Here is a 127,080-nt window from a genome sequence, read left to right on the forward strand (position 1 = left end):
AGCCTCCAGACCGGGCGACAGAGCAAGACCCCGAGACCCCTCCCATTAAAAAAAAATGAACACTGTACGAAACGCTGCGGTTTCAGAGCTGGAAGAGACGTCAGACATTCAATCCCTTTTCCCAAAATTCACTGGAAGAGCTCGAGGAAAACTTTCCCTTGCAGCTGTCTCAGTCTTTACAGTGCTTAGTTACGAAGACAGTCTTAACAGTCCCATCTTTCGCCCTGTAATTCAAGGTCATTTTTCATTCTTTCTGTTTAATAATTGCAAATAATTTGGGTAGGAATTTCGTTGAGCCTCACAAATCGTTGCTGAGTTGCACAGTGACAATCTTGCCACCCTTTTAAAGCCTTTTACTTTATGGGTTCTTAGAAAACCACTCATCGTCATTATTAACATTCATTAGATGTTTCTCTTAAATCCTAGACGGTATTCCTAAATCAGGAATTTTAATAGATCAGAATACGGCAGTCTGTTTTCCTGGGCATCAATTATAATATAACCTTGTACTGTCACACTGGTCTTGGACTTCGACGATGAAAAAGAAAGAAAGGCTCAGAAAGATGGGTCCCGGAAGCAGCCGAGGAAAACAGGTGGTTATCAAGGTTAGAGCCATCACAAAGAGAGGAGTACCTCGCTATGTGATAAACCTGCAACCCAAATACTAACCATACCATGGGTCAGTATGGTCGTTTGAAGGGAGGGAAATGGTATGGGTGTATTCCTCTTGCAGGAAGACCCCATATCTACTTTGGGTAAAGTGAGGAGCCATTTTCCTGAGGCTAGCGGTAGGTGGGAGATATATGGACAATGGCACTGGACTGAGAGCTTAGATAACCTGTCCCTGGTGACTCCTGACCTGCAGCCTTGCTCCCTCTTTCCCTCTCACCAGACTCCCTCCCTTCTTCAGATCAGGTGACACAAACGATTTTTTTTCTGTTTTTTTGACACACAGTCTTGGTTTGTTGCCCAAGCTGGAGGGCAGTGGTGCGATCACAGCTGACCCTAACTTCGACCTTAAGGTTCAAGAGACTCTCCTGCCTCAGTCTCCAGAGTAGCTAGTACCACCAACATGGGCCACCATACCCAGCTAATTTTTATTTTTTGTAGAATGAGATCTTACTATATTCCCCAGGCTGGTCTCAAACTCTTGGCCTCAAGCAGTCCTCCTGCCTCAGACTCCTAAAGTGCTGGGATTATAGGCGTGAGCCACCACAGATTTTTATTAGCATCAGTAAAGGAATAAATTTGATAAATTAAAATTTTTGGCCAGGCGTGGTGGCTCATGCCTGTAATCCCAGCACTTTGGGAGGCTGAGGCAGGCGGATCACGAGGTCAGGAGTTCAAAACTAGCCTGACCAACACAGTGAAACCCCGTCTCTACTAAAAATACAAAAATTAGCCGGGCATGGTGGCACGTGCCTATAATCCCAGCTACTCAGGAGGCTGAGGCAAGAGAATCGCTTGCACCCAGGAGGCGGAGGTTGCAGTGAGCGGAGATCGTGCCACTGCACTCCAGCCTGGGCAACAGAGCGAGACTCCGTCTCAAAAAAAAAAAAGAAAAAAAGATGTGATGGTTAATTTTAAGTGTCAACTTGACTGGATTAAGGAATACCTAGAAACCTGGTAAAGCTATTTTGTGGTGTGTCTGTATGGGTGTTTCCAGAGATTAGCGTGTGAGTACAAGTGGGCTAGGTAGGGAAGATCGGCCCTCCGTGTGGCCAGGTACCATCCAGTCTGCTGGGGACCCCAGGAAGAACAGAAGCAGAGAAAAGGTGAAAATGTCAATTTATGTGCGAAGGCTGACTACATCCAATCTTCCTCTATTGTTGTTTTTGGACAACGACCCCAAGCTGCTCAGCCTTTGGAATCCTGGATTTACACCAGCAGCACCCTATCCCCACCCCTTCCTCCTGGTTCTCAGGCCTTTGTCCTTGGACTGAGTTACATCATTGTCTTCGCTGATTCTAAACCTTGGGACTTGGACTGAGCTACCAGCATCTCAGGGCCTCTAGTTTGCAGATGGCCTGTCAAGGGACTTAGTCTCCAAAATTGCAGGAGCCAGTTTCCCTAATAAATCCCAATGTGATAGTTCTTATCCCACAGGCCCACTTTAGTTTAGTTTAGTTTTGCTTTGTTTTTAGAAATGGGGTCTTGCTCTGTTGCCCCAGCTGTAGTGCAGTGGCTCACTCCAGCCTCAAACTCCTGGGCTCTGGTGATCCTCCCAACTCAGCCTCCTGAGTAGCTAGGATTACAGGTGCACACCACCATGCCCAGCTACTTTTTAATTTTTTTTTTTTTGGGGACAGAGTCTTACTCTTTCACCCAAGCTGGAGTGCAGTGGCGTAATCTCAGCTCACTGTAACCTCTGCCTCCCTAGTAGCTGGGACCACAGATGTGTGCCACTACACCCAGCTAATTTTTTATTTTCAGTAGAGACAGGGCTTTGCCATGTTGGCCAAGCTGGTCTTGAACTCCTGGCCTCAAGTGACCCACCCACATCGACCTCCCAAAGTGCTGGGATTACAGGCGTGAGCCATCTCAACCTGCCTACTTTTTAAATTTTTTGTAGAGACAGGGTCTTGCTATATTGCCCAGGCTAATCTCGAACACCTAGCCTCAAGCGATCTTCCCATCTGGGCCTCTCAAAGTGCTGGGATTACAGGCAGGAGCCCCTTAACCAACTTCGAGAACTTGGGAAATAAGATGTGGTGGGTTCTTGCCACCGTGAGCCAAACCTGGGTCAGAACTTCATGTGTGATCTGGCCCCTACATACACTCACTCTGATAGGATATTATGACACTTTGGATAACAATGTCGATTTGGACCTTGTGTCCCACAGTTCTTAAAATATTTGGTTATTCCACTTTTCCCAGTGTATAGTTACCAGAGCAAATGATAGGTCCCTTTGGAGAAGTATTAAGGGATCATTAACAAATACTAACAACAAAAAAAAGGAAAACAAAACAAACACTGTGGTGTTACACAGTCCTTCCTGGGGACCTAGCTTCTGCTTCAATTAGATGACCTGAACTCAGATTTCTAGGTCTGAAAACTACCTTAGGTCTGGAAACTAGCTGAAGATCACTTTTTTTTTTAAATTGGGACAAGTGCCTTCAGCCTCCTAATGATTCATGTTTTATTTCTCTTGGTTGCACAGATTGAGCAGTACCCTTGTAGGCTGCCCATCAATCTTGCCTCTAAGGATACCCAGTTGTATGAATCATATATTTCTGCAGGTCAACCATTCTGACCTTATGCTAATTGTGACAATTGTGCCCACCTTGCTGCTGACAGTTAAGCATCACTAAAGTAGGAAATAGGGTCCAAACCGACACTACTTAAGGAGGGCAAGTAGCGATGGGACCTCATCATCCCATTGCTATCACGGAGCTCATCACTGTCACTGCATCTGCTGCTTTCACCTAAGGTCTGTAAAAGACAGCCACATTGGTGACAGTACCAAGCTGAGCTGTATCAGTGAAGTCAGAGGCAAACGGAAAAAGCAGTAATAGTGATTCTTTTTTTTCTGTTTTTTTTTTTTTTTTTTTTGAGACGGAGTCTTGCTCTGTTCCCCAGGCTAGAGTGCAGTGGCACGACCTTGGCTCGCTGCAACCTCTGCCTCCTGGGTTCAAGTGATTCTCCTGCCTCAGCCTCCCAAGTAGCTGGGACTACAGGCACATGCCACCACGCCCGGCTAATTTTTGTATTTTTAGTAGAGACGGGGTTTCACCATATTGGCCAGGCTGGTCTTGAACTCCTGACTTCGTGATTCAACCACCTCGGCCTCCTGAAGTGCTGGGATTACAGGCATGAGCCACTGCGCCCAGCCTAGGGCCATGCTACTCTTAATACTAATTCCTAGGTGGGGTGTGGTGGCTCACATCTATAATCCCAACAATTTGGGAGGCTGAGGTGCAGGGATTGCTTGAGACCAGGAGTTGGAGACCAACCTGGACAACATAATGAGACTTTGTCTCAATTAAAATAAAAATCAGTCCTGGAGCTGTGGCTCACGCCTGTAATCCCAACACTTTGGGAGGCCAAGGCGGGTGGATCACCTGAGGTCGGGAGTTCGAGACCAGCCTGACCAACATGGAGAAACCCCATCTCTACTAAAGATACAAAATTAGCCGGGTATGGTGGCACATGCCTGTAATCCCAGCTACTCGGGAGGCTGAGGCAGGAGAATTGCTTAAACCTGGGAGGCAGACGTTGCAGTGAGCCAAGATGGTGCCATTGCACTCCAGCCTGGGCAACAAGAGCAAAACTCCATCTCAAAAAAATAAAATAATAAAATAAAATAAAAATCAGGTCAGGCGCGGTGGCTCACACCTGTAATCCCAGCACTTTGGGAGGCCAAGGTGGGTGGATCACTTGAGGTCAGGAGTTCAAGACCAGCCTGGCCAACATGGTGAAACTGTGTCTCTACTAAAAATACAAAAATTAGCCAGGCATGGTGGCAGGCACCTGTAATCCCAGCTACTCGGGAGATTGAGGCACAAGAATTGCTTGAACCCGGGAGGCGGAGGTTGCAGTGAGCCGGGAGCATGCCACTGCACTCCAGCCTGGGCGAGCGAGACTCAGTCTCAAAACAAATAAATTAATTAATTAAATTAAAAATAAAAAATTTAAACAATATTTGAATTAGGAACAGTGTCTCATTATGTTGCCCAGGTTGGTCTTGAACTCCTGGGCTCAAGCGATCCACCTGCATCAGCCTCCCAAAGTCCTGGGATTATAAGTGTGAGCTACTATGCCCAGCAAATTATTTTTAAAGGAATCAAATGTGTGTGTGTGTGTGTGTGTGTGTGTGTGTGTGTGTGTGTGTTAAGTCCTTGTCCTGACCCTCAGCTTTTTCTACTCTCTGACAGCCAGAGATGAGACTCTTTATATACTGCCAAGGATGCCCTTCAGCTTTCACATTTAACCTACACTGGGGATTAATCACTCTCAGCCTTTCGTTTTCTTTCTCCAGTATCTCTGTAGAAGCTATTAATGTTTCACCTACCACCAGTGAGAGAGTCCTCGTTGCTGGCTAGATAGCAGGTAATCCAGATCTAAAAATCACATTTTTGAATCTCCTTGGATAACTCTTGGATCCCAGTTGTCACAGGTTGGGTTGCCTTTGAAGCCAACTCTGAGATGAAGATCTGCATGCAAGAAGTTTGCAAGGATCTAGCCAAGCATGGTGGCTCATGCCTGTAATCCCAGCACATTGGAAGGCCGAGGCAGGAGGATCGCTTGAGCCTAGGAGTTTGAGACCAGCCTGGGCAACATAGTGAGACCCCTGTCTCTCTTAAAAACAAACAAAAAAAAAGTTTTTTTAAAAAAGAAGTTTGCAGCCAGGTGCAGTGGCTCACACCTGTAATCCAAGCACTTTAGGAGGCCGAGGCAGGCAGATCACTTGAGGTCAGGAGTTTGAGAACAGCCTGGCCTACATGGCGAAACCCCGTTTCTACTAAAAATAAAAAAATTAGCTGGACGTGGCGGCGGGCACCTGTAATCCCAGCTACTGGGGAGGCTGAGGCAGGAGAATCACTTGAACCCAGGAGGCGGAGGTTGCAGTGAGCCGAGATCATGACATTGCACTCCAGCCTGCGCGACAAGGGTGAAACTCCCTCTGAAAAAAAAAAAAAAAAAAAAGCTGGGCGTGGTGGCTCACGCCTGTAATCCCAGCACTTTGGGAGTACAAGGAGGGCAGATCATGAGGTCAGGAGATCGAGACCATCCAGGCTAACACAGTGAAACCCCGTCTTTGCTAAAAATACAAAAAATTAGCTGGGTGTGGTGGTGGGCGCCTGTAGTACCAGCTACTCAGGAGGCTGAGCCAGGAGAATGGCGTGAACCCCGGAGGCAGAGCTTGCATTGAGCTGAGATCGCGCCACTACACTCCAGCCTGGGCAACAGAGCAAGACTCTGTCTCAAAAAAAAAAAAAAAAAAAAAAAGAAGTTTGCATGCAAGATTCCTGTGAGGATCCACACCTGTGGGAGAGTAAAGGCAGCAGGTTGGGCAAAGGAGGAAGTTGAACTGCCACTCAGTTACAACAAAGACCTAAACCAATGATGGAGGAACTCTGGTGATGAGATGTCCCTTCAGAGTTGTCATGAATTGAGGTAAAGGGGTTGGAACTTTATACTCCCATATCAACAAGAATTTGGATCTTGGCTTCCACAGGAGGAGGGAAGAGGCAGCTCTCTTTTAGCCACAAGCAATCCCCAGAGAGGGATGCATTGGAGAGCTGTTACCCACAGAACTCCCAACAGCTCTAGTATTACGGGAAGGGGAAGGAATCCGGGCAGCCCACCATAGCATCCTCTACAGGTGTCCAAAAGTGCCTTCCATGAGATGGACAATGATACAGAAATAGAGTAGATGGTGACACTGTGCCCTAGGGATCTAAACCTTAAAGAAGTTTGGGTTTTCTGGCTGGGCGCAGTGGCTTATGCCTGTAATCCCAGCACTTTGGGAAGCCAAGGCGGGCGGTTCACAAGGTCAGGAGATCGAGACCATCATGGCCAACATGGTGAAACCCCATCTGTACTAAAAATACAAAAGTTAGCCAGGCGTGTGATGGCATGCGGCTGTAGTCCCAGCAACTCAGGAGGCTGAGGCAGGAGAGTTGCTTGAACCTGGGAGGTGGAGGCTGCAGTGAGTCGAGGTTGCACCACTGCATTCCAGCCTGGGTGACAGAGCGAGACTCTGTCTCAAAAAAAAAAAAAAAGTTTTGGTAAGGTGGGTATATTATGATCCAAGAGAAGTAGTGAAGAGTGAAGGAGACATTAGTCCTGTTCTCTTGGCCTTGAAGTACTTGGGTAGCAAGGGTTATCAAACACCCCCTTTTTTAATTTTTTTGAGATGGAGTCTTACTCTGTCTCCCAGGCTAGAGTGCAGTAGCACGACCTTGGCTCACTGCAACCTCTGCCTCCCGGGTTCAAGCGATTCTCCTGCCTCAGCCTCCTGAGTAGCTGGGACTATAAGCCAGCACCACCACACCCAGCTAATTTTTGTATTTTTAGTGGAGATGAGGTTTCACCATGTTGGCCAGGATGGTCTCGATCTCCTGACCTCGTGATCCACTGGGATTACAGACATAGGCCACTGTGCCTGGCCAAACACCCCTTTCTTTCTTGGAATGGTGATTAATTGAAAATAATTTTGAATGTACTGTTTTCTTTATGGCAGTTTATCAATGGCTATGCCTCTCCAGGAGCCTCTAAGTGTGAAAGTGGGGTTGGAGGAAGAGTGCAGCATGCTGTGTGTGTGTGTGTGTGTGTGTGTGTGTGTGTGTGTGTGAACCTCCTTTCCCTCCCACTAACGCAGTGATTCTCAAACTCTAAGGGCATCCCCTGAGGAGCTTCTTAAAATTATAGGTTGTGGGCCCAAACTCCAGAGATTGATTGAGTAGGTTTGAAGTGGAGCCCAAGTGCTGATAATTCTCTACAGGTGGCCAACTTTGAGAAGTGTGCGATCTCAAAGCCTCTTTTCTCAGCTATGTTTGAATTCTGGGAGAAGGCAGACAGGTCTCCAGTGTTCTATGGTCAGAAGAAAGAAACGTATGCAAATATTCAACAGCATGTGTGATCTGTCACCCCCGCTACTCACCCCAGTGTGAAAATGTGCCTATGGTTGAGAAAGAATAAGCAGCCTCGTATGAGAGAGGAAGCACAGGGCAGCTTCACAGGGTGCCACGAGTCAGCCAAGGAAATTGTTCTGAACCCTGTAAGACACATGACCCCCTCCACTCTCCTGAAATAAAATTCATAGAGAATAGAATCTGATCACACAGGTAATTTTGAAAAATATCAATTAATGCCCCAACTGAAATATAAAAGGAGAAATCAGAGGGAAAAAAATGCTTATAACAAAAGATGTATTTTGAGGATTTGGGAAGTTTATAAATCAAGATTAGGGGTTCCAGAAGGCACAAAGGAAAGGTTTGAGAGAAAAAAGTTAGTGGAAAGGAAGCAGTGAGCTGTATAGTAATGAGGATAAACGGGAGAATGACTATTGGAGGGGCTTTTAATTTAGATGGCAAGAATAACAAGTGGGGATATCTGGCTATTAGATTATCATTAACATATGTGGTCTCAGGAATCCTCAGGTGAGTGCAGAAAGAGGTAAGTGAACACCCGGGCCATAATCTATAATGCGACAGCAATCTCCAACCCATGGGCTATAGCTGGCTGCCACACCTCCCTTTTTGTGTGGTAAAATATATATAATATAAAATATGCATTTTAAATATTTTAAGTGTACAATTCAGTGGCATTAATTACATTCAAACTGTTAATATGACTATCACCACTACCTCTATCCAAACTTTTTTTTTTATCACCCCAACTGAAACTCTGGGATCATTAAGCAATAACTTCCCATTTTCCTCTTTTCACTTAACTCCTTGTAACCTCTAATCTACTCCTGCAGTGAGATTTCCTGGATAGGGTAACACCAGATCAGTCTTATAGATGAGGTAAAAATGATGGAGGAGATGGGGGCAAGAATAGGACACAGGACCCTCTAGAAAAAGAGGACAATGTAGGCAACAGACACCATAGTGTCTGTAGGGGACCTCAAAGCAGTTCTTTGTGGCTAAGTGCCATAGTATGTGGCAGGAAGCTGCAAAAGAGGAATTCTAGGATTGGCTCAGAGGCTGGTTATATAAACAGGAAGAATCTGTTTCCTTGATCTACTCTGAGTTCCCTGAAATAAGAATTTCTGAATCCCAGCACTTTGGGAGGCCGAGGTGGGCAGATCACGAGGTCAGGAGATTGAGACCATCCTGGCTAACACGGTGAAACCCCGTCTCTACTAAAAAAATACAAAAAAAAGTAGCCGGGTGTGGTGGCGGGCACCTGTAGTCCCAGCTACTCCGGAGGCTGAGGCACGAGAATGGCGTGAACCCGGGAAGCGGAGCTTGCAGTGAGCCAAGATCGCGCCACTGCACTCCAGCCTGGGTGACAGAGCCTGGGTGACGTCTCAAAAAAAAAAAAAAAAAAAAAAGAATTTCTGTATCTGGAAAGCTAAGTATGTTGTCATCCTTTGTGGCCCTGCCTAGATAATTATCTTATTTTCTGCTGAAATTTCTAGTTTTGGCTTACTTGAATTGAATTATTTTATTTTATTTTTATTTTCTTTGAGGTGGAGTCTGGCTGTGTCAACCAGGCTGGAGTGCAGTGGCACGATCTCAGCTCACTGCAACCTCCACCTCCCAGGTTCAAGCGATTCTCCTGCCTCAGCCTCCTGAGTAGCTGAGATTACAGGCGCCCACCACCAAGCCTGGGTAATTTTTGTATTTTTAGTAGAGATGGGGTTTCACCATGTTGGCTAGGCTGTTCTCAAACTCCTGACCTCAGGTGATCTGCCTGCCTCAGCCTCCCAAAGTGCTGGGATTACAGGTGTGAGCCACCACACCTGACCTGAATTGAATTTTTTTTTTTCTCGAAATGGAGTCTTGCTCTGTCACCAGGCTGGAGTGCAGTGGCACGATCTTGGCTCACTGCAACCTCTGCCTCCCAGGTTCAAGTGATTCTCCTGCCTCAGCCTCCCAAGTAGCTGGGACTACAGGCACATGCCACCATGCCCAGCTAATTTTTTGTATTTTTAATAGAGATGGGATTTCACCGTGTTAGCCAGGATGGTCTTGATCTCCTGACCTGGTGATCCGCCTGTCTCGGCCTCCCAAAGTGCTGGGATTACAGGCTTGAGCCACCGCGCCCAGCTTGAATTGAATTGTTTTTAAAAAATAATTCTAATATGATAGTATTACAAGGTTGCTGCTACATTTTTCAAGAAGTCATATAAATTATAAAAGCATCCTGACTCAGATTCAGAAGATGTGGATTTGCTTGCTGGCTCTGCTGCTTTCTAGTTTGTGCAAGTTACTTAATATCCCTAAAGCTCAGTTGCCTAAGGTCTTAGTAAATGTGTACTGAAGGATTTAAATAAAACAAGGCTTCATCACACCTTCCCAGATGCACCAATACCAGCCAGTGCTTCCTCCGCAGAAATCTGAGTACCAGGTTTGTGGTGCTTGGGGATAGAGGGTTTGTCTCTTCTATGCTTCCTAGACACTAGCATCAGCCAAGCAATGTCCTCGCCTCAAAGATCTGGGTTCCAGCATTGTGAGAATCTGCCACCAAGTTTCTAATGATAACTCCCAACTTCTTCCTTTTGTTCCCCTGCCCCTAGAGGTATGTGCAGAAAAGTGTTAGGCCTGACTGCTGTCCTTTGAAAGACCTCCTTATAGGTTTGTCCTTGGCTGGCATTTGGTAACTGGGTTTTCAGAAGGGTTCCCATCATTCACAGAACTGATGAGTGTGTCTCACTGTGCCTATGCACAGTGTATTGTTTGCGTAAACCATATGGTTTCTGCTGAACACCATTTTGGAGTCTGGAATTTGGGTACATACCAGGCAGAGAGGATGCTTATGTGAGCAGGCCCCCATAAAAACCTTGAGCCTTGAGTCTCTAAGGAGCTACTGTGGTTGGCAATATTTCACATGTGTTGTCACAACTCCTTGCTGGACTAATTAAGCATTTCCTCTGTGACTCCATGACTTCACTGGGAGAGGACCCTTGAAAGTTTGCTCATGGCTTCCTCCAGATTCCTAACATGGACCTTTATGCTTGCTAATTTTGCTTTCTATACTTTTCCTGTCATAAATCATAGCTGTGAGTATAAATATATGCTGAGTCCTGTGAGTCCTTTTAGCAAATCATTGTACCCAGGAATGGTCTTGGGGACACAAGGTGATACCTACTTCTTGAAGTTAACTGTTTTCTTAGTATTCCCTTTTATGTTTTTGTATTGTGGGGTTTTTAAAATTTATTTATTTATTTATTTATTATTATTTTTTTTTGAGACAGGGAGTCTTGCTCTGTCACCCAGGCTGGAATACAGTGGCACAATCTTGGCTCGCTGCAACCTCCGCCTCCCAGGTTCGAGCAATTCCCTGCCTCAGCCTCTCGACTAGCTGGGATTACAGGCGCCCGCCACCAGGCCCAGCTAATTTTTGTATTTTTAGTAGAGACGGGGTTTCACCATCTTGGCCAGGCTGGTCTTGAACTCCTGACCTCGTGGTCCACCCACCTCGGCCTCCCAAGTGCTGGGACTACAGGTGTGAGCCACTGCACCTGGCCTTGTTTTTGTATTGTTTTTGTTGTTTTGAGACAGGGTCTCACTCTGTGACCCAGGCTGGAGTGCAGTGGTGTGATGTTGACTTACTGCAACCTATACCTCCTGGGTTCAAGTGATCCTCCCACCTCAGCCTCCCAAGTAGCTGGGACTACAGGTGCACATTACCATGCCTTGCTAATTTTTGTATTTGTAGAGATGAGGTCTCGCAATGTTGCCCACGCTGGTCTCGAACTCCTGGGCTCAAGTGATCCACCTGACTCAGCCTCCCAAAGTGCTAGGATTACAGGCATGAGCCACCATGTCCAACCTCTCCTTTTTTTGGGGGGGGTCAACTTAATTCCACAAACCCTTTTAAACAATATCCCTATGTTTTCTGTTTAATTGGTATAATTTCTGTTTTCCTGATGCTCCCTAAGCAGCATCACCAGTCAGTAAGGGCAAAATGCCTAGTTAATGTCCTTTGCTATTCCCCTGTTTATCAGAAACTAACATATGTAATAGGGCTAATCTCTTGTAACTCAGTTGCAAGAGGTGTTCAAGGAAGTTGCTCTTTAACAAGGAAGGTGGTGTTTAAACCAAACACTTCCCACAGACAGTCTCTATTTTTGTTTTGTTTTTGAAATGGAATCTCACTGATTGCCCAGGCTGGTCTTGAACTCCTGGCCTAAAGTGATTCTCCCTCCTAGGTCTTCCAAAGTGCTGGCATTACAGGCGTGAGCCACCACACCCATTAAATATGGTAGAGAAGCCAAGGCGCAGTGGCTTACGCCTGTAATCCCACCACTTTGGGAGGCCGAGGGGGGCGGATCACCTGAGGTCGGGAGTTTGGGACCAGCCTGACCAACATAGAGAAACCCCGTCTCTACTAAAAATACAAAATTAGCTGGGCGTGGTGGCGCATGCCTGTAATCCCAGCTACTCGGGAGGCTGAGGTAGGAGAATCACTTGAATCTGGGAGGTAGAGGTTGTGGTCAGCCGAGATCGCGCCATTGCACTCCAGCCTGGGCAACAAGAGCAAAACTCGAAAAAAAAAAAAAAAAAGGTAGACAGAAAAGGTGCCAGTAATACGATTATGTTAACTTTTAAAACTAACTTTATTTCAGGAAAAAAATATATATGATGTTTAGGTAAAGATCTTGTTCTGTGGTTAAAATTCATCCTGTATTTGTTTTGATTGGAGGAGTGACTAAAAGTGCTGTTACTGTGCTCGCCTCAGCAGCACATATACTAAAATTGGAACAATACAGAGAAGATTAGCATGGCCCCTCTGCAAGGATGACATGCAAATCTGTGAAGTGTTCCATATTTTTATAAAAATAACAGAAAAAAGAAAACAATGCTGTTACTACTAGAAATCATTGCCATCTCTATCTACTTGAAGACTTTCTGGTTCTGTTCAGTCTATAGGGTTCTGAAGAGTGAGCAAAATCTATAATAAACAGTATGATTCTAAGTGGAAATCAATCAGGAGGATTTCATTTGGAAAAATCACATAAAGGCAGAAATAAAAAGGTACAGATAAAATGTTTTATTATGGAAGATTTCAAACATCCACAAAAATTAGATATGACTATGAAGAACTCCCCATGTACCCATCATTCAGTTCATTGATTATCAATATAAGCTTAATTTTGTTTCATCCACTGTATTCCCCCAACCCCTTTTGGGTTATTTTAAAGCAAAGCACAGACATCATATTTCATCTGTAAATACTTCTGTATGAATATCTGAGATAAAGATTCATTTAAATAAGGTAAATACACCTACAATTTTTTAAAAATTTAAAACTTTTTTTTTTTTGAGACAAGAGTGTCACATTCTCGCCCAGGCTGGAGTGCAGTGGCGCCATCTCGGCTCACTGCAAGCTCCGCCTCCCGGGTTCACGCCATTCTCCTGCCTCAGCCTCCCGAGTAGCTGGGACTACAGGCGCCCGCCACCACGCCAGGCTAATTTTTTTTTGTATTTTTAGTAGAGAGAGGGTTTCACTATGTTAGCCAGGATGGTCTCGATCTCCTGACCTCATGATCTGCCCACCTCAGCCTCCCAAAGTGCTGGGATTACAGGTATGAGCCACCATGCTCAGCCTAAAAAATGAAAAACTTTTATTTATTTATTTTTTTAGGGACAGTGTCTCACTCTGTCGCCCAGGCTAGAGTGCAGTGGTGCTATCCTAGGTCACTGCAGACTCCAACTCCTGGATTCAAGTGATCCTCACATCTTGGTCTCCCAAAGTGCTGGGATTACAGGCATGAGCCAACTGCACCCAGCCTTAAAAATTTTTTTTTTTTGAGACAGGGTCTCGCTGTGTCACCCAAGCTGGAGTGCACAATCCCGGCTCACTGCAACCTCTGCCTTCCGGGTTCAAGCATTCCTCCTGCCTCAGCCTCCTGAGTAGCTGGGATTACAGACACGTGCCACCACCCCCAACTAATTTTTGTATCTTTAGTAGAGATGGGGTCTTACCATGTTGGCCAGGCTGGTCTCGAACTCTTGACCTCATGATCCACCTGCCTTGGCCTCCCAAAGTGTGGGATTACAGGTGTGAGCCACCGTGCCCAGCCTCTCCACCATAGAGCTTAACTTTTAGCACATTCAAGAAGTATTCACAAAAAATAAAGTATATACAATTTAAAATTTAGTTGCTCAAAAAAGATGTCATCGCCGGGCGCGGTGGCTCATGCCTGTAATCTTAGCACTTTGGGAGGCCGAGGCAGGCAGATCACCTGAGGTCAGGAGTTTGAGACCAGCCTCAACATGGAGAAAACCCGTCTCTACTAAAAATATAAAATTAGCCGGTCATGGTTGTGCATGCCTGTAATCCCAGCTACTCGGGAGGCTGAGGCAGGAGAATTGCTTGAACTAGGGAGGCGGAGGTTGCGGTGAGCCGAGATTGCGCCATTGCACTCCAGCCTGGGCAACAAGAGTGAGACTCGGTCTCGAAAAAAAAAAAAAAGGCATCATATAGACAGTAGGGCAAAGTACCCACGTAAAAAGATTAGTTCTATGATTACAGTGAATTTGACATCAACCAGTAAATGTGTTTATAATCGTAACACAGTCCTTACTAACAATGTAATCAAGGCTTTTTTTTTTTTTGAGACCGCGTTTTGCTTTTGTTACCCAGATTGGAGTGCAATAGCGCGATCTCAGCTCACCGCAACCTCCACCTCCCGGGTTCAAGTGATTCTCCTGCCTCAGCCTCCCGAGTAGCTGGGATTACAGGCATGTGCCACCACACCTGGCTAATTTTTGTATTTTTAGTAGAGACGGGGTTTCTCCATGTTGGTCAGGCTGGTCTCGAACTCCTGACCTCTTGATCCACTCGCCTCCGCCTCCCAAAGTGTTGGGATTACAGGCGTGAGCCACTGCACCCGGCCAAAAATTTCTTAAAATCATCTAGTATCCAGCTTTCAAATTTCTTAGTCTCATATACCTTTTTTTAATATTTAGTTTGTGCAAAAGAAAATCAAAATAAAGCCTTTTACATCTTTTAAATCTACAGCTGTCTCCCCCTTCCCTTCCTTTTTTACTTGATATTTACTCACTGAAGAAACTGGGTGACTTGTCTTATAGAATTTCCTGCATTCTGGAGTTGGCAGATAGTGTCCCCTTGGTGTCATTTAACATGTTCTTTTCCTTTTGGTTTGAGTCAGGGTCTCACTCTGTCACCCAGGCTGGAATGCAGTGGAATTATCACAGCTCATTGCAATCTCAAACTTCTGGGCTCAAGTGATCCTCTTGCCTCAGCCTCCCCAGTAGCTGGGACTACAGGTGTGTAACACCATGCCCAGCTAATTAAAAAAATTTTTTTTGTAGAGATGGGGTCTCGCCATGTTGCCAAGGCTGGTCTCAAACTCCTGGCCTCAAGCGACCCTCCTGCCTCAGCATTCCAAAGTGTTGCGATTTCAGGCATGAGCTACTGTCCCTGGCCTGAAAATGTGCTTTAAAGAAGACCTTACTGGAATACTGGAAATATTTAAGATTTAAAGAAGAGCAAGTGAGAGGTGACAACGTGCTGGCAGCCCTCGCTTGCTCTTGGCGCCGCCTCAGCGTCTGCTCTGGCCACACTCCAGGAGCCCTTCAACCTGCCGCTGCGCTATAAGGGCCCCTCCCTGGGGCTGGCCGAGGCAGGAGCCGGCTCTCTCTGCTCGCCGGGAGGTGTGGAGGGAGAGGCGCAGGTGGGAGCCGGGGCTGCGCGTGGCACTCGTGGGCTGGCACGGGTTCTGGGTGGGCATGGGGTTGGCCAGCCCCGCACTCGGTGCGGCCGGCGCCTTCTGGGCTTGATCCAGGGACGAGCTCCCTCTGGGCTGCCAGAGTGCCTAGGCTAGGTGCTGCAGAGACCCCGGGAGTACCAGTGAGAGGTGAAGCCGGCTGGACTTCCGGGATGGGTGGGGACTTGGAGAACTTTTCTGTCTAGCTAAAGGTTTGTAAACACACCAATCAGCACTTTGTGTCTAGCTAAAGGATTGTAAATGCACCAATTAGCACTCTGTGTCTAGCTCAAGGTTTGTAAACCCACCACTCAGCGCCCTGTGAAAACGGACCAATCAGCTCTCTGTAAAATGGACCAATCAGCAGGCTGTGGGTGGGGTCCGCTAAGGGAATAAAAGCAGGCTGCCTGAGCCAGCAGCAGCAACTCTCTGGGTTCACCTTGCATGTTGTGGAAGGTTTGTTCTTTTGCTCTTTGCAATAAATCTTGCTGCTGCTCACTCATTGAGTTTGTGCCACCTTTAAGACCTGTAAGAGTCACCACTGAGGTCTGCAGCTTCACTCCTGAAGCCTGGGAGACCACAAACCCACCGGGAGGGATAAACAACTCCAGATGCGCTGCCTTTAAGAGCTGTAATGCTGCAAAGGTCTGCAGCTTCACTCCTGAAGTCAGTGAGACCACAAACCCACCAGAAGGAAGAAACTCTGGACACGTCTGAAAGTCAGAAGGAATGAACTGGGGACACACCATCTTTAAAAACTGTAACACTCACAGTGAGGGTCCGTGGCTTCATTCTTGAAGTCAGCAAGACCAAGAACCCACCAATTCCGGACATACAAGGATTGTGTATTTGAAAGTAGTTGATACAGAATTGTCCATGCAGCTACAGAACCACCTCAATCTACAAGTACATCATGTGTTGTACTGCAAAATGTTTGACAAACCTTGTAGCTGATGATTTCAATTTACTCCACAAAGTATCTAGTAAGGGGTGACTGCAATAAACCAAGCAAGAGGAGAAAATAATCATAGGCACAACAGCTGGAATATTGCTTTAAATGTAAATCAGATCAAGTAACTGTTCTGCACTCAAACTCTAATGGCTTTCCTTCACGCTTAGAATACAATAAAAAATTGGTAGCATACTATGGCTTCCGTGGCACTAAGCTCTGCCTACCTCGCTGACCTTATTTCCTACCACTTTCCTCCTCTCGCTGTGCTCCAAACTCCTTGCTCTTCCTAAAGCATGCCAAGATTGTTCCTGCCTGGGGCCTCTGCACTTGCTGTTCCATGCACCTGAAAGCCATTTTCTCCCAAGTAATCAGAGTTCACTTCCTCACTTCATTTTAGGCCTTTGTTCAGTGTCATCCTCTTAGAGCCCCTCCTAACCACCCTATATAAAACAGCACCCTACCATATTCCTCCCTCTTCATCTCCTTACCCTGCTGTACTGTTTAGTCTATGGGACATATAACAAGCTGCCATTGCACTATATACTAATTGGTTTCTTTCCCCCACTAGGATATAAGCTCTGTGACAGTGAAGACTTTTGCTCACTTCTCCAGCATCTAGTAGGTGCCACACAAATATCTGACTACATTTAATCAACAATCTCATTTACACCCAAACTATATTAAATAGGTAGTATTGTCATCCTCACTTTACAGTTTGCAGGAAAACTATTGGTGCACAAACCTTAAGTAAAGACCTGAAAACAAACTGAGGGAACAAGAAGTCTGGACTTGATGACTGATCACCAAAACAAGTAAAGCAAAGCGAAGTCGTCTGATTAGTATGGAATAAAGGAAACCCAAATCATACGAGAACACCAATTAAAATGTGGGACACGCAGGAAGAAGGCAGACGGAACTGCTGCTGGATAACGGAGTCTTTCCTAATGACAGGACCTTATGTTGCCCTCACAATTACCCCGTGAGATAGGCAAGGCAGGAATTGTATTAGACAATCATTAACAAGCAGGACGCTGACAGCCAAGCTTCGCAGCCAGGAGTGGTGGCCTGTCTGGCTCCGCACTCACGGTTTCGGACAGTTACAGAATTAACACTCAAGCCCTGGGGCTTCCCGCAGTCCCCGGGGGGGTGGGGCTCACTGACTGGCCTCCCGGAAGCGGACCCCAGGAGAACCAGGCAGTTGATTAATCCAGGAACAGCTCCTGCGCGGGGCGTGGACTGAGCAGTCACTGAGTATTACGCAAATTGCGCGAGCGCACGGGAAAAGCGATTGGTCGGTCAGGAGAGAGAGGTGCGTCCTGGCGGGCCCGCAGCTCCGATTGGCCGACAGGCTGACGGGAACGTTTACGGTCAGCGTGTGTCAGCGACGTGCAACCCGGAAGGGAAGAAGGGGCGTGTCAGGCTGCGCAGGCGGCCAGTCCATTGGCTGGAAGAGACGGGAGCCGGGCTCCGGGCCCGACCAGAGGAGGGCGGTGCTGCAGGGCTGGTCCGGGAGGTGACGACCGGCTTCGGAGAGTCTATCATGGCAGCTCGGACTGGTCATACGGCCTTGAGAAGGGTAGTCTCGGGATGCCGTCCGAAGTCGGCGACAGCGGCCGGGGCGCAGGCGCCCTTGCGGAATGGCAGGTAATCAACAGCGGGGGCGCTGGGACGAGAGTAGTTTTCGATTTTGGCTGCTGAGTTGGGGGACCGGAAGGATTTGGGGGTGAGGCAGAGCCGGACTCGGTGCATTTCCGTGTCTTTAGAGGAGAAGGCTTTTTTTTGCGTTTGGCATCTGAGGGACTCAAGAGCGGCGCGCATCACCTTGGGCCCAAGGCTGTGTTCGTGGCTCGTTTCCCTCGTGAGAGGCGGTGAATCATCGGCGAAGCGACTTTGGAAGCAGTTTGGCCATTGGTGCCTTTGGGCTCTTCCGGTCTCCTCCCCTATGGCTTGTTGCTACTGCTGTTGGAAAGTTTTAACTTTGCGCAGAAGGGTTGCCGGCTGCTGGCTGTATGGGAGTTTGTGTTTGGCGGTGAGCCCCCTTATCCGGTTCCTTCTACCTGCCAGATGGTCAGATGCGTTTTCCCAATTTCTGAAAGAGTGCTTTGCCCTCGCCATTTAGTGTTTACAAAAGTAAATACAGCCAGCATAAGGGACTTGGATTTTTTCACTCTGCTGTAACTTACAGGTCCTGTAACCTTGAAGCATAGTCAGCTTTCGATTTTCCTGGTTGGTTCATTTTTTGGTAGGTGGGGGTGGAGATGGAGGTCGGGACACGGATACCATACTTGTACGACTTAGTTTCCTTTTACTAATAACATTGTAATATTCTTGAAAATTAAAGTTAGTGTGTTTAAAATGAATTCAGGTGTACAAAATACGAGGTGGGGAGAGAAAACACAAATCTCGTTGAGCCCCAGGACATTTAGATTAAATGAAGATCCGACCCTACTGGAAACAAGGAAATACTTTTTTTAAAAAAAGATTCAATGAAGAATTTTTAAAAACACCAACAACCTTACCAAATCCAAATCCCTTTAGACAAATGTTGGATGAGACAAACAAAATCATAAAATTACTCCTGCTTTAGGAAATAACCTCAAAAAGTAGTTTCAAGCAGAATAACGCCATCATACTTGAGATCTGTTTGTATTACTCTTATAAAATGTTGTCTTGCAAATAACACTTACTTTTGAGAAAAATACAGTTGCTTTAATGATCAAATTGAGGCTTCAGTTCCAAGATAAATACTGTTTATGATAATGAGGGCGGCAGTTTGCGTTCATTTCCAATGTTAAGCATCAGATTCTGACCTTTATTATACTTAAGTATATGAGAGAGTGGTACTGGAAGACGAGTGACAAAAAAGCTGTTCTCCATGTGGTCCAGTTGTCCAGTATTCATTTCATGGTTTAACTGTATATATGAATGTGTGTATCTTCATATCGTAGTTTAAGACATAGTATTCCTGGCAGTGCATGAAAATAGATGTGCTGTCCAGGCCACTGTAACTATAGCATGCAGATTGATCAGAAAATGTCCTGTTAGTTTGCTTTAAACACTGGTGTTTTCCTTAGGCTTGTAATCAGATTGTGTAAGGGTATTTTTTTGGGTAGGCTGGGAGGCAATACATGAACCTGGTACAAAGGTTCATGTATTGCCTCCCAGTAAATACATGAACCTTTATATATAGTAAAAAGTCAACCAGATACCCAATTCACCTCTTTAGAAGCAAAGGTCTCATCTTTTTTCAAGTAAAGGTTTCAGCACTGTTCACAGTAGTTAAGATACAGAATCAACGTAGGTGTCCAACAACAGATGAATGGGACTGGGTGCAGTGGCTTATGCCTGTAATTCCAACACTTTGGGAGGCTGAGGCGGGAGGATTGCCTGAGCTCATGAAACCAGCGTGGACAACATGGCAAAACCTTGTCTCTACCAAAAAAAAGAAAAAAAAAATGTGTGTGTGTGTATACACATACACATATACAGAAAAATTAGCTGGCTATGTGTTAGTGCAAGCTTGTGGTTCTAGCTGCTCAGGAGGCTGAGATGGGAGGATCACTTGAACCCAGGAGGTTGAGGCTGCAGTGAGCCTTGTTTGGGCCACTGCACTCATTCCTGGGCAACAGAACCAGACCCTGTCTCAAAAAATAAACAAGGCCGGACACAGTGACTCACACCTGTAATCCCAACACTTTGGGAGGCTGAGGCAGGAGGATCACTTGAAATCAGGAGTTTGAGACCAGCCTGGGCAACATAGCAAGACCTCGTTTCTACAAATAAGTAAAAAATTGGCAGGGCTTGGTGGCGCATGCCTGTGGTCCCAGCTAATTGGGACTTGGGGTGGGAGAATCACCTGAGCCCAGGCAGTGGAGGCTGCGGTGTGTCATGACTATGCCACTGCACTCCAGCTTGGGTGATGGAGTGAGACCCTGACTCAAACACAACAACAACAATAAAACAGAAGAATGGATAAAGAAAATGCGGTGTATATATTAATACACGATGGGAATACTATTCAGCCATAAAAAAGAATGAAATTCTGTCATTTGCAGCAACGTGGATGGACTTGGAGGGCATTATGTTAAATGAAATAAGCCAGGAACAGAAAGTTACACATGACGAGTTCTCTCTCATATGTGGAAGCTAAAAGAAGTTGATCTTGGCCAGGCACGGTGGCTTATGCCTGTAATCCCAGCACTTTGGGAGGCCAAGGTGGGCGGATCACAAGGTCAAGAGATCAAGACCATCCTGGCCAACATGGTGAAACCCCATCTCTACTAAAAATACAAAAATTACCTGGGTGTGGTGGCGGGCGCCTATAGTGCCAGCTACTCGGGAGGCTGAGGCAGGAGAATCGCTTGAACTGGAAGGCAGAGGTTGCAGTGAGCCGAGATAGCACCGCTGCACTCCAGCCTGGCGACAGAGCGAGACTCCATCTCAAAAAAAAAAAGTTGATCTTGCTGGGCGCAGTGGCTCACGCTTGTAATCCCAGCACTTTGGGAGGCTGAGGTGGGCGGATCACAAGGTCAGGAGATCGAGACCATCCTGGCTAACACAGTGAAACCCCATCTCAACTAAAAATACAAAAAAATTAGCAGGGCGTGGTGGCGGGCGCCTGTAGTCCCAGCTACTCGGGAGGCTGAGGCAGGAGAATGGCGTGAACCCGGGAGGCAGAGCTTGCAGTGAGCCTAGGTCACACCACTACACTCAAGCCTGGGTGATAGAGCAAGACTCCATCTCAAAAAAATAAATAAGTAAAAAATAAATTTAAAAAAATTGATCTTAGAACAGAGGATACTAAAGATTGGGAAAGCTGGGAGAAAGGAAGGGATAGGGAGAGATTTGTTGAAGGATACAAAATTAATGCTAGATAGGAGGAATACGTTTCCAATGGTCTATACCCGCGATTCCCAACCTTTTTGGCACCAGAGAACAGTTTTGTGGAAGACAGTTTCTCTACAAATGGGGGTCGTGGGGAGGGGGATGGCTTCGGGATGAAACTGTTGCACCTCAGATCATCAGGCATTAGTTAGATTCTCATAAGGAGCAAACAACCTAGATTCCTCGCATGTGCAGTTCACAATAGAGTTCTGGCTCCTATGAGAATCTGATGCCACCGCTGATCTGACAGGAGGCAGAACTCAGGCGGTAATACTCACCTCCTGCTGTGCAGCCTGGTTCCTAACAGGCCACGGACAGGTACCAGTCCATGGCCTGGGCGTTGGGGACCCGTCTTCTATACCACTGTAGGATGACTATAGTTAGCAATAATATATAGTTTCAAATAGGTAGAAAGAGTATATTGAATGTTCCTAGTGCAAATAAATGATGAATGTTTGAGATGATGGATGTGTTAATTACCCTGATGTGATCACTATGCATTGTATGTATCGAAACATAGAATTATGCTCTTACCACTATTATAAAATCAACTACTACTTGTGATGTCCCAGAAAATTTAGAATTCACAAAGCCATCTTGCTTTTTTATATTTTCATTCATGAAGTGTTATTTATAGCTGAATATATAAGAATCTTAAAATCTTAAAAGGTCCTAATAAGTTTACCCATATACAGTTTATGTGTCTTTTCAATTACTTTTTTTTTTGAGATGGGGAGTCTTGCTCTGTTGCCCAGGCTGGAGTGCAATGGTGCCGTCTCGGCTCACTGCAACCTCCGCGTCCCAGGTTCAAGCATTTTCCCTGCCTCAGCCTCCCGAGTAGCTGGGATTACAGGCACGTGCCACTACACCCGGCTAATTTTTGTATTTTTAGTAAAGGCAGGGTTTCGCCATGTTGGCCAGGCTGGTCTCGAACTCCTGACCTCAGTTGATCCGCCTACCTCAGCCTCCCAAAGTGCTGAAATTACAGGCGTGAGCCACCGCACCCGGCCTCCATTACATTTTAACAGATAGTCATGTAGTATTTACCTTAAGCAAATTCACTGACCTCTGTTTCATTTTCTCTGTAATAAGTGTGTTCAATTTTTATAAACAGCTCTAAAGTTCTTCATTGTATTATAGAGCCCAAATTTGTCTCTCTCTAATTGGGGTTGTGTTTTACACTTTGGGGTCATATTTTCTTTTTCTTTTTTTTTTTCTTCTTTTGAGACGGAGAATCACTGTCGCCCAGGCTGGAGTGCAGTGGTGCGATCCACTCCATTTACATATATATGTATGTACATATGTATATGTATTCATATATATAAATAAATGGAATGAGGTATTAAATGCTACTAATGCCTATGTGTATTAGTATATACATACACACGCACACACACAGTTATTATATATGTACATACTTCTTTTCTCTCTTTGCATGGCTAACTCCTTGTCTACTATGTCTCAGCTAAAATCTTTTAAGGGATTCCTAGGTCACCCTGTCTAAAGGAGGTCCTAATTACACCTCTCTCTTCCCTGCATCTCTTCTTCAGCACTTTTTTGAATCAATCTTCAACTAGAATATAATCTTCATAAGGCTTATGTTTGTTCTATTCACCATTATATCCTTAGTACTTAGCACAGTCTTAACTTAGAATAGGAGCTCAGTAAATATGTGGATAATTTAAATTGAATTATCCTGGCCAGCAATGACTAGTAGTGTCAAATAGTCAAATAGTTATGTAATAATCTTTTTTCTTTTCTCTCTTTTTTTTTTTTTTTTTTTTTTTTTGAGACGGAGTCTCATTCTGTTACCCAGGCTAGAGTGTGGTTGCACAACTTCGGCTTACTGCAACCTCCGCCTCCCGGGTTCAAGTGATTCTCCTGCCTCAGCCTCCTGAGTAGCTGGGACTACAGGCGCCTGCCACCACACTCAGCTAATTTTTTGTATTTTTAGTAGAGATGGGGTTTCACCGTGTTAGTCAGGCTGGTCTTGAATTCCTGACCTCGTGATCCACCCGCCTCGGCCTCCCAAAGTGCTGGGATTACAGGCATGAGCCACCTCACCCAGTCACTTATGTAATAATCTTATTAAGGAAAGTTGAAAATATTTAGGTGAACAAGCATATAGCAGACATTTGTACATAGAAGTACCTCAAACAATAAGTTTCTGGTTAACTAGACATGTTTTTACATATATGCATTGAAATGGAGACTGCAAGGTAAAGGAGAACGCAGCAACCGTTGGTTTTTATTTGTTTTGTTTTTGCTTTTGTTGAGATAGAGTCTCGCCCTGTCACCCAGGCTGCAGTGCCCGTGGTGTGTTCATAGCTCATTGCAACCTCGAAGTGCTGTATTCAAGCGATCCTGCTGCCTCAGGTTCCTGAGTAACGGGAACTACAGGCACATGCCACCATGGCTGGCTAATTTTTAAATTTTTTTGTAGAGACAGGGTCGCTATGTTGCCCAGGCTGGTCACAAACTCCTGGCCTCAAGGGATTCTCATGCATCAGCCTCCCAAACCACTGGGATTACAGGTTTGAGCCACCATGCTTGGCATCAGTACTCACCATCTGGTAGGTGGTCCTACCAGATGTCTGCCAAGAGATTTGAGACCTAATTTTAAGTCTCACTGGAGTGGATCAAGAATTAAGAAACACCTGTGGATCCAGCTAGGCAAACAACGTGGGTAGACAACACAAATCAGAAAATAGATTTGTGTATCTAGCAAAGCTTATGGTAAGAGTAAGTTGTAACACGTGACTACAGAGTGAAAGCCAACTTTCTGGGAGAGATGCCTTTTATGCCAGAAGCTTCTAACCTAACTAAGCTGTTATTTTTATTTTTATTTTTTACAGTGTTTAAGAAGCTGTGCTTTTTCTGTGCCCGTGTGTGTGTATTTTTTCAGAAACATTCTGAAGTTGCAAAGCCTTACAAAGTGTGATAATTACTTTATAGTTTCTATAATTTGTGCTTCCTTTTAATTGTTACTGTCACTCTAAATCAGGTGATTTTTGTCTTTTCAGATATTTAGCTTCCTGTGGTATACTGATGAGCAGAACTCTTCCACTACATACCTCAATTTTGCCTAAGGAGATATGTGCACGAACTTTCTTCAAAATCACTGCACCATTAATAAACAAAAGGAAAGAATATTCAGAGAGAAGAATTTTAGGGTTCGTATATGATAAGAATTCTACTAAAAGAGCATGTTCACAATTTTCCGTGGGGTATCGTGTCGTGCCTCTTTCTCTCTGGATTATCTTCTTACAGACTAAGCTCTCTTTTCTAGGTTGGCCTTTTTCTTTTTTTTTTTTCTTTCTTTTGAGATGGAGTCTCACACTTGAGTGCAGTGGCGCAATCTTGGCTCACTGTAACCTTCGCCTCTCAGATTCAAGCGATTCTCCTGCCTTAGCCTCCCGAGTAGCAGGCACATGCCACCATCCCTAGCTAATTTTTGTATTTTTAGTAGAAACAGGGTTTCACTGTGTTGGCCAGGCTGGTCTCAACCTCCTGACCTCATGATCCACCTGCCTTGGCCTCCCAAAGTGCTGGGATTACAGTCATGAGCCACTGCTCCTGACCTAGCCATTGCTATTTTATAAATATTTGTTGAATGAATATAATTATATGGTAACTCTTTAGTATAGACTTAAATCTTTGACATGTAAAGAAAATTATTTATGACTTACATTTTTTGTACATTGTTCTTTTCTGTATTAGCAACATTACTGATACATTGGGCCATATGTTTACATAGCTTCCTCATGTATAGATATACATAGATAAGTACATACATACTAAGGCTCCTCATCTAGAGCCTTTGGTAAACATTTTCTGTAAAGGGACAGATAGTAACTATATTAGGTTTTGTGGGCCATAGGGACTGCTCAGCTCCTTCATTGTAGTCCGAAGGCAGACATAGATAATATTTAAATAAACGGGTGTGGCCACATTCCAGTAAAACTTTATTTACAAAAACAGGCGATGGGCCAGGTGTGGCCCCTGATCTAGGGGTAAATAGAGCAGATGGTAAAGACACTACAGTTCTGCTAAACCGGAAATACACCATCCCTCCATAGGGGAATTTCTACAAATGGCTCTTAATTCCCAACTGGCCATGAAGCTTTGTGAAAGTGCATTTCGTTAATTTTACTCATTTGCTTCTGTTCTCCCTATTTTTCTGTAGTAAAAGACTTAACAGCATTGTTCACTAAGTTCACCTTTATTACTAGCTAGTCTCTGTATTAGTTAAGGTAATGCTAACAGCCCTATAGATAATACCCAAGAGTTTATTTTTTTTTCTCATGTAGAGTTCAAATGGGTGTGCCGTCTACTGTAGTCCAAGTAGTGACTCAGAAACCCAGGCTACATCCAACTTTTGACCTCTGTAATTACTTAGTCTTCAGAATGTTGATCACATTGGTCTGGAGGTGACACACAACACCTCCTCCCAGATATTACTGGCAACAGCTAATTGTGACCCCATCTAAACGCAGTGGAAATGAGGACTGGGAATTGTTGCTCCTGATGGGCAGGTACTTCCTAGCAACAGCACCACGTAAAAAGAGTGCAAATCTTTGGAGAGACATCATTGTCACAGGTGTTACCTGTTAAAAAGAGAAATGGCAACTAAAAAAATACTGATTTAGTCTGCTGTGTGTGTGTGTGTGTGTGTGAGAGAGAGAGAGGGAGGGAGAGGGAGAGGTGTACAGGGTCTCAGAGAGAGAGAGAGAGAGAGAGGTGTACAGGGTCTCACTCTATAGCCCAGGCTGTGGCATGATCTTCACTCACTGCAACCTCTGTCTCTTGGGTTCAAGCAAATCTCATGTCTCAGCCTCCCGAGTAGCTGGGATTACAAGCGTGTGCCACCACACCTGGCTAATTTTTGTATTTTTAGTAGAGACCGGGTTTTACCATGTCGGCCAGGCTGGTCTCAAACTCCTGACCTCAGGTGATCTACCCACCTCAGCTTCCCAAAGTGCTGGGATTACAGGCCACCACTCCTGGCCATACTCTCAATTTTTAAATGCTGGCTACTAAAAATTTAAAAACTACCTCTTTAGGCCGGGCACGGTGGCTCATGCCTGTAATCCCAGCACTTTGGGAGGCCGAGGTGGGCGGATCACCAGGTCAGGAGATCGAGACCGTTCTGGCTAACACAGTGAAACCCCGTCTCTATTAAAAGTACAAAAAATTAGCTGACTGTGGTGGCACGTGCCTGTAGTCCCAGCTACTCGGGAGACTGAGGCAGGAGAATCGCTTGAACCCGGGAGGTGGAGGTTGCAGTGAGCCGAGATCGTACCACTGCACTCTAGCCTGGGTAACAGAATGAGACTCCATCTCAAAAAAAAAAAAAGAAAATTACCTCTTTATGTCAGATTCAACCTGTGAGATGCCAAATTGTGATCTCTGCCATATCATGTATGTATTTATTTAGAGACCTTTTATTTTCTGTGTTGCTTTGAGGTCATTGATTCCAGAATGTGGTTTAATATATGTGCTGAATGATTTGTTTATCATACACAGTAAGTTTTATACATACTCACTTTAAAGTATGCATATATTATATAACTAGATGGAGTTAACACCTCTTTTTTATTTTTATTTTTTAAAGATATTCAATGCAGGAAATGTATGATGTAGTATCGGGAGTGGAGGATTACAAGCATTTTGTTCCTTGGTGCAAAAAATCAGATGTTATATCAAAGAGATCTGGATATTGTAAAACAAGATTAGAAATTGGATTTCCACCTGTGTTGGAGCGATATACATCAGTAGTAACCTTGGTGAAACCTCATTTAGTAAAGGTAACAGTTTTGTTTTTTGTTGTTTTTAAATATTCTTCCATATATTAACTTTGTCAAATGAGTTAAAATGTAATAGCCTAAAAAAACGTATTTAACCTAACAGGAGGAGGGTAAAAAATTTATTATATCTCCTAACTGTGTTACTTTATACAGTGTTAGCATTATTCTTTCCAAATAGAAATTTGAATATAATATGGGAATGGGAAACTTTTCCCTTTTTTTTCCCTTCTATTGAGGACTACTGACCCACAGGACAGATCACTTGCGCCACCCAAGTGGGAAATGTTTTAATTTAATTTTTCAACTGTTTTAAAATATGAATTAAATACTTTTATTATTGGGGGAAGAGTAAATTTGTTTACTAAATATATAGTTTTTTAAGTTAAAGAAGGAATGGTGGGGAAGAAGGAAGGAAAAAAATTAAAGTGGTGAGAGGATAAAGAAAGGTAGAAAAGATATAGGCATAGCGCTGTGGCTCACACCTTTAATCCCAGCACTTTGGGAGGCCAAGGCGAGCGGATTACGAGGTCAGGAGTTCAAGACCAGCCTGACCAACATGGTGAAACCCCGTCTCTACTAAAAATACAAAAATTAGCCGGGCGTAGTGGTGCTTGCCTGTAATCCCAGCTACTCAGGTGGCTGAGGCAGGAGAATCACTTGAACCCAGAGGCAGAGGTTGCAGTGTGCCGAGATAGTGCCGCTGCACTGCAGCCTGGGCAACACAGTGAGACTCCGTCTCAAAATTAAAAAAAAAAAAAAAGATATAAATATGTCATGTCAGGCAGCTGAGATGGGAACCCAAGAAGTTGAGGCTAGAGAGAGCTGTGATTAAGCCACTACACTTCAGCCTGGGCAACAGAGTGAGACAGTGTCTCAAAAAACATTAAATAAAAATGAAAAGAAAAAATATAAAAATATTGGGGGGCACAGTGGCTCACGCCTGTAATCCCAGCACTTTGGGAGACTGAGGTGGGTGGGTCACCCGAGGTCAGGAGCTTGAGACTAGCCTGGCCAACGTGGTGAAACCCTGTCTCTACTAAAAATACAAAAAAATTAGCCAATATGGTGGCAAGTACCTGTAATTTCAGCTACTCAAGAGCCTGAGGCAGGAGACTCACTTGAACCCAGGAGGCAGAGGTTGCAGTGAGCTGAGATCGCGCCAGTGCACTCCAGCCTGGGCAACAAGAATGAAACTCTGTCTCAAAAAAAAAATATATATATATATACACACACACACACACACATACACACACATATATATACGTATATATATATACACACACACATATATATATACACACACATATATATGTATAAACATTGTTGAGATTATCCTGCCAAGTACCAGGTACTGAAATGCCAACTGCTCTTACATTATATTAATCATCTTATGCTTGTCAGAGGAGGATACACATGTAGAAAAGCGTACCGACCTTAAAAACAAAAAGGCAGAATTCCATGGGATAATGCATATTTCTTTTGCATTCCCATTTTGGAGTGGCCAAAGATTTTTAAAACTGAGTTATTTTTTGCCCACAGGATTTCATGATGATATAATTTCTTGGTAAGTGGCCAGAGCCAAATACCTTAGTCAGCTCTTTGTTAGGCATTGAAAGGGGTGCAGCTCTCAGATGTGCTCTTTCTGGTGCAGCTAGAAAGAAAGAGAACACTGTCACTGTCCAGTGAAGCTAAGACCCTATCTGCCCTATTCTTACCCTTAAAACTTCAATTCCACTTAAAATGCTGTGGACTAGGATTTTGCTATTATTACAAATGCTTTCACCTGCTTGCCTCATTGTTTTAGAGTTTTTAAACTACTGTCTGTTGTAATAGCTAACATTTACTGAGCCCATTTTACTGCTTTACTTGAATTACTCAAATTTTCACAAAAGCCCTTTGAGGTTCAAGAGTTATTATTTATTTTAGAGTTGAGGAAACTAAGGCTTAGAAGAGATAGAAAACTTGCCCAAGGTCACAGAGCCAAGACTCCAGCTGTCTGACACCAGTGAATATTTCTATAATCTTAATTTTTTTTTTCTATTTCCTGAGCTCAATTTACCATTCAGTCCCTTAGAACTTAAATCTTTTTTTTTTTTTTTTTTTTTGAGATGGAGTCTCACTCTGTCGCCCATGCTGGAGTGCAGTGGCGCTTCCAGTGGCGTGATCTTGGCTCACTGCAAGCTCCGCCTCCTGGGTTCACACCATTGTCCTGCCTCAGCCTCCCGAGTAGCGGGGACTACAGGCTCCCACCGCCAAGCCTGGCTAATTTTTTGTATTTTTAGTAGAGACAGGGTTTCACCGTGTTAACCAGGATGGTCTCGATCTCCTGACCTCATGGTCTGCCTGCCTCAGCCTCCCAAAGTGCTGGGATTACAGGTGTGAACCACCACGCCCATCCAGAACTTAAATCTTAGTATATATATTATGCTGCTTCTAACTAAAAGAACTCTAAATAAACCTCATTTTTTCCTCACTGTCTACCTTTCTTCTGTTCCCTGCCGCCTTTTTTTTTTTTTCCTTTGAGACAGAGTCTTGCTCTGTTGCCCAGGCTGCAGTACAGTAGCACAAGCACAGCTCACTGCAACCTCTGCCTCCCGGATTCAAGTGATTCTCCTGCCTCAGCCTCCCAAGTAGCTGGGATTATAGCCATGTGCCACCATGCTTGGCTAATTTTTTTGTATTTTTAGTAGAGACGGGGTTTCTCCATATTGGCCACGCTGGTCTTGAACTCCTGACCTCAGGTGATCTGTCTGCCTTGGCCTCCCAAAGTGCTGGGATTACAGCCATAAGCCACCAGGCCCAGCCTCTCTCCCCTGCCTTCTTAAAACCTACAGGATAAGCTAGGTTTGGTAGCATGCACCTGTAATCCCAGCTACTCAGGAGGCTGAAGTGGAAGGATCGCTTGAGCCCAGGAGGTTGAGGTTGTAATGTACAGTGATCATGCCTGTGAATAGCTACTGCATTCCAGCCTGGGCAACATAGCAAGTAAGACTCCATCTCTAAAAAACAAACAAACAGGCTGGATGTGGTGGCTAACACCTGTAATCCCAGCACTTTGGGAGGCTGAGGCCAAGATGGCTGCATCACCTTAAGTCAGGAGTTTGAGACCAGCCTGGCCAACACGGTGAAACCCCATCTCTACTAAAAATACAAAACTTAGCCAGGCGTGGTGGTGAGTGCCTATAATCCCAGCTACTCGGGAGGCTGAGGCAGAAGAATCACTTGAACCCAGGAGGCAGAGGTTGCAGTGAGCCGAGATCGCGCCATTGCACTCCAGCCTGGACAATGAGTGAAATTCCGTCTCAAAACAAACAAACACAAAACAAAAACAAAACCACACAGGATAAAGTAAATCTCTTTATCATTGCACATTGACCCATTTACTTCCCTGCTCCCTCCTCCCATGTAATACTATACTTGATGTTCAGCTAATACCGAATGTCTTAAAAGTTCCACGAATGCACAGTACAGCACTATTCCACAGCCGTGTGCCTTTGCATATTGCTTATTCTTCTATCTGTAATGCACTTACCTTCTTGATATTCCTTCAAATTCTGACCATCTGGGGTCATTTTCTCTCTTTCCTTTCATATTGATAAGTAGCACTACCTTGGTGATTCTCCTGTGCTTTATTCATGCTTTCTTTTATCACTCTGTAATATATTTCTTCAACAGGATTTCTCCTTGACAAGACTGTGGTACTTGAGGGAAGGAGCCCCTGTCTTTTTCATCTCTGTAACCTCAACAGCAATACTATAATGATGGGAGTTATGAGGGCTCCTTACTTATGAAGCTTTCACTACCTGTATTTTTGGATTATTGCAGATTCAGAGACATTCATAATAATTTTAGAGTAACTTTCAGCACTGCTAAGGGAGGGATAAACTGTATTAGAAAAAAAGTAATCTTCATAATAACCTGCATTAGATGATCATAGCTATCTCAATTTTATGAAGCTTAAGGAGATTAAGAACCTTGGGCAAATTCACACTTGCATGTGTCTGATTCCAAAACTATTTTTTCTTTTTTTTTTTCCTACTCTCCTTCCCCCTATTTTTTCATTATAAGTTGCCTCACATAATAATGCTAGTTTGTTTTTTAAAGACATACTTGAGAATATATGCTCAACTTTCAGTTGTTCCTGGGTTCAGTTTCCAGATTTTTTTTTTTTTTTTTTTTGAGACCAAGTTTCACTCTTGTTGCCCAGGCTGGAGTGCAATGGCATGATCTATGGCTCACCGCTTCCTTTGCCTCCTGGATTCAAGCGATTCTCCTGCCTCAGCCTCCTGAGTAGCTGGGATTATAGGCACGTGCCACCACACTGAGCTAATTTTTGTATTTTTAGTAGAAACGAGGTTTCACCATGTTGGCCAGGCTGGTCTCAAACTCCTGACCTCAGGTGATCTGCCTGCCTCGGCATCCCAAAATACTGGGATTACAGGAATGAGCCACCATGACTGGCCTGGGTTCTGGATTTTATTTATTTATTTATTTAGATGGAGTTTCACTCTTGTTACCCAGGTTCTGGATTTGATTGATTGATTGATTGAGATGGAGTTTCACTCTTGTTGCCCGGGTTCTGGATTTGATTGATTGATTAAGATGGAGTTTCGCTCTTGTTTTCCAGGCTGGAGTGCAATGGCGCAATCTCAGCTCAGCACAACCTCTGCCTCCTAGGTTCAAGCGATTCTCCTGCCTCAGCCTCCTGTGTAGCTGGGATTAAAGGCATGTGCCACCATGCCCAGCTAATTTTGTATTTTTAGTAGAGACGGGGTTTCTCCCTGTTGGTCAGGCTGGTCTCGAACTCCCGACCTCAGGTGATCCGCCCGCCTTGGCCTCCCAAAGTGCTGGGATTACAGGCATGAGCCACCATGCCCGGCCAGGTTCTGGATTTTAATACCCAATAGACAACACAGTAAAAATTATTATTTTTTACCCAATACAGTAAAAATTATTATAAGGGAAGAACAGAAGCCATGTGACAGTTCTGTGAAGTATTAGCTGACCAAAACATGCCTGTCACTTAATATGTCAGTAATTCTAGTCTACACTAATCTTTAATGGCCAGAAGCCCTTGAACATTTTCAGAGAGGCAACAGTTCAATGACTTTTACTGCCTGCTTCATGATAGAAACATTTTGTATGGATTAGTTTATATAATGGTCTAAATCAGTTCACTCAGAACAGTCAGTAGTAGGTCATCATTATGACAGCTTCTACTATTCAGTATCTCTGCTCTTAGAAATGAGGTCTTTGGCAAACTCTTCGTGTCAAAACATAACAGTAAAAATCCGTGCATCCTTGGGCTAGATAATTGGAGTGAGTGAAATACTGCCAGATTTTGTATAAAAGTAGTCAGAGGAGGCCGGGTGTGGTGGCTCGCACCTGTAATCCCAGCACTTTGGAAGGCCGAGGCGGGGGGATCACGAGGTCAGGAGATCGAGACCATCCTGGCTAACATGGTGAAACCCCGTATCTAGTAAAAATAAAAAAAAAAAAAATCAGCCGAGCATGGTGGCGGGCATCTATAGTCCCAGCTATTTGGGAGGCTGAGGCAGGAGAATGGTGTGGATCCAGGAGGCGGAGCTTGCAGTGAGTCGAGATCGCGCCACTGCACTCCAGCCTGGGTGACAGAGTGAGACTCCGTCTCAAAAAAAAAAAAAAAAAAAAAGGAGTCAGAGGAAGGTGCTATGTTACAGTGAATACTCCCAAAACCTGTTTATCCTTTAATGTTAAATTTCCTATAAGCTTCTTAAATGATTGTAAAGATGGGCAGAATGTATTATCCTAAAGTTGGGCAACTGAAATAACAAGATTTTATTATAGACTCTTGATGCTCTTAGAAATTACCTGTGCACTTTAGGAATGCTCTAGATTATTTGTGTGGATGAGGTGGTTCACGCCTGCTGTAATCCCAGCACTTTGGGAGGCCAAGGCAGGAGGTTCACTTGAGCCTAGGAGTTCATTACCAGCCTGGGCAACTTAGGGAGAACACAACTCTACAAAAAATGAAATAATTAGCTGGGCATGGTGTCACACACCTGTGGTCCCAGCTACTTGGGAGGCTGAGGTGGGAAAAAATAAAAATAAAAATAAAAAGCTGAGCATCTCTCAGGGTCATAACGAGCATAATCAGTCCTAACAATGAACTAGTAACTATGGTTCTGGTTACCATTTTCAGATTGCAGATGGCATCTCTTTCATGGATCTCAATAAATTTTTTTATTTTTTTATTTTTATTTTTATTTTTATTTTATTTTTTCAGACAGTGTCTGGCTCTGTCACCCAGGCTGGAGTTCAGTGGCGTAATTATAGCTCACTGCTGCCTCAGTCTCCTGGGCTCAAGCAGTCCCCTCACCTCAGCCTCCTGGGTACTTGGGACTACTGGCGTGCATCACTAAACCTGGCTAATTTTTAAATTTTTTTTGAAGAGACAGGGAATCTCGTTCTGTTGCCCAGGCTGGAGTGCAGTGGCATAATCATAGCTTACTGCAGCCTCGAACTCCTGGGCTCAAGTGATCCCCCAACCTTGGCCTCCCAAAGTGATGGGATTACAAGTGTGAGCCACCACATCCAGCCACAATAAGTATTTTTTTAATGATACAAAATAGGAACTACCAAGATGCACTGCACATAGTATGGTTAAGTATTGTGATTGTGTGCATACTGAATATAAAATATACATGTGCATTGAAAAAATCAGAAAGAAATGGATCAGGGCTAAGGGCCAGGACTACACAGTTAGGAAAACTAGATAGAGGCCTCTAGGAATAAGGAGCAAAGAGTGAAGGAAAGACTATACGTGATTAATAAGAGAACAGTCTTTGAGTAGGAGATAAATGTGTACCAGGTACCTTATTAACATTTCAGTAATCTCATGATATAAAGTAGGTATTATTTTACAGATTAAGGAAATAGGGTATGGGGATTTAACTTGTTCACGATCACTTATATGTGGCAGAGCTAGAAATAAGCTTCCAAGAAGCTCCCTCTTTTGCTTCTAGAGGAAGGAAAGCTAAGTAGCAAAGCAGGTGTTAGCAATGGAAGAGAAAACACCTGGCAATCTTGGGGATCCCTGCAGGAAAAAAAAAAAAAGGCTAATATTGGCAAGACATTACTTCCTAGTACCAAGCTAAAAATTAGATATCTTTATCTCCTATGGTCTGACCTACAAAAATTATTACTTATGAAAGAAATCAGCCTCAGTCATAGTAGATTCTTAGATTATGTCCAGTAGCAAAGGTATTTAACTGTGGTTTTATTTTTTCATTTTGTTGTAGGCATCTTGTACTGATGGGAGACTGTTCAATCATTTGGAGACTATTTGGCGTTTTAGCCCAGGTCTTCCTGGCTACCCAAGAACTTGTACCTTGGATTTTTCAGTAAGTCTCATAAAGCCCTTGATTTGTTCCACTTATGAGGTAAAATTGGTAAAAAGTAATCATTTTTTAGAACACAGAGGCCATAATTATATTGAATACCTTTTTCTGCATAAATGCTAATGAACATTTCTTTTTTATTCTATTTCTTGCAACCTTGAATATTCCTTCATTCTGTTTTTTACAAATCTGTAGATTGTAAGATACATGCCATGACTTTACAACCAGCTTAATAACAGTTTTAAACTTAATAATAGTTTTAAATTAACACCAAATGAAAGAACACATTGCATATAAGATGCAGAAACAGGCTAGGTGCAGTAGCCCATGCCTGGAATCCCAGCTCTTTGGGAGGCTGAGTCAGGTGGATCACTTGAGGCCAGGAGTTTGAGACCAGCCTGGGGAACATAGCAAGACTTTGTCTCTAGTGAAAATAAATTTATTGGCTGGATGGGGTGGCTCACGCCTATAACCCTAGCACTTTGGGAGGCTGAGGCGGGCAGATCACCTGAGGTCAGGAGTTCGAGACCAGCCTGACCAATATCATGAAACCCCGTCTCTAGTAAAAATACAAAAATTAGCCGGGCGTGGTGGCATGCGCCTGTAATCCCAGCTACTCAGGAGGCTGAGACAGGAGAATCACTTGAACCCGGGAGGCGGAGGTTGCAGTGAGCCGAGATCGTGCCATTGCACTCCAGCCTGGGCAACAAGAGCAAAATTGTCTCAAAACAAATAAAAATAAAAATAAAATTATCCTTGTGTAGTGGTGCCCACCAGTAGTCCTAGCTGCTGAGAAGGCTGACGAGCAGATCGCTTGAGTCCAAGGGTTCGAGCTTGCAGTGAACTATGATCACATCACTGCACTCCATCCTGGGCAACAGAGTGAGACCCTGTCTCAAAAAATTTAAAAATAAAACATGCAGAAATAAGGTAATAGATTTTTTTCATTTTTTTGCATCTAGAGTCTGGTAACTTTCTTTTTTTTTTTTTTTTGAGATGGGGCGCTACTTTGTCACCCAGATTGGAGTGCAGTGCTGTGATATTGACTCAGTGTAACCTCTGCTTCCCTGGCTCAAGTGATCCTCACACCTCAGCCTCCCAAGTAGCTGGGACTACAGGAATGCACCACCACACAGGCTTATTTTTGTATTCTATGTAGGGATGGGGTTTTGCCATGTTTCCCAGGCTGGTCTCGAACTTCTGGGCTCAGGAGATCCGCCTACCTTGGCCTCCCAAAGTGCTGGGATTACAGGCGTGAGCCACCGCACCCAGCCTAGTAACTTTCTTTTTCATATAATCGTAGTTATAGAAAACTTAAAGCAATTTGTGGCTTTTTCTTTGCCAACAGGTAATATGGGAGTTGTTCTCTGTACAGGCAACTCGGGCATTGAATTTTAAGAAATGGCAATTTTGACTAAATTATCGTGTGCTGTTCTCAGCTCTTGAGTAATTTTCATTAAAGCATTATAGACATTAATAGGACAATTGGGGCCAAGCACAGTGGCTCACGCCTGTAATTCCAGCAATTTGGGGGGCCGAGGCGGGCAGATCACTTGAGGTCAGGAGTTTGAGACCAGCCTGGCCAACATGGCGAAACCCCATCTCTACTAAAAATACAAAAATTAGCCGGGTGTGGTGGTGCATGCCTGTAGTCCTAGCTACTTGAAAGGCTGAACCAGGAGAATCACTTGAACCCAGGAAGTGAACGTTGCAGTGATCTGAGATCGTACCACTGCACTCCAACCTGGGTGACAGAGTGAGACACTGTCTCAAAAAAAAAAAAAAGGACAATTGGGAAAATTTGAATAAGGTCTATATAAATTAGATAATAGCATTATTATCTAGTAGTAGTAACTCCCTCTGTTAATTTCCTGATTTTGATAATTGCAGTATGGTTATTGAAGACATTAAAATAGGGAAATATGGGTAATGGGTACATGGGAATTCTTTGTATTATTTTGTAGTTTTTTTTTTTTACAAAAATGAAATTATTTCGTAATGAAAGGTAAACATTTTAATATTTAGAGGATATTTGGTCCTTAAAACACAGTTCTCAAACCAGTTGTCTTGAATTCTATATGGAACAATGAGAGGGTATAAATAAAGTTCTGAAAGGGTATCCAAGGGAGAGAATACAGTCATGGGTTCTTAGTTTCTGTTTCTGGTTGGGCCAGTAAAGCCTCTTCCTCATCCCTCTTTTCCACTTAACCACTAGAGACAGAAACTAAAACCCACGGCTTCAGGCTGTTAAAAGCCTAAAACAAAACAAAACAACAACTACAAAATAAGGTGGATTGGACAAGCTTGTCCAAATCATTGGCTACTTTAAGATTGAACCACGTGGCCGGGCGCAGTGGCTCATGCCTGTAATCCCAACACTTCGCAAGGCCTAGGTGGGTGGATTACCTGAGGTCAGGAGTTTGAGACCAGCCTGGCCAACATGGTGAAACCCCGTCTCTACTAAAAATACAAAAATTAACTGGACGTGGTGGCAGGTGCCTGTGGTCCCAGCTACTCTGGAGGCTGAGGCAGGAGAATCGCTTGAACCTGGAAGTCAGAGGTTGCATTTGAGCCGAGGTTGGGCCATTTCCAGCCTGGGCGACAGAGCAAGGCTCCGTCTCAAAAAAAAAAAAAAAGAAAGAAAGAAAGATTAAACCACTTACACCATCTGCCCTGTGGGTTAGGTACACATGTGCATGCACACTTCCAGCCTCCTCTTCCTGCTGGTGCTTCTCAGTGATACCTATGAGAAGGATCACTTTCCTTCCTTATTTCCTTTTGTGGGATAGGATGGATCTAAAAGGGACACATTAATAAGAAGGCATAGTGATTAATGTATTCAGCAAAGGTTTTTTCCAGTCTTCTCTTATTAAGAAACAGACTTTTTCCCTTGAAATGAGATTTCATTGGCCTTCTTTATGTAAGCTTATTGTGCCAGCAATTGTGCTTGTTGCAGTAAAAGAAGATTCCCTCTTTTGGGGGGGTGCTAAAAATCCCACCTACATACATCCACACAATTCTACCTTAGATACCCAGTTCATAGTGTGAACACCACTGTCCTAAGTGGAGATTTAGTTTAAAAAAAATCTTTCTGGCTGGGCACAGTGGCTCATGCCCATAATCCCAACACTTTGGGAGGCTGAAGTGGGCAGAATTGCATTAGCCCAGGAGTTTGAGATCAGCCTGGGCAACATGGCAAAACCCCTTCTCTACGCCCCCCCCAAAAAAAAAAAAAATATATATATATATGTATATATATATATATGTGTGTGTATATATATATATGTGTATATATATGTATATATATATATATATGTGTGTGTATATAGATATATGTATATATATACACAAAAATTAGCCACGTGTGGTGGCATATGCCTGTAGTACCAGCTACTTGGGAGACAGAGGTGGGAGGATTGCTTGAGCCCAGGAGGTTGAGGCTGCAGTGAGCCGCGATTGTGCCACTGCACTCCAACCTGCGCAACAAAGCGAGAGTCCCTCTCCAGGAAAACCAAAAAAAAAAAAAGCAAAAAATAATTTTTTCTAAAATAATTTTCAATATTTTCCTACAGATTTCTTTTGAATTTCGATCACTTCTACATTCCCAGCTTGCCACACTGTTTTTTGATGAAGTTGTGAAGCAGATGGTAGCTGCCTTTGAAAGAAGAGCATGTAAGCTGTATGGTCCAGAAACAAATATACCTCGGGAGTTAATGCTTCATGAAGTCCATCACACATAAAGGCAAAAAAGAACTGGTGCCACCTGCTTCTGACTTTAGTTTGTTCACTTTTAGGAAGTATTTTCATGACATGTTTTCAGAAGCCAGAAAGCATTTGTTAAACGCAGCTTTGGTTATAAACCTGCACCATTGAAAATTTGCACATAGAATATAGACTCACTTGTACATAGAATTATTTCTTCAAGTATAATTCAAAATAATATGGACATTATCATGTTCTGCATTACAATAATGGGATTTCATCACCATTGCTAGAATACTGGCATGATTCTTCTGAGCAGAAGTTGAAACTGTAAATTTAAACCTTTTAATTATCACCTTACCTGAAAGAGGTTAGTTAAGATATTCACACAGTATGTATTATATTAACCATATCACACTTAAGTTATTAAATTCAGACTATTTGTAACTTATTGTTATAGGGCCTGCCGTATGGCTTAGGATATTTGAGTAATCATATATTTAAAGTAAAAACTTTGGGCTGGGCACAGTGGCTCACACCTGTAATCCCAGCACTTGGGGAAGCTGAGGTGGGCAGATCAGTTGAGGTCAGGAGTTCTAGACCAGCCTGGTCAACATGGCGAAACCCCATCTCTACTAAAAATACAAAAATTAGCTGGGCGTGGTGGCACACACCTGTAATCCCAGTTACTTGGGAGGCTGAGTCACAAGAATCGCTTGAACCCGGGAGGCGGAGGTTGCAGTGAGCCAAGATCGCCCTGCTGCACTCCAGCCTGGGCAACAGAGGGAGACTCTGTCTCCAAAAACAAAAACAAAAACTGTTAGTGAAGGTTCCCTGGGACTTTTGATATTTTAAAAATTGTTCTTATGACTAGTAAATTCATTGCCATAATGAGGCTAGCTCCCAGATAAACAGTGTATTTTCTTCTTTTTTTTTTTTTTTGGTGAGTGGTCCAGAGCTTTAAGCTACTTTTCCAGTAGTTTGCCACTTTCTCCGAGGTAGTTTGGCTGCTCTTTCAGTAATGCTAATTGTGTGTCAAATTTTGTCTACAACAGTAGGCAACAGATGAAGATAAGTTGGTTGAATGTCTCCAGCACTATGCATCCCTATTTTCTATTTATTGTGTACACTCACTTTCAGTAATGTGTTTCAAACTGGTATTTTTTAAAAAACAAATCAATGTAAGGACTGAAGTTGAAGTAGCAATGTAATAAAGTTAATTTGTTTATTTTTTGTACAGTTAGTTTGGTTATTGAAATCTTCCTATATTGTTTAAATGTGTATTTGCATAGACATAGTAAAGTGTTACAGCATTTCATGTCTTAAAAATATCTATGAAGATATCTAAAATATCTATTTCTATGAAGAAACAGGCTTTAACAAATATAAGCAAAATTCAGTTTTCTTTTAACCAGTCATTGATCTCCTGTCCTCCTTTCACTACATACCAACAACCCTCTGGCATTAAACTTCCAGTGATAGTGCTATTAACTTTGTTTCCTCAGGTCAACAAGGGACCTCAGTAATTAGTTCTCTACATAAGTATATATATGGGTATTAATTTGTTTAATAAATCTGTTTTGAGCACCTGCTTTCAATCAGACATTGGGTATAGAGTGATGAAGGATTCATATCAGCCTCTACTCATGAGGAGCCAGGTTGTGCTCTCACACAAGGTAAGCAGTATCTTTCCACTTACAGATGAGGTATTTGCCAAGAGCATAAGTAGTTTGTATATAGTTATATACCTTTTTTTTTTTTCTTTTCTTGAGACGGAGTTTCGCTTTTGTTGCCCAGGCTGGAGTGCAATGACGTGATCTCAGCTCACCGCATCCTCTGCCTCCCACGTTCAAGCAATTCTTCTGCCTCAGCCTCCTGAGTAGCTGGGATTACAGGCATGCACCACCACACCTGGCTAATTTTGTATTTTTAGTAGAAATGGGGTCTCTCTGTGTTGATGAGGCTGCCCTCAAACTCCCAACCTCAGGTGATCTGCCTGCCTCAGCCTTCCTAAGTGCTGGCATTACAGGCGTGAGCCACTGTCCCTGGCCAGTGTACCAATGTAGCTTTTTAAATAACAAAGTTTTTTTTTTTTTTTTTTGGCTGGGCACGCTGGCTCATGCCTGCAATCCCAGCACTTTGGGAGGCTGAGGCAGGCAGATCACGAGGTCAAGAGATTGAGACCATCCTGGCCAACATGGTGAAACCCTGTCTCTACTAAAAATACAAAAATTAGCTGGGTGTGGTGGCATGCGCCTGTAGTCCCAGCTACTCGGGAGGCTGAGGCAGGAGAATCACTTGAACCCAGGAGGCGGAGGTTGCAGTGAGCAGACATCACATCACTGTATTCCAGCCTGGCGACAGAGGAAGATTCCATCTCAAAAAAACAAAAAAAAAACAAACTTTTTTTTGTTGTTTTGTTTTGTTTTTTGTTTTTTTGAGACAGAGTCTCAACTCTTTTGTCCAGGCTGGAGTGCAGTGGCACAATCTCGGCTCACTGCAACCTCCGCCTCCCAGGTTCAAGTGATTCTCCTGCTTCAGCCTCTCAAGTAGCTGGAGAGTACCAGCGCACACCACCAGATCGGCTAATTTTGTATTTTTTAGTGGAGACGGTTTCACCATGTTTCCCAGGCTGGTCTTGAACTCCTGACCTTAAATGATCTGCCGGCCTTGGCCTCCCAGGGTGTTGGGATTATAGGCGTGAGCTACTGCACCCGGCCACAAAGTTTTTTTAAAATGGCAAAGTCATTTAAAGCTTTTTAAAAATAAGACTCAGACATTTTATTATCTCCATGTACTGTATTCTCTTTTTTAAAAAATTATTTATTTATTTATTTATTTTTAGAGACAGAGCTCCCTTTGTTGCCCAGGCTGGTCTCAAACTTCTGGGCTCGAGCACTCCTCCTGCCTCAGCCTCCCAAAGTGTTGGGATTGCAGGCCTTAGCCACCATGTCATGCCTGTATTCTCTTTTGATGGAAATAGGAACCCATACTTTATCACTCCTTTTACAAATGCCAGCCAGGTACAGTGGCTCACACCTGTATTCCCAGCACTTTAGGAGGCTGAAGTGGGTGGATTGCTTGAGCCCAGGAATTTGAGACCAGACTGGCAACATGATGAAGCCCCATCTCTACAAAAAATACAAAAACTCATTTCCCCTTTGCGAGGGTGCTCATTGGTTTATGCTAAATTTTAAGGAAGTTGTAAACTTGGGGCTAAATTCAGTTACCTATGTCTCTCAAATTCTAGAAATTAGTACTAAAATTATCCAAGTGTGGTGGTATGTGCCTATAGTCCCCGCTACTCAGGAGGCTGAGGCAGGAGGATAGCTTGAGCCTAGGAGGTCGAGGCTGCAGCGACCCGTGATCATGCCACTGCATCTCAGCCCGGGCAACAGAATGAGACTTTATCTCCAAAAAGAGACAAACAAAAATGGTTCTAGTAGTGTTCTAATAGTTAACTCCAGTGTTCCCTTTATACAACAAACACAGTGATCATTTGAGTGTTAACAAATGGATCTTGGGTCTTTGCAGGTACTTAAGGCCAAGTTTAGAGTGTCAGAGTTTATATATCTGGAGTCCATCTGATTCTGCGTAACAGCATTCTAAGCTCAGACCTTCCAAGAAGGAGATAGACCTGGTCAGGAGTTTTTCTGAGGGCAATTTTACGATACTCTCCTTTTATTTTTCCTCCCCCGTTTATAAGAGAAAGAGTTCATAAGATTGTGATATATAGACCTCTGGAATTTCATGGGACTGACCACCTCAGTTTTCAAGGCTCAAGTTTTTAGGCATTTAACAAAATTATTTTGTTTTGCACACTTACATAGCACTAGATGCCAGGCAGTTTAAAATGCTTTGTAAACATTTAATCATAACTTTTTGAGGTAGATACTATTATCCTCATTTTACATAGAAAAAGTTTTATAAAGAGAGGTTAAGTAACTTTTCTAAGGTCACAGTGACTGGTAAAGACAGGATGAAAACCCCACACATTCTGGCTCTAATATCTATGCTCTCTTGTTTGCTTTATCTAGCCCAACAGTCTTGAGGCCATGACTTCTGATTCTGTGGTGGGCAGGTCTATGCAAACCTAGCCACAAAAGCTGAGGAAACTGAGAGGCAGAAGAAAGGTGGACAAATCCAGTTTCTCAGAAAGAAACATTTAATAGGGACCTACACACAGGAGCAGAAGCCATGTTTCGGGGCGGCTGCAAGATAAGATGGTGGATCCCCTGATGGATCATCATGGTCCCAGGGCTTATATACCTTAGGCAACTAAGGGGCGGGATTTGTAGTATGTGTTACAAAGCAACGTCAAGCTTGTTTTGACCTAAGGGCAAGATTTGCAGTGAACAGTAGATAAAGTAGAACTCTTAGAGGCATTGTAGACTTAAAACTTGGCATCTATGCTTTACATATAATAAGGGGGAAAATAATATCATGTCTATAAACTTTTTGAAAATGGCATCTGGCCAGTGGAATCTGAGGGGAAGACTGGTGGGATGGGGCTGTTAGATAAGATTTTTCTCTTTGTGGAAGGATCCTTCGAAGAGAAATTCTCCTTATTTTTACCTGATTTGAGAACATGAAGTTTGTAGCTACATCTGCCATCTTTTCGCTATGAGGAAGAGCCAAGATAATTCAGAGAAGCCAACTCAGAGTTCTAACATCATTAAGGGTGAATGAACCAACCCTGTAGTTGCCAACTTTGCACTTTTGGTTATGTGAGATAACAGACATCTAGTGTTAAATTCACTTTTAGTCTGGTATCAGTGGTTACTTGCAGCTGCCCTTCTGCCCCAGTCTGAACTGGTTGCTCTCCAGGATGTTGCACAGCTATAATTGCAGGGCTTCCTTGCAATCATCCTGGGACTTCCCTTCCCCTCTCCTCTTTGGGACCTGCTATTTCCTGAATTTTTGGCTTCCTCTTATTTTGATGTGCTCTCTCAAAATGCTGGGGCAAATCCACTAGTGGCTTCCTGAGAAAGGGCTAGTGAGAGTAAATTTTTTTTTTTTTTTTGAGACAGAGTCTCACTCTGTCACCCAGGCTGGAGTGCAGTGGCGCAATCTCGGCTCACTGCAGCCTCCACCTCGCGGGTTCAAGCGATTCTCCTGCCTCACCAGTAGCTGGGATTACAGGTGCCCACCACCATGCCCAGCTAATTTTTTTGTATTTTTAATAGAGATGGGGTTTCACCACGTTGGTCAGGCTGGTCTTGAACTCCTGACCTTGTGATCCGCCCACTCAGCCTCCCAAAGTGCTGGGATTACAGGTGTGAGCCACAGCACCCAGCCTCAACTTTTTATACTTTCTTTTTTTGTATTAAGAAAAGCATGGGCAGACACGGTGGCTCACACCCATAATCCCAGCACTTTGGGAGGCTGCAGTAGGCGGATCACCTGAGGTCATGAGTTTGAGACCAGTCTGGCCAACATGGTGAAACCCCATCTCGACTAAAAATACAAAAATAGCCAGGCATGGTGGTGGGGGCCTGTAATCCTAGCTACTCAGGAGGCTGAGGCAGGAGAATCACTTGAACCCGGGAGGCGGAAGTTGCAGTGAGCCAAGATTGTGCCACTGCACTCCAGCCTGGGTGACAAAGAACAAGACTCCGTCTCAAAAAAAAAAAAAAAAAAGAAAGAAAAGCATAATTACTACAAATTACAAAGGACTAAAGCCAGACTGGAATAATGAATGAATCACATCAGCCCAGAAAGCAGATACTCTCAATAATATTAATATTATAATACAAGCTTGTTCAAGTATTTTACATTTTTTGTGTGTGGCCTTTTTAAGTGTGATATCCTGGCACATAGTAAAGATAATGTACTATGAACGTAAGCCAGATGGCCAGTTTCACTCTCCAGTGAGAAACAGGCTGTAAGTTCTTACCTTCTCTGCCATCAACATGGCTGAAGGTAGAGACGGGTGGGGGCTGGGGAAAATCCAGGGACCCTTTCACACAGGAGGAACTCTAGGGTTCCATCCAGGAGGGTGCCAGATAATCCAGATTACTCTACTTAGGCTGTTGGCAAAAAACAACCCTCATCCTGCCTAACTAGTCACTGATGATCCTTGCCCCTCCTCCTCACTTCCAGGGCCTTCTGAGCTGCCTACTTTCTTTTGTAAATTCAATCATCAGGAAAGGGAAAAGAGCTATAATTGAACAAAACTTAAGACGTGTAATAACTGTGATGGGCTCAGCACCTCTATCTGAGCTGGGGCAGGGGCGGATGGCCCTTCTCTATTCGTGCATTTGCTTGTCACAAATACATTGGTCCTATATTCATGTGTCTTCAGAAAGTGAAGAGGTAAACTTTGCAACATTAACTCCTAACATGTTACGAAAAGTCATTTGCCAGGCAGAGTGGTGCATGTCTGTGGTTCCAGCTACTCAGGAGGCTGAGGTGGGAGGATTGCTTGATACCATGAGGTCAAGGTTGCAGGGAGCCAAGATCGCACCACTGCACTCCAGCCCGGGCAACAGAGTGAGACCCTGTCTCAAAAAAACAAAAACAAAAACAAAAACAAAAAGTCCACGCCCCCACCATCACCAGCCTCTGTTGAAATGAAGTCCTCACTTATGTGCCCCAAAAGAAATTCCTCTTGCAGGGGTATCTGTGAAGAGAATGGCAGCCCCCGGCCTGTGGGTAAACTCTAGATAAGAGCGGCCTTTTTCCAGACCCCAAGGCTTCCTTGTGTACCCAAACCCAGCAGAGGACAAACACTTAGGTTTTTTTTTGGTGCTGGATACAGCACTGGGCTAAGTGAGCTGAAGGAAAGGGGTAACAAAGGGAAGGAGGAGGGGGTCCAGGAGTTCAGTGTCTGGTACAGTGTAGGGCAGTCACCAGACTGGGTGAGGAAAGGCCTCAGATCCCACCGTCATGGCAGAGACTAGACCCTCATCCTTGGTTTGAGATGAATTGAGATGGGCTTCCCACATACCAACCACTGGGAGGGCAAAGGTGGAGAAAGGGCACAGGCTGAAAGCAATGAGGTGCCCAAGATAAAGGCCAAGCCCTTGTCAGCATGGGATATTGTCTCCTACTCTCAACCTTTGAGCCCAACAGAGGAACCAGTTGAAAAGCAGAGCCCAAGACATTTCAGTAAGTCAGCAACAAGACCACAAACTTCTCTGTCTTGCCCAGTTCTCACTGAGAGTCGTGACCGTATCCGATACACATCCTACCTAGTCTGTGTAGCTCAGTCCCTTCATCACTGATAGCTTCTGATGGCAGTCGACTCCAGCTATTTCATTGTCATTCACATGCAGTCAGTGGCTGAAGAAAGGTATACTCTTATGTCGACATAGACCTTGCTGCCACAGGGCTTCACCAACTGACAGGATTCCACCCAGCCCCCAAGTCCTCCTCACCCCTCATTCCCAGGTGGGCAGAGGTAGATGGCTTGCAGAGTGGGGGGATGCAAGATGGGGAGACTCCACCAGACCCTAGGAGGAGAATTAATGTTGCCTTTCTAGGGTCGTTATTATACCTTTCTGGTCATTCAGGACATTAACTAGACTCAAGAAGAGGCACCATCTTAATCCAACTACAGTTGCAGGATCTGGGTTACTGTTAATGTGTAACCTGGTTGGTTGCACAGGTCAGTGTGATGCTGAGCCTTTACCCTTAGGATGAGTCCCTTTTTTGTTTGTTTTTTATAACAAAGCTTTACTTGTTACGTTATGAGGTTCTTAGGTCCTTTGTGTTTCAGAGATGTTAATGTTTAGAGAATTGATACCTTTCCTGGAAATGAAGTACTCTTTTAAGTTGTTAGGTACCTAACTTATTTATGGTATATTGACCTGATTTGTCTATTAACATAGATATGTTTCATAAGTAGAAACTATTTACAAGACAAAATGCTGAAAATTATATAGAAAGTTATGTCTATCTCATGAATTTATTAATATTCATGAGTTCCTCTCAAAAATTTAGTTCCCTGGAAAGTTCAATATTTCTGGAGAATTTGGATAACCTCCGCCCCCTGGGTTCAAGCGATTCTCCTGCCTCAGCCTCCTGAGTAGCTGGGACTACAAGCACGCACCACCATGCCCCACTAATTTTTGTATTTTTAGTAGAGATGGGGTTTCACCATGTTGGCCAGGCTGGTCCTGAACTCCTGACCTCAGGTGATCTGCCCGCCTCAGCCTCCCAAAGTGCTGGGATTACAGGTGTGAGCCACTGCACCTGGCCATGACTCTTACCGGTTTTATTTCACTCCTTCCTGTTTACACATATAGAAACAAGAATATAATCTATGCTTTATCAGCAGACATGTATGTCAGCACTCCTGCTTATTTTATTTATTTATTTTTAGACAGAGTTTTGCTCTTGTTGCCCAGGCTGGAGTGCAAAGGCATGATCTCGGCTCACCGCAACGTCTGCTTCCCAGGTTCAAGTGATTCTCCTGCCTCGGCCTCCCAAGTAGCTGGGATTACAGGCATGCACCACCATTCCCTGCTAATTTTGTATTTTTAGTAGAGATGGGGGTTTCTCCATGTTGGTCAGGCTGGTCTCCACTCCCGACCTCAGGTGATCTGCCTGCCTTGGCCTCCCAAAGTGCTGGGATTACAGGTGTGAGCCACCACGCCTAGCAACACTCCTGCTTATTAGAAACATAATATTCACCAGTTTATATTAGAACTTTTTCTGTTCTTTATATTCACTTTCCTCTTTTAAGTATCATTATGAACACTTTGCTTTGTTCTAAGTAACCATGATTTGTTATTGATACTCAAAACGTACTAACTTTGCCCAGTAAACCCCTTGGGCAGGCTCTTCTTTTTTGGGGGTGGGGAGGCCAGAATCTCACTCTGTCGCCCAGGCTGGAGTGCAGTGGTGCTATCTCGGCTGACTGCAACCTCCACCCCCACAGGTTCAAGAAATTCTCCTGCCTCAGCCTCCTGAGTAGCTGGGACTACAGGCACGAGCCACCATGCCCTGCTAATTTTTGTATTTTTAGTAGAGACGGGGTTTCGCCATATTGGTCAGGCTGGTCTTGAACTCTTGACCTCAGGTAATTGCAAAAAGCTGGGCGTGGTGGCTCACATCTGTAATCCCAGCACTTTGGGAGGCCCAGGTGGGTGGATCACTTGAGGTCAGGAGTTCAAGACCAGCCTGGCCAACATGGTGAAACCTCGTCTCTACTAAAAATACAAAAATTAGCTGGGCATGGTGGCGGGCGCCTGTAGTCCCAGCTATTCTGGAGGCTGAGGCAGGAGAATCGCTTGAACTCTGGGGAGGCAGAGGTTGCAGTGAGCCGAGATCAAGCCACTGCACTCCAGCCTGGGCAACAGAGACTCCGTCTCGAAACAAAACAAAACCAAAAGTGAAGTAGAGGTTCCTCTTCAAAGAGACTTTCCTCCCTGTCTAATTAAGAAGAAATACCAACTTCTCCTAGGAGCAAAATTTATTCAAAGACCTTTGCTAACATTCTTAAATATCTGCTAGCCATAATAAATCAATATACTTTGTGTTCTTAGCTCCCACAATTTAGCCTAAATATTTGCCCTGGCATGCTTATACTGGTCCAAGCAAACATTAGGTCATAGCCTGTTCCTCTTCCTTATTTGGAGGTGTTTTTTTTACCTTTCTCAGCATCCTGCAAGTTACTTCCTCCTGCCTGTATTCTCCTTGCCTTTGCCTCTTTTGAAAAGTTCTAAGTTGCTAGCCAATGGGGACAAATAGAGAATGTGAGGTCCCATTCCAGTGAATGGAAACCAGGCACAGCAGTAGGGTGGATGCACCAGGTTATAAATGACCCTGTCTCTTTTGTTCGGTGTACTCTCGTGGCAAAACTGCTGGTGAGTGTACCCTTTCTGCAGAAAGTAAAAATGGCCTTGCTGAGAAAATTAAATATATGTTCAAGTGCTATTTCTTTATAGCACCGGGGAACAAGCATTTCTAACATCCACCCACCTCAGCCTCCCAAAGTGCTGGGATTACAGGTGTGAGCCACGACACCCAGCCATGCTGGCTGTCTTTAAAACTTCTCTGTGGCTGGGCAAGGTGGTTCACGCCTGTAATCCCAGCACTTTGGGAGGCCAAGGCCAGCAGATCACTTGAGGTCAGGAATTTGAAACCAGCCTGACCAGTATGGCAAAACCATCTCTACTAAAAATACAAAAATTAGCCAGGCATGGTGGCGTGCACCGGCAGTCCCAGCTACTTAGGAGCCTAAGGCAGGAGAATCACTTGAACCCAGGAGGTGGAGATTGCAATGAGCCAAGATCTCCCCACTGTCTGCACTCCAGCCTGGATGACAGAGTGAGACTCTGTCTCAAAAAAAAAAAAAAAAAAAAAAAAAAGCTCTGGGTGTTTTTGAAAGTATTCTCATTGCCAGGCAGGAACAGGGTGTTGCAGATCCATCCTGACATTTTTCCTGCCTCAAGACATGGACTCAACTGCTACTCAAGGAATCCTGTTTCCTTTTAGTGGAGTATTAAATATCTAGGTGCTGGAGATGTACATAAGAATTGTTGATGGGCGGCTGGTGGCGGTGGTTCACACCTGTAATTCCAGCACTTTCAGAAGCCGAGGTGGGTGGATCATGAGGTCAGGAGTTTGAGACCAGCCTGACCAACATGGTAAAACCCCATCTCTACTAAAAATATGAAAATTAGCCAGGCATGGTGGTGCACACCTGTAATCCCAGCTACTTAGGAGGGTGAGGCAGAAAAACTGCTTGAACCCAGGTGGAGGTTACAGTGAGCTGAGATTGCACCACTGCACTCCAGCCTGGTGATAGGGTGAAACTCCATCTCCAAAAAAAAAAAAAAAAAAAGAATTATTGATGGGCACAAGTGCTACTGTTGCTGCTACTACTATTAGACCTTTTTTTTTAGTGACAAAGTCAAAGATTTCATTTAAGGTTACTAAATTCAAACTATTCAGACTGAGTATTTTCAGTATGACAAACTACACTGTACTTTTCTTACTCCAACATTGATGGTCCACATTTAACTGTCTGAAAATCAGACTGGGCCAGGGGTGGTGGCTCACACCTGTAATCCCAGCACTTTGGGTGGCTGAGGATCACGAGATTGCACCACTGCGCTCCAGCGGGTGATGGTGAGACTCCATCTCAAAAAGTCTAAGTAACTTCCACAGTCTCAGAGCTGTTAAGTGGTAGACCCAAATTTGAACCAGTGTTTTATTTAAACACTTAAGATCTCAACCTAAGAACAAGCTAAGCAGGGTCTAGGCAATTGTTGCAAGAAACCTGAAAGCTGCAGCCAGAGGAATTGGGAAATTCCGTTTTCCTTTCTTAGCTTGAGAAGGAAAGCACCCAAGGTTACACTTATTGGTGAAACCAGAACTAGACCACAAACCTGAATTCCTAAGTCCTATGTCCTATCACCGTTTTTTTCTTTTCTCACTGCAACCTCTGCCTCCCGGGTTCAAGCGCTTCTCCTGCCTCAGCCTCCCAAGTAGCTGGGATTACAGGTGCCTGCCACCATGCCCATGCCCAGCTAATTTTTTGTATTTTTAGTAGAGTCGGGGTTTCACCATGTTGGGTCAGGCTGGTCTTGAACTTCTGACCTCAGGTGATCTGCCCGCCTCAGCTTCTCAAAGTGCTGGGATTACAAGCATGAGCCACTGGGCCCGGCTGGCAGTTAGACCTTCAGAGTCTCAGTTTATATAAATGTAGCATAGGCTTAATAGTCCCAAACCTAAGATTGAGGGTTAAAATTACCTATCCTGATGTCTAATGCATAGCAAACACTTGGTTAATTTTTCCTCTCCTATTAATCTCTAGTCTTCTGTCACTCTCCCTGCTCTAATACGAACTAAGTCCAGGTGTTTCTTATTCCTTGTTCTTCTAATAAACTAGTTGGCCTCTTAAGATGTAAATTATCTCCCTAGATTTCTTTTACTTGAGTTTGCTTGCTTGCCACTTTTACAGCCCAAACTACATTCTAGACAAGATTTCTTCAGTTAACATGCCTTTTATTCAATCCCCTCTCATTTGCTGACCAATCCTCCTTTTTAAAATTTCTCTGGGTACCTAGCAGGTGTATTTATTTCTGGGGTACAAGAGATGTTTTGATGTAGGCATGCAATGTGAAATAATCATATCATGGAGAATCATATCATGGAAATGGAGGGGTGATCACCATCACCCCATAACCATGTATCCTTTGTTACAATCCAATTACATTCTTTTATTTTTAAATGTACAATTATTATTGACTATAGTCACCCTGTTGTGCTATCAAATAGATCCTTTTTTTTTGTACCCCAAACACAACCAAATTACCAAAGCCAAAGGTATTCTAGGTACAGGATTTCAAGTGACTGACTTTTCATGTGATGATGGACTTTATTTCTCCCCTCTACTTCTGTCCAAGGTAAGGACAGCAGAAATATTTGCCTCAATGCCTTGCTTGCAGCAGCAGCCCAAAGGCCATGCTGAGGAGCTGGAGTTCCCTCCAACCTCCCAGATTTTACAGCTCCAAGAGAGATTACATCCTTGCACCGGGGAAAATAGAAACTGTCTTTCCCCATTATCAATGGAATAATGTAGTTCAGTCTGCAACAAAGAGAAACATGAAAATATCATAGATAGGATAATGTTTTACACACATGCCAGCCTGCCCTTCAACTGGCTTTCAATTTTCAGTATCTTCTAATCATGGAAATGCTAACACAATTATTAACTTTAAACAAATTTTTATTACACAAAGGTTGTCACATAATTGGATACTTCTCTACTTTGTACACAATTATTCTCACTCTCCACAGAAAGGCTGCTTAACTTCTCATCTGGTGGTGGCAAGCACTAAAATCCTGATTTTAACAGAATAGTAGTAAAAATGCCTCAGTGATTTAAGTTGAAAGCAGTACACTGGTACATGGCTCTTGTACCCAGTATCAGGAATGTACAAATGTTTTTTATTCAAAAATACAAAATAAATTATCTGTAGGCATGGACAATGACAGCAGTAAACCATTATATATTTTGTCAACTGAAACCAGTAACTGATGGTTATAGTGATTTTCAGCCAGCCTTTTTCTTCATTTTCTCCAACTGACTTCTCTGAAGTTATTGGTGAGGAACACTGCCTTGGGCTTCCTGTCACAGTTCATTAATAAAGGTAAAGCACTAGTCTAGGAGTTAGAACATGCCACCTCCCATACCACCTCCCATTCCACCCATTGCACCCATTCCAGGGTCCTTCTCTTCTTTAGGAATTTCTGTGACTACAACTTCTGCTGTAGTTAACAGAGAGGCCACACCAGCAGCATCCAATAAAGCAGTTCTCACAACCTAGAAAAAAATTTAATTAATTAGTTTTCCCTTAGTAGAATATGAGCAAGACTTATTGAAAATTTCTGTCTGGGCGTGGTGGCTCACACCTGTAATCCCAGCACGTTGGGAGGCTGAGGCAGGTAGATGACTTGAGGTTAGGAGTTCAAGACCAGCCTGGCCAACATGATGAGACCCCGTCTCTACTAAAAATACAAAAATTAGCCAGGCATGGTGGTGCATGCCTGTAATCCCAGCTACTTAGGAGCCTGAGGCAGGAGAATCGCTTGAACCCAGGAGGTGGAGGTTGTCACTGCCTGCACTCCAGCCTGGGCGACACAGCGACTCTGTCTTCAAAACAAAACAAAACCCTGTTCTGGGTATCTTGGAAAGTATTCTTACTGCCAGGCAGGAACAGGGTGTTCCAGATCCATCCTGATTTTTTCCTGCCTCCAGGCATGGACTCAACTGCTACTCAAGGGATCCTGCTTCCTTTTAGTGGAGTATTAAATATCTAGGTGCTGGAAATGTACATGAGAATTGTTGATGGGCACAAGAGCTATTGCTGTTGCTACTGCTATTAGACTATTTTTCTGGTGACAAAATCAAAGATTTGGGATGTGGGGATACATTAACAAAATGAACAACAAAAGAATTTTTAGTAATAAGTGTTCAACCATTTACCTTTGTTGGGTCAATGATTCCTTTTTCCACCATATTCACAAAATCTCCAGCCATAGCATCATAACCAACTTCTGAGGAACTTTGCATAATTTTCTCAACTATCAAAGATCCTTCAACACCTGCATTCTTAGCAATGGTCATTGCTGGAATTTTGAGTGTTCTTTTAATAATTTCTATACCTACAGAGAAATTTCAGCAAAATTTTAATACTTTCATTTGTAAATATTGTAACACATTTATAAGTTGTGAGGATATTGATGTAGGGAAATCCCAATCCTACTACAGATCAAATCATTTCCTCTGAAAAAGATGTGATGCATGTTTAGCTCTGACATTAGCACTATTCTACTTCTGTTATTCAGGAAATGAATGTGCTATTCCATTTAGGGGACTGCAACATTATTATTCTAAGAAAAACTAAAATCAGGCCACAAACTCATTTAAAAGGTAACTTTTTACCAATTTTTTGATCTTCATTAGCTGGAGTCAATGAGTCCAAGGCTGGAATGCATCGAAGGAGGGCACAACCCCCTCCCAAAACAATGCCTTCTTCAACAGCAGCTCTTGTAGCATTAAGGGCATCTGTAACTCTGTCTTTCTTTTCATTCACTTCAACATCACTTGTCCCACCAACCTAAAGACGAAAAGAATTCCAGTTAGTATGGCCTGTTCATTCAAGATGCTAATTGCCAAGTCATTTAAAAGCAGTTTACTTAAAAAGCAATCCTGGGGTGGGCGTGGTGGCTCACACCTGTAATCCTAGCACTTTGGGAGGCTGAGGTGAGTGGATCACTTGAGGTCAGGAGTTTGAGACCAGCCTGGCCAACATGGTGAAGCCCTGTCTCCACTAAAAATACAAAATTAGCCAGGCATGGTGGCAAGTGCCTGTAATCCCAGCTACTCGGGAGGCCAAGGCAGGAGATTCGCTTGAGAACCCAGGAGGCGGAGGTTGCAGTGCGCCGAGATCGCACCACTGCATCCCAGCCTGGGTGACGAAGAGCTCAAAACAAAACAAACAAAATTCCACTATGAAGTTAATTCCTCAAGTATTCGTTTAGTTCCATGGTACTACTGGGGAATACTACAGAAGCAAAATCATTCTTGGACTCAGAACCCAAGAAACTTATTCATAATAATGAATGTTACCTTCAGCACAGCCACTCCATCTGAAAGTTTTGCAAGCCGTTCATTCAGTTTTTCCTTTTCATATTCACTAGTTGTGACATCTAACTGCTCAATGATTTCTTGAATACGTTTTTCAATTTGAGCCTTGTCACCTTTTCCTTTTAAGAGCATGGCATCGTCTTTGGTCACAATGACCTCTCCAACTTTTCCTAAGTCATGAGGCTGAACGTCTTCAAGATTCAGGGTCAATCCCTCTTCTCCAAACACCTACAAAAAGAGTTAAACGTAAACCTGTTGTAGGTTACAGTTTCTGCCATTATACCAAGTTTATTAATACACCATGCAAGAGAATCATCGAAATACTTTATTTCTTTGAAATGAGAGATTTTAAGATCACTGTTAGTCCAGAACAAGACTTGAGTATAGTCTTTCACTGCATTTCCAAATTCTCAATTCTCACAACTCTGGTAATTATTACCAGCCTTACTTGAGAAAAAAACATCGAAGGTCACACTTACTGGTAGAGCCAGGACAAGACCATAGGCCTTGACTCTCAAGTCCTACATCCCTTGTAGCATACACTTCTACCTTTCAAAACTGAGCTCGGTAGCTCATGCCTGTAATCCCAGGACTTTGGGAGGCGGAGGCAGGCATATTGCTTGAGTCCAGAAGTTTGAGAAGCCTAGGCAATACAGTGAGACCCATCACTACTAAAAGTAAAAAAATTAGCTGGGCATGGTACTGCACCTGTAGTCCCAGCTACTTGGGAGGCTGAGACGGGAGGATTGCTTGAACCCAGAAGGTGGAGGTTGCAGTAAGCCAAGATCGTGCCACTGCATTCCAGCCTGGGTGACAGATCAAGACACCCTGTCTCAAAAAAAAAGAAACCCCACAGATTTAAGTCAATAAGAATAGTCAATATAGATCAAGTCAAGAATAGTCAAGACAGATCAAGACACCGTCTCCAAAAAAAACAAAAAAAAGGAAACCCCCTTATTCAGTCAATAAGATTTAGTCAATATAGAATAGTCAATAAGCTCATTCTTAGGCCAGACTTGTGGCAAATTAACGGGAATTTAATCCAACCCCTACCTTCCAAAGAGCCAAAAGAAACAGATAGTTGTAGTATCTAATTGTGAAATGTTAAACTATCTATAAATTCCAGACAAGTATAAACATTCAGCAAACCATTATCACATTTATTTTACTTACTGCACCACCAGTAGCAATAGCCATATCTTTAAGCTGGTTCTTTCTATTGTCACCAAACCCTGGAGCCTTGACTGCCACAACCTGAAGACCAACCTTTAGCCTGTTAAGAATAGTTGATAGTAAGATTTAAATGAAATAAAAATGCCTGTTTAATTCCCCTCAAGCTGTTACTAGATTACTTAGGATTCCCTAAGTAATCTGGTTTGGTTTTTGTGTGTTTTTTTGGTTTTTTTTTTTTTTTTTTTTTTTTTTTGCTTCCTAGCAATTTTTGATCAAATTAAGACAGGAAGTATCTGAGACAGTTTAGGCTATTTTCTATTAATTATACTTGTCCATATCAGTTTACCTTCTTAATAAACTGTTGGCCTGGCCGGGCGTGGTGACTCAGGCCTGTAATCCCAGCACTTTGCAAGGCCCAGGCAGGTGGATCACGAGGTCAGGAGTTCGAGACCAGCCTGGCCAAGATGGTGAAACCCTGTCTCTACTGAAAATAACAAAAATCAGCCAAATGTGGTAGCAGGCACCTGTAATCCCCACTACTCAGGAGGCCGAGCAGCAAAAATCACATCACAGTAAGTTATAGGATACAGTGATAACTATTATGAATGGTAGAAAAACAATAATTACTAAATATTACATTTGAGGGTCATTTAATAAACATCTCCATATATTAATGCTGAGTTTTGAATGAGCAATGTTCTGAATTCACTTCTTTTATAAATGTTATACAAAAAGCTGACAGTATTGTTAAGCTCACCTGAAATTTTTACCAGGTAAATGAATACTTGGAATGTGTAATCAAATGTCCATTTGAGAGCAGATTGTGAAACAGAAGCAATGTTCAAACTTCAAGACAGCTGGTCTATTTTATTAAGGACCCAAATAAAAATCAGAGGAATAAGCTATATGCTATGTAAACTGGATATCCCACTTTTCAACTAGCAGTAAAATGGCTTAATGAAAACTCTGTAGGCTTGTTTTTTTCTGGCCTCAAGTCTTTTTTTTTTTTTTTTTTTTTTTGAGACAGAGTCTTGCTCTGTCGCCCAGGCTGGAGTGCAGTGGTGAGATCTCGGCTCACTGCAACCTCCGCCTCCTGGATTTAAGCCATTCTCCTGCCTCAGCCCACCACCACGCCCAGCTAATTTTTTGTATTTTTAGTAGAGACGGGGTTTCACCGTATTAGCCAGGATGATCTCGATCTCCTGACCTCATGATCCACCCCCGCCTCGGCTTCCCAAAGTGCTGGGATTACAGGCATGAGTCACCACGCCCAGCCAAGTCTTTTCTGGCCAGCCAAGTCTTTTCTTAATCCCTCCAATAAAGCAAATCCAAGCTAAGAAAAACATTCCAGGGTAAGGCAGCTCATTAGAGCTTTTGGGTCAGATGAGCACGTGTAATGTCTAAAACCTACCTGTTAATGTATGCATTTCTACTATAACAAAATGGAAAGAAAAGTCTTGCTTCTGACATACTTCAATTCTGAGATAAGGAAGAACAAACATTTTAATAATGCCCTTAGATTGTCTGCAGCATGAACATTACCTGTCTTAAAGTTTAAACTAATAGTAAACTATAGCTTAAAATGTAGATTTAAATAAGTGACTAGACCTCACCTTATTTTAGATTGGGTGCTATTTTCTCTACTTCAGACTATTTAGCAAACATTTAACAACAGACTAAATACTTGATCACAGCCAAGGGTAGTGGCTCATGCCTGTAATCCCAGCACTTTGGGAGGGTGAGGTGGGAGAATCACTTAAGATTCACCAACAGTTTAAGACTAGCCTAGGCAACATATTGAGACCTCGTCTCTACAAAAAAATTAAAAGATCAGCCAAGTGTGCTTGTGCAAGTGTGTAGTCCCAGCTACTTGGGAGGCTGAGGCAGGAGGATTGCTTGACCCCAAGAGTTCAAGGCTGCAGTGAGCTATGATCGTGCCGCCGCAGCCCAGCCTGGGTGACACAGTCTGTCTCTCAAAATAAATAAAAATATTCGATGGTGAAATACACTTACATCTGAGTTATTTATTTAGAGACAGAGTCTCGCTTTGTTGCCCAGGCTGGGGTGCAGCAGCACAATCTCGGATCACTGCAACTTCCGCCTCCCAGATTCAAGTGATTCTCCTGCCTCAGCCTCTGAGTAGCTGGGATTACAGGCGCACGCCACATGCTCTGCTAATTTTTATATTTTTAGTAGAGACGGGGTTTCACTATGTTGGCCAGGCTGGTCTGGAACTCCTGATCTCAGGTGATCCACCCGCCTGTGCCTCCCCAAGTGCTGGGATTATAGCTGTGAGCCACCATGCCTGGCTCTGAGTTATTTGGAAGTTAGTTGTTTACTTCCCTGTTCTATGCAAAATAATATTCTGAAAATCTACATATTTTTAACCAGAAAAACCTTAAAAAAACAAAACAAAACAAAACAAAAAACAAGATTGACACTTGAACCCAGGAGGCTTGAGCCGAGATTGAGCCACTGCACTACTGCACTCCGGCCTGGGTGACAGAGACTCTGTCTCCAAAAAAAAATTAAAAAAATAAAAAAATTACAAGGCCGGGCGCAGTGGCTCACACCTGTAATCCCAGCACTTTGGGAGGTTGAGGCGGGTGGATCATGAGGTCAGGAGTTTGAGACCAGCCTGGCCAATATGGTGAAACCCTGTCTCTACTAAAAATACAAAAATTAGTCAGGTGTGGTGGCACGCACCTGTAGTCCCAGCTGCTTGGGAGGCTGAGGCAGAACTGTTTGAACCTAGGAGATGGAGATTGCAGTGAGCCAAGATTATGCCACTGCACTCCAGCCTGGGCCAGGGAGTGAGACTCTGTCTCAAAAAAAAAAAAAAAAAAAAAACAAGATTCAGTCATGTGCCTTCAAAACAACTGTAAACACTTGCAAAATACAGAAAGGTACCCATGTGCTAAATTAGTCTATTCTATGAGAAAGCTGATCAAAATAGTAAAGACTTTGGGGTTCCTTTCAAAAACACAACCATAAGGATACATTAGAGCACACCTGATTTACACAATTACAATTCTAGATACAAACCCAACTGGATCAAATGTGGAGGTACACATGATGGAAACTGCAAACAGCAATACAAATAATTCTGTCTTTCACCGAGAAATATAAATCAACAAATACCACTGCTTATTACCTATTCAAGACGAGTGTACTTAGAGCTTCTCCATCAACATCTTCAGCGATTATGACCAAAGGCTTACGGTGAGCATTGGCAATTTCAAGAGCAGGTACAATGGACTGGACACTAGAAATTTTCTTTTCACTCAACAGAACATAGGCATCCTGGAATTCACATTTCTGACCTGTAAAAATAATGAAGATTTCAAAAATATACAAAAAATGACTGCAATACATTTAAATGAAAAGCGAAACCAAGGTTCCAATACACTTTAAAATTCACCAGTGAGTTGGTTTTCCTCCTTCATTTCTCATATGCATTAACTTTTGGAATATATACATTTATTTTTTAGAGGATGACACCAACTAATACCTATAGTTTGACACATATTAGAAAGTATATTTTAAAAATTTCAGGAGGCCAAAGCAGGCAGATGACTTGAGGCCAGGAATTCAAAACCAGCCTGGCCAACATGGCTAAACTTTGTCTCTATTAAAAAATTCAAAAATTGGCCAGGCACAGTGCCTCATACCTATAATCCCAGCACTTTGGGAGGCCAAGGTGGGTGGATCACCTGAGGTCAGGAGTTAAGAGACCAGCCTGGCCAACATGGTGAAACCCCATCTCTACTAAAAATACAAAAATCAGCCTGGCATGGTGGCGTGTGACTGTAATCCCAGCTACTTGGGAGACTGAGGCAAGAGAATCACTTGAACCCGGAAGGCGGAGGTTGCAGTGAGCAACGCGCCACCACATCATGCCACTGCACTGGAGCCGGGGCAACAGAGAATGAGACTCTGTCTAAAATAATAAAAATAATAATAATTCAGTTATTGATTTGTTCTTACCTTTTGATGTATTAATAAAGTATGGAGAAATATAGCCTCGATCAAACTTCATGCCTTCAATAATTTCTAATTCATCATTCAGTGTTTTTCCATCCTATGAAAAGTCAAAGAATTAGGTATATGGATTTCATTGAACACAAAACATGGAATTACAGGCCAGATTAATAAAAACAGACCCCTCTGGCCATAAGAGATGCAGGGTAGAGTATGAAACAGCCCAGGACATCCAATTACACTTCTGCAAAAAAATCCCAAAAGTGCTTATTTGAATAATCATTTAAGTTAGGATGGATTCATTTCATGCAGCAAAGGCTAATTCACATAAAACACAGTAAGTACTTTATTCTATACATGTGCTGAGACTACATATGAAGGAATAAAAAAAGCACTGTTTTTAAAACAGAATTTTTCTGTTTGAAAAATTCAGTTTTGATCATCAGATAACTCAAACTTTTGATCATGAGATAACTCAAAATTATCTTTAAAAATACAAACACACTTGCCTTTACTGTGATGACACCCTTTCTTCCAACTTTTTTCATTGCATCAGAGATGATATTGCCAATTTCTTTGTCTCCGTTTGCAGAAATCGTAGCAACCTGAAATAATCCAGTTACTCTTCGAAATTAAAAGGTAAGGCTAGTGTCCTCAGTCAGTTCCCTTACCTTTTCCTAGTAACTTCCAAATTGATACTTCCATCCAGGGGAGAGAAGGGGAATTTACGTTATGGTAGTTTTCATGAAGTACTGGTTCTTTGCTCTTTTCCGATTCATTATTTGACTACATTGTTTTGAAGAATATGATACATAAAACTATTCTTGTAAAAAAAGTTTAAAAATGCTGACTTCATTACAAACTGACAAAACTTATGCACCTTTGACAATGGCTAAGAACATTTTCACAATCATACGAATCCATTTTACAGCCATGTAGAACTAAAATGACAACCACATGTAGAACTAAATGACAACCATTATGGTCATAATTCTTTTCAAAGGTTTTAGCAGTAAGAAACAATGATTCTAATATTGATGATTGGGTAGTATTGTTATTCTGACATTGGTGTGATCAAGGAAAAAAAAAAATCACACATGCCATTAAATTTTTTTTAAAAAACGTGTAACATGTTAAGTCCTTACCTGTGCAATTTCTTCAGGGGTGGTCACAGGTTTAGACTGCTTTTTAAGTTCAGCAATTACAGCATCAACAGCTAACATCACACCTAGTTCAACGATATATGTCATTACAATGTTTATTTCTCTCATGGCTTCTATGTCAAGTAGAAATCTTGAGATTTGTGACAAATATTTTAATGCCTTAACTTAAAAAAAAAAAAATTTTTTTTTTTTTTGAGACAGGGTCTTGTTGTGTCGCCCGGGCTAGAGTGCAGTAGCACAGATCATGGCTCACTGCAGCCCTGACATCCTGGGCTCAAGGGAGTAGCTGAGACCACAGGCTCAAGCCACCATGCTCAGCTTCTTTTATTTTTGTAGACAAGGTCTCACTATGTTGCCCAAGGTGGTCTTGAACTCCTGGGCTCAAGCAATCCTCCCACCTCAGCTTCCCATGTAGCTGGGACTACAGGCATGTACCTATGCTTGGTCTTTAGTGCCTCAATATTAAATTTACACACAGCTTCTGAGACAGTGCTTCTTAATAACACAGAGTTGCATGGCATGTACTTAAACAGTAACTTTAGGTTCACACAGTAAATAAAATCTCACGATGCCAAAATTTTGAAAATAGGACTAAAACAAGGTAGATGTGTATAGTTTCAAAAGTCTCACCACTGAACTCATCCTATGCAAATTCCTAACCCAATCATGCTGTTTCCAATAGGGTCCGCGACACTTCTCATGTCCATTAGATGATGCAAAAAAGGACCAAAATGGCTAACACTCCCTTATTTTCAACAAGAAGTACAGTTCTTAAATGACAGGAATCTGTTGTGACTATGCCTCTGCAGGTGTCAATTATCTGAAATCCCCTCAATTTAGTACGTATTATGAACTAACAAAATATTTTTGTTTTACATCAGTCTTAATAGTCCCATTTTGCTCAATTGGGAATAGTGCTAGCTCTCTTGTTTGAGAACTGTTACTTCAAAAAAAATCCAATGCAAGGTGTTGGTAAGTCCTCTTCATAACCTTAATTAATACTTGTTAGTGATTTACAGTAAAACTGCTTTTAGTGAAGTATATTCACTTGGCCCATAAACACTGAAATAGATGAGGTAATGATACATTAGTAATGTAGTAATAAATTAGTATGCCAATTCTGACAAAAAATTACCAATAGCTCCCCCCACCTTTACTTACAAGAGGGTTCCTGGTTTGAACCCTAACATACCCTAGATATACATAGCAATTCTGCTGATAGGAAAACCAAGTCTTAGCACACAGCTAATAAATGACAAACATGGGACTAGAATTTAAGTCTATACTGCCATGAACCTCATGAGGAGGAGCAAATTGTTAATTAAGTTGCACTCTAGTTACAAGCACTAACAAAACACAAACCAATAACATGGTGTGTGCTATTAAGAAAAAATAAACTGAGGAAAACATTACTTTCTGACATTCTGAATGATCCAGTGTATTTAGTCTTACTTTCTACAAAACTAAACTAAAAATTAGCCAGGAATGGTGGTGAGTGCTTGTAGTAGTCCCAGCTACTTGGAGGCTGAGGCAGGAGGATTGCTTGAGCCCAGGAGTTCCAGTGCAGTCCAGCCTGAGCTACAGAGCAAGACCCTGTCTCTAAAAACAAAAGAAACCAACTAAGTAAAATATCAAAATTACCTAACAGTACCTACCATACAGCCAAGCTTGCTAAAGGAAAACCCAGTTTAAGATTTCTCCAGGCCAAGAGGAGGAATGAGAGAAGGATTAATTTCCTCAAGTTAACACTTTCCTTAGGTCCAAGGAATCAATGCCTTAAAGCACACTGAAGTTTAGAACACTGTGGTGACAACAGACATTCCTACCTCTCCTGATTTCCACTGGATTAGCACCTTTGCTAATCTTCTCGAAGCCTTCCTTGGCTATAGAGCGTGCCAGTACAGTAGCAGTGGTAGTGCCATCCCCAGCTTCTTCATTTGTGTTATTGGCAACATCTTGAACAAGTTTAGCTCCAATGTTTTTGTATTTATCTTTTAAGTCAATTGACTTTGCAACAGTCACACCATCTTTTGTTACTTTGGGACTTCCCCAACTCTGCTCAATAATCACTGTTCTTCCCTAGAAGAAAAAAATGTAACAGGATTAGACATACCCTAAGGATGATTTACATTTTAAAAAATGAGCAGTCTTCATAATAAAGCAACTACTTCAAAGTCTCAACATAAGTTGTGTCATTTTTATCAGTCTTGCAGCATGAACCTCAAGGGCAAGTTTATCGACATTCTTTGTCTACAGACAAAATGACCTGATTCTCTGCCAAGAGCATAATTTTGAACTAGGTAATTTAAGAGATTAAAATCCTAGGGACTAAAACTTGTCATCTTATAAAATGAACAAGAACACAAGACAAAGAATAAAACAATCTTCCTATCACTTATACTTTAGTTAGTGCCTGTTATCTTTTAAAGTAATGTGACTTGTTTTAAAATCCGTTTAACTAAAATATTAACCATCAAGGCAAGTAGTGTGCTCTTCCAGGTTCACTCAACATAAAACTTCAACCATGGCACAATTATTGGCCATCCTTTGGATTTGAACTAAAGCTGCTACTTTCTATTTGTGAGGTGTGCAAATGTTGTATTTTAGGCAGTTGTTGGATCACTTGATATCTGAACTGTCTTCAAACTGAAATGAAGCACCACTTGACTGCACACCACCTTCAAAGGCCTCCTCAAAACATTACCCCTATTAAATGAGACTTATTTTAAATATGCTTTGGAACAAGAGAACAGCAGAAAACCGATGGGTAAAACTAGCATCTTGGGGTGGAGGAGAGAATGGGAAGCTACTGTATAATGAGTACAAAGTTACAATTTTTCCATATAAAAAGTTTTGGAGATGGATGGTGGTGATGACTGCACAACATAAATGTAATTGATGTCCCCAAAGTGCACACTTAATGGTAATTTTATGTTGTGTACATTTTACTACAATAAACCAAAAAAAAAAATTTAGCATCTACAAGCACATACCTAAGGAATTATGGAAGATAAGTTAAACTCTTCTCTCTACACTTGGCATGAACTACTGGGAAAGGATCCAAATTTTAACTTAAGCCAGCGAAATTCTACCTAGAGTTTAAGAATCCACCTTGAGCTGTAAGTTACTACCCGATTACATCACACATTGAACAAAATAGTTTCGAAAATCTGGCTGAAGCAGTTTAAGCTTTAAGATCATGTCTAAGAAAAAAAAGGCTAACCAATACTTCAGAATTCTTACATGTAAACTGAGTTCTCTCAAAAATGGATATGAAAGTACTGTTGAATAGTTCAGTGCGACTATTTGTGAGTAAAATGCTATTAATAATACCGTAATTACAATAAAATAAAAATACTGGTACCTTTGGCCCCATTGTAACGGCCACAGCATCGGCTAAAAGGTCTACACCTTGAAGCATTAAGGCTCGGGCATCTGCACCAAATTTTACATCTTTGGCATAAGCCCGAGTGAGATGAGGAGCCAGTACCCTGGACACCGGTCTCATCTGGCGAAAGACTGTGGGTAACCGAAGCATTTCTGGGGATGGAAGCAAAAAGATCATCAGAACTACCACCCGTGGTGCGCTGCAGAACAAACATGCCCACCTGTGCAACAGAGCAAGCAACGTGAGATGCTGAGCCTGGCTGACCTCCGCCAGCCACTACGCCTGATTGACGGAAGGCGCCGCAGCTTCGGAACATCAGCCACTAGCGCAAGCTAAAGAGGCCGCCCCGGCCGGCGCCTGACCTATAGCACCAGCACAAAGCACATGCGGCTCCTTCCCCACGGCCACCTATCCCTGCCGCCAAAAACGAGTTAATCTTTCACCGCGAAAACGGCCTTGTGGGCAGACCCACTCCAACTGTGGCCCCTGAGAAACCAAGTCAGCCGGAGAGAGGCAAGTTACAAATCCAAGTGACCAGGGAAGTTAAAAGTATTCCTGACGGTGCAAAAAGCCGCTCAGCAAAGTGTCTCCATGGATCCACCCAAGGCTACTGTATCAGAGCAACCAGCAAGGCCGCGATGCTGGGGGCGGCGGCCCGGCCCACTCGGCGCGAGCCCACGTGTCCTTCTTTCCGAACGCCCCCAGCAAGGTCAAGACTGGAGGCGCGGTATCCCAGCTGCCTGCGGGGGAAAAAAGCGGTTCCCTCACGTACACCACCCTCCCCGGTTCCCTGAAGTCGGCCAGGCGCAGGTTGCACCAGCGGGCCTAAGTGGTTACAATCCCCCAAATTCAATCCCCACGAGTTGTCCCTCCCGCGCCCGGCCGAGGTCCAGGATCCGCGTCGCACGTGATGGAACCCGCATGGACCCGCGAGGCCTGGACCCGCAGGCCTGGGCCTGCGGTGCGGCGCGGTGCGGAACTCCAGGTTGTCGCCGCCCGCACCCTCCAGCTGGACCGCAGAGGAGGAAGGCCCACTCGGGGGTCTCAGGAGCCGGGGGGAGGTGGCGCAGGAAGGCCGCGTACCTGCGGGGCGGCGGCAAGGCGTGCGCGCGGCGAGACAGGTCGTCGGCGGCGAGTGAGGGACAGAGTGCAGGGCGCACACCGCAATGAGCCCGTGTCCCCTCCCTCCGCCTCTACCCCCGCCCCGCGGCACCGCGTGTGCAGGCAGCTCCCACCCACTTCCCGTCAGCCGGGGCCCTGCAATCTGCACACCCTGCGCGCGAGCCCCGCCCCTCCCTACCCACGCAGGGTGTGCTAGCGCGCTCAGCCCTCTCCGGCCGGCTTAGTCTAGTTCCCGGGCCTCGCTCGGTTCCAGAACTTTCCGGAAAATGCCGCTCTCCCTACGGCTCAAGGGTCAAATCGCGTCATTTCCGGGAGGGGACGAAGGGGTAGTTCTTTCACCTCGGCTGGGCGCCTAGAAAAGCCTAGAAACAGCTCCTCTTTTCTTCCGCCTCCGAGTCTTCGCGTCAGCGTCCTACGCAGGGCCCTTGGGGCGAATCGCGGTGCGCGTCGGGGCGACCGCCCTCCCTCCCTGGGAGGGGCGAGGGGGCTAGCGGCGACGGCTGGGGCGAGCGCGCCTGCGCGCTGGGTGATTTTTTCACGTGTCGCCAGGGCCGGACTGCGAGTCTCCTTGCGGCGCTACACTAGAGCAGAGTACGAGTCTGAGGCGGAGGGAGTAATGGTGAGTCCCGCGTGGCCCCGAGGCCTGCAGGCCCGGGCCTGTCTGAGGCGTACGGGGATCCCTGACGCCCCTCTTTTGTTGGGCTGGGCGGGAGGGATTGGTGGCCACTCAGTGACCAGCGCCCGATGGCACCTTGGAGCGGCAAGGCCCGCCCGACCCTTTTCTCCCCCAGGGCTCTTTGCACGCGCGTGTGCTGCCGGTGTGTAAGGCAGGGGGGCGGGAACCCGGGCGCACGCGCAGCGTCCCACCTGCTTCTGCAGGGCCTTTGTGGATGTGTAATATCTTGGGTAAAAATCATGGTGCCAGGCAGGGAGCTTGACCCAGCGTTTCCTGAAAATTTCTGGAAAAACCTGAAGAAGGAAAACATTTGACCTTGGAATAAACTAAGGTTGACCTTAAAGCTGGTCTGGTTGCTCACCGGAGGAGCGACAACGACCCCTAACAGACGTAAGGAATCGGGAATTAAACTTGGAATATTGGTTAGTACATTCAAATGCGCTTCCTTAACGAATAAGCTGAGGTTTGGTGTTAACTTTCAAAGCCAAAACGTGTTGAGATGTATAGCACGGTGGCGTTGCCTGTTGATAATGTGATTACATTTAGTTTTTGTTTCAAAACATTTCTCTTCCTACAGGCAGGACAAGCGTTTAGAAAGTTTCTTCCACTCTTTGACCGAGTATTGGTTGAAAGGAGTGCTGCTGAAACTGTAACCAAAGGAGGCATTATGCTTCCAGAAAAATCTCAAGGAAAAGTATTGCAAGCAACAGTAGTCGCTGTTGGATCGGGTTCTAAAGGAAAGGTAAATGGGGGCTGCAGTGGAACTATTTTTTATAGTGTGCAGTGGAGGGAAAAGAAGTAATTCTGGAGTATTAAAAGTCGCTTATTAAGTAGAGTTTATGTCGTTTTCAAGATCATTAACTGCTTTGGTTCTAATCTGTTTCTTAAAGGGAAATGACTAATATAAAGTTGCTTATTTTATATGACCAATGCTATGACGCTTATTTTATGTGATAGTTTCAGAGTATTAAAAATTGTCCTCAATAGGCCGGGTGCGGTGGCTCTCGCCTGTAATCTCAGCACTTTGGGAGGCCGAGGTGTGCGGATCACAAGGTCAGGAGTTCAAGACCAGCCTGACCAACATGGTGAAACCCCGTCTCTACTAAAGATACAAAAATTAGCCGGGTGTGGTGGCATGCGCCTGTAATCCCAGCTACTGGGGAGGCTGAGGCAGGAGAATCATTTGAACCCTGGAGGCGGAGGTTGCAAGGAGCCGAGGTTGCAAGGCGCCCCTGCATTCCAGCGTGGGGGACAGGGCGAGACTCTGTCTCAAAAAAAAAAAAAAATCCCCTCAATAGCAATTTGGTAGCCTAGTGTGATCAGTGTTTGCCTTACATTCTAAATTTTTAATAAGACAAAAGAGGCTGTGTGTGGTGGCTCACACCTGTAATCCTTGCATTTTGGGAGGCCAAAGCAGGAGGATCGTTTGAGCTCAGGAGTTCAAAATCAGTCTGGGCAACATAATGAGACCTCCTGTCTACAAAATAAATGAATACAAAAGATGTGCTTCAAGGTAAAAGGGGGCATTTAAGAATTGAGAGGAAACTTGGACTGTTCGTTTAACCCCTAACACATTGAAATTGCCCTAATCTTAACCAGTTGGTATACCTGGTTGTATACCTATCAGAGGAACAGGTTGGTCAGTCTTGTCCAATCTGCAGCCCAGGACAGCTCTGAATGCCGCCTAACGCAAATCCCTAAACTTTCTTAAAACCTGATATTTCTTTTGCAATTTTTTTTAAGCTTACCAGCTACTGCTAATGTTAGTGTATTTTATGTGTGGCCCAACACAGTTCTTCCAGCGTGGCCCAGGGAAGCCAAAAGATTGCACACCTCTGTTTTAGATGTTCCTCAGTTAATTGTTTAGGCCTCGGGCTTCTAAAGATCTCAGCCAAAATACACAGTAAACGCCGTTGGGGCCAAATAATGTTAACTGCATTGTTCTAGTTGCTTCTGAGGAGCTGTCATGGAGTTAGGAATAGGAAGACTTTGGGGAGTGGACACTTAGCTGCAGTGCCTTTCCCCAAATCTGTTCTTTGGAGGGAACAAAACAATCACAAGAGTATGTTCTAAATCCAAAAAAATATTAAATTTTTGTATGTTGAAAGAAGGAAAATATGACCATTTGTATATGGCATTTTCTGGGTGCTGGCTACTGTTGCAGGTTTATTTCATATAGTTGATAAGTTATGTTAATATTTAACAGTTATAAAGTTAGCTTTAGTTAACTAAAGTTAGCTTTTCCAGAATATTTTCTTGAACTTTTACGTTGGAGTCAGATTTTAGTTTAAGCCACTGTGTATTATTTCAAAGTGTAACTACAGTGGTATTTTTGAGTGAAGATCTGCAATTCTAGTATGAATCGTATCACTTAGCCACGAAATATATTTTTAATATAATTGGATTTGAGTGACCATGTTTCATTAGTTGTAGTGACTTAAAAGTTAACTGTTTATGTTGGGTGAACTAGATATCTTTGCTAATAAACATCCTTCCTTTTTTAAGGGTGGAGAGATTCAACCAGTTAGCGTGAAAGTTGGAGATAAAGTTCTTCTCCCAGAATATGGAGGCACCAAAGTAGTTCTAGATGACAAGGTGTGTAAACTTAATAATTATAAAAAGAAGTCAGATATTTGCAATTAGTTGTCTTAACTAATGGTTTTTTCACTTGCAGGATTATTTCCTATTTAGAGATGGTGACATTCTTGGAAAGTACGTAGACTGAAATAAGTCACTATTGAAATGGCATCAACATGAAGCTGCCCATTCCACTGAAGTTCTGAAATCTTTCATCATGTAAATAATTTCCATATTTCTCTTTTATAATAAACTAATGATAACTAATGACATCCAGTGTCTCCAAAATTGTTTCCTTGTACTGATATAAACATTTCCAAATAAAAATATGTAAATGAGTGGTTAATCTTTAGTTATTTTAAGATGATTTTAGGGTTTTCTAGTTTATGCTTTCTGTTTTTCAAGTAACCTGCAGAGAATTTTGGGAAACAGGATTTTCTACGTAGGTGCATTTTCACACTGAATTTAGCTTTATTAATACATGATTGATACTGATACCAAGCCATGGGTTTACTTTTTTTTTTTTTTTTCTGAGACGGATTCTCACTCTGTCACCCAGGCTGGAGTGCAGTGGTTCAGTCTTGGCTTACTGCAACCTCCGCCTTCTGGGTTCAAGTGATTCTCCTCCCTCAGCCTCCGGAGTACCTGGGATTACAGGCGTGCACCACCATGCCCAGCTAATTTTTGTATTTTTAGTAGAGACAGGTTTTGCCATGTTGCCCAGGCTGGTCTCAGACTCCCAAAGTGCTGGGATTACAAGCGTGAGCCACCACAGCAACATTCAGATTTCAAATATAACAAGCTAACGAGTTACAGGTCTTAAGGTGTTCAATACTTTGTGGATACAGGTCTTCATTCCTAACTCCAATTTATATAAATACAAAGTATTTTTTGCATGGTTTAATGTATACTGAATTCCCAGGTACACAAGTACCATGTAAATTGAGGGAAGAATTATACTTTCCATTTTTTTCTTTTTTTTTTTTTTGTGGAGACAGAGTCTCACTTTGTCACCCAGGTTGGAGTGCACTGGCACTGTCATGGCTCACTGTAGCCTCCACCTTCTTCCCAGGCACAGGTGATCCTCCCACGTCCGCCTCCTTGAGTGACTGGGATTACAGGCATGCACCACCATGCCCTGCTAATTTTTGTATCTTTTGTAGAGATGGGGTTTTGCCATGTTGTCCAGGCTGGTCTTGAACCTTCTGGGCTCAAGCAATATGCCTGCCTTGGCCTCCCAGACTGCTGGGATCACAGGCCTGAGTGAGCCATCAAACCTGGCAGCTTTTTTTTTTTTTTAGAACTTTAAGAGTTGGTCAATATTTTGGAAAATCAACTTCTGTACATTAAAGTTAGGACATTGCCTTATTATTATTACTTTTTAATGGTGATGGGTTATATTTATGCTTTTCTATTTGACACTAGTTTGTCAGGGTTGGAAAACAGCCACATGCTCACCTAGTCAGTGTGACCTCAATGTAGTTGAGATGGGAAACAGGAAGACTTCAGTGTAGTTTCTAACCTGATGCTGGCATCTAGTATCAGGCATATGATGTCCTATCAAGTTTCTGAAAGACAACGTGAAAAAGGCATCACATAGTCCTTGAGGGGTGATTGTCCTTGGCGGCCAGCAGCAATGACAAAGCAGTGAGCGCACCAGGGTCAGCCCGCTCAGCTGTGGTACATTTTTCCCTTGGCTCAGCTGTAATCCATAGTTGCACCCCAATTAACTTCCCAGATACATTGCGTCTTTTAAGCTTTGTTTTGTATTGCATTGGAAAGAACAGTGCTGAGAAGCTCTCCATGATTACCTGAGCCTCAGTGACCACCATCTTCACCTGAAGCTGCCCAGCATCCAGTGACCAAGTATCTAAGGCCACTTAGCAATACTGGAGTTGCTCTGGTATCCTCCAAGTGTTTTTTTATGTCTTGTTTTATTTTAGGAAAATTTAATTCTGGAGTGAACATTTTTTTTTTTTTGAGACGGAGTTTCTCTGTTGCCCAGGCTGGAGTGCAGTGGCATGATCTTGGCTCACTGCAATCTCCGCTTCCCGGGTTCAAGCAATTCTCGTGCCTCAGCCTCCCAAGTAGCTGGGCTACAGGCGCCTGCTACCATGCCCTGCTAATTTTTTGTATTTTTAGTAGAGATGGGGTTTCGCCATGTTAGGATGGTCTCGATCTTCTGACCTCATGATCCACCCGCCTTGGCCTTCCAAAGTGCTGGGATTACAGGCGTGAGCCACCGCGCCCGGCTCATTTCATTTTTAAAAACTTAACACTGCTACATAATTTGGTTAAAAAAAAAATCTAAGGCAAGTAATTGCAGCTACTTGGAAGGCTGAGGCAGGAGAATGGCTTGAACCTGGGAGGCGGAGGTTGTAGTGAGCTAAGATTGCACCACTGCACTCCAACCTGGGTGACATAGACTTTTGAAAAAAAAAAGTACATATATGATACATATACATATATGATATATGTGATATATACACACATATGTATATACAGTGTGTGTGTGTGTGTATATATATGATAGCTAACATTGGCTGAGTGCCTTCTCTCTGAGGTGAGCACTGTGTGATAGGATAGCTAACAGGAGCATTTTCTAGGTGCTGGTTACTGTTGAAGGTGCTTTTCATGTATTAATTGGTTTAATCTTTCAACAACCCTATGAGATAGGTACTGTTCTCACCCTGCAGATGAGAAAGCTAAGGCATAGAAGGGGTTAAGTAATAACCAAGGTTGCTCAGTGGTAAGTGGCAAAGCCAGGATTCAGACACAGTCCATCTCCAGATGTTACTGTTTAAAACTTGATCCTTTATAGCCTTTGCTACTTTGTTAATTCTAAGCACTTAATACACATTATTTCAATTAATCCTGGTGATACCCACTGTGGTATGGGGAATGGGTAGTACCAAATGATGTATGTCACTTAAGTTCCTAGTACACCATATGTTGAATTTAACAAAACTGAGTCAAAGCAGAGGATAAATAGCTTGATATAGCTGTAGCAGCTAGGGAGAAGACTTAAGATTCAAACCCAATAATGCTACACTAGAATTTGGTTGGGTGCGGTGGCTTGTGCTCGTAATCCCAGCACTTTGGGAGGCCGAGGTGAGCAGATCTCTTGAGATCGAGACAGCCTGGGCAATATGGTGAAACCCTGTCTTTACAAAAAATACAAAAAGCTACTCAAGGGGCTGAGGTGGGGAGGTTAAGGCTCTGGTGAGCCGAGATTGTGCCACCACACTGCAATCTGGGTGACAGAATGAGATCCTGTCTTAAAAAAAAAGAATCCTATGCTAGAATTGATTACCAACCCTTAAGCTCAACTATCAGCTACCAGCTGTCTTAGTAGTCAAACTTACTTTCTAGGTTTAATTATCCATAAACTAGTCTGATAATGTCTTTTAAAGGTTGTGTCCCGTATTTATTTTGAGAGGAATTAAAATTTAAAGTTTTAAATGGCATGGAATAATGATCTCAACTTTTGATCATCTTCCCATCTGTAAAGTAGTAGGTACTTCCACTATATGTATATTTACGTTTATGCACGTGTTACTGCCTTTGGTATACTAAAGCTTACTTTTTGTCAAACTTCGATACTGGAATTATGCCTAAAAGTTATTTCTTATATTGTCTAAGTGGATTATCAATTTCATACTCTGCTCACGCACAGCTAGATAATATGCTTTGCTCATCATAATCTTGGGAGCACAGATTTTTCTGTATTACCAATGAGAAACCTTGACTCAAGAGATAAGAAATCGTTCCAAGGACATGTGGCTAATATATTGTAGAGTAAGGAATCTGTTCAAAGGCTATGGCTTTCCCATTATTCTCCAATGCTATTTTCCTAAGACCCAGCAAATTAGTTTTGATATCTAAGGTAATAGTTCACAAAGCTTGGTTCATCTTTGCAATTGCCTGGTAAACTTAAAATTTCAGGGCCTCATCCAAACCTACTAAATCAGAAGGATAAGAGAATTTTTGAACCACAGAAGCAGTCCTATTGTGATGCCTGCCTAGCAGAATTGCTAAAGAAATAATTTTTTTTCTTTTTTTCTCTTTTGAGACGGAGTCTCACTCTGCTGCCCAGGCTGGAGCACAGTGGCACGATCTCGGCTCACTGCAAGCTCCGCCTCCCGGGTTAACGCCATTCTCCTGCCTCAGCCTCCTGAGTAGCTGGGACTACAGGCGCCTGCCACCACGCCCGGCTAATTTTTTTGTATTTTTAGTAGAGACGGGTTTCACCATGTTAGCCAGGATGGTCTTGATCTCCTGACCTCGTGATCCGCCGCCTCGGCCTCCCGGAGTGCTGGGATATTTTTCTTTTTTTTGAGACAGAGCCCTATTCTGTCTATCTGGCTGAAGAGCAGTGGTGTGATAATAGCTCACTGCAGCCTCGAACTCCTGGGCTCAAGCAATCCTCCCACTTCAGCCTCCAGAGTAGCTGGAAGTACAGGCCTGTGTCACCATGCATGGGTAATTTTTTATTTTTTGACAGGGTCTTCCTCTAGTGCTCAGGCTGGAGTGCAGTGGTGCTATCATGGCTCACTGCAGCCTTGACCTCCCAGGTTCAATTGATCCTCCCACCTCAGCCCCCTGAGTAACTGAGACTACACATACATGTCACCATGCCCTGCTAATTTTTGTTTTTTGTTTTTTGTTTTTTTTTTTTTGAGACGGAGTCTCACTCTGTCGCCCAGGCTGGAGTGCAGTGGTGCGATCTCAGCTCACTGCAACATCTGCCTCCCGGGTTCAAGTGATTCTACTGCCTCAGCCTCTTGAATAGCTGGGATTATAGGCACCTGCCACTGCGCCCAGCTGATTTTTGTATTTTTAGTAGAGATGGGGTTTCACCATGTTGGCAAGGCTGGTCTTGAACTCCTGACCTCAGGTGATCCTCCTGCCTCGGCCTCCCAAAGAGCTAAGATTACTGGTGTGAGCGACTGCACCCAGCCAATTTTTGTATTTTTTGTAGAGACTGGGTTTCACTATATTGCCGAGACTGGTCTCAAACTCCTGGAGTCAAGTGATCCTCCCTGCTTGGCCTCCCAAGGTGCTGGAATTACAGGTACATAATTTGTTTTTTAGTGAATGGTGTATGTATCTGACTTTCTTTTTTCAGAGATGGGGTCTCACTGTGCTCTCCAGGCAGTTTTTGCTCTCCTGAGCTCAAGCAATATTCCTGCCTCACCCTCCAGAGAAGCTAGGACTACTTTATTTTTTTAATCAATGAGTAGCTTGTTGTCACAACTTTACTTACTGGATTATCCATTCTTCCCCCTGCACACCACCCCCCGACCTCCCTTCTCTCTATGCCCAGAAATCAGAGATGTTGCCTTTATCATACACGAAATTTCTAAATATGCCTATTCCTGGGTTTAATAATTTGTTCCATTGACCTCCCTATTCCATCACATTGCTTTCAATGTAAATAGCTTTATATTTAAGTTTGACATCTGATAAGGCAAGTCCTCCCTGTACCTATTCACCTGCCTGAGAGTATGTTCTTTGTTCCTATATGAGCTGCCAGCTTGTTCTTCAGTGTGATACCAAGTCATGCTTCCTCCAGCAAGTTAATTACTGTTTTCACTGCACCCACACAAAAATGGAGTTTTGAACTTTTGACTTATTTGTGTGACGAGTATTTAAATCCAATCCCTTCCCTTCCCTTCCTTTTCTTTTTTTTTTAGAAGGAGTTGCGCTCTTGTTGCCCAGGCTGGAGTGCAATGGCACGATCTAGACTCACTGCAACCTCCGCCTCCCGGGTTCAAACGATCCTCCTGCCTCAGCCTCCTGAGTAGCTGGAATTACAGGCATGTGCCACCACACTTGGCTAATTTTTTTTGTACTTTTAGTAGAGATGGGGTTTCACCATGTTGGTCAGGCTGGTCTTGAACTCCTGACCTCAAGTGATCCACCCACCTCAGCCTCTCAAAGTGCTGGGACTATAGGCATGAGCCACCACACCCAGCTTAAGTATATTTTCCTTTACTCTCAAGCAACCTCTATGAGAGAGCCCAATCAATCCCAGCTCTTGTCCTGTGTTGCTTACATACTAGTTCTGCTACATTTGACAAATTACCTAACCCCTCTTAGCTTATGAATGAACTGCAAAACAAGGGCATTAGATTTGCCTCTTAACGTTTTGAGTCAAGCCTATTATTTTGTTGTTAAACTTTTATTTGTTTAAAAATAAATAATATGTTCATGTAAAAATTTAAAATTATATACACTGAAAAGAATGCTCTCTATCCTTGTCCCCCAGCCACCCAGTCCCATCCTTGGAAGTAACTAGTATAACTTTTTGTATTCTTCCTTTAAGGTGTTTTATGTATATACACATATATGTAAATGTGTACTATATATGTACATATCTTATGTATATAAAATATATATTCATTTTTTCTTTTTTAAAAAATAACATTCCATACATAACATTTGACACCTTGCTTTTTTACATTAACAATTGGTCTCTGGGATTAATCTATAGATAAAGACACTTTAAGACTGTATAATGTTCAATTATATGGATAAGCCATAATTTATTTCAGGATGCACCCCCAGCAATGATAGATATTTAAGTTATTCTAACCTTTTTCTATTAGAAACATTTCTGCAATGAATAAATGTATGCATAACTAAATATGTACATTTGAACAAGCATATCTATAAGATAAATTCCTATAGAACTGCTACGTCAAAGGGTCTGTGAATTTTAATCATGCATGTACACAGATACAGACATGGATCTCCAAGTTGTCCTTCATTGAACTCCCATCAGTTTTATTTATTTATTTATTTATTTATTGACACAGAGTTTCAATCTTATTGCCCAGGCTGCAGTGCAGTGGCACGATCTTGGCTCACTGCAACCTCCACCTCCCAGGTTCAAGTGATTCTCCTATCTCAGCCTCCTGAGTAGCTGGGATTACAGGTGCTCGCCACCACGCCTGGCTAATTTTTGTATTTTTAGTAAAGATGAGGTTTCACCATGTTGACCAGGCTGGTCTCAAACTCCTGATCTCAGGTGATCCACCCGCCTCCAAAGTGCTGGGACTACAGGCCTGAGTCACTGCGCCCAGCCAAAAGGTCCATGAATTAACAGTCCTACTAGCAATGTATTTTTATTCTTCTTACTCTCCGTAATGCAGGATGTTATAAAGTTCTTATTTTGCCAATCTGATAATTTTACTCTTTATCATGATGAATGAGGATGAGCATTGTATGTGTTTAAGACTCTTTTTTTTTTTTTTTGAGACAGGTTCTTGTCTGTTGCCCAGGCTAGAGTGCAGTGGCACCATCAGAGGCTCACTGCAGCCTTGACATCCCGGGCTCAGGTGATCCTCTCACCTCAGCCTACCGAGCAGCCGGGACTACAGATGCATGCTACCACGCCCAGCTAATATCTGTAGAGATAGGGTTTTGCCATGTTGCTCAGGGTGGTCTTGAACTCCTGGACTCAAGTGATCTGCCCACCTCAGCCTCTCAAAGTGCTGAGATTACAGGCATGAGCCACCTTGCTTACCCTTGTTAACTGGTTATTCCTATTCACTTAATATCTTCTGCCTATTTTTTGACTGAGTGCTTGATCTTTTATGACTTCTGTTTATTAAAGAAACTAGTTCTTTGTGTTTTTTTTTTCCCTCTAGTTTGTCATTTGGGTTTTGATTTTGTTTATGCCTTGCACTTGTAGAAAGTCATTTTGGTGTATTTGAATTATTAAATGTTTTTCTTTATGCCTTCTGGGTATGACGTTAAACTCTGAAAAGTCTTCTCCAAAACTTAAAGTTTCTTCCACGGTTTCTTTACGTATTTTTATAGTTTGGGTTTTTCTTTAAAAAAAAAAAAAAACAGATTTTGATTTTGGCTCCATCTGTAGATTTTCCTGTTAAAAGATATAAGAAATGTTTAAAATTCCCCTACCCTCTTATAGATTAAGCCTAAGTCTTTAAGACACTTAAAATTTTGCTTGCAAAATGCCCTTTCAGTCTCATTTAGCCTGAAGACATGACTTGGAAAAACATCGATGGTTATTTACTTACCTGGCTTGAATGTCAGTTCAAAAGGCTAGTTTATTATAGTATTTTTAAGTCACGCATTTTTTGAATATGGGCTAGGCACTGTTCTAGGCACTGGATATACAGGGATGAATAAGATCGGGGAAGCACACGGTAAACAACTAAATTAATAGCATGATTTTAGATATAGATTAGTGTTATCAAGAAAATAAAGACAGACTGGGCACAGTGGCTCACACCTGTAATCCCAGCACTTTAGGAGGCTGAAGTGAGGATCACTTGAGCCTAGGAGGTCAAGGCTGTAGTGAGTGGTGATCATGCCACTACACTCCAGCCTGGGCGAGAGCATAAGACACTGTCTCAAGGGGGAAGAAAAAGGGTGAAGCCCAGTGTCTCACACCTGTAATACCAGCATTTTGAGAGGCCAAGGCCAGACGTTTGAGACCAGCCTGGGCAACAAAGTGAGACAGTCTCTTAAGAAAAAAAAAAAAAAAAAGCTGGGCGTGGTGGCTCACGCCTGTAATCCCAACACTTGGGAGGCCGAGGCGGGTGGATCACAAGGTCAGGAAATCGAGACCATCCTGGCCAACGTGGTGAAACCCCGTCTCTACTAAAATATAATGGTGCACTCCTGTAGTCCCAGCTACTCCGGAGGCTGAGGCAGGGGAATTGCTTGAACCCGGGAGGTGGAGGTTGCAGTGAGCTAAGATCACGCCACTGCACTCCAACCTGGCGATAGAGTGAGACTCTGTCTCAAGAAAAAAAAAAACAAAACAGAGAATAATGTTCAAATAATATGTTGAAGATGTATGAAACCATACATAGGCACTGACTTGTTCAACTGTGAATATACGTTCCCATGCTTCCCTGCTGCTTCAACTTTGCTTGGCTTGTAATGAAATCTCCTGTAGCTCTGCACATAAATGCTATCCACACTTTTAAGACACATGACAACTACATACATCATTCACAGTGTGCCAACTTTGCTTTTAGACTGGCTTCCTTTAAGCCAGAATGGCTGCTGCAGGCCCATATTGGGTGATGTCCATTGGCAGAAAAAAGAGAGCATCTCTTTTGGTATCTTCTAAAGAGCAAGTACATCTTTCTCCAAAGTGCTTCATTACATCGTTTCACATTTCTTTTCTTTGTTTTATTTTATTTTTTTTTTGAGATAGGATCTCACTCTGTCACACAGGCCGGAGTGCAGTGGTGCAATCATGGCTCACTGCAGCCTTGAACTCCCAGCGTCAAGCAATCCTCCCATCTCAGCCTCCTGAGTAGCTGGGACTACAGGTGTGTGCCACCATGCCCAGCTAATTTTTGTATTTTTTTGTAGAGATGAGGGTGTATGTGGGGGGGGGTCATACTATGTTGCCCAGGCCGGTCTTGAACTCCTGGGCTCAAGCAATCTTCTCACCTCAGGCTCCCAAAGTGCTGGAATTACAGGTGTGAACCACAGAGGCTGGCCCTTTCACACTTAGGCCAACAGGAATTTATCCCTCAGCTAGATATGGGTTTACCTTTCCCTGGTCATAGCGTGAGAGAACACTGAGCAAGATCAGAGGCTGTTTGCAAAGAGCATGTGAAAGGGGCTGCTTCAATACTTACGGCGTTCAGCCTTGTACTGTAGTAATCTACATAAGATGCTTTCCCATTAATTTCAAGGCTCTTTGAGGAAAGCTTGTCTTATATAGCTTCATGTTTTTCAGCACTTAGCCCAGTGCCTTGCACATAATATGCATTAACTCTTTTTTTTTTTTTTTGAGATGGAGTCTCACTCTGTTGCCCAGACTGGAGTGCAGTGGCTCAATCTTGGCTGATTACAATCTCCGCTTCCCGGGTTCAAGTGATTCTCCCGCCTCAGTCTCCTGAGTAGCTGGGACTATAGGCACACACCACTGTGCCCAGCTAATTTTTGTATTTTTTTTTTTTAGTAAAGACGGGGGTTTCACCATGTTGGGCACATTGGACTCGAACCCCTGACCTCGTGATCCGCCCACCTCGGCCTCCCAAAGTGCTGGGATTACAGGCTTGAGCCACCGCACCTGGCCTGCATTAACTCTTTTATTTGGATTTAAAAATTCCCCAAAGTGAATTTTTATTGGATAATTTTTTTTAATGTGTCAATGATTTGAAGCTCATGGATAATTTGAAATTACTTATGATACTTTGGCTTTATAAAATATTTTCTTCTAAAGCTTCAAGGTTCCATATTTAATTTTATGCTTGCTTTCATACTTTACGGGGCAGAGGGAAAGAACTGCTATGCACAATCTTCATTACACATGAAGAAACATTTATTTGATAGCTTGTTCAATGTCTTAACAGTTAACAGGCAAGAGAATCTAGATTTTCTGAATCCCAGTCCAGAGCTATTCCTACTGGTGCATATTGCCTTTAAACAGATCACTCCACTCCTCCTTTACCTGAAATATTCAAGCATTTCATGTAACTGTTATTGCTGATCTTGCTTTTTGTTTTTCTTTTCTCTCTCCTCCTACCCCAGACAAATTAACCCTAGTTATAAAATTTGTCTTGTTTGGAGGTACGTAATCTACAGGCTGACAGAGGAATGAAAATGTGAAGGTTATGAGCTAGAAACATTCTATCCCTAAAGAACAAGGTCCTTCCTATGAACAAGGCCAGGGTTGACATCAGAATGCAACTTTATTGGACTTTTCAAAAACAACGAATGTGCATTTTGTTCCCGAATTTAACACCTACTCATTCACGTTTTTTGTTGGTTTCAGATGGGTTGAAACAGTTTAACAAATCTGGAATTAAGAGAAAGTGAAGATGATCCCATTCAACTATAGGTGACTATTTACAGCTCAGGGAAATATCACACAATCTGGGAAATGTAAACGTAATCCTTGCAGTAAGTGAGGCGAGTTATCTATAGACCAAGAGGCCTCCCTGGGACTCTGCTATCTCATAGACCCAACCCATCTCTCTAAGGGAGGCAACACTTACGTGTCACTTGTCCTAGGCTCTCATTGCATTTAATACAAGTTGAGCATCCGTAATCTGAAAAGTCCAGAATCTGAAATGCTCCCAAATCTGAAACTTTGAACATCCACATGATGCCACAGGTGGAAAATTCCATACCTGACCTTCTGTGACTGGTCGCAGTCAAAACTTTGTTTCACGCACAAAATTATTTGAAGTTTTATAGGCGCCTGCCGCCACGCCTGGCTAATTTTTGTATTTTTAGTAGTGATGGGATTTCACCATGTTGGCCAGGCTGGTCTCGAACTCCTGACCTCAAGTGATCTGCCCCCCTCAGCCTCCCAAAGTGCTGGGATTACAGGTGTGAGCCACCGCTCCCGGCCTATTTAAAGTATTGTATAAAAGTAACTTCAGGCTATGTGTGTAAGGTGTATAGGAAACAAATGCATTTCACATTTAAACTTAGGTTCCATCTCCAAGAAATCTCATTATGTATATGCAAATATTCTAAAATCCAAAATAATCAGAAATCTGAAAGTGTTTTGGTCCCAAACATTTAAGATGAGGGGTACTTAACCTGTATAAGAATTTGTGATTTGCACGTCTCTGTTGCTGGAGTCAAGGCAATTTGTAGTGAAGGACTGAGCCTTATCATACTTGTACATTAGTGCCTACCATATAGTGGGGCTTAATGAGTAACTGTTGAACGAATAAATCTTTTCATATGTAGACGCTGGTTCTGGGAGGGCAAAATTAAGTCCCTATTCTTGAAGAGTTACCAGTCAATACATCTTCCAGAGAGAACCAACTTCCTGTTGTTAAACCCTTCAATGCCTAGTTCTAAGTCACTGACAATTACTCAGCTAGAGACCCACTCAACCTCTCCTCTCCTCTCAAATTCCATTTCTGGAGGCTGTTACATGGCCCTTCCCTCAGCATTCTCAATACACCTTCTATCTAGGGACACTTGATGTTTTCTTCTTTTGGAAATCATGCTACTGTATGCGTTTTTTACTTTTTGAACTGTCTTCCCATCTGATATCCCAAGGCCTCCCTCACCCCAGATAAAAGATTCAAGGTTTCTAAGCAGGAAAAAAAGTTTGCGAAAATGCTGTGGTTTCTTAAGAGAGAACACTTAAAATTTGCAACAAAGGAAATGTGGAATCCTGTAAGATGTAAAACCCTCACCACCTGTCAAGGACTACTAATTTCTTCCTCCTGCTTCTGACTTGAAAAACACGAGCGAAATCTGTCTGCCTAACGCACAAAACCAGATGTCCACTCTTCATCTCATATAATTGACATCTGCGTCTTTTATCTACGTAAACAAGCTTGTCATTGAAAAAGTCCTTGGCTTTGAAGTCGCCGGATGGCGTAAATAACACTGACACTCAAATCCCCCGTCTGATTTCAGATTGGGTCGATTTCACGCAGGTTCTATAGAATTTGCCCAGACTGCTGGCCTGTTTTCTACCCTGATTCCTTAGGTGGCTTCTGGGACAGAATTACGGTTCTCTAAGTATTTGCTTGCACGTGGGTTTACTGAAACGGTCGCCACTATACGAAGTTCGTTCTTCCCGTGTAACTAATGAGAGCCCATACCAACGTGCAACGCAGCCGTGCACACTGCCGCAGCGGTAGCCGCGATCACGACCTTTCAAACCGCCCCGCAGCCCTCGCAAAGAGGCTCGTGGCGCCCGCCTTCCGGTGCCTCAGTCCCTGCCAGTAGCCACCCGACGCCGTCCGGCTGTTTCTCGTTGGCCCTCTGCCTCCGCCTAGCCCGCTTCTACCCGGACGGCTCCCCGTTCTCCCGTCCTGCCCGGCGCAGGCTGCAGCTGTTCCGTCAGCTGCCGCTCCTCCTCCCAGACGCAGAGCGCCGCTCTGCCCCGCCCCCCGCGCAGGCTGCCGTCCCTACATCCGGGTACCGACTCCAGCCGCCTAGACGCTGGCACTATGGTCATGGCGGAGGGGACGGCAGTGCTGAGGCGGAACAGGCCGGGCACCAAGGCGCAGGTACCATGTCTGCACCTTTCTTGTCGGGCAACTAGGTGCCGAGCAGTGCCGCGCCCGGAAGCTGGCCGCCACTGCGGGGAGGTTGGGCCGAGGCGGCAGGCGGGCGGGCTGGGGCACTGGTGCCCGGCCTGCTCTTCCGGAGCTGCAGCCCCTCAATTTGGCTGAGGCGGTGGCGGCCGCCGTGAGGCCTGCGGAGCTCCGACCCAGGGGTAGGCGTGAGGGGCGGGTGGGGTCTGCTGGTGGTACCTGCCTGCCGAAGCCCTGGGCTGCGAGCCTGTCAGCAGCAACGGCTTCTTATCGCCTTGCCCCTGAGCCCCAGCTGACTAACATTGGAGGGGCGCGACCAGCCTGGTGGAGACCCCCGGGGTTTCCTGAAGGTCGGGGCCGCTGAGGTGGGAGGGGGTGTAAACACAGCCTACCTCGACCCGGCGTCCAGTTCCTACCTGGCCTGGGACGTACCTACCATCCAGCTTGTCTAGCCGGATCCGGGTGCCGATATTCTCCTCCTTGTTTCCCTTTGACCACCTCTCCCTGCAGCTTTCCCTGGAGCTGTTCTCTGGTCCAGCAAGTTTTCATCACCAAGTTGTGACTTGTTAGATGTCATTCCTTGCTAATATGCGTGAAGCATAGCCAGAGAATGAACTGATTATAATTTTGTCAGCTTTTTTGTAGGGCATTATGTGTGGTAAATTGGTGCTTGATTAGGCATTGGTTCTTAGGGTTTGGAAAAGATGGGATGCCTCACATTAAAAATAAATAAATAAAATTGGCATCCAGACTTGAACTGATTAATTGCTAGCCGAAATGGCTTGCTATAGACTGGATGCTCTGAAATCGGAAGAGATGTGTTTATAAAATGTTAAAAAGTGATGCAAATGAAAATTGAAACAAAACAATCGTGGAGCTATGATTGTATGTCTGAGAATAGATTTTAATTTCTTATACAGAATTATGGAAAGAACACCTTTCGAAGGGGGCATACAGGTATTGATTACCTCCCCAGATTCATGTTACAGATAAGGAAACTGAAGCCCAAGAGAATTAACTGGATTTGCCCAAGGATACATAGTCTCCTGATTCTTAATTCACTGGTGACCTGTTCTCTTTAACAAGCTGCTTCTAGTGCTGAATTTTAGAGAAAATTTTAAAGTCTTATTTTGGAGTCAAATTAAGCTGTCAGTTATTCCTACTGACAGTTTTGTTTTCATACTACTGGAAATTTATCCGTTACATATGCTTGCTTTTTACCGTTTCCACACTTTACTTCCTCATGCTCTTTTCTCAGATACCTTTACATCTTATTCTGTGGAAACATTGTTTCTGATTACATTTTTATGTTCAGAAGTAGACTTTTGTGTTCATATTCTGAGAGTCATCTCATTTATTCATAAGTTCTTAATTTTGAAAGGTTAGAAAATAAAATATTTAATATCGTAACATACTTGCTATGTTGCTGTAAGTCACATAGAAGAAAACTTATTGTCTTTTTTTTTCACATTGTCATGGATCAAGGTTGTTAGATAAAATATAACAGAAAAAGGATAAAAAATGAAAAAGACTGCTTACGCCGTAGTTTGTCCTATCTTGTTTATCACATGAATTTCGTTTAGTGAAATGGATCTGTTCTAAAATGATATATTTAGAACCGTATCTCCTTCCCTATTGGGTCAAAAGAAAAAAAAATTAAAAACTATAATAGAGGGCTGGGTGCGGTGGCTCACGCCTATAATCCCAGCACTTTGGGAGGTCGAGGCAGGCGGATCACCTGAGTTCAGGAGTTCAAGACCAGCCTGGCCAACACGGTGAAACCCCGTCTCTACTAAAAATACAAAAAATTAGCTGGGCGTGGTGGCGGGCGCCTGTAATCCCAGCTACTCGGTAGGCTGAGGCAGGAGAATCGCTTGAACCCGGGAGGCGGAGGTTGCAGTGAGCCGGAATCGCGCCATTGCACTCCAGCCTGGGTAACAAGAGCAAAACTCGGTCTCAAACAAACAAACAAAAAAACTATAGGAGAGTAGGTGGAGTATCTTCCTACATTAAAAAAAAGTTGGTTAGACTGGAATATAGGCACATAGTTGGTTTTCTTTTTTCTTTTTTTCTTTCTTTTTTTTTTGTTTTTTTCTTGAGACAGAGTTTCTCTCTTGTTGCCCCCAAGCTGGAGTGCAATGGTGCGATCTCGGCTCACTGCAACCTCCGCCTCCCGAGTTCAAGCGATTCTTCTGCCTCAGCCTCCCGAGTAGCTGGGATTACAGGCGCGTGCCACCACGCCCAGCTAATTTTTTGCAGAAACTGGGTTTCACCATGTTAACCGGGCTGGTCTCGAACTCCTGACCTCAGGTGATCTGCCCGCCTGGGCCTCCCAAAATGCTGGGATTACAGGCGTGAGCCATTGCACCTGGAGGTTTTTTTTGTTTTGTTTTGTTTTTTGTTTTTTGTGAGGCAGAGTCTCGTTCTGTCGCCCAGGCTGGAGTGCAGTGGCGCGATCGCAGCTCACTGCAGTCGCTGCCTCCCAGGTTCAAGTGATTCTCCTGCCTCAGCCTCCCGAGTAGCTGGGATTGCAGGTGCCCGCCACCACGCCCGGCTAATTTTATTTTTATTTTTATTTTTATTTTTATTTATTTTATTTTATTTTTTGAGACAAGAGTCTCGCTCTGTCGCCCAGCCTGGAGTGCAGTGGCACGATCTTGGCTCACTGCAAGTTCCACCTCCTGGGTTCATGCTGTTCTTCTGCCTCGGCCTCCCGAGTAGCTGGGACTACAGGCGCTAACCACCACGTCTGGCTAAATTTTTTTGTATTTTTAGTAGAGACGGGGTTTCACTGTGTTAGCCAGGATGGTCTGGATCTCCTGATCTCGTGATCCGCCCGTCTCGGCCTCCGAAAGTGCCGGGATTACAGGCATGAGCCACTGCGCCCAGCCAATTTTTTTTGTATTTTTAGTAGAGACGGGGTTTCAGCGTGTTAGCCAGGTTGGTCTCGAACTCCTGACCTCAAGTGATCTTCCCGCCTCAGCCTCCCAAAGTGCTGGGATTACAGGTGCAAGCCACCACGCTGGGCTTCATAGTTGGTTTTCAATAAATGTTTGTTGGTTGAATTAGATGAGAATCTTTATTAAGCTGAATTTTTGGTGTCTCTCATAGGCATCTAAAATATGTCACAGTTATGAGAAGGCAAAACATTTCATTCTCAACATCTTTTCTATATATAGTCATCATTGGTGTCCTCTGGGGATTGGCTCCAGGATAACTTCGTACCCCCACCCCATACCAAAATCTGAGGATGCTTAAGTTTCTTATGTAAAATGGCATAGTGTTTGCATATAACCTATGCACATTCTGTTATATCGTTTAAGTCAACTCTAGGTTACTTAATAATACCTAATACAATGCGTGTTCTGTAAATAGTTGTTATACTGTATTTAGGGAATAATGACCAAAAAAAAAGCCGGTACATGTTTAGTACATACGCAACTATCTTAGACCTAACTAGGTACATAGTACATGTCAGCAACAATATAACATTTTCTGGATTTTTTTTCTCCCCTGAAATGAATATTTTCAATTCCTGGTTGATTGAATCTGCAGATTAAACCTGCAGATATGGAGGGCCAACTGTACGTGTGTTTTCTAATATTTTAAAAACAACATTCTGTAAACTTTCTTAGTTTTTTTAAAAAGGAAAGAATAGACAGAGTATTGGTAGAAACTTTAGATCATATAGGAAAAATTTTAGAATTGCTCTTTAATAGATAATGTCTAAGAAAAGGAATCCTGGAACCATTTCTAGAAGATTGTTTTATTTCTTGATATTTTCTTTTAATAAAATTAGTTCATTTTCATCCAGATAGGCCAGCTATTTCAAAAAAGATGAAATGTTTAAGACACTTAAAAAGGTGTACTCATTACCTACTGTCCAAACGAGGACATTGCTACTATAGTTGAATCCTTATGGAAGACATTCTCTGTCTTCTACCCTATCATTCCTTTTCTTTTCTGTATACTTTTACTATATATGCATTATATCCGTAAGTATGCCTTGCACTTAAACTTTTTTTTTTTTTTTTTGAGACGGAATCTCGCTCTGTCTCCCAGGCTGGAGTGCAGTGCTGCGCTCTCGGCTCACTGCAAACTCCACTTCCCGGGTTCGCGCCCACCACCACGCCTGGCTAATTTTTTGTATTTTTTCGTAGAGATGGGGTTTCACCGTGTTAGCCAGGATGGTCTCGATCTGCTGACCTCATGATCCGCCTGCCTCGGCCTCCCAAAGTGCTGTGCGTGAGCCACCGCGCCCGGCCTAAACTTTATTCATTTTATATACACTGTGTTTACTTCTAATTTGCTTTTTTTGCTCAAGGTTTTGAAGACTTAATCTTTGTTGATTGTTTTTACAGGTTTATATACAGGTTTATAGATTATTGGTTTACTCTTACCCCCTCCCCAGCAAGTTTTACCTCAGAGACATTTGAGCTTCAAAGATGTGTCAGGCATTGTGCTACCCACTGAGGTTACATAGGTAAACTTTTCTGAAAAATCAGTCAAATGGAAAGGTTCTTAATCACTTAGGGGAATGTCTGTTAACTGTATTATGTACAGAGAATTCCAGAACCAGGGCAAGATGCTCTATAAAAATATCCCCCTTAAGCTGGGCATGGTGGCTTATGCTTGTAATGCCAGCACTTTGGGAGGCTGAGGCTGGAGGATTGTTTGTGACCAGGAGTTTGAGACCAACCTGGCCAACAAAGTGAGACCTCGTCTCTTAAAAAAAAAGAAGAAATAAAAATATTCCCTTTAATAGAAAGCTGGTTTATTTGGATGTTTACTTCTCTTTTTAAAATTTTTGTGGGTATATAGTAGGTGTATATATTTATAGGTTACATGAGATATTTTGATACAAGCATGCAGTATATAATAATCACATCAGGGGGGTAAATGGGGTATCCATCACCATAAGCATTTGTATCGGGGAACCTGCCCCGATAGTCACGTAGGTTCTTTTCTATTTTCCCTAAGCGTCGGCCAGTTTGAGAAATGAAGGGACAGAGTACAAAAGAGAGAAATTTTAAAGCTGGGCATCCGGGGGAGACATCACATGTCAGTGGGTACCGTGATGCCCCACAAGCTGCAAAACCGGCAAGTTTTTATTAGGGACTTTCCAAAGGGGAGGGAGTATACAAATAGGGTGTGGGTCACAAAGATCACGTACTTTACAAGGTAATAGAATATCACAAGGGACATGGAGGCAGGGCGAGATCACAGGACCACAGGACCGGAGCAAAATTAAAATTGCTAATGAAGTTTCGGGCACCATTGTCATTGATAACATCTTATCAGGAGACAGGGTTTTGAGAGCAACCGGTCTGACCAAAATTTATTAGGTGGGAATTTCCTCTTCCTAATAAGCCTGGGAGCACTATGGGAGACTGGGGTTTATTTCACCCCTACAGTTTCGACCATAGAAGACGGCTATACCCAAGGGGGCCGTCTATAGACCCACCCCCAGGCGTGTATTCTCTTTCCCAGGGATGTTCCTTGCTGAGAAAAAGAATTCAGCGATATTTCTCCCATTTGCTTTTGAAAGAAGAGAAATATGGCTCTGTTCTGCCCGGCTCACCAGTGGTCAGAGTTTAAGGTTATCTCTCTTATTCCCTGAACAATTGCTGTTATCCTGTTCTTTTTTCAAGGTGCCCAGATTTCATATTGTTCAAACACACATGCTCTACAGTTTGTGCAGTTAACACAATTATCACAGGGTCCTGAGGTGACATACATCCTCCTCAGCTGACAGCATTAAGAGATTAAAGACAGGCCTAGGAAATCACAAGGTATTGATTGGGGAAGTGATAAGTGTCCATGAAATCTTCACAATTTGTGTTTAGAGACTGCAGTAAAGATAGGCATAGGAAATTATAAAAGTATTAATTTGGAGAACTAATAAATGTCCATGAAATCTTCACAATCCACATTCTTCTGCCGTGGCTTCAGCCGGTCCCTCAGTTTGGGGTCCCTGACTTCCTGCAACACATTTGTCCTTTATGTTGCAAAAAATTAGATTCTTTTAGTTTTTTTAAATGTACAATTAAATTGGTTTTTACTATAGTCACCCTATTGTGCTAGCAAATACTAGGTCTTATTCATTCTTTCTATTTTTTTTGTACCCATCGGTGATTACCTTTTTTTTTTTTTTTTTTTGAGATGGAGTCTTGCTCTGTCACCCAGGCTGGAGTGCAGTGGCGTGATCTTGAGTCACCACAGCTTCCACCTCCTGGGTTCAAGCAATTCTCCTGCCTCAGCCTCCTGAGTAGCTGGGATTACAGGCACATGCCACCATGCCTGGCTATTTTTTGTATTTTTAGTAGAGACGGGGTTTCATCATGTTGGCCAGGCTGGTCTCGAACTCCTGACCTCAAGTGATCCTTCCGCCTCGGCCTCCCAAAGTGCTAGGGTTACTGGTGTAAGCCACCATGCCCAGCCTGATGATTACTTTTTAATGGTGCCCATATTTCGATTTAGAAATTCAAAACTCTATTTGGAATGAGAATAATAATTTATAATTTCTTTTTAAAATAATACTTATGGGTCGAGCATGGTGGCTCACACCTGTAATCCCAGCACTTTGGGAGTCTGAGGTAGGCGGATCACGAGATCAAGAGATTGAGACCATCCTGGCCAACATGGTGAAACCCTGTCTCTACAAAAAATACAAAAATTAGCTGGGTGTGGTGGTGCGTGCCTGTAGTCCCAGCTACTCGGGAGGCTGAGGCAGGAGAATCACCTGAACCCAGGAGGTGGAGGTTGCAGTGAGCTGAGATCACACCACTGCACTCCAGCCTGGTGACAGAGTGGTCTCAAAATAATAATAATAATATTAATAATTATGGAGCAGTAAATTAGCTACTAATGCTAGCTATTCTCTTTTGGTAAAAATCTGATTTACTTTTTGGTGTCTGGAGATTTTTTTTTCATTGTAACTTTTTGAGAGATATTTAACCATCATAAAAAAGTGATAGACTTATCTCCCCAATTAAGTAATACATTAAAGGTTTATGGGAGCTGTATTTGAGGAATTTGTGATTGGAAAAAACGTAATTTATAGTTCAATTAAATAAAATCTTAATATTCATTTAAAAAACATTAAACAGCCAGGCGCAGTGGGTCAGGACTATAATCCTAAGAATAGGGCGGCTAAGGTGAGAGGCTGAGGTGGGATGATTGCTTACACCCAGGAGTTTGAGGCTGTAGTGAGCTATGATTGTGCCACTGCACACAAGCATGGGCTGCAGAGTGAGACCCTGTCTGTAAAAAAGAAAAGTTGAATAAAATTTATTTCCTTATGTCACTGATAATTACATTGCAAAAGTTTTTTCTTCCCCTCTAGTGTGAGCTTTGGGTCTTTATTAAGAATTGAAGTTAATCATAATAGTATTTTGTATGTGCTTTAACCGTGAATTTATTTTTATAGGATTTCTATAATTGGCCTGATGAATCCTTTGATGAAATGGACAGTACACTAGCTGTTCAACAGGTAATAAAAATAGTTTCTTTTCACCCTGTGTCTTTTGGAGTACAATGTGTAAGTGCCCATTGGGTGGCCTTTGTCTGTTGGTCACTGTGCAGCAGTCTGCTTCCCAATAAAGCGTGCTCTTTCACAAAACAAAACAAAATAGTTCCTTTTACAACTCCAATAACCTAAGCATTTTACCTCTTTGACATAGTTAAGTATTCTTATATCTTTTAGCATAGAGAAGATTCCACTGAATTAATGGAATGCCTATTTAAAAGTTTAGTCAACCCTCATTTTGTTTTAAGATGGCATATTAAGCTGGCCACCGTGGCTGCCAGCCCTTTGGGAGGCCAATCACTTGAGGCCAGGAGTTCAAGACCAGCCTGAGCGACATAACAAGACCCTGTTTCTACAAAAAGATAAATTAGCCAGGCATGGTGGCACACACCTGTAGTCCCAGTAGCTAGGGAGTCTGAGGCGGGGAGATCACTTGATCCTACTTCAAGGGTCTAATGAGCTATGATTGTGCCACTGTACTTCAACCTGGGTGACAGAGTGAGATCTTGTATCTTAAAAAAATAAAAATAGCCCAGGTGCGGTGGCTCACAGCTGTAATCCCAGCACTTTGGGAAGCCGAGGCAGGTGGATCACTAGGTCAGGAGATCAAGACCATCCTGGCTAACATGGTGAAACCCCGTCTCTACTAAAAACATAAAAAATTAGCCAGACATGGTGGCATGTGCCTGTAGTCCCAGCTACTCGGGAGGGCTAAGGCAGGAGAATCGTTTAAACCCAAGAGGCGGAGGTTGCAGTGAGCCAAGATCATGCCACTGCACTCCAGCCTGGCCAAAAGCAAGACTCTGTCTCAAAAAAAAAAAAAAAAAAAAAACCAAAATACAATTTCATTAAGGGGCTAATAAAAAGATAATATAAATTGGAGCGTACTAGTATATTGGATTAGGCATTGGTTAAATTTTTTTTGTTTTGAATTTTTAGTAGAGACAGGGTTTTGCGATGTTGCCAACCTTGAACTCCTGGGCTCAAGCAGTCCACCCACCATGGCCTCACAAAGTGCTGGGATTGCAAGTGTGAGTCACTGCACCTGTCTTTTTTTTTTTTTTTTAGACGGGGTCTCACTCTGTTGCCCAGGCTGGAGTGCAGTGGCTCAAGCATGGCAAAATGTAGCCTCAACTTCCTGGGCTCAGGTGATTGTTCTACCTCAGCCTCCCAAGTAGCTGGGACTATAGGCGCACACTGCCACATCTGGCTAATTTTTTGTAGAGATGGGGTTTCACCATGTTGCCCTGGCTGATGATAACATTTTTAAAGGGAAAATATACCATAAATCGAGGCTGTTTGGCTTCATTTTGATAGCCAGATAATAAAAGTAGATAGCTGGCCGGGTGCGGTGGCTCACGCCTGTAATCCCAGCACATTGGGAGGCCAAGGCGGGCGGATCACCAGGTCAGGAGATCGAGACCATCCTGGCTAACATGGTGAAACCCCATCTCTTACTAAAAATACAAAAAAATTAGCTGGGCGTGGTGGTGGGTGCCTGTAGTCCCAGTTACTCGGGGGCTGAGGCAGGAGAATGATGTGAACCTGGGAGGCAGAGCTTGCAGTGAGCTGAGATCGTGCCACTGCACTCCAGCTTGGGGGACAGAGCAAGACTCCATCTCAAAAAAAAAAAAAAAGTAGATAGCTATTCGGATTTGTTATGTTATTTGAAGATCTTAGAAAATAAAAGAGACATATAGTTGAATTATTTGAGCATTAAAAACCACCCATCTGGGTGTGGGGGCTCACACCTGTAATCTTAGTACTTCGGGAGGCTGAGGAGGGAGGATCACTTTGAGGCTGGGAGTTTGAAACCAGCCTGGACAATATAGTGAGACCCTGTCTCTGTAAAAAATAAAAAGGTTAGGCTAGGTGGTGTGCACCTGTAGTCCTAGCTACTTAGGTGGCTGAGGTGGGAGGAAAGGGTTTATGGTGAGCTGTGATTGCACCACTGCACTCCAGGCTGGTGACAGAGACCCTATCTCAAAAAAAAAAAAAAGAAAGAAAAAGAAAAAGTGCTGTTCAATCAGCAAATATTTATTGGCTTCTCACGATATAGCTAGCAATGAGTTAGGCCTTGTGGAAGATAAAGGAATATAAACCTAGATCTAGCTCTATGCCTAGAAATTGGTTAAATTTTGAAGAAAAATGTACAGATGGTTATCTCTTTAAAAATAGGGGGAAGTGTCCTGTTACTTTGTTGAATTTGTTCATTTATTCTCACAGGTTTTTTGGGTGTGAAATCATTAGGGTTTTCTACATATGAGACCCATATCATCTGCAAACATAATTTTACTTCTCCAATCTAGATCTGTTTTCTTTCTTTTTCTTGCCTAATTGCTCTGGCTAGACCTTCCAGTACTACTTTGAATAAAAGTGGTGAAAGAGGGCATCTTTGTCTTCTTCCTGATCTTAGAGGAGAGCTTTTAGTTTTTCACTGTTGAGTATGATGTTCACTATGGATTTTTCATATATGGTCTTTATTATATTGAAGTTGTTTCCTTTATTCGTAGGTCATTCAGTGCTTTTTAGATCATAAAATGGTGTTAAATTTTGTCAAATGCTTTTTCTGCACCTATTGAGATGATCATGTGCTTCTTTTTCTTACTTTTTTTATTTTTTTATTTTTTTGAGACAGAGTCTCACTCTGTCACCAGGCTGGAGCGCAGTGGCGTGACCTCAACTCACTGCAGCCTCTGCCACCTGGGTTCAAGCGATTCTCCTGCCTCAGCCTCCTGAGTAGCTGGGATTACAGGCGCCCGCCACTGCGCCTGGTTAATTTTTGTAGTTTTAGTTAGAGACAGGATTTCACCATCTTGGCCAGGCCGGTCTTGAACTCCAGACCTCGTGATCTACCTGCCTCGGCTTCCCAAAGTGCTGGGATTACAGGTGTGAGCCGTCACGCCCAGCATTAATTTTTCTTTAAATGTTTGGTATTTTCTTTAAATGTTTACTAGTGAAGCTGTTAGGCCCAGGGTTTTCTTTGGTTGCTCAACATTGGGAATATAATTAATGCCACTGAATTGTACACTTAAAAATGGTTTAAATGCCTTTCCTTTCTTTATTGAATGGTCTCAGCAGCCTTGTCAAAATCTTTTGGCCATGTATGTGACACGTTATTTCTGGGTTCTTTATTTATTTCTATTTGTCTGTATGTCTATCCTTATGCCAGTATCACACAGTGTTTGATGACTGTAGCTTTGTAGTAAGTTTTGAACTCAAGAAGTGTGAATCCTCCAACTTTGTTCCTTATTTTATTTTTCTTAATAGAGACAGAATTTTGCAATGTTGCCCAGGTTGGTTTTGAACTCTTGGACTCAGGTGATCCTCTTGCCTCGGCTGGGATTACAGGCATGAGCCACCATGCTCTGACCAAATTTGTTCTTTATTTTCAAAAATTTTTTTGTTTATTCAGAAACCCTTGCAATTCCATATAAATTTGAGGATCACCTTTTCCGTATCTGCAAAAAAAAGGGGGGTGTTGATTGAAATTTAGATAGAGATTGCCTCGTATCTCTAGATTGCTTTAGGTAGCATTGACATCTTAACGATATTAAGCCTTCTTACTCATGCACACGAGATGTCTTTCCATTTATTTAGGTCTTCTTTAATTACTTGCAGCAATGTTTTGTAGTTTTCAGTCTGCAAAAAATTTTATCTCCTTATTTAAATCTATTTCTAGGTATTTAAAAGTTTTTAGGTGCTATTGTAAGTGGGATTGCTTTCTTCCTTTTTAGATTCTTACAGGTATATAGAAACAAAACTGATTTTTGTGTGTTCATCTTGTATTCTACGACTTTGCTGAATCATTTTTCACTTAGAGTAATGTTCTTGTGGATTCTTTGGGATTTCCTATATATAGGATCATGTCATTTGTGGATAGAGATAGTTTTACCACTTCCTTTCCAAATGAGATGCGTTTTATTTCTTTATCTTGTCTAGTTGCTCTGGCTAGAACTTTTAGTACAGTGTTGAATAGCGGTGGTGAAAGTGAGCATCCTTGTCTCATTTGGGTTGGAAAGGCTTTTAGTTTTTCACCATTGAGTCTGAGGTTAGCTGTGAGCTTTTCATGAATGCCCTTAATCATGTTGGGGAAATTTCCTTTTAAACCTAGTTTTCTGAGTGGTTTTATCATGAAAATATGTTGGATTTTGTCAGATATCTTTTCTGCATTGGTATGATTGTGTGCTTTTTTCCGTTTGTATATTAATGTAGTATATTGCATTGTTGTTGTTTTTTAAAAAATGTTGAACCACCTTTGCTTTCCTGATAACTTTCTTTTGATTTATATTTGTATGGTATTTCTTTTTTCATGATTTGACATACGTATATAATTACGTTTGAAATACGTTTCTTGTAGACAGCATATGGTTGAGTCATATTTCTTAGTTCATTTTGACAGACTTTCTCTTTTAATTGGTATGTTCAGACCATTTAACATTGATGTGCTGAATATTTACTATTATTTAGATTTAGACCTACCGTTTTATTACTTTTTAGTTTGTTCCTTCTGGGCTTTTCGTTTGTTCCTGTTTCCCCTTTTCTGTCTTTTTAAGGGTGAGTTGAACATTTTTAGTATTCTGTTTTAATTCTAATTTTGACATATTTATATACTTGATTACTAAATGGGTACCTGTGCAGTTTACTGAAAATCAGTATTCTACCACTTTACTTGAAATGTAGAAACTTTACTATCATATGCACCCCTTTTCCTCCCCCTTTATACTATAGTTGCTGTATATTACATCAATATACATTGAAAACCCCATCGTTAATCTTTTTACTTTCACTTGTCAAACATATTTTAAAGAAGTCATGAGAAGAATGGTCTATTATATTTATACCCAGATATTTACAATATCTCCTGCCCCCTGCTCCTGATGTTCCCAATTTTCTTTTTCTTTTTCTTTTTTTTTTTTTTTTTGAGACGGAGTCTCACCCTGTCTCCCAGGCTGGAGTGCAGTGGCACAATCTCTGCTCACTGCAAGCTCCACCTCCTGGGTTCAGGCCATTCTCCTGCCTCAGCCTCCCGAGTAGCTGGGACTACAGGCGCCCGTCATCACGCCCGGCTAATTTTTTTGTATTTTTAGTAGAGAACGGGGTTTCACTGTGTTAGCCAGGATGGTCTCGATCTCCTGACCTCGTGATCTGCCCGCCTCGGCTTCCCAAAGTGCTGGGATTACAGGTGTGAGCTACCGCGCCTGGCCTCCCAATTTTCTTTGTATTATTTTCTGTCTGAAGAACTCCTTTAGTAATTCTTTTTTTTTTTTTTTTTTTTGAGACAGAGTCTCGCTCTGTCACTCAGACTGGAGTGCAGTGGCGCGATCTTGGCTCACTGAGTTTAAGCAATTCTCCTGCCTCAGCCTCATGAGTTCAAGCAGTTCTCCTGCCTCAGCCTCTCGAGTAGCTGGGATTACAGGCATGCGCCACCACCCCCAGCTAATTTTTGTGTTTTTAGTACAGACAGGGTTTCACCATGTTGGCCAAGCTGGTCTTGAACTCTTGACTTGCCTGCCTCAGCCTCACAGAGTACTGGGATTACAGACATGAGCCACCGCGCCCAGCTGATCTTCATTTCTAAATAATATTTTTGTTGGATATAGAATTCTGGCTTGACAACTCTTTCAGCACATTTTTATTTTTATTTTATTTATTTATTTATTTTTTTGAGACAGAGTCTCGCTCTGTCACCCAGACTGGAGTATGGTGGCGTGATCTTGGCTCACTGCAACCTCCACCTCCTGGGTTCAATCGATTCTCCTGCCTCAGCCTCCCCAGTAGCTGGGACTACAGGTGCATGCCGCCACAGCCGCCTCATTTTTCTATTTTTAGTAGAGACTGGGTTTTGCCATATTGACCAGACTGGTCTTGAACTCCTGACCTCAAGTGATCCATCCACCTCAGCCTCCCAAAGTTCTGGGATTATAGGTGTGAGCCACTGTGCCCGGCCTTATTTTTATTTATTTATTTTGAGATGGAGTTTTGCTCTGTCGCCCAGGCTGGAGTGCAGTGGTGCAATCTCGTCTCACTCCAACCTCCGCCTCCAGATTCAAGCCATTCTCCTGCCTCAGCCTCCCGAGTAGCTGGGACTACAGGCGCACACCACCGCGCCCAGCTAATTTCTGTATATTTAGTACAGACGGGGTTTCACCATGTTGGCCAGAATGGTCTCGATCTCTTGACCTCGTGATCTGCCCGCCTCAGCCTCCCAAATTGCTGGGATTACAGCCGTGAGCCACCCCACCTGGCCTCCTGGCCTTATTTTCATTTTTATTCATTTATTTTTGAAATGGAGTCTCACTCTGTCTCCCAGGCTGGAGTGCAGTGGCGCGATCTCGCCTCACTGCAACCCCCACCCCCTGGGTTCAAGCGATTCTCCTCCGTCAGCCTCCCTAGTAGCTGGGATAACAGGCGCCTGCCACCGTGTCCGGCTAATTTTTGTATTTTTAGTAGAGATGGGGTTTCACCTTCTTGGCCAGGCTGGTCTTGAACTCCTGACCTTGTGATCCACCCTCCTCGGCCTCCCAAAGTGCTAGGATTACAGGTGTGAGCCACCATGCCTGGACTCTATTTTAATTTTTTTTGAGACAGGGTCTCACTCTGTTGCCAGGCTGGAGTGCAGTGGTACGATCATAGCTTACTGCAGCCTTAAACTCCTGGACTTAAGAGATCCTCTCACCCCACCTTTCTGAATAGCTATGACTACAGGAGCACACCACCCTTGGCTGACTTTTTTTTTTTTTTTTTGTAGAAACGTGGTCTCGCTATGTTGCCTAGGCTGTTCTTGAACTCTTGGCCTCAAGCAGTCCTCCTGCCTCAGCCTGCTAAGTTTTTCAGCACTTTAAAAATGTTTTGCCATTTTGCTTCCATGGTTTCTGATGAGAAAGAATCTGTCATTCAAATTCTCCTGGCTGCTTCAGTGGTGTTTTTTTCTTTGTTTTTTTTGAGACAGGGTCTCACTCTGTCATTCCAGGCTGGTGTACAGTGGACTTCTTAGGCTCAAGCAATCCTTCCAACTCAGCCTCTCAAGTAGCTGGGACTACAGGCATGCACCACCATGCCTGACTAATTTTTATGTTTTGTAGAAATGGGCTCTTATTGTTTTGCCCAAGGTCTCTAACTCCTGAGCTTGAGTGATCCTCCTGCCTTGGTCTTCCAAAGTGCTGGGATACAGACCTGAGCTACCACACCTGGACTTATCTTTGGGTTTTAGCCATTTGATTATGATGTATCTGGATGTAGATTTCTTTGGGTTTATCTTGTTTGATGTTCACTCAGCTTTTTTTAAATTGTGACAATATATATGAGACATAAAATTTATCATTTTTGCTATTTTAAAGTGTACAGTTCTGTGGCATGAAGTACATTCCCATTGCGCAACCATCACCACCATCCGTGTCCAGAACTTTTTCATCTTCCCCAACTGAAATTCTATACATATTAAACGATAACTCCCTATTCCTCTTTTTTTCTCAGCCTACTCAGCTTCTTGAATTTGCAAGCTTATATCTTTTTACAAACTTGGAAACTTTTCAGCATTATTTCTTCAAGTACCTTTTTTTTGAGACGGAGTCTTGCTCTGTCGCCCAGGCTGGAGTGCAGTGGCATGATCTTGGCTCACTGCAACCTCTGCTTCCCGGGTTCAAGCGATTCTCCTGCCTCAGCCTCCATGTGCCACCATGCCCGGCTAATTTTTGTGTTTTTATTAGAGATGGGATTTTACCCTATTGGCCAGGCTGGTCTCGAACTCCTGACCTCGTGATCCACCTGCCTCGGTCTCCCAAAGTGCTAGGATTATAGGCAGGAGCCACCTCGTCCAGCCTTCTTAGCTGATTTTTAAAAAATGATAGTTGCTTCTATTGCATAAAAGTGTGGAGGACTCATTATAGAAAACAAAATGACTTTTTTTTTGAGATAGAGTCTCACTCCCAGGTTGGAGTGCAGTAGCGTGTGATTGCTGCTCAGAGCAACCTCCACCTCCCAGGTTCAAGTGATTCTCCCGCCTCAGTCTCCCAGTAGCTGAGATTACAGGCGTGTGCTACCATGCCCGGCCAGTTTTTGTATTTTTAGTAGAGATGGTGTGTCGCCATGTTGGCCAGGCTGGTCTTGAACTCTTGACCTCAGGTGATCTGCCCGCCTCTGCCTCCCAAAGTGCTGGGATTACAGGAGTGAGCCATTGTGACTGGCCAAAATGGCATTTTTGTTTTATTTCTAAGTTAAGGATTTCTTTTTTGCTTTATATAAATTGGTATCAATAAAAGGATTCTAGATTTCTTCAAGATTGACAGCTTGTAACTCCACTTAATAACAAAATTTAGTAATTATATAAGTAAAGTCAGTTTCTAAATATATGGTTAAATAATTAAAATTGGGGTGGGCCCAGTGGTTCATGCCTATAATTCCAGTACTTTGGGAGGCTGAGGTGGGAGAATTGCTTGAGCCCAGGAGTTCAAAACTAGCTTAAGGGGTCTTGAATTAGCCTAGGTGGTCTTGAATTAGCCTAGGCAGTCTTGAATTAGCCAGGTGTTGTGGGCGCACGCCTGTAATCCCAGCTACTTGGGAGGCTGAAGCAGGAGAATTGTTTGAACCCAGGAGGCAGAGGTTGCAGTGAGCTGAGATAGCGCCACTGCACTCTAGCCTGGGTGACAGAACGAAACTCTATCTCAAAAAATAAATAAATAAATAAAAGTCTCTGTGTTCAGGGACTCACTATGTGAAGGAGACACATGAAAGTAAGTGCTAGTAAGTTGTGCTATTAAGTGTGAAATAAATGCTACTAAGAGTTCTAGCCATAGAAGACTGGGTGCGGTGGCTCACGCTGTAATCCCAGCACTTCGGGAAGCTGAGGCAGGTGGATCACTTCAGGTCAGGACTTCAAGACCAGCCTGACCAACATGGTGAAACACCATCTCTACTAAAAATACAAAAATTAGCTGGGCATGGTGGCGCATGTCTATAATCCCGGCTACTTGGAAGTCTGAGACAACAGGATCACTTGAACCCGGAAGGCAGAGGTTGTAGTGAGCTGAGATTGCGCCACTACACTCCAGCCTGGGCGACAGAGTGAGACTCTATCTCAAAAACAAAAAAAAAGTTCTATCCATAGAAGGTGTAGTGGGAACAGGAAAGACAAAAATGAATAGACAGATTGCTAATATATACAAATTATAAATGTGGCGGGAAATCGGATGGAGTTCTGTGAGGATTCGAATAGTCAGGGAGTGCTTGAGTGTATTGGGGGAACGAGAGATTTGGAGAGAATTGTGATGTGGAATTTGAGGTGGCCTTTGGAGAAGGTATACAATTTAGCTGTATCTCCTCAAGGAGAGAGAGAATCAAAACTTTGAAACATTAGGATGAGATAAAAAAAATCAGGGAGAGTGGTTTCAATAGTAATTAAAGAGTCATTAAAAAGTGTTTGAGGCCGGGTACGGTGGCTCATGCCTGTAATCCCAGCACTTCGGGAGGCCGAGGCGGGTGGATCAGCTGAGGTCAGGAGTTTGAGACCAGCCTTACTAACATGGTGAAACCCCGTCTCTACAAAAAATGCAAAAATTAGCTGGGCGTGGTGGCAGGTGCTTGTATTCCCAGCTACTCAGGAGGCTGAGGCAGGAGAATCGCTTGAACCCGGCAGGCGGAGGTTGCAGTGAGCCAAGACTGAGCCATTGCACTCCAGCCTGGGTGACAGGAGCAAAACTCCTCAAAAAAAAAAAAAAAAAAAGTATTTGATCCCTTTCCCTGTCATCATGGTGTGTGCGCGTGACTCTGTTCTTTGCCATGCCTTCCCACAAGACTTTAAGACTTTTAGAATCAAGTGATTCCTGGCCAAGAAACAAAAGCAAAATCATCCCATTCCCCAGTGGATTCAGATGAAAACTGAGTAATAAAATCAGGTACAACTCTAAGAGGAGACATTGGAAAAGAACCAAGCTGGGTCTAGAAGGAATTTTGCATGAGATGGCACACATACTTAATATTGCATCAAGGTCACTATCATGTCACCATATCAAGCTGAAAATGTCACCATCATCTGGACAGTTGGACATGCTGTATTGGAACAATGGTTTTTCTTTTGGTTTCTATGCTCTGCAGTAGGCTGGTTCAGTACTAAATATGTGAGACCTTTTGTTTGGAAAAAAAAGTTTTTGAGTAAGCAAGTGATATTCAAGAAAGATTGTCTGAAGTAGGCAAAATTGGCTCAAGAAGGCCTTATAGTTAGTAAGTTTTTGTAACCACCCTTTTAATCTGTTCTAACCTATTTAGACTTCAGAATATCAAAAAGATTGCATAAAGCATTACAGAGATCTGAAATTTAAATTTTTATGTTATTACATTTTAAAAATTGAAAGTGACCCTCCCTTGCCTTTTTTTTTAAACTTAGTTTTTTCTGTTAGTCATTTAAAACAACTTTTATTGGATCTAATGAACATACCATACAAATCCCTATACAGTTAGAATGGTTATATTCACAGGGTTTCACAGCCATCACTACAGTCTAATTTTAAAACTTTTTTGTTGTTGTTTTGTTTTTGAGATGGAGTCTCGCTGTATTGCCCAGGCTGGAGTGCAGTGGCACGATCTTGGTTCACTGCAACCTCCGCCTCCTGGGTCCAAGCGATTCTCTTGCCTCAGCCTCCAGAGTAGCTGGGACTACAGGTGTGTGCCACCACGCCTGGCTAATTTTTTGTATTTTTAGTAGAGATTGGGTTTCACTATATTAGCCAGGATGGTCTCGATTTCCTGACCTTGTGATCTGCCCACCTTGGCCTCCCAAAATGCTGGGATTACAGGCATGAGCCCTGACGCCCAGCCTTTTAGAACATATTTATCCTTCCTGAAAGGAAACCTCATCCTCATTAGCAGCCATCTTCAGTCTCTTCTGCCTTCCTCTCTGCCCTCAAGCCCTACACCAGTACAAATCTATTTCCTGTCTCAATAGATTTTCTTACTCTAGACACTTCATATAAACCAAATCACAATATGTACCATAGTTATATTTACATTGCCTATGGTGAAATCCTGTATCTACAAAATATGGAAAAGTTAGCCCGGCGTGATGGCGTGTGCCTGTAGTCCCAGCTCCTCAGGAGGCTGAGGTGGGAGGATTGCTTGAGCCCAGGAGGTGGATATTGCAGTGATCTGAGATTGTGCCACTGTACTCCAGCCTGGGTGATACAGTGAGACCCTGTTTCAAAAAAAAAAAAAAAAGAAAGAAATTATGGTTTGCAATTTTGATCCAAGTTCCAGTCCTGACAAATACAATATCTGCATTTATGTAGTAGATTCTATCCAAATGAAGTTGAATTGAAGGATAAATAAGTAAGGGTAACCTACTTTTTTTCTGAGTTACTGATTATGATTCTATACTTGGTTTCCTATTTAGTGTATAACCCAAGTTGAACCGCAAGAGCAGTTATGTATTAACAAATTATATGTACTTAACATAAGATTTACCAGGTGATATAATTTAATTAACCATAAGAACTTCTTTGTTTTTAGTATATTCAACAGAACATAAGAGCAGATTGCTCCAATATTGACAAAATTCTTGAACCACCTGAAGGCCAAGATGAAGGTGTGTGGAAGTATGAACATTTAAGGTAGGTCCTTACATCAAAATACTAATAGTACCTCTCACAAAACTAGCTTTCATATTAATGATAATTATGAATTGTAAAATTTCCTATGTAACTGCAGACTAAGAAGCCAAATTTTAAAGCTTTGGCATTTTCAGTGTCACAAGGTTCTCAGCTTTCTTCACTGGTTGTTTCCAGGTCAAATTATGCTGCAGAGTCACTCATTTTGAAAGGTGGTTTATTTCAGAGTTGATAATTTGGACCTGCCTCTGCACCTCTCTACTTTTCTTTTCTTTTCTTTTCTTTTTTTTTTTTTTGAGATGGGGTGTCACTCTCTTGCCCATGTTGGAGTGCAGTGGTGCAATCACTGCTTACTGTGCCTCTACCTCCTAGGATCAAGTGATCCTCCCGCTTCAGCTTCCAGAGTAGCTGGGACTACAGGTGTGTGCCAGCATGCCTCACTAATTTTTTAATTTTTTGTAGAGACAGGATCTGATTGTGTTGCCCAGGCTAGTCTCAAACTCCTGGATTCAAGCAATTTTCCTACCTTGTCCTCCCAAAGTATTGAGCCACCCTTTCTACATTTATTCATTTGGGCCTTATTATCCTCGCCTTTTTTTTTGAAACAGGGTCTTGATCTGTTGCCTAGGCTGGAGTGCAGTGGTGCAATCTTGGCGCATTGCAGCCTCTGTCTCCCTTGCTGAAGCAATCCTCCCATCTCAGCCTCCTGAGTAGCTGGGACTACTAGTGCATGCCACTAAGCCTGGCTAGTTTTTTGTATTTTTTGTAGAGACAAGGTTTCACCATGTTGCCTAGGCTGGTCTCAAACTCCGGGGCTTAAGCAATCCACCCACCTTGGCCTCCCACAGTGCTGGGATTACCACCATGCCAGCCTGGGTTTTATTCTTATTTCATGATTTTCCTTAATTGTATCTCTTAACCACTAATATAGTATTTCCGTTTCCCCATTTTTGCATAACTGTGTCATCTTTTGTCTTTTTTTTTTTTTTTTTTTTTTTGAGACAGAGTCTTGCTCTGTTGCCTAGGCTGGAGTGCAGTGGTGTGATCCCGGCTCACCACAACCTCTGCCTCCCGAGTTCAAGTGATTCTTCTGCCTCAGCCTCCCGAGTAGCTGGGACTACAGGCGCGGCCATGCCCGGCTAATTTTTGTATTTTTAGTAGAGATGGGGTTTCACTATGTTGGCCAGGCTGGTCTCGAACTCCTGACCTCATGATCTGCCCGCCTCAGCCTCCCAAAGTGCTGGGATTACAGGTGTGAGCCACCGTGCCTGACTTGTCTTTTTTTTTTTCCTTTGTTTCTGTAGAGATGGGGTCTCACTGTGTTGCCCAAGCTGGTCCTGAAATCCTGGGCTCAAGTGATCCTTGAGCAGCCCATCTCAGCCTGCCAAAGCGCTGGGATTATACAGGCATGAGCCACTGCACTTGGCCACTTTATGTTTTTGTAGAGGATTACTTCTAGTTCCTAGTCTAGGCTTGGTATCTGATAAGTTACCTGTAAATTATTGCAAACTTCCAGTCTTCTCTTTGGTAAATAGAGATTAATTGTAATCCTGAAGTAAGGAGTTTTGGTGCTTTTTATAATGCCCTTTGAATGAAAAAATTGATAACTAGTGGATAGGTGGAGATAACATTAAAAGTAGATATATTCTGAAGTTACTAGGTGTTTCTTAAAATTATAAATTTTCCAGTGCAAATGGGAGCTGGGATGAGTTGACAGATTATTAATAAATATAGAGAATGCAGTATGTGTTCATTGGGGCTTATTATTTGTAAGTGGATTTTTAGATAAATACAGTAGAAATCTGACTTTTCCTGAATAAATTAGACCATGTTTCCTATGTTGTGTGCCTCAACTTGTAGACAAGGCACTTTTAAAAAATATTTACTTTTTGATGCTGCATGCTTCTTTAGAAATGGCTAAGACATTATGTCGTGTCATAACAGTTCAGCAATTTCAGGATGCTAAGACTTCTTTGTATCCTTTGCTGGTTTTTAGACAAATTACTTGACTATTTTCTAACTTTTTAATATATATGAATGCACAATAATTCAGAGTATGAGTCTGTAGATATTTTCACATTTTTACAACCCAAGACAGAGAGCACTTTAGTGTAGTACATCCTTTGCTTTATTTTTATCAGCCTTGAAAATAACTGCTTTCTTATGTTTTTTTTTCTTGAGACAAGAGTCTCGAGTCTTGCTTTGTCACCAGGCTGGAGTGCAGTGGTGTGATCTCGGCTCATTGCAACCTCCGCCACACGGGTTCAAGCGATTCTCCTGCCTCAGCCTCCCAAGTAGCTGGGACTACAGGCGCACACCACCATGCCCAGCTAATTTTTGTGTTTTTAGTAGAGTGGGGTTTCACCATGTTGGTCAGGATGGTCTTAATCTCCTGACCTCACGATCTGCCCGCCTTGGCCTCCCAAAGTGCTGGGATTACTGGCGTGTGCCACCACACTTGGCCGTTTTTTCCATTACAAGCATAATTCCTAACAAATAGGGGCTGATTTTAGTGTTACAAGGGTTTTTTTTTTTTTTCAGATCTAAGAAAACATTTATCTACCTATTTAACTTATTCTATGAAAGATTATATAAAACATTACATAAAACTTTACATGAAATATTTCTCACAAGTATTTCATTTGTTCTGGTGCTATTTTTACTTTTGTTATTTTTTTCTACTAGCCACTTTTTGGTCTGGGTTGTATATTAACTATCATATATATTCTTTTATCTCTTTATTGTATTGTGTACATTTTATTAGTTGACCAGGAAGAGGTTTTTTTTTTTTTTTTTTTTTGCATACATCCTTTATTGATTTGAGGCTGTATACTTGCCATTTTTAGTTAATGCAGTTGATTATATAATGATGTTAATTTGGATTGGGTCATGACTTCAGTCAAATCTCCCACTAGCTCATATTGAGTCTTAATGATTAGGAAAAAGTACTCCTTTATGTCAGGATACATGCGTGGTGACTGGAATGTAGGCTGGATTGCAGCTCTGGTTGGTCTCTTCAGCTACACAACTGTGTACATGTTAGCCCTGTATTAAATTAACTTGAAGTTGTGAGTTTTGCATTATTTGCCACAGATTATACCCACAGCACTGCTGAATCAACTTAATTTTGGTTTTGGCTGTAAAAGGGTTGGGTAGGAAACTTACCACAACCAGTCTTTATTACCACTTAGTGGAAAACAACTAAAAAACACATAACATGCAGCCTACTTGATAGGGGACAGTAGAGGGTGATACGGTGATTTAGAAATAATGTTATTTTTGTAATCTAAGGACAGCATTATTAGGCATCTGGAAAGGAAATGCAGTTACAAACAACTGAAAATTTGACCCTTGCCTTTTTGTTTTCTTCTGTTACAATGTGCAGTAAGTAAGTAAATGAAGTTTTTCTACCAAATTTGTTCACATATATCCTGTTTTTTTCTTTTTTGGGGGGATTTTTTTTTTGTCTTCTGATTATATAGGTGTTAGCTTTGCATTGTTTTGGGAACCAAAATGATTCCATTTTTCTGATGGGGAAACATAGTATTGATTTATCTAACTTGATACATTGAACTAAATATTAATAGGTAGGACTTTTGGAGGGAACACGTTCAGTGTTTTGACAGCTGTAAAACTACCTTTGTGGCATAGAAGATTGTCTTTTTATCAAATAGCTGTCTAAAACTGATGGCCTCAGTGCAATTGTAATGTAATTTTTTTTTTTTTTTTTTTTGAGATGGAGCCTTACTCTGTTTCCCAGGCTGGAGTGCAGTAGTGTGATCTTGGCTCACTGCAACCTCCGACTCCCAGGTTCAAGCAATTCTCCCTCCTCAGCCTCCTGAATAGCTGAGATTACAGGCACCCGCTATTATGCCCGGCTAATTTTTGTATTTTTGTGGTGATGGAGTTTCACCATTTTGGCCAGGATGGTCTTGAACTCCTGACCTCAAATGATTCGCCTGCCTCGGCCTCCCAAAGTGTTGGGATTACAGGCCTGAGCCACTGCGCCCTGCTGTAATTTCTTTGTATGTTTCTATGTACCAACATTTTATTACCCTCCAGTTGCTGGATTTTTCTACGAAATTTTCTTATATGCATATATAGCTCCTGTGAACATCTTTATACATTGATCTGCATGCAGATCTGATTATTTCATTACAATAGATTCTTAGAAGAATGACTTAGTTGAAAAGTATACACTTCCTAAAAGTCTTGGTAAATATTTCCAAATTACTTCCCTGAAAAATTGTACTAATTTCTAGTATATAAGAGAATGATCAGCTCACTTAACTCTGGTATTGAATGTTATGAGGGTTATTGGTTTTCTATTTTTAATCTGTAAGCCTTTAGAAGAAATGTGTCATTGTCAGTTTAGGTGGTTTTGAGAATGGTAATGAGGGAGGAGGGATGATACTGATGGGATTCTCTTTTTGCAGCTAATACTCTAAAAATTGCTGTGAAGAATAGATATGACTTTTTATTTATGTATTTGCATTTTCAGGCAGTTCTGCCTTGAGCTAAATGGACTTGCTGTCAAACTTCAGGTAATATTTTCTTTAAGTCAAAGTTATAATTGAAAGTTCTGATTTTTTTTTCTCTGTTTTTATAACTTAATGTGCTTACAAAAACGTATGCAAATTTCTAACTTTCTTCTAGAATTTATTATGGAAATATAGTAACCTAAATGATAAGCTTTTTCATTATTATTTTACATATTAAGAAGTATAATTATTTTTAACAGAGTGAATGCCATCCAGATACTTGCACTCAAATGACAGCAACTGAACAATGGATTTTTCTTTGTGCAGCTCATAAAACTCCAAAAGAGGTGAGGATTTATGAAATAGAGTAACTAATAAAATTATTATAGCCTAAATCTCTCTCAAGACAATGTTAGACAAGTTTTTAGGGTTTTTAGTTCACTGTTCATTTTGCTATTTCATTTTGAGTTGCTTGTTGTGAAGTTGTTACTGCAGTGCTATTTTAGGATTTCTTACGATAAGCATCATTTTTCATAATTGGGCAATTACATGGGCTAGAACTCACTTCATGATCCACTGGCTATTACGGATTAACATCTGTCACATTGTGCTGATATCTACTGTGTAATGATTGAGATACGCCTATTTAGGTTTTTGTTCAGATTATTTCTTTTGATAGGAAGAACTATTGATTACTCTGATGCCTAGTTTAAGTAGAAATGTTACTTTTGAGCTTTTAAATATTCATGTTGTTTTTCTCCTTATTTAGTTTTTGTCAAGGTAAGACTATAGGCAGTAGCAGTTTTTCGTTTTGCTCTTTTTTTTTTGAGATGGATTCTTACTCCGTTGTCCAGGCTGGAGTGCAGTGGTATGATCTCGGTTCACTGCAACCTCTGTCTCCGGATTCAGGAGATTCTCATGCATCAACCTCCCGAGTGGCTGAGATTACAGGCATGCGCTATCATGCCGGGCTAATTTTTATATTTTTAGTAGAGATGGGGTTTTGCTATATTGGCAAGTCTGGTCTCAAACTCCTGACCTCAAGTAATCTGCCCACCTCAGTCTCCCAAAGTGCTGGGATTACAGGTGTGAACCACTGTGCCTGGCCTACTGTACTTTTTCTTACTTATTTATTAATTTTTTACTTTTTCTTATTTAAAAAATTTCTTCATATCATCTGATACCCAGTATACTTTTCCTTAGTTGTCTCCAAAATGGTCTTTACCTCTGGGTTGTTTATGCATTGCTTTTCCCTTAATCTGTATTCCCATTTAATCTGTTATAATTACTTTTTACTTGACACTGACTCACTGGGGATATTGGGTTAGGCCAATTCTGTAGAATCATAGACCTTGAAGTGGTCATTATATTGATAGACTTCTAAGGCTTGAAGACAAGTGAGGCCCTAGTTGCAAAATCAATATCTGATGTTTTTTGTTTCAAAAAGGACAAATGCTCCAAAATAAGGAGTATTTGATACCTAAGAGAATAGTACTTATTTGGAAGACTGGTTTCATTCAGGATGTTACATTTTTGTGTTAATTAATTGAAGCAGTATTAAGATTGTATCTGTCTACATCTGGGAAAATCCACGTAGTGGTTTCATTGATAATTCACTGAAGTTGGCTACTTAACGTAGTGAATGATGTGATTATTGCAATTAGGAAACTGAATCAAGAAGGCTGAATCAAGGCTAGTTTTGTTTTGGCAAATAGTAATGATGTATTATTCTTTCTTTAGAGTGGAAGTGATATCCAGTTTGTGATGTGTTATGACTCTTAAATATACTGTCATTCTCATATCCACTTCTTTCTTGATTAATATTAAATGACAGGATAGTCATTAGCATTAAGACCTGTAAATTGAGTCTTAGAATTGCAGCATTGCTTGCTGAAGCCCAGATCTGTTGAACTGGCCATGTGTCAAGGGAGGGTGATAGTAGGATTTCCAAGTGGTAGTTACATTGAGTGGAGTTACTGTAAAAATACAAACAAAAGAACAATTTGAAAGGACACTTTCTGAACTGTTTTTGAATAACTGCTTAGTCAGGAAACTATAGGAACTGACAAACTAAGCTAAGAAAATTGCTCTCATGGATTAAAATCACTAGGAAGATTCTGAAGTGGGAGAAGCAGAATACTTAGCACCAATAATCATTTATTCAGTATCCTTGAGAATTAAAGAGAGGCATTCAGCATATAGAGTAAATTATACAAATAGTGCTTCTAGGTGACAAACATTATAACTCACTGTCTACAAGCCCTCACAGTCACGTGCTGATTGTGATCACTTGCAGTAGCATTATGATTATATATTTGGAAAAATATAATACATAAAAATTTGTAAACACCATTACATAGTATTTTGTAACCTGCTATATTTTGCCATTTTTTGCTGTAATAACTGTTACAGAGTAGGAATAGTTACCTGAGAATTAACTGGGGGAAGGTGAAGGGAAGGCAGCTAAAAACAAGGCAAAATGTCATCCAAATTAAAAATTCAGAAACCAGTTAAAGGTCTAAAGGTACAGTGATTTGGTAACCCATGAGCCCCATGTAGCTGTGTAGCACTTGAAATGTGGGTAGTCAAAATTGAAATATGCTGTAAACACAAAATAAATACTGGATTTCGAAGACAGTAACGCCTGTAATCCCAGCACTTTCGGAGGCCGAGGCAGGTGGGTCACCTGAGGTCAGGAGTTCGAGACCAGCCTAGCCAACATGGTGAAACCCCATCTCTACTAAAAATACAAAAAATTAGCTGAGTGTGATGGGTGTGCACATGTAGTCCCAGCTACTAGGGAGGCTGAGGTGGGAGAATCACCTGAGCCCAAGGACTCAAGGTTGAAGTAAGCAAAGATCACACCACTACACTCCAGCCTATGTGACAGAGAGAGACCATGTCTCAAAAAAAGATTCAGAAATGGCCAGTAAGCACATGAAAAGATGCTCAACATTAGTTATTAAGGCAGATCTCAAAACCACAGACAGTTGGTGTGAGGGTTGTGCTTTATTGTTATGCTGATTAACATTGTCTCCTCCACAACCATGCTTGATTAGAAAAAAAAAAACACCGTGAGAATGGAGAAACAAAATGTAGCATGGACATACAATGAAATATTATAAAACCATGAAAGGGAATGAAGTTCTGATACATGCTACAACACAGATGAACCTTTAAAATCCAGTATGTATTATGTGGAGTGAAACAAGTCAGATGCAAAAGGACAGATACTGTAGCATTCCACTTATCTAGAGTGAATAAATTCATATAGACATTTGAAGGTAGGTAGAAGCTGCCAAAGGATGGGAGGTATGGGAAGTTAGTGCTTAAGGGTAATAGACTTTTTTCTTTTCTTTTCTTTTTGAGACAGAGTCTTGCTCTGTTGCCCAGGCTGGAGTTCAGTGGTGCGATCTCGGCTCACTGCAACCTCCGCTTCCCAGGTTCAGGCGATTCTCCTGTCTCAGCTTCCCAAGTGGCTGGGATTTACAGGCATGTGCCACCTCGCCTGACTAATTTTTGTATTTTTAGTAGTGACATGGTTTCACCCTATTGGCCAGGCTGGCCTCGAACTCCTGACCTCATGTGATCCGCCCACCTCAGCCTCCTAAAGTGCTGGGATTATAGATGTAAGCCACTGCGCCCAGCCGAGTTTCTTTCTTTTTTTTTTTTTTAAGAGACAAGAGTTTCGCTCTGTCGCCCAGGCTGGAGTTTCACTCTGTTGCCCAGGCTGGAGTGCAGTGGCGCAATCTTGCCTCACTGTAGCCCCCACCTCCCAGTTTCAAGCAGTTCACTGCCTCAGCCTTCTGAGTAGCTGGGACAACAGGCGTGCACCACCATGCCCGGCTAATTTTTGTATTTTTAGTAGAGACGGAGTTTCACCATGTTGACCAGTTTGGTCTCAAACTCCTGGCCTCAAGTGATCCACCTGCCTTGGCCTCCCAGTGTGCTGGGATTATAGGCATGAGCCACCATGCCTGGCCATAATAGTTTCTGTTTGAGAGTTGGAAACAGTGAAGATGGTTGCACAATATTGTAAATTAATGCCACTAAATTGTACATTTAAAAATGGTCAAAATAGCTGTCTGGGTGCGGTGGCTCACGCCTGTAATTCCAGCACTTGGGGAGGCCAAGGCGGGCGGATCACGAGGTCAGGAGATCAAGACCATCCTGGCTAACACGGTGAAACCCCGTCTCTACTAAAAATACAAAAAATTACCCAGGCGCTGCGGCATGTGCCTGTAGTCTCAGCTACTTGGGAGGCTGAGGCAGGAGAATGGTGTGAACCCTGCAGACGGAGCTTGCACTGAGTGGAGATCACATCACTGCACTCCAGCCTGGGCAACAGAGTGAGACTCCGTCTCAAAAAAAAAGGGTCAAAATGGAAAAGTTTGTGTTGTATATATTTTACTACAATTTTTTAAAATGTTAAGAAAAAAGCACCAAAACCCCAAATGGCATATACTTTCACACCCACTATAATGGCTAAAATAGAAAAGATAGACAATAACAAGTGCTGGTGGGGATGTGAAGTGGAACCCCTAAACATTGATGATGGGATTGTAAAATGCTTCAGCTATTTCGAAAAACAGTTTGGAAGTTCCTTAAAATGGTAAGCATAGAGTTGCATATGACCCAGGAATTCCACTCCTTGATATGTAGTTCCCCCAAAATGAAAACATTTATCTGCACAAAGACTTGTACATGAATATTCACAGTCACATTATTTATGATAGCCAAAAAATGGAAACAACCAAATATCCATCAACTGATGAATGGATAAGCAAAATGTGTTGCAGCCATCTCTCAGTAGCCTCAGAGGATTGGTCCCAGGACCCCCATGAATACCAAAACCACAGATACCAAAGTCTCTTATATGAAATGGCGTAGTATTTGCATATGACCTATGCACATCCTCCTATATACTTTAAATCATCTCTGGATTACATATAATACTGAATACAATATAAATGCTATGTAAATAGTTGTTATACTGTATTTCTTAATTTGTATTATTTTTTATTGTTATGGGGTTTTAAAGTGTAGTTTTGATCTGCAATTGGTTGAATCTGCAGATGCAAAGTGCTGACTGTATGTGTACAATGGAATAATATTCAGCCATGAAAAGGAATGAAGTCTTAAAGGGAGAAACATACAGTACAGCATTTTGTATATGTTAAAAACATTAAAGGCTAAAAAGTTTTGAATTTTAGAAAAAGGAATGAAGTACTGATTCATACTACACCATGGATAAGCCTTGAAAACATAATAGAAGCCAGACACAAAATGCCACTTATTATATTATTTCATTTTAGTGAAATATCCAGAATAGGCAAATCCTGTGAAACAGAAATTAGGTTAGTTGTTGCTTAGGGCTGGGGGAAGGAGAGAATGGGAAGTGACTGCTAATTGGTTCAAGGTTTCTTTTTGGGATGCTGAAATGTTCTGAAATTTAGTGGTAATGGTTGCAGAATTTTGTGAATATACTAGAAACTACTGAATTTTTAAGAGTAAATTTTAGTTGTATCAATTATATCTTAAAAGTAAAAAAGTAGCCCATTAATTTTATATCAATTACCTGCTAAAATGGTATTATTTTGGATATAGTGGGTCAAACTACAATATTAAAATTAATTTCACCTCTTTCACGTTACCTTTTTATTTTTTAATTTTTATTTTTGAGATGGAGTCTCACACTCTTGCCCAGGCTGGAGTGCAGTGGCGCGATCTTGGCTCACTGCAAGCTCCGCCTCCCGGGTTCTTGCCGTTCTCCTGCCTCAGCCTCCTGAGTAGCTGGGACTACAGGTGCCTGCCACTGCACCCGGCTAATTTTTTGTATTTTTAGTAGAGATGGGGTTTCATCGTGTTAGCCAGGATGGTCTTGATCTCCTGACCTTGTGATCCATCTGCCTCGGCCTCCCAAAATGCTGGAATTATAGGCGTGAGCCACTGCGCCCGGCCTCACGTTACCTTTTTAATGTATCTCTTAGAAAGTTAATTAATTAATTTTTTGAGACGAAATCTTACCCTGTTATCCAGGCTGGAATGCAGTGGCCTGATCTCAGCTTACCTCCCTTGACCTCCCGTGCTCAAGCAATCCTCCTGCCTCAGCCTTCTTGGTAGCTGGGACTACAATCATAGTGCCACCATGTCTGGCTAATTTTTCAAATTTTTTGTAGAGATAGGGGCATTTCCCTGTGTTGCCTAGGCTGGTCTTGAACTCCTGGACTCAAGTGATCTTCCCACTTTGGCCTCCCAAAGTGCTGGAATTACAGGCGTGAGCCACCACATTGGGCCTAGAAAATTTAAAATTAAATATATGGCTTGCATTGTACAGTTGACCCTTGAACAACTCCGGGATTGGGATCCCAACCCTCTGTGCAGCTGAAAATCTGAGTATAACTTTTGACTCCCCCAAAACTTAATTACTAATAGCCTACTGTTGACTGGAAGCCTTACCGATAACAGTCGATTAACACACATTTTGTATGTTCTGTGTATTATATAGTGTATTGCAATGAAGTAAGCTAGAGAAAATGTTATTCAGAAAATCATAAGGGGCTGGGCGTGATGGCTTATGCCTGTAAACCCAGCACTTTGGGAGGCTGAGATGGGAGGATCGCTTGAGGCCAGGAGTTCGAGACCAGCCTGGTCAACATAGTGAGACCTTCTTTCTTTCTTTTTTTTAAAGAAAATCGTAAGGAAGAGAAAATATATTTGCCATTCATTAAGTGGATCATTATAAAGATCTTCCTTGTTGTGTTCATGTCGTTGAGTAGGCTGAGGAGAAAGAGAAAGAAATGGGGTTGGTCTTGCCATCGCTGGGAAAATCTGAGCATAAGTGGATTTACACAGTTCAAACCTGTGTTGTTCAAGGGTCTGCTGTATTTCTGTTGATGATTCTGGTTTAAAGGTTGTAAAACTGTCTCATGGTATACCCAAATGACAAATATGAGAAATACAGTTACTTGGGATATTTGCTTTTGACCAACTCATCTGTGGTCATATATCTGGAGAAAGGTAGTTTTTTTCAATAAATATTGCTCATTGTACTGTTTTTGGCAATGACTCCACTAATCAGAAATTCCTGTGGATATATTGTTAGAAAAATACTTCTTTTTTATTAGGTAATTTTTTAGTGCCACGGCACTAAGCCATATTTAGTAGTTACTAAACCGTATTTCTAAGTGACAGCTTCAGTCTCAAACTTGAAAAATAACCTAACTACTGGGTAGAGTCTTTGAGCTAGAGTCATTGTTACTCCTTCCTCTAGTTGTTTTTTCCTTCTGGTTGACTCCCTGGTTTGTTTCTAGACTGCTTTCCTCTTGATGTTGCTCCCTGTCTGCCCTCAGGAGGACTGGATGAGGACAATTACTTTGCTGTTTTATTTTTCCTTTAATAAATTTACTGAGTTGCCATGAGACAGTGTTTCATTGTTTCTTTTTTTCATTGTTTCTGCTAAATGGAACAGAATAAGTAAGATTTATTAAAATATAAGGAAACTTTGATATTTCATGTTAAAATTCAAAGGTGATTTGGGAGAAAGTTCTTTAGAGGGCTGCTAGATTGATAATAGAGTGCTAGGGACATAATAAGAAATATTGTTTAGGATATAAGAAGGCATCCCTGGAGATACCAGAGATAAATCAGGATTCTTCTTATCTGTAATTGTTGTTTTCTTGTAGGTACGATGTTGGGAATAAAAATGGGAGACTGGTTTATGTATCATCTAGAATTGTGATATGGTTCAAGGGGATAATAAACCTTACTTATTAATATAACATTATATTTTACAAGCATTCGGAAATTGTAAGGAACTTTTTTCTTAGAACATGCTCATGTCTTTGGAATAAAGTATACCCATATAATGAATATATCTAACTTAAGAGAGAGCTCTTTGTTGATGCATTTCTATATTCTTTCTTTTGTAGTGTCCTGCTATAGACTATACTAGACACACACTTGATGGTGCTGCATGTCTTCTGAATAGCAATAAATATTTTCCCAGCAGGTAATCGAAACTTTTAAACATAGTGTTAAACATTTTAGAGTTAATTTATAAGATTGGTATTTTAGGGGGGAGCGGGGAGGGATAGTATTAGGAGATATACCTAATGCTAAATGATGAGTTAATGGGTGCAGCACACCAACATGGCACATGTATACATATGTTACAAACCTGCACGTTGTGCACATGTACCCTAAAACTTAAAGTATAATAATAATAAAAGAAAAGATTAGTATTTTAAAAGTAAAATTAGGTTGCTCGTTAATGCATTTTTGTATTTTTTTTTTAGCTGCTGTATTTTGGCTTGTTTATTCGAGTTTTGAAATTAGAACTGTGGTTAAACAGCAGGACTTGGCTGTCAAAGCTCAAGGCCAGTTCAGTCTAAGGCTAGTACCTGTTCATATATGTCATTCTGCAGAGGTCTCCCTCTCATGCTTTAGAGTTGGGATATGTATATACTTGCTCACTTGAATCTCTATGTTAGTTAGACTCGACCTCCCTTTATGTAGTATGCCTAAAGAGCAGACTTTCTGGCTGGGTGCAGTGGCTCACGCATGTAATCCCAGTACTTTGGGAGGCCAAGGCGTGCGGATCACCTGAGATCGGGAGTTCGAGACCAGCCTGAACAACATGTAAAACCCCTTCTCTACTAAAAATACAAAATGATCTGGGCGTGGTGACGAGTACCTGTAATCCCAGCCACTTGGGAGGCTGAGGCAGGAGAATCGCTTGAACCCAGGAGGCGGAGGTTGTGGTGAGCCGAGATCGCGCCATTGCACTCCGGCCTGGGCAACAAGAGCGAAACTCTGTCTCAAAAAAAAAAAGAGAGCAGACTTTCCTATTTGTTTTTGAAGGATTCCTTATCCTTGCTCATTGATTTTTAAGATCTGAGAAGTCTGTACATGTAATATATTATCGGTGAAGTTTGTGACTGCCTTTTATTTTATTAAGGTATTTGTTACCAGGTGGATAGATTTGGAGATCCCCCCCCCCAAATATGATTAGCTTCGAAGAGCTCATATAAAATATGTTAAGAAAAATACTGACTTTTGACCTTAATATTCTGTGTATACATATTTTTAAAAAGGATATCAGAAATACGCAGACAATTTCAATTTTAAAAAAACAGTTTTAATTTCTCTCTCTCTTTTTTTCTTTTTATATATGGAGTCTTGCTCAACCAGGCTGGAGTGCAGTGGCGCAATCTCAGCTCACTGCAACCTCTGCCTCCTGGGTTCAAGCGATTCTCCTGCCTCAGCCTCATAAGTAGCTGGGATTACAAGTGCCTGCCACCACGCCTGGCTAATTTTTGTATTTTCTAGTAGAGACGGGGTTTCACCATGTTGGCCAGGCTGGTTTCGAACTCCTGACCTCAGATGATCCACCTGCCTTGGCCTCTGAAAGTGCTGGGATTACAGGCGTGAGCCACCACACCTGGCCTTAATTTCTAAAAAAAAAAAAAAAAAAAAAAAAAGAGAAAAGGAAAGAATAACCTAGTTCTGTAAAATAAAACAATAATTCCTTTCAGGAGTTTTCAATCGCCTCTAGTGGACAATGTATTAATGTTGGAAATAGATGTTTTAGTAAATTTTGAAATGTCAGGGATTTATTCTAACTGCATTAAACTTTTACAGAGTTTCAAAACTATAATGCTGAATTTAAGTTAGGCCCTGTGATTAGGTAGAAAGAACACTGGCCTAGAACTGAGGAGCGGGGGCTCCAGGCATTTACTCGCAGTGTGACCTTGGAGTAGTCGCTTATTTTCCCTAGGCGTCAGTTTCTACACTTGTAAGCGAGAAATTGGACTATATTGTTCCTAAGATTCTATCCAGTTATAAGAATCTATGGTTTCTTTTCTACTTCTAGGGTTAGCATAAAGGAATCATCTGTAGCGAAACTAGGATCAGTATGCCGTAGGATTTACAGAATATTTTCACATGCTTATTTTCATCATCGGCAGATATTTGATGAATATGAAGTAAGTATATTTCACTGATTATCTTGATGCATTCTTATCAGCATAATAGTAATATATATTGATGTTATTTCTAGTCTTTTAGTTTGGGATAGTGAATTAAAATAACATTTTTGTCTTCCTCTCTACAGAATGAAACATTTTTGTGTCATCGGTTTACTAAGTTTGTGATGAAATACAATTTGATGTCCAAGGATAACCTGATTGTACCAATTTTAGAAGAGGAAGTACAGAATTCAGTTTCTGGGGAAAGTGAAGCATGAAGGGAATCATATGGAAAAATGTACTGATCATATAATTAACATTATGTACTGTATATATCATTTTAGACACATCAATCATGTATCCATATTATAGCTTCTTTGTTTAGTATAGGTTTTTGTATGCTGGGTTTGCCTTTTAAAATGGGAAATACTTTTTAAGTTATTCATAAGCTGTATATTCACCAGTGTGGCACTCATGGTTTTTAAATAAGATTAGTATTATCTGTTTATAATGCCTGTTAATAAAAGAATTTACAGTTTGGTAAAATTGCTGCTAAACAATCATTGGATCACAATCCTCATCAGACAAACCCATCTGTAAAAAAAATGAGGGAGAGCTTGAGGTTTCACACAAGCCATTTACTAAAGAGGTAGAAATGTTTTCCATTGGTTTTACCTTGAGTTTAGATATCCTAAAAAATTCTGTAGTACGTAGTTTTGTCTTACCTGTTAACTTTCCCCAATTGAGATAAAAGTGTTTTAAAATTCTGTTTATAGTTTTTGATATCCATATATAATTATGTGTAATCTAAATACAAATGCAAATGAAGCATTAGTAATACTTAAATAATTTTACTGTGCTACATAAAGTATAACATACTTGGAAAGGATTTACCTTTCTGCAACAACGGACTGGTACATACAGGATGATCACAATGGTAAGGCACATAAATTATTTTCCCACTGGAAACCTGCCCTGTCCACCCCTTCTCATTTCCCTTAACCTTAACTTCAAACTACTTTAGCTGAGAAGCTTTTCACCAGACTGAGTTAGTGGTGGCTTATACCTATTTATATTTGTGTTAATTGCTTACAGATTATACCTCATATTAGCAATTACATTACACTACAAGAAAATGTATTTGCATAGGCTCTTATCTTTGTTTTGCAAAATTGTTCTACTTAGAAAACAGTCCTTAAAATAGTTTGACTCTTCCTGTTAGTAATATTAATCTTTGATTTAACCAGCTAGGCAGCATTAAATAGAATTGAAGAAATACCATAGTATTTATTTTACACCCCCTCTCCCACGAAGTTTATGTTTGGATTACATGCACGTGTGAGATTATTTGCAATAATTCATAGGTTCCAAGGGTGTTGATGAATAGTCATACATTTTTTTGGACTTTGTTATAATTCATTGTGGTAAGAATGATTGAAATGCAGATTTAACAATCTTATAATCTATTGAATGCCATTTTTGATAAAGCACTGGAGGTCTTATTGCCAAACTGATTGTAATGAGGCAGTAAGGGTGAAAACATTGTACATGTTGTGAAGAAAGTATTTAAATCCAACTTTTGAACAGATTTAACAAACATGAGGAACTTCTTTTTTATTTAGAAGGATAATTTTGAAATGAAGATGAAAATGTATTCATCTTAATTGTTTTTTCAAATTTAAGGGAATAATTTATACCATCTTTTGAGACAAGAATGTACAGCAAAAATAAGGGGAACAGTAGCATACTGAGAGTGTGTGTATATATAGTGTATGCCTTTCCAAGCTTGCCAGTCTTTTTGGCTTTGAATACGGCCCACCAGCTACAGTCATTACTGTTCCCCAACCCACAACTATCTTTTAAGAAGTCTTAGTTCACAGTGAAAGGAATGATGACTTTGAAATTATGGATTTATATTAATGGCACTATAAACCAATGGTAATGGTAATTTTTAAACTTGCTAAATATTGAGAGACTAAACTACTAAGTTAATAAATTATATATAGCAGTGTAGCTGTTCTCTCTAGATGGTGTCTCACAATGGATTTCTGTTGCTTGACTATTTTCTTAGTGAATATTTATACTAAGGTAGTGACTGAGATTTGGTGATCTGGCTGAGTATTTTGAAACACATTTTGAATAATATGGCTTAGTGTTAACGGGGACTTAAATATGATTTTTTTTTCTTACTCATTTCACCTTCCCTGTACTGTATGTTTGGAATTGATCATAAAACATCTCCAAAAGAAAATAATCAGTTTGTAGTCTTGCTTTTGTATTCATGTTGATAATCTTACTAATATTCATGGCACTGTGAAGTTGATTCACTATACTAGGTAAGACCTAAGTGAAACAGTTCCTGTTTTTCCTTAATACTGTTTTCAGAATTTTGAAAATGTACTTATATGTACATAAATACTACTAAAAAATTAATGAGCCTGGCAAACCATTGATTTATAAAAGTAAGTGTTCTAAGAGGGGAACAAGACAGTTCTGTGTGATAAGGAAGTCAGGCTCCACTTTTTGTTTGAATTACCCTGTGTATATCTGAAGGTAAACTTAGGCTTTTCTTTCCAAAAGATCATATAGTCAATTCATTCTTTTTCTCCTATCACATCTGGGAAAGTAGCTAACTTTTAATTATTTATGTTCCCATAAGTAACCCTTCTTTTGTGTGTATACATTTCCTTTTCTCTGACTTGAGATGTCAAATTTGGATTTCTAGAACAGTTTCTTAGTTAAATTCTTGATGACTTAACAACTTTTACTATCAGAATACAATTAGAAATCCTTGGCCAGGCACAGGGGCTCATGCCTGTAATCCCAGCACTTTGGGAGGCCAAGGCAGACAGATCACCTGAGGTCAGGAGTTCGAGACCAGCCTGACCAACATGGAGAAACCCTGTCTCTACTAAAAATACAAAAATTAGCCAGGCGTGGTGCTACTCGGGAGGCTGAGGCAGGAGAATCGCTTGAACCCGGGAGGTGGAGGTTGCGGTGAGCTGAGATCGTACCATTGCACTCTAGCCTGGGTAACGAGCAAAACTCCGTCTCAAAAACTCCGTCTCAAAAAAAAAAAATCCTTGATTACATTGTTAGTAAGGACTGTGTTACGATTATAAACACATTTATTGGTTGATGTCAAATTCACTGTAATAGTAGAACTAAGTTTTTTATGTGAGTACTTTGCCCTACTGTCTATATGATGACATCTTTTTTGAGCAGCTAAATTTTAAATTGTATATGCTTTATTTTGTGAATACTTCTTGAATGTGCTAAAGGTTTCTTTGTGTAGTTCTTCCATGCTATGCGAATATTTTAGTAAAAGTAGTTGATTTTTATTTCTTCAAGCATCTCATTGTTAACAGACAATACATATGGACCAGGTGTAGTGGCTCACGTCTGTAATCCCAGCCCTTTGGAGGCCAAGGTGGGCAGATCATTTGAGGCCAGGAGTTCAAGACCAGCCTGGCCAACATGGTGAAACCCCATCTCTACTAAAAACATACAAAAATTAGCCAGGTGTGGTGATGCATGCCTGTAATCCCATCTACATGGGAGGCTGAGGCAGAAGAATAGCTTGAACCTGGGAGGTGGAGGTTGCAGTGAGCCGAGATTGCACCACTGCACTCCAGCCTGGGCGACAGAGTAAGACTCCATCTCAAAAAAAAAAAAAAAAAAGACAAACTTATTTGTGCAATATGCTTAGCAGTTTATTTGAGATGATAAGAACATTCAAATCTGTTTTCCTGAAAAAATATGCATTATTAGTATAGAGTACACTATGAAACCGGAAAGCTACCAAGTGAATCCTCTAGAGGGTTAGATTACCTATCTAATAATAGGTTCATTATGGAGCCTTACTCTTCATTTGTATGACTTTTCTGCTACTTTTTTTTTTTTTTAGGCGGAGTCTTGTTCTGTCACTCAGGCTGGAGTATAGTGGCGCAGTCTCGGCTCATTGCAACCTCTGCCTCCCGGGTTCAAGTGATTCTCCTGCCTCAGGCTCCTGAGTAGCTGGGACTATAGGTGTGCATCACTACGCCCGGCTAATTTTTGTATTTTTAGTAGAGATGGGGTTTCATGATACTGGTCAGGCTGGTCTTGAACTCTGACCTCAAGTGATCAGCCTGGCTCGACCTCCCAAAGTAGTGGGGTTACAGGGGTGAGCCACAGTACCCGGCCTACTTTTTTATAGTACACAAAGCTTCATATCAAGTGTGAGCACCTAATGTAATTAAGCAAAGAGAATACTAAAATTTCGTATTAACCTAAATTTGTAAATGATAAAAACATTGGCCGGGCGTGGTGGCTCATGCCTGTAATCCCAGCACTTTGGGAGGTCAAAGCCAGTGGATCACCTGAGGTAAGGAGTTCGAGACCAGCCTGACTAACAAAATGAAACCCTGTCTCTACTAAAAATACAAAAACTAGCTGGGTGTGATGATACGCACTTATAAACCCAGCTACTTGGGAGGCTGAGGTACAAGAATCTCTTGAACCTGGGAGGTGGAGGTTGCAATGAGCTGAGATTGTGCCACTGCACTCCAGCCTGGGTGAGAGAGCAAGACTCCATCTCAAAAAAAAAAAAAAAAAGAAAAAAAGAAAAAATTGACACCGTGAACTTAAATCCATGAAGTATGTCAATTAAGTGATGATTCTAGGATTAACTGTGACATCAATATTTAAAACTAGTGAACTGTTCATTTTTTCATAAGATCAAGATAATATGCTGATCTGGATTTGTCTCATAAACCTTGTTAAAAGCAGTTTTTAATTCCATAAGTAGTGTATTTATCTTTTTTTATTTTATTTTTTGAGACAGAGTCTCACTCCTTTGTCACTCAGGCTGGAGTGCAGTGGTGTGATCTCGGCTCACTGCAACTTCCTCCTCCCAAGTTCAAGCGATTCTTCTGCCTCAGCCTTCCAAGTAGTTGGGACTACAGGCCTGCACCACTGCACCATCACACCCGAGTAATTTTTGTATTTTTAGTAGAGACAGAGTTTCACCATTTTGGCCAGGCTGATCTCGAACTCCTGACCTCAGGTGATCCACCGGCCTTGGCCTCCCAAAGTGTTGGGATTAGAGGCATGAGCCACTGCGCCCAGCCAAATAGCATATTTATTATTTTATTTTGGGTGGACCTCATGAGAGCCACCTATATCTTATATAACAATTAAAAATATTTACTTCTAGTTTATGTTACAGGTTATAGTATTATCTCTGCCTTTTTTTGTATCAGGAACATGCTCATACAGTATGCTTTATGTAAAATAATTATCTGTATCCCTACAAGTATTTGCTGATATTAAATATTTTTGATGACTGGGCATAGTGGCTCACATCTGTAATCTCAGCATTTTGGGAGGCTAAGGCCAGAGGATTGCTTAAGGCCAGGAGTTTGAGCCAGCCTTTGCAATATAGTGAGACCCCAATTTTTGTCTATACAAAAAATTTAAAAAATTAACTGAGTATGGTGGTGCACACTGGTGGTATCAGCTACTGGGGAGGCTAAAGCAGGGGTTTGGCGGGGATTACTTGAGCCCAGTGGTTTGAGGCCACAGTGAGCTATGGTTGTGCCACTGCACTCCAACCTGCGTGACAGAGTGAGACCTTGCCTCAAAAAATAAATATTTTTGGTTTTCCTTAGCATCAATGTCTACAAGAAAATGCTAGGTTTCTTTTAAAAAATGCCTTATTCCTTGTTTTAAAAGTAAGAGATTAAATCAAGAATAACAGGATTCAGTAATCCCCCACTTCTCTCAGAGATAGATTGAGGGGAGTTGATATAGGAACAAGGGAACTCCAGAGATGAGGAAATAATAGTGGGTATAGTCATTATGGTAATAGCAAATGAGATACCCCTTCACCCAATTCCATAATATCAGTAGGGTCTTTTTGACTTCTGAGAATAAGTCCCTAGTTACCTGCCCTGAAAGATGTCATTATGTTTTTAAAACCAGATATGTATACTTAGATAAATCATATGCTTGCCTTGATTTTGGTAAAATTTAAACCACTTTTTAAATCTTTGGTGCATTTTAAAAACATTTTATGAAACAGATGCAGACCTTGGATTCTGATTGTTGAGATACCATGTCAATAATTGTATTAGTTTCCTATGGCTGTTATAGTAAACCACAAATTTAGTAGATTAAAACAATATAAACGTATCCTGTCACACTTCCTGAGTTCAGAGCTCAAAATCAGCTTTACTGGGCCAAAATGCAATTCCTGGTTCCTTCTAGAGGCTCCAGGGAAGAATTCTTTCCTTGCTTCTTTTAGCTTCTGTTGGCTGCCAGCATTCTTTGCCAGCATAATAATTCAAGTCCCTACTTCCATCATCACATTGTTTTTCCTTCTGTGATGGTATTTCCTTCTGACTTCCTCTTACAAGGACACTTGTGATTACATCATTGGGCCCACTTGGGTAATCTCCCAATCTCAAAATCCTTAAGTACTTTTGCAAAGTCCCTTTTGCCATGCAAAGTAACATACAAGTTCCAGGGATTAGGATGTGGACATTTTAGGGGCCTTTATTCAGTCTACACAGCAATCCTCTCAAATTCACTTTTTTTTCTTCTTTTTTTAATACAGGGTTTTGCTGTGTCACCCAGGCTGAAGTGCAGTGGCGTGGTCTTGGCTCACTGCAACCTCCACCTCCTAGGTTCAAGCGAGTCTCCTGCTCAGTCTCCCCAGTAGCTGGGATTACAGCCACCATGCCTGGCTAATTTTTGTATTTTCAGTAGAGATGGGGTTTCATCGTATTGGCCAGGCTGGTCTCAAACTCCTGACCTCAAGTGATCCACTTGCCTCCGTCAAATTTACATTGTTAGGCTGGGCAGACACGGTGGCTCATGCCTGTAATCCCAACACTTTGGGAGGCCGAGGTGGGTGGAATTCAGCCAATACTGAATTCATACAGTATTGGCTTATTTCACTTAGCATAATATTCTCAAGGTCCATCTGTCTTGTAGCATATTGGAGAATTTCCTGTTTTGTTTTGTTTGTTTGTTTTTTGAGACAGGGTCCCATTCTGTCACCCAGGCTGGAGTGCAGTGGCAGTCACAGCTCATTGCAGCCTTGACCTCCTGGGCTCAAGCAATCCTCCCACCTCAGCCTCTTCAGCCTCAGCCTTCCCAGTAGCTGAGACCACAGCCTCGGCTAAGTTTTTAATTTTTTGTAAAGATGAGGTCTCACCATGTTGCCTAGGCTGGTCTTGGACTGCTAGTCTCAAGCAATCCTCCCACCTTGGCCTCCCAGAGTGCTGTGCTGGCATTACAGGTGTGAGTCACCATGCCCAACAAAGAATTTCCTTTTTTAAAGGCTGAATAATATTATATTGTATGTATATATCACATTTCTTTATTCATTGACAGATGAATAAAGCCAAACAACTTAAATGTTGTTTCTACACCTTGGCTATTGTGAATAGCCTGATATGAATATAGGAGTGTTAATATGTCTTCAAGATCCTGACTTCAGTTCTTTTGTATGCATACCCAGAAGTGGGATTATTAGAGCATATGGTAGTTATATAATTTTCTGAGGAACCTCCATTCTGTTTTCCACAGAGGCTTTGCATTCCCACCAACAGCACCCAAGGGTTCCAATTTCTCCACATCCTTCACGGAACTTTTGGTTTTTGATAACAACCATCCTGACAAGTGTGAGGTGATATCTTATTGTATTTTTTTCCTTTCCTAAATTTTTTTTATTTTGAATTTAATGTTAGAGACAAGTTCTCACTATGTTGCCCAGGCTGGTGTCAAACTCCTGAGCTCAAGTGATCCTCCCACCTCAGCCCCACAAAGTGCTGGGATTACAGGCATGAGCCACCGCACCCGGCCCTTACTGTGGTTTTGATTCGCTGATGGCTAGACATTGAACATTTTTTCATATACCTGTTGGCTATTTGTATGTCTCCTTTGGAGAAAAGTCTGTTCAAGTCTTTAGCCCATTTTTAAATTGGGCTGTTAGTTATTTTACTATTTAGTTGTAGGAGTTCCTTATATATTTTCGAAATTAACCTCTTATTAGAGATACGTGTGCAAATATCTTCTCCCATTCCCTAGGTTACCTTTTTCACTGTTGATTTTTTCCTTTCCTGTGCAGGAACATTTTAGTTTGAGATAATCCCACTTGTTTTTTGTTTTTATTGCCTGTATTTTGGTGTCATATGCATGAAATTGCCACGACCAATGTCATGAAGGTTTTCCCCTATGTTTTCTTGTAGGAACTGTATGCTTTTCAGTCTTACTTTTAAATCTTTAATCCATTTTTAGTTGATTTTTGTGTATGGTGTAAGAAAAGAGTCCGATTTCAATCTTTTGCACATGGATATCCAGCTTTTCCAACACCATGTATTGAAGAGACTACCTCTTCCCTTTTGTGGATTCTTGGCAACCTTGTTGAAGGTAAGTTAACTGCATATGCACGGATTTATTTCTGGACAATGTGATCTTTTAGTTGATGCATAAAACCACATTGCTGATGTGGTTCAGCGATGTTGCTTGCCAGTTTATGAAAGACAGAGTTCAGGAGAGATGGAAGAAAATGAGGTGGAAGAATGTTTTCCAAGTCTTTTTGTACATCGAAAAACAAAAGAGAGAGTTTAAAACTACAGATTCTTGGACTCCACCTTGGAAACTGCTTTGAGAATGGGAGGACCTGATTCCGGGTTTTTAAAGTTTCCCAGGTGACTCTGATATGCTACTAGTTCTGGAAATCACTGGAAAATTTAGGATATGAAGTTAAGTTTCATTTTAGCCAGATCCTATAATCCATCCCAACAGTAAATGATGAGATTCTCTAGTTAGACCCAAAAGTGCTTCTTGGGGCCAGAGTTTAACATTGTAGTCATTGTCTGAGTTGTGGGAGTAGGTTAGAGTTTGGGAGCTGCGTGAAATCTTTTCATGGACGAGAATATTCGGTATAGCAGCATATGGAACACTAAATAGTAGTGATGTTTGGGGACTTCTAAAACCCCTGATTTACTCCCAGGGCATATCCTAATCACTACTGTGATTTTGGTTGATTATAAAACAGCCCCTTCTCCTGTTTACAATTCTAAATTGAAAATAGGCCAGTCGTCAACTGGCTAAAATCCCATCTGCCTTTAGCTTTCACTAGCTTTTTTATAAGTATGCCAGAAACTTCACAATGTACCCATTCTTTCCCAGGGATTCCTACACTAACCTGATGATTTCTCTCTTCTTTTTTTTTTTTTTTTTTTTTTTTTTGAGATGGAGTTTCGCACTTGTTGCCCAGGTTGGAGTGCAATGAATGGTGTCATCTCGGCTCACCGCAACCTCCATCTCCCGGGTTCAAGTGATTCTCCTGCCTCAGCCTCCTGAGTAGCTGGGATTACAGGCATGCGCCACCATGCCTGGCTTATTTTTAGTAGAGATTGGGTTTCTCCATGTTGGTCAGCCTGGTCTCGAACTCGCGACCTCAGGTGATCCACCTGCCTTGGCCTCCCAAAGAGCTGGGATTACAAGAGTGAGCCACCACACCCGGCCTTAACCTGATGATTTCTTCTTCTTTCTTTTTTTGAGATGGAGTCTCTCTCTGTCGCCCAGGCTGGAGTGCAGTGGCGTGATCTTGGCTCACTTCAACCTCCGCCTCCTGGGTTCAAGCGATTCTCCTGCCTCAGCCTCCCGAGTAGCTGGGACTACAGGCACCCACCACCACGCCCGGCTAATTTTTGTATTTTTAGTAGAAACAGGGTTTCGCCATATTGGTCAGGTTGGTCTTGAACTCCCGACCTTGTGATCTGCCCGCCTCGACCTCCCAAAGTGCTGGGATTATAGGTGTGAGCCACTGTGCCTGGCCAACCTGATGATTTCTTAAATTGGATCCAAATGTGCTTCTTTAGTCAGACTTGCACATTGCAATTGTTATCACTTGGTCCTTCTCTTATGCATCAAGTGATTTAATATAAAATACAAAATTTCAAATCATTACCCAGCAAAAATTCAGTCTGTTAATCTAGATCCAGTTGAGTGACTAAATCAAGAAATTGTGAACTTAGTGCAGTGCCATTCTATTTCATGAATGTAATATGTTTGCATCTGTCTTGACAGGTAAGTAAATGAAGCACTTTTTTTGTTGTTGCTTTTGAGATGGAGTTTCACTCTTGTTGCCCAGACTGCAGTGCAATGGCATGATCTGGGCTCACTGCAACTTCTGCCTGCTGGGTTCAAGTGATTCTCCTGCCTCAGCCTCCCCAGTAGCTGGGATTACAGGCATGCACCAACATGCCTGGCTAATTTTTTGTATTTTTAGTAGAGACGGGGTTTATCCATGTTGGTCAGGCTGGTCTCGAACTCCCAACCTCAGGTGATCCACCTGCTTCGGCCTCCCAAAGTGCTGGGATTCCAGGCGTGAACCACCACACCCAGCCTGTAAATGAAGCACTTTAAAGATTGTATTCATCATCTTGGAAGCAAATTAGAAAACAAATTTTAGATAACAGCTATGTAAACAGCACAGCCTTCTAGAAGCTAGAACTGAGACTACTGGAGAAGAAATTTGATGTTTGTGACTTTGAAAGGAAAGGAGTACGTTATGAATAAGTGCATCTTTATAAGTTTTTAATTTCTCTCTAAGGAAATTTGGAATGTCTTACAATTTACAGTTTTTTTGTTTGTTTGTTTAATTGTTTATTTATTTTGAGACAGCGTCTTGCTCTGTTGCCCAGGTTGGAAGGAGTGGCATGGTCTCAGTGCACTGCAACCTCCACCTCAGCCTCCTCAGTAGCTGGGACTACAGGCACATGCCACCATGCCAGGCTAATTTTTTGTATTTTTAGTAAAGATGGGGTTTTACCATATTGGCCAGGCTGATCTGGAACTCCTGAGCTCAAGTGATCCTCCCGCCTCGGCCTCTCGAGTGCTGGGATTACAGGTATGAGCCACTGCACCTGGCCTTAATTATTAATAATTAGTCTAATCTTATTATACTGTATGAATGTCTCCTAGAGTGAGGCTAGTTAGGTTTGTAGGCTTTTATTTTTGTTAGGTTTTATAAGTAATAGTGGTCTCAGTAAACATACAGCTTTATCCTTTTAGGCATCTGATATAATTGAGTTAAGAGACAATATATTCCCTTGTTCTGAGCCTCCTTTGAGGTGTTAATTTAATATTGGATTTAAAATCATATTTAACTCATTTATATTTTAATCTTTTTTTAAAATTATACTTTAAGTTCTAGGGTACATGTGCACAACATGCAGGTTTGTTACATATGTATACATGTGCCATGTTGGTTTGCTGCACCCATTAATTCATCATTTACATTAGGTATATCTCCTAATGCTATCCCTCCTCCATCCCCCACCCCAAAACAGGCCCCGGGGTGTCCCCGCCCTGTGTCCAAGTGTTCTCATTGTTCAATTCCCACCTATGAGTGAGAACACGTGGTGTTTGGTTTTCTGCCCTTGCGATAGTTTGCTCAGAATGATGGTTTCCAGCTTCATCCCTGTCCCTATAAAGGACATGAACTCATCCTTTTTTATGGCTGCGTAGTATTCCATGGTGTATATGTGCCACATTTTCTTAATCCAGTCTATCACTGATGGACATTTGGGTTGGTTCCAAGTCTTTGCTATTGTGAATAGTGCTGCAATAAACATACATGTGCATGGGTCTTTATAGTAGCATGATTTATAATCCTTTGGGTATATACCTAGTAATGGGATCACTGGGTCAAATGGTATTTCTAGTTCTAGATCGCCACACTGTCTTCCACAATGGTTGAACTAGTTTACACTCTCACCAACAGTGTAAAAGCGTCCCTGTTTCTCCACATCCCCTCCAGCACCTGTTGTTTCCTGCCTTTTTAATGATTGCCATTCTAACTGGTGTGAGATGGTATCTCATTGTGGTTTTGATTTGCACTTCTCTAATGGCCAGTGATGATGAACATTTTTTCATGTGTCTGTTGGCTGCATAAATGTCTTCTTTTGAAAAGTGTCTGTTCATATCCTTTGCCCACTTTTTGATGGGATTGTTTGATTTTTTTCTTGTAAATTTGTAAGTTCTTTGTTGATTCTGGATATTAGCCCTTTGTCAGATGGGTAGATTACAAAAATTTTCTCCCATTCTGTAGATTGCCTGTTCACTCTGATGGTAGTTTCTTTTGCTGTGCAGAAGCTCTTTAGTTTAATTAGATCCCATTTGTCAATTTTGGCTTTTGTTGCCATTGCTTTTGGTGTTTTAGTCATGAAGTCCTTGCCCATGCCTATGTCCTGAGTGGTAATGCCTCGGTTTTCTTCTAGGGTTTTTATGGTTTTAGGCCTAATATTTAAGTCTTTAATCCACCTTAAATTAATTTTTGTATAAGGTGTAAGGAAGGGATCCAGTTTCAGCATTCTACATATGGCTAGCAAGTTTTCCCAGCACCACTTATTAAATAGGGAATCTTTTTCCCATTTTTTGTTTTCATCAGGTTTGTCAAAGATCAGATGGTTGTAGATGGGTGGTGTTATTTCTGAGGGCTCTGTTCTGTTCCATTCGTTTATATATCTGTTTTGGTACCAGTACCATGCTGTTTTGGTTACTGTAGCCTTGTAGTATAGTTGAAGTCAGGTAGCGTGATGCCTCCAGCTTTGTTCTTTTTGCTTAGGATTGTCTTGGCAATGCAGACTCTTTTTTGGTTCCATATGAAATTTAAAGTAGTTTTTTCTGATTCTGTGGAGCAAGTCATTGGTAGCTTGATGGGGATGGCATTGATCTATAAATTACCTTGGGCAGTATGGCCATTTTCACTGTATTGATTCTTCCTATCCATGAGCATGGAATATTCTTCCATTTGTTTGTGTACTCTTTTATTTCGTTGAGCAGTGGTTTGTAGTTCTCCTTGAAGAGGTCCTTCCCATCCCGTGTAAGTTGGATTCCTAGGTATTTTATTCTCTTTGTAGCAATTGTGAATGGGAGTTCACTCATGATTTGGCTCTTTGTTTGTCTGTTATTGGTGTATAGGAATGCTTGTGATTTTTGCATATTGATTTTGTATCCTGAGACTTTTCTGAAGTTGCTTATCAGCTTAAGGAGATTTTGGGCTGAGACGATGGGGTTTTCTAAATATACAATCATGTCATCTGCAAACAGGAACAATTTGACTTCCTCTTTTCCTAATTGAATACCCTTTATTTCTTTCTCCTGCCTGATTGCCCTGGCCAGAACTTCCAACACTATGTTGAATAGGAGTGGTGAGAGAGGGCATCC

At 42.2% G+C, this 127,080-nt stretch overlaps 4 protein-coding genes and 1 non-coding gene across 12 annotated transcripts; 4 read left to right on the plus strand and 1 right to left on the minus strand.

The window, feature by feature from the left end:
* Positions 1-12,345: 12,345 nt before the first annotated feature.
* On the plus strand, positions 12,346-12,452 carry LOC112208552 (U6 spliceosomal RNA). The gene has a single exon (XR_002943012.1). It is a non-coding gene; the product is annotated as a U6 spliceosomal RNA (small nuclear RNA).
* A 4,868-nt stretch (positions 12,453-17,320) lies between these two features.
* On the plus strand, positions 17,321-39,314 carry COQ10B (coenzyme Q10B). 3 transcript variants are annotated; one of them, XM_001168795.8, is made up of 5 exons: positions 17,321-17,949; positions 24,213-24,362; positions 26,804-26,996; positions 34,277-34,378; positions 37,948-39,314. In XM_001168795.8, exons 1-5 carry the CDS (start codon positions 17,846-17,848, stop codon positions 38,113-38,115), a joined length of 717 nt encoding a protein of 238 aa, XP_001168795.1. In that variant the 5' UTR covers positions 17,321-17,845; the 3' UTR covers positions 38,116-39,314. The 3 variants fall into 3 exon arrangements, with proteins under 3 accessions (XP_001168795.1, XP_054535169.1, XP_009442200.1); XM_009443925.5 differs by lacking the exon at positions 17,321-17,949 and adding an exon at positions 18,018-18,334; XM_054679194.2 differs by lacking the exon at positions 24,213-24,362 and having other exon boundaries at positions 17,739-17,949.
* An 11,427-nt stretch (positions 39,315-50,741) lies between these two features.
* Positions 50,742-64,318, minus strand: HSPD1 (heat shock protein family D (Hsp60) member 1). 4 transcript variants are annotated; one of them, XM_009443691.4, is made up of 12 exons: positions 64,189-64,318; positions 62,865-63,040; positions 61,327-61,579; positions 59,483-59,565; positions 58,847-58,942; positions 58,344-58,437; positions 57,511-57,679; positions 54,357-54,456; positions 53,166-53,411; positions 52,479-52,653; positions 52,020-52,198; positions 50,742-51,356 (listed from the first exon to the last, which is right to left on the minus strand). In XM_009443691.4, exons 2-12 carry the CDS (start codon positions 63,036-63,038, stop codon positions 51,204-51,206), a joined length of 1,722 nt encoding a protein of 573 aa, XP_009441966.1. In that variant the 5' UTR covers positions 63,039-63,040; positions 64,189-64,318; the 3' UTR covers positions 50,742-51,203.
* Positions 64,319-64,568: 250 nt separating this feature from the next.
* HSPE1 (heat shock protein family E (Hsp10) member 1) lies at positions 64,569-67,602 on the plus strand. The gene is made up of 4 exons (NM_001382477.1): positions 64,569-64,629; positions 65,264-65,428; positions 67,192-67,281; positions 67,361-67,602. Exons 1-4 carry the CDS (start codon positions 64,627-64,629, stop codon positions 67,409-67,411), a joined length of 309 nt encoding a protein of 102 aa, NP_001369406.1. The 5' UTR covers positions 64,569-64,626; the 3' UTR covers positions 67,412-67,602.
* A 12,300-nt stretch (positions 67,603-79,902) lies between these two features.
* Positions 79,903-116,188, plus strand: MOB4 (MOB family member 4, phocein). 3 transcript variants are annotated; one of them, XM_054678741.2, is made up of 8 exons: positions 79,903-80,458; positions 87,706-87,768; positions 99,304-99,404; positions 103,903-103,945; positions 104,143-104,229; positions 111,814-111,893; positions 113,757-113,868; positions 113,997-116,101. In XM_054678741.2, the coding sequence occupies exons 2-8, from the start codon at positions 87,742-87,744 to the stop codon at positions 114,126-114,128; spliced, it is 582 nt and encodes a 193-aa protein (XP_054534716.1). In that variant the 5' UTR covers positions 79,903-80,458; positions 87,706-87,741; the 3' UTR covers positions 114,129-116,101. The 3 variants fall into 3 exon arrangements, with proteins under 3 accessions (XP_054534716.1, NP_001369407.1, NP_001369408.1); NM_001382478.1 differs by having other exon boundaries at positions 80,152-80,249; positions 113,997-116,188; NM_001382479.1 differs by lacking the exon at positions 87,706-87,768 and having other exon boundaries at positions 80,152-80,249; positions 113,997-116,188.
* Positions 116,189-127,080: the final 10,892 nt, after the last annotated feature.

The sequence above is a fragment of the Pan troglodytes genome, chromosome 13, assembly GCF_028858775.2.
Source record: "Pan troglodytes isolate AG18354 chromosome 13, NHGRI_mPanTro3-v2.0_pri, whole genome shotgun sequence".
Lineage (NCBI taxonomy): Eukaryota > Metazoa > Chordata > Mammalia > Primates > Hominidae > Pan > Pan troglodytes.

Excerpts from the sequence above, each read along its gene's own strand:
- COQ10B (XM_001168795.8), top strand. The coding sequence starts at position 17,846 with ATGGCAGCTCGGACTGGTCATACGGCCTTGAGAAGGGTAGTCTCGGGA. Across the intron at positions 24,363-26,803 it reads TCAGAGAGAAGAATTTTAGG|ATATTCAATGCAGGAAATGT; the intron begins GTTCGTATATGA and ends TATTTTTTAAAG. Across the intron at positions 26,997-34,276 it reads TGAAACCTCATTTAGTAAAG|GCATCTTGTACTGATGGGAG; the intron begins GTAACAGTTTTG and ends ATTTTGTTGTAG.
- HSPD1 (XM_009443691.4), bottom strand. The coding sequence starts at position 63,038 with ATGCTTCGGTTACCCACAGTCTTTCGCCAGATGAGACCGGTGTCCAGG. Across the intron at positions 54,457-57,510 it reads AGTACACTCGTCTTGAATAG|GCTAAAGGTTGGTCTTCAGG; the intron begins GTAATAAGCAGT and ends TATTCTTAACAG. Across the intron at positions 53,412-54,356 it reads CTATTGCTACTGGTGGTGCA|GTGTTTGGAGAAGAGGGATT; the intron begins GTAAGTAAAATA and ends CTCTTTTTGTAG.
- HSPE1 (NM_001382477.1), top strand. Across the intron at positions 65,429-67,191 it reads GATCGGGTTCTAAAGGAAAG|GGTGGAGAGATTCAACCAGT; the intron begins GTAAATGGGGGC and ends TCCTTTTTTAAG. Across the intron at positions 67,282-67,360 it reads AAGTAGTTCTAGATGACAAG|GATTATTTCCTATTTAGAGA; the intron begins GTGTGTAAACTT and ends TTTCACTTGCAG.
- MOB4 (NM_001382478.1), top strand. The coding sequence starts at position 80,190 with ATGGTCATGGCGGAGGGGACGGCAGTGCTGAGGCGGAACAGGCCGGGC. Across the intron at positions 80,250-87,705 it reads GGCCGGGCACCAAGGCGCAG|GATTTCTATAATTGGCCTGA; the intron begins GTACCATGTCTG and ends TTATTTTTATAG. Across the intron at positions 113,869-113,996 it reads AGATATTTGATGAATATGAA|AATGAAACATTTTTGTGTCA; the intron begins GTAAGTATATTT and ends TCCTCTCTACAG.